Below are 140,961 nucleotides of genomic sequence, written 5' to 3'. Positions count from 1 at the left end.
TTGTGTGGAAGCAGAATATCATCAATATAGGGGAGCCTCCACAGCCCAGACTTCTGAGTCCAAGCATGTTCCTCACCGTACCCAACAAAACCACCGCCATCATTGACTCGGAGAGCGTCTATCCGAGCTTGAATCGCAGCACCCGTCATGATCGGCGGTGCAATTTTTGTAACTTTTACACCTTTCGTGAAGCTCTTAACATCTTGTCTAAAAGGATGGTCAGCGGGGAGGAATTGTTGATGTTTGTCGAACGACGAATACTTACCCCTTCCTCAACCAGATGAACTGCAGAGCTGCCTTGCATGTTGGACATGGGAACTTCCCGTGAGTACACCAGCCGCAGAATATGCCATACGCGGGTAAGTCATGCAGGGAGAATTGGTACCAAACATACATTCTAAAATTTGTCTTTGTTGCTCGGTCATAGGTCCACACCCCTTCGTCCCATGCCTTCACCAAATCATCAATCAGAGACTCCATGTAAACAGTCATTTTATTCTCCGGGTGCTCTGGAATAATCAACGACATGAATATGGTCTGTCGTTGAAATAGGACCCCTGGAGGGAGATTCAGAGGGATAACAAACACATGCCAGCATGAGGATGAGGCGACCACCATCCCATAAGGATTGAACCCATCTGTTGCAAGCGCAATACGTAAATTACGAGCTTCATCAGCCTTGTCACGATGAATCCTATCAAAATTCTTCCATGAGTCACCATCGGATGGATGCACCATCTTGTCAGGGTTGTATCGAACACCTTTCTTGTGCCAGGTCATCTGTTGCGCGGATTCCTCGGTCATGAATAGTCGCTGGATCCTCGGAATGAAAGGAAGGTAGCGTAGGATTTTCACGGGAATCGTGAGCTGCTTCTTAGGCTGACCATCACCAGATAGTCATGTAACATGTCTCCAACCCCACCATCAGCATCAAAATCATCAATGCGTTGCCTCACGACCTCGTCCCTCATACGGTGGCCTTCACCATGAAAGGTCCACCGGGTATAGTCTGGCGTAAATCCATACTTGCAAAGATGTTGGGCCATAACCTTCTTCATTTTCCGTTTCTTATTTTCACATCTGTTGCACGGACACCACAAGAAACTCGATTCTTCAGCCTGACTCCAAGCGGCTTCCAAAAAATCATTGGTCTTTCGAATCCATTCATCAGTCATGGTAGCCTGACTTGGACGGCCCGTTACATCCAATGACGGTCATCCATCCTCTAGACCGGAGTGAGAATAAAAATCAAATGCAACTACGTGTTGTCCCTACATTCTAATAGGTGAAGGTAGGTCCTAATCCCACCTGAGGATGCGTACATACTGTCAGTTTTCATGGTCAACTACCATCCGAGACAAAATTTCGACAGCACCTCCCCGCTGTTCTCCAGATACACATCCCGGAAGGGAGATTGTGTATCCGGAGAACAACAGGGAGGTGATGCCGAGACTCTGTCTCGGATAGGAGTGGACCATGAAAACTAACCATATTTATGCATTCTCGGGCTGTCCAAATAACGTGGACAATTCGAAATAGATACAGTTATAGATATGCAAAGATCACTTGTAGAAATCTGCTTATCTATGACGATTACCTCGTGACGTTCACATATTTTGTCATGAAACATAGTCTATCAATGACGAAATTTTAGAGTTTGTCATAAATCATTGGTGATGGAGCTCAGGCACTAAAAAATTATGACGAAAGGCAACGCATCGTCACAAAACAACAAATTCATTCGTCATAGATCATACGAGCCATTTAGCTTGTGAACAAAAGCATGAGTACGTGGATCCTAACATCACAGCAAATGATCTTTTTTTTTATTGCAGTACAGCACCGTCAAAGTGACACATATCAATCAGACACATCTCTGATGATGATTTAGAAAACAAAAAAAAGGGAAACAGGTCATGTAACACCACTGCTCTACTCAAGATGACATGAATTTCTTCTTCTGATCAAATTACATAGTGACAAACACTTAATCTGGTAAACCAATCTGGAAAGACAAAAAAAATAGAGAAATGTAAAGAACACAGATATTCATTGCAGAGATCCATGAGGAAGCGGTTCAGTGACCACTACTCCAGGTAGCAGCAAGCGGCTGCTCACTCCTTTTGCCGTCAGGGAGATCAAAAGCAGCTTGCTTCATTTCATTTCCCCCTTCTTTTCTTACATTTGTTCATGTCAATGTGTGCCTGCAAGCTGTTAAAGTTGATTTAGTAATTTATCTTTGTATCCAATCAAAGTCAGAGAAAAGATTACTTTGTCTTTGTTTTGCATCTTATTTTTTTTAATATTCTGCCTTCTTGAACATGCTACCTAGAGTAGCCTGAACAAGTAGCTCCTTGCTAGCTAGAAATATTCATAAACAAAATGGTTCTTCTGGCAGGGTAATATTCTTAAACAACTACTGTATTTCAGGATAATCCCTTGCCATTAATTACAGAAACCAAGCTAAACTTATGCTCTGCAATTCAGTTCTGTTTCAACTTAAACAAAATCTTACTGCAGCAAGATCTTTCTTAAATGGCAGAAGATAGTTAGTAGTACAGTTTGAGATCTCTCCTGCAGCGCAGTCATTAACTGAGAAGAAAATGAGGAAACTACGTGTATTGTGCATACAACATGTGGACAATGGGATGGAATTCATCAATATTAATCTAACAGCAAGAATGATTCTGAACAATTTAGAAGCCATTCGCCATTATACCTCAGGGCACCAGTTGCAGAGGTCCTTTTTTGTTGTGAATGAGCGATCTGCCCTGATCAACTTGACTGTCTCCCAATGAGATGGACATCCAGCAACCTGCAATCTGACGATAGCCAACAAAGAAAATGATCAACCTGCAATCTTTTTTCTTTCTAATACAAGGACTGCAACAAATCAATTTGTAGCATCACACTCCAATCCACGGCAGCATGACCGGAGGGCTGGATGGCTGTGTGTCTGGAGTGCGGAGGCGGCGAACTTAAAGTCGTCCTGGCCCGAGGGAGGTGGTGGCGAGGCACGGCATGGACGTGCACTCTGAGATCGCCTCTGCCCAGCCTAGACCGTCGCCCATGGACGGGGTGGCCCGTTGGACGGAGGAGGTGGATGACCTGGCCGACACCGGCAACATCGACGGCGCCATCTCCCTGGCGTTGAAGGAGGGCCGGTGCGGTGTGCGTCGTCGTGGGAGGGCCCAGCCAGGCCGGAGCTAGGCGACGGCGGGGGGCGAGGGCCGGGCCTGGCCGGATTGAGGCAGCGCCAGTGGGGAACACGCCAAATCTGGAGAGGCCGAGGTCGGCGCCTGCGGAGGAGTCCCTGGCTGGTGCGTGGCGTCTGTGGAGCTGTGTCCTGAAGCGGCGGAGCGGGGAGGAGGCGGGGGTGGAGCCATCCACGGCGATCTCGACAGCGAGAACCGCGGCGGCGAGGGCCATGAGCACGACGCGGGCGGCGAAAAGGAAGACCACGAGGCGCACAGCGGCGGCGGGGACGGGGTGGGTTTGGTCTGGTGTGGCCTAGTGGCGCGGCGGCGGGGGAGGCACGGGTGCGGAGGAGGCAGGGGCCCCGGGGCCATGAGTTAAAATGAGAAAAAAAAATTAACAATGGAAGGAATCGAGCCAGTGACCTCACGTAAGGCTACAACCTGTCTTACCATCAGACCACTCTTTAGTTTGGGTAAGCAGTGATGCGAATAAAATTAATTAAGAAACATAAGAGTGAATTAGGTTTACATGATGAACACAGGTATGATTTATCTTTCTCTTTTTAATCCAGAGTTAAATTTTGTTACAGTAAGCTTATAGACCAAAAATATATTGTCAACTCAATTTTTAGAATTTTCTGACCCCATTTAGATATTATTATATTTATTATGTGGTAATTTGGAGATAGAAGTTTGAATTGAAAACTGCCACCATGCGACCTCCTCATTTGTGTCAAACTTTATTATTTAATTTTATTATTTTAAATCGGTCGCACCAGACCATGAGAAAATAACGAAAAATGGGGTTTAAAAGGTGTAACACTATTTTATTGCACTCAACTGCTAATGTAAAAATGGTTTTGTTGAAATATTGTAGACCATGAGAAAATAAGCAAAAAATGGGGTTTAAAAGGTGTAACACTATTTTATTGCACTCAACTGCTAATGTAAAAATGATTTTGCTGAAATATTGTAGACCAAAATAGGGTGCAGAGGTGGGATTCGAACCCTGCTCTACTAGCATGAGACTTAAAGTGAACTCATCTACCACCAGGCCACCTCCTCATTTGTGTCAAACTTTGTTATTTAATTTTTATTATTTTAAATCAGTCGCACCAGACCATAAGAAAATATGGAAAAAATGGGTCTTAAAAGGGCACAACAAAGATTCGTGACCTCAACTTTAGGGAGCGACACACTACCACTGCAACAACAACTTGTTTGTGATAATTGCTGGTTCTTTAGCATCTAGTTAAGTTGTGGTGCATGTCCAGCTACTTCTTGCCACGTGACAGCAAGCTAGAGGCTAAGGGACGTGACCGCGTTCTTGCCACGTGACAGCAAGCTAGAGGCTAAGGGACGTGACCGCGGATCCCACCGGGGTGATCCGCGTGCGGCCGGTTAGACCAATCAGGTTATGCCACATGATAGATCTAAGATGAAGAACACACAAATAGTTCGTATTTCTCATTTTAATCCGAAATTAAAATTTCTAACTAGTATTTCTCCCTCATAGTAACTCCAAATTTAATGGTTTTTGTTCCTACTTTCTTCTAAAATTATGATCCTTCATTTAAATCTATTTATTTGTACATTAATTGCTATTTCATGATTCTTTTGCATATGGCTTGATTTCTTCCTCTAAAGTAGAAATAGAAAACCAACTTTTCTACATCACAACTGGCAAAGTAAAATCACACTTATGATTAGTAAGGTAAATGTAAGGTTGTGTTCAAATTTCAAGTTCATAGGAGTTCAAAAATATTATGAAGTATTCAAATCTCAAAGTTTGACTTAAGTTATAAGAATCTATGTGAGAGATGTACCCATTTGTGAACAATCTATAATCTTACTTTGTCAAAACCATCTGTTTTTTATAGCAAGATTATAGACTTAAAATATGTTTCCATGTCAATTTGTAGAATATTTTGAACAAATTTAGATATTATTACAATTATCCTATGATAATTTGGAGATTGATGATTGAATTACCAATAACAAACAATTGAATTTTTCATCTATCTTTAGAACATGGGCTGCAAAGAAACATATGAGCCTAAATATATTTTTTTTTCAAAAATTTTGAATCTTAAAAGGTGTACATTTGGATCATTTTAAACCTAGATTAGCATTAAAAATAATTAACGATTTAGTTTAACGGGTCAAAAAAACATTCCTGGGCCGTTTTCTGCTAAGGCCCAACTCATCTTGATCGTCCATCTCCGAACCAATGATTCGTATTGATAGTTGGATGTATAAAAGACCTAGCCAGCCAGAAACCCTAGCTCCTTTATCCCATTCATTCCCAGATCAGCCGCCGCCTCCCCTCTTTTCCTGCTCAGATCCAGCACCAGCACCTCATCTCCACCATAGATCCATCACCGTCCTCGCCTCACCCCGCTGTGCCCTTGCCCCTCCCAGACTCTCCATGCGGTGGCGCCTCCGTGCGGCGGCTCCGTGTGGTGGCTCTCAATGCGGCGCAGTCCGAGGCGCCCGTGCGAGCCTCCGCCGCGGCATAGTCCGCGTGCCGGCCGGCCGCCGTCCTCTCCACCTCGTCCACCTCGCGCCTCCTCCTCGGCCATCGGCCCTTCCTCGGGTCGCACTTTGCCTCCGACCGTGCTGCTGTAGCTGGCCCCGCGGCCGGGCTCCGCTCGTGCCTGCGCAAGTCGCGCTGGATTCGGCTCCTCGGGCCCTTCGTCGAGGAGCTCCGGGAGGCACTGTCCTCCGGGATGGATTGCATTGCATCCCATCTTTCTAGATATCTACATTGTACCATTTGCCTTGACAGCCTGTGCTGTTGCTTGGTTTCAGTACTGCAGTATAGTTTTTGAAATTCTACATCAATGGAGTATTGGTGGGTTTTCTTAATTTGCTTGTTACTGTTTGTCTGAACATGATTGGGCCTAATGTGATTGAAAATTTGGACGTACATCTCCACGAGTTTCTCCTAGGTTAGTTCCTCTCTCTAATGCCCTTCTCTCCCTTTCGGCTTTCTATTCTAATTTGTGCTCAACTACTGCTGCTAGGTCAATGTCATGCTTGCTGTTGCTGAGCTGACCATTGTGCTGCTGCAGAGATAACACGAGCCATGGCAGAATCTCCAATCAGGTAAGCTCACTAATTAACTCATCAACCGCCCCCTGATTCATGATACTAATTTCGGTATGTATGCACATAAGAACGTGACAGAGCATTACGTTGCAGAACATTTGCAGAAATAGCTCGTGTGCAAAGTTGTTTTTATTGCAAGTCTGAAAGAATTCAGTTAGGAGCTGTGGTTTTGTTGTGATTGCAGGCTAAGCTAAAGTGCTATGGTTTCATGGCAGAGCATTATGTATGTGCTATCTTTGTGGAGGGTGGCATTCAGGATGCATGTAACATTCGCCTTCAAGCTTTCTGTGAGAGTGACCCTTCTATTTTGTGGATATTCTTCTTAACCATTTTGTTGTTCTTTTTCTATCTAGTTGACTGTATGCAAACATGAGTTCCACCTTCAATGCATTCTGGAATGGAATGGAATGACCATTTTTTTATTTATTTCTGCTGTGCACATGAACCATGTTTTATCTATAGTTCATCTGTGCTCATGGGTTAGTAGTTATCACCACAGGTCAACATTTTAATCATTGAAATTTTTGGTGTTAAGAAGTTACCTTCCACAACTTATATTGGGATTAGTTGGCCATATCTATTGCCTTTGTTTGGACCCTAACAACTGGTTCCAACAAGTAACATAGGACAATTTGTATGTTATGTTGTGTGAACATGAAAGTTTTGTTCCTTAAATCTAGTGTTCCCTGTCTTTCCTGTAGGCACTTTCCTAGGCTTGGGAAAACTTTTCTAGTATTAACTGTACTATCTTGCAACACTTTATACTGGACTTGTGGATAGTCGTAATCAAAATGCCTGAAATTGTAAATGTGAGTTGGGGTTGTGCCTTACTTTTCTGTCTAGCTGTGTCAACGCCACCAGTTATTTGGCACTGGTATAAATTAGATCTTGCTCTAATCCATCTTGTAAAAATTTTTATCTATGCAATGGGCTCTGCAATTTAACTGCATGAGCATTGCTTAGCAAATCTGTACTGTTTTTTTCCATTAGTTTCCTCTTTATATATCTGATCAAACTAATAGTTGTACTCGAGTGTTGTATTGATAATCAGATGTGGTCATCAAAAATGTATGCATTATATTATTGTTGCACATCTCACAGCCTGTATAGCACATCCACTTGCTGCTCTATATCACACCTAATATTCCTTGTATTTTTTCAGTCTAATATGGAGACTTTGAAAGCTGCAACTGTAGCTGATGGTGAGGCACCAAGATCTAGTGCACAAGCTGTTTCTAGTGAACTTGATTTTTGATGAGTCAATTATGTATGATGATCATAGTTATGTGAAGCTGTACTTTTGTAGCTCATTGTGATGTACTGAAGGTGTTGAAATCTGAGATCTATGCTAATAAGTGATTTGACAAAATTTGTGATGAATTGGTTGTGGCTTCTGTGACGAATTTGCATTGCCTTCGGTGACATTTTTGCAATGCCCTCTGTGATGAAGAAAAAGTGACACGTGGTATAATAATGAAAAGCAATACATTTCCCAATATAATAAAAAAAAGAGACACGAGGCCCAATAAAAATGTGACATGTGGCTGAACAGTGTGGTGCCATGTCAGCATCCATGGTGGTGCCACGTCACCTGCCAGCGTGTCACCACATGCCATGTCAGCCCCAAGCGTGGCCATGCCACGTGGCATAGTCTTTAATGACGGATCTGGTCATCAACTATGACGTAAATATTTTGTCACTGAAGATCATCTGTTCGATGACAAAGGCCGTTTCGTCATTGAAAAGTTCACTTCTATGACGAATTTATCGATTTCGTCACGGTGGGATAAATGTGACAGCATATGCATGACGAATGAGTTTTCGTCATTAATTCGTCACAAAACATCTTCAATGACGTTTCGATGGCCTACTGTGACAAAAATGAATTGTCATATTTGTGAGATTCCCTACTAGTGGATCCGCATATCTCAATTGTATTTCTTCCGAACGGGAGACGCCTAATTAGGTTGCGGTTCCATGATCTACGAACATTATCAATAACGGGGGCGGTTGAATTGCTTACCGAGGGTCGGCGGTGTAGTCGTGGCCGGCGTGGAGTGGACTCGCGGTTCCGGCTTCTCACCGAACACGTCACGGGCAGCACCGGGGTCGGGAACGATCGCAACGGGACGGGGTCGCGGCGCACCGGGGGTGGGGGCGGGGACCGGCCGCTCCGGGGGCAGGGACGCGCGCCGGGGACTGGCACCGGGGGCGCTCCGGGGGTGGGGTCGGGCGCCGGGAGCGCGGCGCGGCGCTTTCGGGGCGGGGACGCGCGCCGGGGACGGGCAATGGGGCTCTCCGGGGGCGGGGTCGCGCGCCGGGGGTGAGCGCGGCGCTTCGGGGGCGGGGACCCGGAGGCGACATACACTCTAACACCCGCCATCATTCCGCTCCTAGAGTAGCAAGTCGCGATTCAAAGTATCATTGCAATTCAGGTAATTAGCTTACCGGTTTCGACTACCTCCTACTCCCGGCATGTGATCAGTACTGTTCAAGTCTCGATCAATGTGCCAACCATGGTACGGTCCTCAACCGACACAGGCGGAGATTTACTTTCCAGTCACTTCATATCCATAACCAACTCGTCTCCGCCCGGTCTCCATTTCTCTTTACTCATCAACTCATTTCCAAGCTATGCTAAGGAATCAAGATCCTAAATCTCGCGAGTTACAGTAATCACTCGACTTTTACCGAGATCATACTTAGCAAAGCATTGCTAACGATACCTGTACACTAGTATAGACTCGCAGGTACCTAGGGAAAACATGCATACTAGGATTTCATACAACTCCTAGAACGTAAATGCACAAATACATAGATAAACATGAAATACTAAAAGTAAGGGTTATGCCCCGGGGCTTGCCTTGCAGGTCAGCGGGGTTAACGGCTTCTTCGGGGGCGTGCTCAACGGCTTCCTCCTGCTGCCCTTCTGCTTGCGGCTCCTGGACCGGCTCAGCAATCAGCTCGTAGATGGCTTCATTCGTGGCGTCTAAATGTATGAAAAAGATGCCATGCAAAAGTTATAATGGTGCATGAAATGATACAAGTATTCATGATGTAATGATATTACCGAAAGAAAGATTATTTGGCAGCGCAAAATGGAAAACTGCGGCTAGGAGCGAAACACGTGCAAGAACTCAACTTGCAAACATGAATAAAGCAACAAATTTTTACTAGAATGAAAATACATTGATATCACATGCAAGAAAAATTTTATTAACTTTTATTGCAAAAAGAAAACATTTATTTTTGCCCTAGCAAAATAAACTAAACAACAATAGATTCACAAACATGCACATAGGCTATGCAACTAAAAATTTTTCAGTGAACTACACATGCATGGAGTAAGCCATTACATAAATTTCATAATTTTTAGAGCAACAGATCAACTGGTATTAAATAAACTAGTTTAAATACAAACCAAAATTTTAGCAGGGGCAAAATTGACATTTTACATGCATGAGTATTTTTTCTCTGAAGATCTTGATCTAAGCAACCCAACAAAATTTAGTTTGCATTTTCTATATTTTTCTACATATTTTCAAAATTTTCAGCCGAAATAAATAATCTTGAAATAAAAAAACAACCCTAAATAGGGGGCTGACGACTGGGCCCCACCCGTCAGTGGGAGCCCAGCCCTAGCCCTCCCCTGCTCTCAGCTCGCGCACGCACGAGCGGCTAGCCATGGCTGGCGCGGCGGCGGCCCGGCGTCCTCTCCGGCCCGCGGCTCGCCGGCGTCGCTGCCTGGCCCGTCCATGGCTGGGGCAGCCCGGTTGGGCCGGTGCACGCAGCTGCGCGGCAGGGCCCGCGCGCAGAGCGGCCCACGGCAGCGCAGGGCAGGGGCGGCGGCGGCGCGCGACGTTCTCGCCGGCGTGGTGAAGGGCGGCGGGGAACCGGGGCAGGATCGCGGCCAGGGCGGTCGGGCAGCCCTGGGGCGCGCGTCGGAGCACGCAACCCCGTGCAAGGCGGCCCCGTGACGGCGCGGCGGCAGTGGCAAAGGACCCACGGCGACGGCACGGCGGCAGTCATGCCGATTTCGAATGGGGAAAGAGACTGGGAGCACGAGAGCGGCATGGGGAAGCTCACCAAGGGCTCGGTTTGTGCGAAGGAGGGCCGGAGGGGGTTTGTCGACGGGAGGGCAGAGCTCGTCGTAGAGCGTCACTGGTGGTCGGCGATGGCGGAGCTCGATCCGATCGTGACACGGTGCAATCGGGCTTGGGATGGGGCGGTGTGCGTGCAGGGTGAGGCGAGGGTGGCTTTGACGCAAGGGATCGAGGCGAGGCGGCGAGGAGTGGCCGGCGCGGCGAGCGACGGCGGCTTCGCTAGTCTCTGCTCGCGCGAGCTCGAGGAAGGGGATGAAGGGAAGGAAGGGAGGAGAAGCTTCCGATGCATGCGAGAGGATAAGGGCAGTGTGCGGAGGGCGAGGTTCGCCGGGATGCTCAATGCGTGGAGGAGGCTCGCCAACGACGACAGTCGCCGGTATGGGCGTCGGTGAGCACAGTGGTGCACATGAAGGAACAGTAACTGAGTTTGACTGATTTTGACCACCAAAAACTCAAATTTTCATAAAGTAACTTGAAATTTGACCAAAATAGGAGTTGTAGAGGAAGAGAAGATATACAACTTTTGTTTTGGGTGAAAGTTGATTCGAGACCCGGATCAGGGAGAAAAACGTGGTCAAACACGGCAAAACCGATGTTTACTATGCGACTCTATTAGCGCTAATGATGGTGATTGGCCTTAGTTAGTGATTAAGTTTGATATTAGCATCAAGATTAACACCGGGGTGTTACAGGGGCGCTTGGGGGCGGCTCGCGCCGGGGGCGGGCACCGGGGCGCCGGGGGCCGGGCCGAGCTCCTCCTCCTCCGGCTTGGCGGCGGCAGCGCTCGGAGGGCACGGCGCGCCGGGGGCCGGGCGGGGTGCCGGGGCCGGGCCGAGGTCCTCCTCCTTCGGCTTGGTGGCGGCGGTGCTCCGGGGGCGGGGCGCCGGGGCGGGGCGAGACGGGGCGTGGAGGCGGCGGCACGGCGGAGTGGATGCGGCGGCGTACTTGCGCGCGCGGGTCCGGGTGTGTGCGTGAGTGAGGCGTGTGTGTGTGGCCGGCACGGCTAAGTGCTGGGGGCGGGGGGGGGGGCAGAGACTTTGCCGAGTGCCAAATCTGGCACTCGGCAAAGACGCGACCGTTTTGCCGAGTGCCGACCTGGAAGCACTCGGTAAAGCTAGGATTTCATTTCAAAATCCTTCAATTCAAAATTTATTTAAATATATTTGTTTGAATATAATTCAACATTTCATTACTAAACTTATATTTCAGACAAATATATCATGCTTCAATGAAAAAAATTATATTATTTTAATCACTTTTAGCTATATTTCAATTTGTATGAACTAATTCTCTGCATTTGACAAAAAAATTAAAAAAATATGAAAACATTTCAAAAATAACCAAAATTTAATATAAACCAATTTATGAGGTCTATTGCGTATATAAAAAATTTAACATACTTTAGAAAAAAAAATTCCATTATTTCATGCAATATAACTTCAAATTCAATTTACATAGTACTAAAAAAACTTTAATATTATCAAATGGCCTAAAAAATAATGAATATTTACCATAAACCTATCCATCATGACCATTGCCTACACAAAAAGTTTTGAAGTCATAACTCAATTTGATGGTCCGTTGGACTCAAAAACTTAACTCACTCATTCAAATGTCTCTGGAACTTCTTCCGGATTCCTCATCCTGTAACCAACGTATGTGATAACTTTTTCGAAATCTTCTTAAACTTTTTCTGCAGACTCGACTTATGATATCATGATTTCACTACAAATTTCATAATTTTCTGACTTCATTTGTGTTTTATAGAATTTAAAATCTATTCGGCCACAAATTTGTTGCTATGTTTCCTGAATAAGATGTTTGATTTTTTTCTTTAAATTCTTGTATAAAACCTAAAATTTGACTCAATAACATGAATATAATTTTTCCATTAATTATCCACACCTTTGACAACATTTTGCAGTTCAAATTTGAATTATCCACAAAATATTATTATAATGAAATAAATAATCTAAATATAGTAAACATAAAGGATAATTTGCCAAATTTAAATATGATATCTTGCACATAGTATGAGAACGTAGGAAAAAGTTTGGAGGTTGTTAGAGAAAGTTTTTGTATTTGTTTGCCGAGTGCCAAAGCAGACACTCGGCAAAGTTTAGTAAATGCCGAGTGCCTGTTCTATTACACTCGGCATTACAACGTCTTGGCCGAGTGCCCCAAGCTGGCACTCGGCGAAGCATGTTTTTGCCGAGTGTCACCTAGCTGGCACTCGGCAAATAATAACGGTAACGGCCGTGGAAAAATGGGAACGTTCGTGGCAACGGCGTTACGGCCTTGGGAACTGGCGTGTGCGGTGCACGTGACAGAGTTTGCCGATTTTCGACTGTGGGGCACTCGGCAAAGATCTGTTTGCCGAGTGTCCCCTTGTAGGCACTCGGCAAACAAAAGCAGCCCCCACCGTAATGGTTGTCTGCGGGTGGGTGCGGTGCACGTGACGCTCTTTACCGAGTGTCAACTGGCCAGCACTCGGCAAAGTGTGTCTTTGCCGAGTGCCAACTGGCCGGCACTCGGCAAAGAGATATTCCGCTGAGTGCCAGTTGTTCGCCGAGTGCATGTTGTTTGCCACTCAGCAAATAGTAGCTTCGCCAAGTGCTCGAGATTCTGCACTCGGCAAAGAACCTGGCACTCGGCATACGTGGGTTTTCCGGTAGTGCCCGTCCCCCCCCCCCCCCCCCCCAACCCACCCGCCACCACAAAAGGTACAATACCATGTTTGGTTATACAAATTTGCATGATTAACGTTGTCAGCCAATAGCTTGGAAATGCATATTATTTTTTAAATACATACTTCGATGTTCATATTTATATATAGGTACATAAAGAAAATATCCCTATCAACTTGTACAGGAATTGGATCAGTAAATCTTAACAACGATGAAGTCTCACCATCAAGCTCCTCACTGTTGTTAGGCGCACTGCTTACTACTGAGTGGTAAAATTATTTAGACATGCATGGTGTCAAACCTTGGATCTCATCTTTGACGCAGAAGGGTAGAACCACCTTTGATCATCTAATCACTCAAGCTATTCTTCGGCTCAATTATAACATAATGCATATAACACTCTTCATGTGTATGTCGGTGTTTTACCGTCGGGTTCTCCGAGGGGTATCCCGAGGAGAGTGGTTATGAGTAGAGACTCGCCGGGATCAGAACGCGATGGTGCAAAGAACACAAGGATTTAGACAGGTTCAGGCCGCCGGAGCGTGGTTATGAGTAGGGACTCGCCGGGATCAGAATGCGATGGTGCAAAGAACACAAGGATTTAGACAGGTTCAGGCCGCCGGAGCGTAATACCCTACGTTCTTTGTGGTGGTTTGCATTCTCTTAGGTGTTGTTCGATGTTTTGGAGAGGTCCCTGTTCGGCCTTATATGACCTGGGGGGATAGGGTTACATGAGAAATCCTAGTCGAGTTCTGTTAGGATCCTAGTCCGAGGAGTTCGGCTAGGTCCCGAGTTCACCGACTAGTTCTACTCCTATTCGGGTAGATACAATAGAAGTAGGGCATACCTATAAACTACTCCCTACTCTAGAATATTCCACGCCCGTGAGCAGTCCTACTGCCCCGGGTCCGACAAGCCCCCTAGCTCTTCGTAGTCGAGTCCTGCAGGCGTCTAGTGCTTCTGAAGACGTTCGTCGGGCGCTTCGAGAGCTTCTGGACTTTGGTCCGGGTAACGAGTGCTTTGGATGCTTCTGGAGCAGGTTGACCATTCCTGGAGTCCATCGAGTGCTTCGAGTAGTCTTCCGAGTACATCTTTTCGGCTGCGTCGAGGCTATGAGGTGCTCAAGCCCCAAATTTGTCTTGATATATGGTGCGCGATGAACTCGCGCTCCATATGGAGTGGCCCCCGAGCCTTAGTCTGATTTGGCAAGTCAGGCTAAGGGTTAACTCAGTCTTCTAGGTTCTCCAGATTTTCATTTGGAGCTCGCGATATTTTTGACAAGTCGGGCTGAGGGTTAACTCAGTCTTCTAGGTTCTCCAGATTTTCGTTTGACAAGTCGGGCCCGTGAGCTAGTGTGAGGTGTGCACATCCTCACTTTCACAAGTCACAGCAATGCTATGGTTTTTCTTTAACATGCCCGGCCCTTTAGAGTTGTCAAGGCTTTGTATGCCCCGAACTTTGAAAGAGTTGTCTTACTAGTCCCTTTTGCATGTCTTTAATTTGTTACCACCAAACTTCTCCAATTTGTGATATCCGAGTCATTCTGATGAAGTCATGCATGAAACTCCGTCGTCAGGGACGAGATGCAATCAGCTTTAATTTCCAAAGCATCATGTCCTTTCCTAGTCACATGTTAGGAGGTTTACAAGGTCCAACATGCGTCGTGCACTTGTACTGAATACTGCTCGTGCTTTAGGGAGGGCGTGTAATTAAGTCCCAGCTTTCCAACTCGCATTCGCACATATGCAGGTGGCAATGCATTGCATGGTCGATATCTTTCCTGGGAGGAACATGGTTGGTCTGGCACCAGTCCTGATCTCTCACAGCATCCAGCTGCACCAGGACGAAAACCTAACTTCTGCTGACACACAGTGTAGACAGTAGTCAATATATCTGTAACACATTTCAATATGCATGTAGCATGTAACATTCTATTACATGTGGACCCGTATTAATATTGGAATATATATATATATATATATATATATATATATATATATATATATATATATATATATATATATATATATATATATATAGACCAATGGAGTCATATTGCAAAAGGACCTGTAGTCTGGTTACAAGAGCCCAGGTAGCACTAGGTCATGGGTTCGACTCTCCGTGGGAGCGAATATCCTAGGATTTAATGGCAATGGCAAGCGACGTTTCCCGTCGACTGCAAGTCGTTCTGTACGTTCGCTAATAGAACTGAGTGTACGTGCATTAGAAGTGTCTGAGTTGTATTGTGTAACATCAAAAAAATGGAGCTGAGATTATATCTGTTATGCCATCTATAGTGACAAGGGACAATTTTATAGCTAATGAAGTATCTTAATTATCATTAGAGACCCCTCTTATAAGAATTGTCGGTACCCCAGGACTGGGGTACCCCCTCTTGCTGTGTCTAGGCAAGGGCCTTGTAGTTATCCTTGACTACGTCCAAACAGCCGGACCCCTGTGGTCCGGAGTTCTGTTCTCTCGGCAACGGTCCCGGACCTGCCTCACGACTGGGAAAGATCCGGGAACGACGCGTGTCCCGGAGGAGGCGGGCAGCCCGAACAGCCGGGGCTCCGGACCTCCCGAAGGGTCCGGACCCCCGCGGAAGTCCCGGACCCCTCATAGGGTCCCGGACCTCTTGTATGGTAACCGGACCCCTCGCTAAGGGAAGAAGTCGACGCCCTACCTCTGGGTGGTCCGGCGCGGACACGTATACAAGGGCGCTTGGTCTCCATACAAAGCCTCACCCACCACTGCATTTATTGCGGTAGGTGGACGCCCCGCATTGATACAGTGGAAGCCGAGGCGATTCTTTGACCAGGAGGCACTATTGATCGCGTATTACCAAGGTAGTGGAGCCGCTGGCGCCGCCCACGCCGCGCCTGCCAGTCTGCCATAGCAGATGGATACGACGGCTCGGTTTCGCCCATTATGACGCCTACATAATAGCCTCAGCAGGCTACGCCGCAAGCTACGCTACTCCAACGGGCACCTAGCTGACAGGACAAGGAAAGACCCCCCTGGGTCAGAAGAGCAGCAGTACGCATATCGGAGGAAAAGATTCGTAACCACTGTTGTCTTTTAAGTACTCTGCGCAGTATGCTGCACAGCACGTTGGGCCCACTTGTCGGGGCCCAACGTCCAATGTATCCGCTCCCCCTTGATCTATAAAAGGAGGGGGCGTCGCTAGAAGACCTCAGGCTGGGCAAGAGCCAAGGCCAGCAGAGGATAGATTCATACACACCACCAAGAACAATACATCTCCCAGTGGACGTAGGGTATTACGCTACGGCGGCCCGAACCACTCTAAATCGTGTGTTCCTGAGTCCTTGTCTCAGCGTAGATTCAGCCCCATCGCCTAGTACTTCCCCGAGTACTCCCTCACGGGGAATAGGCGGGAGCGTTCCGCCACCCGGCTGTGGGTACCCCTAGAACACCCACAACATTTTGGCGCCGTCCGTGGGGAAGTCAGGCGCAGGTTGGATCTTCAGGCCTCTGGGCTGTGTTCTTCCTCTGCAACGACGAACCTGAAGATGAAGGAAGGCAGGGCCACACTCACTCCACCTATCTTGGCACCGGCACAGCAACGCCCTCGGTGCGGCGGCGCACGACAGTGACGCCTGCTGTGCGTCGCCACTGCAACACCTCGGAGCCGGCGTAGCGGCGCACAGCGGAGGCGCCGCTGGGCGCTGCTGCCCCTACGTCGACTCAAGGTTTTCTCTCAAGCAACGGCCACACCTCCTCTGCGGTGGCATGGTGTCGGCTCAAGGCTTCCTCTCAACATGGAGCCTGGAGCCGACGGCCATCCCGGAGGAAGTGGACCGTGTCGTCCTGCCGTCTCCAGCACCGGAGATCCACCTCAGCGTTGCTCGGTGCTGCTGCAGACAGGACCCCGCCTCCTCGCGCGGGGGCCCCTGGCGCTAGCACCAAGGACAAGCTGGCGAACGACCGCACTTCTCCACGCGTCGCACCGGTCCATCTGCTGCGCAAGGGCTCTGGTTTCCATCGGCAACGGCGACGGCAGGGGGAGGGGGCCTCTTCCATTCAAAGCCAAAGAATTTGTCTCATGCCATGTAAGCATGTGACAGCTCTTAAGGCAAGGAGGGGTCCCCCGAGCTCCCGAGGTGATGCTGGATGATGCGGTTCAGGCACGTCCAGGGCGCCTTCACCTCCGAAGAACACGCTGTATAGCATGCAGCCGTAGGTTACTCCTAAGAAAAGACTAAGAGAATTCCTCCTTTGTAATAACGTGGCGCCTACGTGTGTGTCCAGAGCGGTCAAGGTCCAACCTTGTAAACCCGACCTCTGGCCCTATCACACAAACAGGCAAAAAAACGGTCCGGAGCGGTGGAGGTCCGACCTCGTAATCCCGACCTCTGATGTATACCGTGACAATCACAATAATAAAGGAGATTTACTTTCTCAGTTTTACCTAGGCTCCACCCTGATTACATTTATTCGCCTTGGTTTAACTACTCTTTCCTCTTGAACAGAGTTTTCCTTGTTGCAACAATCCAAGGTAAGTTGCTAGCTTATGGTCAGGTGAAGACACCCCTTCTAGCTGGAAGGCAGTCCGGACCCCTGAGGACCTGCTCTGGAGAAGTGGTGCTTGTATCCTGGGGTAGAGAAGCTCCGCGTAGCTTAGCCTGGTAATGTACCCTAAGTTTACGTACTTCACTACCCTGTTACAAGTACTCTAGTATCCAGGACTGCTGTCCTTAGAGGTCCCGGGCTCCCTTCTAGTATAAGGCTTGGTTTCTTTACACCTTACTATGAGGTCTGGTAGCATGCTTCATCAGATCGTCAGCAACGACCCAAGTCCACTCCGGTGGCCCGCTCCGGCGGAGACCGCTCGCCACGGTCGCTCCAAGTCCACTCCGGTGGCCCGCTCCGGCAGAGACCGCTCGCCACGGTCGCTCCAAGTCCACTCCGGTGGCCCGCTACGGCGGAGACCGCTCGCCACGGTCGCTCCAAGTCCACTCCGGTGGCCCGCTCCGGCGGAGACCGCTCGCCACGGTCGCTCCAAGTCCACTCCGGTGGCCCGCTCCGGCGGAGACCGCTCGCCACGGTCGCTCCAAGTCCACTCCGGTGGCCCGCTCCGGCGGAGACCGCTCGCCACGGTCGCTCCAAGTCCACTCCGGTGGCCCGCTCCGGCGGAGACCGCTCGCCACGGTCGCTCCAAGTGCCGGGTCCGGGAAGTGGTGCTTGCTCCCTGAGCGACCCGAGGTCTGTGTAGCCGCTTAGTTTGGTTCCGTACCCTAAGCCTACACCCTCGTCGCCCTGAGGAGAGCGCTCTAGTACCTGAGCCTGGCAACAGGTGTACCGGCCTCAGGGGTCCGGGGCACCCGCTCTCTGCATGAGCACACCAACGCAACCGAGCTTGCGTAGAAACACATCACGATAGTGGCCCACCCGCGGGTTCGTACCTCTCCCGAGGTGGGCCCGGGGGCCACTGTCAGTACCCCAGGACTGGGGTACCCCCTCTTGCTGTGTCTAGGCAAGGGCCTTGTAGTTATCCTTGACTACGTCCAAACAGCCGGACCCCTGTGGTCCGGAGTTCTGTTCTCTCGGCAACGGTCCCGGACCTGCCTCACGACTGGGAAAGATCCGGGAACGACGCGTGTCCCGGAGGAGGCGGGCAGCCCGAACAGCCAGGGCTCCGGACCTCCCGAAGGGTCCGGACCCCCGCGGAAGTCCCGGACCCCTCATAGGGTCCCGGACCTCTTGTATGGTAACCGGACCCCTCGCTAAGGGAAGAAGTCGACGCCCTACCTCTGGGTGGTCCGGCGCGGACACGTATACAAGGGCGCTTGGTCTCCATACAAAGCCTCACCCACCACTGCATTTATTGCGGTAGGTGGACGCCCCGCATTGATACAGTGGAAGCCGAGGCGATTCTTTGACCAGGAGGCACTATTGATCGCGTATTACCAAGGTAGTGGAGCCGCTGGCGCCGCCCACGCCGCGCCTGCCAGTCTGCCATAGCAGATGGATACGACGGCTCGGTTTCGCCCATTATGACGCCTACATAATAGCCTCAGCAGGCTACGCCGCAAGCTACGCTACTCCAACGGGCACCTAGCTGACGGGACAAGGAAAGACCCCCCTGGGTCAGAAGAGCAGCAGTACGCATATCGGAGGAAAAGATTCGTAACCACTGTTGTCTTTTAAGTACTCTGCGCAGTATGCTGCACAGCACGTTGGGCCCACTTGTCGGGGCCCAACGTCCAATGTATCCGCTCCCCCTTGATCTATAAAAGGAGGGGGCGTCGCTAGAAGACCTCAGGCTGGGCAAGAGCCAAGGCCAGCAGAGGATAGATTCATACACACCACCAAGAACAATACATCTCCCAGTGGACGTAGGGTATTACGCTCCGGCGGCCCGAACCACTCTAAATCGTGTGTTCCTGAGTCCTTGTCTCAGCGTAGATTCAGCCCCATCGCCTAGTACTTCCCCGAGTACTCCCTCACGGGGAATAGGCGGGTGCGTTCCGCCACCCGGCTGTGGGTACCCCTAGAACCCCCACAACAAGAATGCTTCTACTCACACTCACTACGGGACATTGGCCATTTGCCGTGTGCCAAGGGCACACGGCAAAGGCCGGTTTACACTCGGCAAAATGTTTGCCGTGTGTAACACACGGCAAAATATTTGCCGTGTGTAACACACGGCCAATAGCGCACGGCATACAACGGCCGGCAAAGAGCTAGTTTGCCGTGAGCTACATTTCGGGCACACGGCAAACACTTTACCGTGTGCATTTCTAGGCCCACGGCAAAATAAAGTACCTTGGCGGGAATTCCATTGAAGAGGATGTTTGCCGTGTGCCCTGGCCTAGGCACACATCAAAGATAGGATGTTTGCCGTGTGCCCTCGTCTAGGCACATGGCAAACAATGGCCCCCTTTGCCATGTGCTCTGGCCCTGCACACGGCAAAGAAGGGAACACGGCAAAGGTGTGTTTCAGCCTGTTTTTTTTAATAAATGGCGTATATATAACCCAATCAAATATATAATGACATATGCAGTTCATATATATCTCAATATGCATCGCATTACAATCTAGATAATAGTCGATACAAATCCATACAATACTCGAATCAAATCCATACAATAGTCAATACAAATCCATACAACAGTCGATACAACTCCATACAACAGTCGATACAGTACAACAGTCCAAATGCAAAGTTGCATATAGTCGATATACTAGTCCATACAATATATAGTCCATACAACACATGCGCCATTCTTTCCATTTCTTCAACTACGGTTGGAGATAACTCCTTAGCACAAAGCTGGCAGAAGAAAAAGCTCAACTCTGCCAGCACTTGCCAGACTTGATCAGGGAGATAGCCTCGAACCATAACCGGAAGAAGCCGCTCGATCCATATATGGTAGTCATGACTCTTGAGCCCGTTGATTCGCATAGATAGTGGTCAAGTTCACTCCCCTTCTCAGATTCGCCGCATACCCATCAGGGAACATCAAGGTTTGGAACCATTCTAGAACTTCTCTCCTCTGGGGTCTCGTCAGAATGAAATCGGCCCTAGGCTTTCTCCATGCCTTGCCTGATCCGGGAGGCCTCATTTCTAGCTTTGGTCTGTCGCATAATGTTGCTTGATCCACTCTGGCCTTAACATTATCCTTTGTCTTATCTGAAATGTCTATGATTCTTCCGAACAATGCCTCGGCGACATTCTTTTCGGAGTGCATCATATCAATGTTATGTGGAAGAAGAAGGTCAGCCATATAGGGGAGCCTCCACAAGCCCAGACTTCTACGCCCAAGCATGTTGCTCACCATATGCCACAAAACCCCCACCTTCAGCATTGATCACGAGACCATCTAATTGAGCATGAATGTCGGCACCCGTCATCATCTGTGGTGGATGGTCTTTAACTTCAACATCTTTTGTAAAGTTCTTCTTATCTCGTCTGAATGGATGGTCAAGAGGTAGGAATTGTCGATGTTTGTCGAACGAAGAATACTTACCACCCTTCCGCAACCAAATGAACATCAAAGCTGCCTTGCATACTGGGCAAGGGAACTTCCCGTGGACACACCAGCCACAGAATATCCCATATGCTGGCAGGTCATGCAGGGAATAGTGGTACCAAACATACATTCTGAAGTTTGTCTTTGTAGCTCGATCGTATGTCCAAACCCCATCCTCCCAAGCACGAAGCAAATCATCAATCAGGGGCTCCATGTACACACTCATATTATTCCCAGGCTGTCCAGGAATTATCAACAACAAGAATATGTTCTATCGTTGAAAAATAACGCCAGGTGGGAGATTTAGTGGGATAATGAACACGGGCCAACAAGTGTAATGGGCAGCCGACATTCCATAGGGACTGAAGCCATCTGTCGCCAGCGCAACACGTACATTACGAGCCTCCAAACTTTGTGATGATGAATTCCGTCGAAATGGGTCCATGATTCAGCATCAGATTGATGCACAAGCTTATCAGGATTGTAACGAGTTCCCATTTTGTGCCATGTCATCTGCTTCGCGGATTCCTCGGTCATGAACAGACGTTGGATCCTTGGTATGGGCGGCAGGTACTGTAGGACTTTCACGGGGACCTCAAGTTGCCTCTTCTGACCATCACCAGAGTCTACCTCCATGAACCTAGAGAATTCACACTTTGGACAGTACTTTGCTTCAGCGTGTTCCAAAATAAGATGCATCCCTAGGGACAGGCATGTATCTACTCATATAGCATCTTCAGTGCACGAAGGAGTTTCTGTGTCTCATACATGCTTTTTGGAAGAATGTGCCCTTCTGTAAGCATGCTACCAATAACTTGTAACATAACATCAAAGGCGTCTCGACTCAGGGTAAACTGGGACTTCAAGGCCATTAGGCGGCCAATGCCATCCAGTTGTGAAACATTGGTATGCCCGTAAATGGGTTGCTGAGCTGTAGCCAACATGTCATAGTACGCCTTCGTGGTTGTCTCTGGCTCCTCCTCCTCCCTACGTCCTTCATCAAAGTGTGCTGCATGAAAGTCATCTAACATGTCTGCAACCCCGGCATCAGCGTCATATTCTTCGATGCGTTGCCTAACAACCTCATATCTCATACGATTGGCTTTGCCATGGTAGGTCCACCGGGTGTAGTCTCTCGTAAATCCATAATTGCAAAGATGATTCGTCATGTCTTCGTGTGTTTGTCGATGCGTGTTTCCACATTTGTTGCACGGACACCAAGTGGTATTGCCTCCTTTGAGCTTTGCAAATGCTCCATTCAAGAAAGCCTCAGTCTTATCAATCCACTCCCCGGACAACTGACTCCCACATTTCCATCCAGTGTACATCCACGCACGGTCATCCATTCTCTATCATATCATTGAGTAATATAATAGAAAAGATCATCTTTGCATCTACACGATGCCTATAATTTCTAATAGGTTAAGATAGGTCCTAATCCCACTCGATAGGTGTGTAGCTGGGGATGGTTCTCATGCTCTACACCGATCCGGGGCAGAATTTCGGCAGCACCACCCCGCTGTTCTCCAAATACACGTCCCGAAAAAGGAGATTGTGTATCCGGAGAAGAACGAGGAGATGATGCCGAGACTCCATCTCGGATCGGCGTGGACCATGAAAACTAACCCCATCTACGCACCCTATCGGGCTGTCCGAAAAATGTGGACAATTCAAAACAGATACGGTCATACATATGCAAAGAACTGCATATTTCCAACCATATCTCCTTCGAACAGGAGATGCCTAACTTGGTTACAGGAGCTACGAACAAGAGACGGAGCGAGGGGCCTTTCACACGTGCTCACCTAGTGCTTCATGGCGAGCGAGGTGATGACGCGCGTGTCGGTGCAGACGGATTGCGTCACGGCTCGACGACGGCGTGCCAAGGGTGAACGAGTCGAGGGCATGCGGCGTCGTGCGGACCGCAGGCAGGCGCGGCGTGGTGGGGCGTCTGGCGACGTGGGCGTGGCGGCGGATGGCGCGGCGTGGCGAGGCGGCCAGGGCGGGGGGCGGCGTGGGAGCGGACGGGGCATCGGAGAGGCCGGGCCGGTGGGAGGCGTGAGAGCGGACAGGGCGCCCGGTGGCGCCAGACCGCGGGACGGCGTGGCGCCAGCTGCCACGGCGTGCCGGGGCGGTGGGCGGCCCGACGGTGGCGGTGGGCGACGTGGGAGAGGGGTGGCGGGGCAGTGGCAGTGTGTGAGCAGGCGTGCAGTCGGAAAGCGGCTAAGTGCTGTGTAAGTCGTGTTTGCCCTGTGCCCCAGATCAGGGCACACGGCAAAGATAGTGTTTGCTGTGTGTCGCCCGTACGGGCACGAGGCAAAAAAAAAACCTCATTTTGTCCCATAAATTTGATTTCGAAATGTACTTATCTGGGGCACATGGCAAAGATAGTGTTTGCCGTGTGTCGCCCGTACCGGCACGAGGCAAAAAAAAACCCTCATTTTGTCCCATAAATTTGATTTCGAAATGTACTTCTAATACCTTTCAAAATACTCTGTACATTTCATGTTTGCTGATTCAATGCAAAAAAATCTATTATTTCATGCGTTTGAAACTCAAAGTCAATTTACAGCAACTTAATCATTTCCATGCCGTTTTTAGCTAATTTTGATGAATAATGTGCTTCTAATACCTTTCAATATACACTCGAGAATTCATGCATATCTGATGATTCTAAAAAATAAGTCATTGTTTTATGCAGTTATGAGTACAATATATATAACATGATTTTATTTAAAAGTAAAAAGAATAATATAATTTTAAAAAACATCAGAAAAAAACAATTATTTCTATGAAAGAATATAAGTTGTGTATTGCATGTACAAAAAGGTTTGAAGTCCTTGGGCAAATCGGCTCTCACTTTGATAAAAAAAAACTAACGAACTACTTCTAAATTCATTGGATCTTCTACGGAGATTCTTTGATTCGTAAGGGGCGTACATGATTACTTGTTCGAAACCTTCTCAATTTTTTACCTAAGCATACTCATATGAAATCATGACATCAAGTCGAATATTATGATTTTCAGACTTCGTTTGCTTTTTACATAATTTTGAAACAATCCGCCATAACGTTTGTGGTCAATGTTCGTGAGCAAGATGTTCGACAGTACCTTCCATTTCAGGGATACGCCCTAAAATTGGACTCAACAACGTAAAAATAAAATTTTGACTAATTGTATTCAATTACCGATAAGACTTGGAGCTCAAAATTGATTTATCCACAAGATATTCGCTTAATGAAATAAATTATTAAATATAGCAGATCGATCGAGAAAAATGCCAAAATTTAACATTTAGTACCACACATAATATATAAACAACAGAAAAAGTTAGGATGGGAGAATCCACTTTTTGTTAAATAATTTACCGTGTGCCAGAAGATGGACACACGGCAAAGTACAAAAGCACACGATATATGTTTTGGTTTGCCGAGTGCCTTGGGTAGGCACACGGCAAACAAAACGACACAACTGCTGCGTGACGGGATGCAATATTTGCCGTGTGCCAGAATCTGGGCACACAGCAAACACTGCCCATTTGCTGTGCGCTTGTGTTTGTCGTGCATCAGAGTTTACAACACACGGCGAAGAGCTTTTTTGCCATATGCCTGCTATGTGCCGAGAGCTGGTTTCTGGGCACACAGCAAACATGGCAAACACTATTTTTGCCGTGTGTCCGTGGTGTTTGCCGTGTGTCCGTGGTTTAGCACACGGCAAACATGAGGCTCTCGGCATACAAGCTGTTTCCCGTAGTGACTATTCTTTTATTAAGTCCAAAGCAGCAATCGTGGAGGTACATTTGTAGGAGTACATGATCGACAAACAACTAAACTTACTAGAGAATGAAATGTGATTAATGAAAAATATATAGTCTGTAGAATTTAATTTCCCAAACCCAGAAGTACATATAACATCGATAGATGTTTTCACGAAATTATCCAGCGTTCTTAATTAGATGATTCATTCGATCACGATGTTTTTTTGCAACACATCATCACCATTAGCTAGCTAGTATCAGCTTCAGCTGCCCCTAGCTAGGACCAAGGATCAACGCATAGAATCCCCCAGCCACAGTAGAAGCGCCCATGAAGCAGACACCAGCGGCGGCCACAGCCCCCGGCATGAGCGCGGCGACCCTCCATGTGAACATCGCCGTGAGAAGCGTCGCGGCGAGCCAGACGCCGATCCTCGCCCGGTCCCTGGAGGCCGAGCCAGGATGCGCCGCCTCGAACCACCGCAGGCAGTAGAGCAGGAGGAGGAGGCCGGTGTACGAGGCGGCGACGAAGGACGCCGCCGCAGCGTCCTCGCGAGACTTGAGAATCGCCATGATCGAGCAGCCGAGGAGGAGGGAACTCAAGGACGATAATGCGGCCGGTGACGACGCCATTAATTACCGCGAGACTTGAGAATTGCCTTGGTCCAGTATATATATATATGCAAGGAAGAAATGCTGGAGCAGGGACGTCAGCAGAGATTTTTTTTTGACGCTTGCCGGGCACGTCAAGTCGAGATTAAGAGGTGGACAGATGAACATACTGGCCCGTCAATAGGGGCAGACCGGCAGACGACGACCCTGATGACCTGCAGTCGCGTTGCCTCCTTCGGCACAGGTCTCCTGCTGCGCGGACGACTAGCGCTAGCGCAGCTGGTGCGGCGAAATGCAGCAACGATTTCCAGCTAGCTTGCATGCATGTGCAGTTGTGCTTGTGCACCTGCAACCTGGGAGATGGAGACGTCGATCACATCAGGTAGGTGTCGGGCTTCTCCATGCGAACATCCGATATCCTCCTTGCTAACATCGGATCGTTTCTCTTCGACAGCGACGTCGGGCTTTTTTACTACACGTACACGCATGCGTAATCTGGACCAATCGAGAGCGTTGCAGCAGCGTATGCTGCCCGTGATGGCACCGCCTCATCCGAACCGGAACAAAAAAAAAAGCGCTTTAATTTCCCCGATTCTCATGTCTTCCTGAAACGTGCCGTGGTTGCTTTGTGCGTGCATGTAGTCGGAGGAAGTTCTGAAAAATGGTCCACACCAATTTTCGTCTATTTTTTTCTTTACTTTCACAACGTTTCCTAAGGCTGTGTTTAGTTCGCGAAAAAATTTAGATTTTTATACTGTAGCACATCTCGTTGTTATTTGACAAATAATTTTCAATTATAAACTAATTAGGCTTAAAAAATTAATCTCGTATGAAACAGTTATACTGTGCAATTAGTTATTTATTATTTCACCAACATTTAATGCTTCATGCATATGTCCGAAGATTCGATGTAACGAGTACTGTAGAAAATTTTTGGGAACTAAACATGGGCTAAATCCTGGTTGCGTCGCAATTAAGAAAGGAATGTTTCATCTGTTCCGTTTTCCACGTCATGGAAGCAAAGCGAGCGCCTACCTTAGGGGCAGAGCTACATGTCTTTATCTCGGAGTTAGGCCCTTTTTGGATCCCAATTTTTTTCAGAAGTCTCTATCACATCAAAAAGAATCTTATTGTTTTATAGTATTAAATAAAATCTGTTTATAAATATTTTTTGACAGCTGAGTGCTTTTTCGCGAGACGAATCTAATGAGCCTAATTAATTCATAATTTGCTACAGTGACGCTACAGTAAACATTCGCTAATCATGGATTAAGATACCTCATTAGATTCGTCTCGCAATTTAGCCCCAGGGTTCTGCAGTTAGTTTTATAATTAACATTTATTTAATACTTCTAAATACTAAAAAAGTCCTTGGGACTTTTTTTGAGTCCCTATTCCAAAACACCTCCTTAGTCGATCCCGATAAAATCTGGCAAATTCAATAGAAATCTCTGTTTCTAGCATCTCCGACTCTACCGTTCTAAGGCTGACCACAGCGGAGGGAGCAAGAGCAAATTTACTCCCTCCTCGTTTCCCACACCCTCTCTGTCTACAGTGCCAAACAGTGCATCTACAGTGCCAAAACAGTATATTTGCTCCTTCCACTGTGGACGGTCTAATGGGGAAGATCCGATGCTCAGCTCGGCTGGCTTCGCTCCTCACCCACCTTATATATCCTGGAGGTCTGAAAGAAAACAGGCAGATAAAATCGTCTCACGTACCAGATGAGCACCATATGCATGGCATCCGCATTATATTATTCAAGGATAGCAATGATCAAGTCCGTGAGCATACCCATCAATCCACTCAATGGGGCACTGGTTTTTCACCAATTTTTACTTTTCTTTTTTATTGAGTTGCATGCACCGACCAATTCAACTCAAAAATTTAAACTGATGGAAAGATGTAGGGAATTCACTTATATTCCAATACCCCTCTCATGTGGACGCTCCCTCAGGGCTCAGACGTGAAATATGAGCGATCAGAAATTTTTTTAATTAATTGTGCTATCCAGAATTCGAACTTGAGACCTCTAGCTCTGATACCATATTGAGTTGCATGCACCACTAATTCAACCTAAAAGTTTGAACTGATGAAAAGAGGTGGCCAATTCACTTATATTCGAACACTTAATAATTACATCCACACATGCACACACCAATCAAATGTGTATTATGTATATACACATGAAGAATTGAGTAAATCTGCCTGAGATGATCTCGACGATATCCATCGAGTGATCACTAGTACCACTTTTTCAGTCGCCGGTGAGTGCAAGAATAAACAGTGCATAGAAACCGCCGACCACCGTGCACGCAGCCATCAACCAGACAGCGGCGGCCATGAGCCCCGGCATGAGCGCGGCGACCCTCCAAGAGAACATGGCGGTGAGCAGTGTGGTGGCGACCCAAATGCCGATCCTCGCCCGGGCCTTGGCGGCCGAATCAGGCGCCGCCGCCTCGAACCACCGCAGGCAGCAGAACAGCACGAGGAGGCTTGCGTTCGAGGCGACGATGAACACGACCGCCGCGACGTCCCCCCACGACCTGTGGAGCGCCGCCACCGAGTTCCCGATCAGGAGGAGGAAGCCGGCCATGGAGATGGCCCGTGAGGCCATGGCGTGGGCTACTAGCCTACTAGGTGTGCGTGCTCGTCGGACGGCAAGGCCACGCGCTTCCAGCTGACCAACGCGGCGACAATGGCGATAGATTGCCCGGAGTTGCGTTAATTTGTGGACTATATATACTTATGTAGGATGGGAATGAGGGAGGCACCAGTCTACACGGCATGAGGTATTGTGCGAGACAAGCTTTTTGACTGAGCTGCTGGTATATACAGTTCCGTTTGCGTCACGGCAAGCATGGCATTTCCATTGACGGTTTAGTATTGCTAAGTTACTGTAACAAATTTTAACCATCAATTAGTGGTATTAAATAAAGATGGTTTACAAAACTAACTCCACAACCTCTGAGCTACTCCACGAGACGAATTTAATGAGACCTCTGATCGTATGATTAGAGAATGGATAAAACAATGTTCCCCGTAAACTTGCATGCAACTTCGGAGTTTCTTCCTTGCTAGGAAAACAATGAATAAAAAAGGAAGGAAGACCATGGACCCGTACGGTGCGTTGTAATGTATATGTTTATGCTTTGCATTTGCGATCTTGCCTCTTGCGTGTACGAGATGATGCATGCATGGATGATCATGAATGATGCGATTCAACTAATTAATTGTCTTTAGTTTTATGGTTATCAGTTTTAGTAGAAAATTATCTCGAGTGTGGGATAGCTTCATCATGAATTAGTTGATACGGTTCGCTCAACCAAACTTGAAGATATGATCGCCATCAATTTTGAACTAACCACCCTATGTATGAACCAAATAATAATTCATGCGACCATACGCACGCACGTCCCTGACAACGACCGCCTTGGTAGTAGGTTTGATCCGGGTGCCTTGCCGTTTCAAAGGTGTTCCACTCCTGCGCATGGGAGCACGTAATCGCTCTGATGTCATCTGTCTATCAACAGATAGGCAAAATAAACGAGTGCGTCCTTTAACTTTGTCCCGAGGGTCAATTTCATCCCTCAAATTTTTAATCCACCAATCTAGTCCCTTAATTTTAATTCTGGGTCAAACTCATCCTTGTTCTGATATAGCTGGCTCTCCATATTAGCATGAGAATAATGAGAAATGTTATTTTTTGCCCTTGGCTCCTTCCTACCCTTCTCAATTTGCAACCGACATGTCATTGCATAATTTACTTGGACCTGTAGTTCCTCGGCCAATGGTGTAACTTGGACACCCAATTTTAGAACTTGAATTCTACTGTTTAAATTAGACAATCTGATTTCAAATTCTAGTACTTTGGTTAGGGTAGTTTGGGTTATCATTTCTAGAAAACTTTTCTAAAACTGCAGTGAGAAAAGTAGACCGGGATTCTTATACCTTGAACAAGGCAACAAGAACATAAATATGAAGTTATGGGTCCTAATAAGCGTCACTATAGGAAAAATAGGCAACAGGAACATCAATGTTGAAGTACATTCTTTGAAATTGAGGAAATTGAAGGGAAGACAAACCAAGGGCAAAAAGGACTTTTTGTGTTAGTTTAATGCTAATATGGAAAGCTATATCAGCACAAGGATAAATTTGACCAAAAATAAAAGTTGAGGGACCAAAAGTTGCCTGACTTAATAGTAGTTTGGGGACCAACTGGACCTAGGGAGCAAAGTTGAGAGACCTAGATCCCTATTTTGCCCAACAGATACGTTTGATGTCTTGTCACAGACATGATCGGCACCATTTGAAAGTAGTAAAACCGGAGCTAGCTGGCCAGTGGCGGCAAACACGTTGGGCAAAACGTACATACTGGGCTAGTGCGCATCAGTAAAACTCTAGGAAAATACCGGAGCAAAGAGAACGAACGAACGTTCTATAATTTCCTGCCTAAAAGCTGCCTGACTCACTGCACTTGGTCCATGATTATTATTCCTCGGTCGCCAGTATACGTTCTCGGTTGAATATATGGAAACATCCGTCGAAATTCAGAAACTTCGAAACCGATTGGGGTTCTTGAACATGGCCAATTGGCCTTCTTTTCTCTGTGGCATCAGAGGAGGCTCCACGCGCACCGGCTGGCAGCAAGTTGCGTGCCGTGCGAGGAGATGAGGATTGAGGTGAGGTGATCTTTAGCTTGTGGGCGTTTGTGCACGCGGCATGCCGATCTGTCGTGGGGCTGAGGCTGCCAGATCATCGATGCACTCGATCAATCGCCAAGGGCAAGAGAACTCAAAACCAGCAGCTAGCTAGCTAGCGGATAACGACACTGACGAATGATGCATCATGCATGCATGGTGGTCGACAGCACGATGGGTGTTAGCGGCGGGCAGGCTGGTGATCGGTTCTGGTTTTGGTCAGCAAAATGAAATGAAAACGGCAGCGGGCAGCGGCGCGGGATGCAATGCATTCTGTTAACCTTTTATCTTAAAAACTTGTACGTTCTACCAACATTTTTAATCATATATGTTGTGGGGGTAAAGGTGAACAATGTTGGTCGTTCTCACTTCTCAGTGGCGGAGTCGATGATCATCGGCGCTAAATGCGTATCCACAGCAGCAGCAGCTAGCGTACGCAGTATAAATGAATAAAGAATTAGAGATAGCTTGGGGATTAAGGCTATTAGACTGTTGTGGAAAGAACAAGCATTTAGCGCCACTAGTCTTTCTATCTTGCAGCACATACATGGAGTATTAAATCTAAACAAAATAAAATTAATTGTATAATTTGCTTGTAAATTACGAGACGAATTTAATGAGCCTAATTAGATATTAATTTGCTACAGTGATTGCTACAAGAAACATGTGCTAATGACTGATTAATTAGTCTTGATAAATTCATCTCGTAATTTACAAATGAGTTCTATAACTAGTTTTGTGATTAGTCTATGTTTAATACCTCAAATATAAAAAGATTCCCTTTCAAAAATTTTACACCATACATCTAAACAAGGCCTAAATTAGGCCTGCGTACTGTAGATGTGTACCACTGTGTCGTTCGGCCGGCAAAGTGCAACTCAAATTTGCATTGCACTTACAGTATTTCTTATAGAAAAATGACTTGTAGTATTGAACAATTGGAAGACTTCCTTGGAGAAGTTCTAATTGGAGTCTTCTTGGACACAAGTTTGTCCTGCGTGCCTTTGACCTATATGCACGTGAGGCACGCGTGATGCACTGATCCTTAGTTATATGTCACGTAATGGAGACAGAATTACGGCTGTTCTTACGTATTGCCGTATTTTTAACAGCGATTTGCAGATGGCGGCCGTTGGCAATTCAAACCCACGTTTTCCATGTTTGCCCCTGGCGGAAAATACATACACCCGCTGCCGTGTGTGTGTACGCGTCGAGACGCCACCGTCTTGCTGCTGCGCTTCAACTCCCTCCAGGAGGCAGGAGGTCGAGCACGCCCGCGGCGGTGTGGACGCCGGTGACGTAGCTCATGCCGCCGATGGTGGCCGCTGTGGTCCGGGCGATGGCCGTGGCCGTCGTCTCGCCGCACGACGGGTTCTGGGCGTTGTGGTTCCCAGTCCATGATCGAGTCGCCATCAGAGTCCTGTGTCGTTTCCTGTCGGGTGCCGTGCCTCGCCGGTCGCCGCTGCCGGATTCTTCGTCGTGCTGCTCATTTAATTTCTTGGGGAAAAAAAGTTATGACGTTGAACGGCTGCACCTGTAGGTTGCTCATCTCTTGTGATTTTGCGAGGCATGCATAAAGTAATTAGGTACAAACCAATCTATTCGTGGAAACTATGCAAACTTCAATCTAAACCACCGGATTAACATTCAAGGAGAGGGGCATAGGAATGGGAGAGAGAATTTGCAAAAGTGTGATTACCAAATCCAAAGACGGATGGTTAATTATGAAGTTACCCCCTCCCATGCTTCGATCATTACAAAATAAGAGGAATCAAAGAAATTCATAAAAGAAAAACATATTTTTCCCGCTTGAATTCTACTGAACGACACGAGCTCGAGGTGGTGCAAAAAGTTCTTAGCACGTTTTTTGTGCTAGCGGGAACAGATTTTTTTTTTGTGCAACTGTAATGAGATGCCGACGAGGTGATTTTTGGTCCGGGAACAAAGAGCATCACCAGCAATACCCAAAAAACATATTTCCAAAACCAATTCTTTTAGGTACAAACTAAAAAATCCTGCTCCAACAGATGTGTAAATCAATTCCCAATTTTTCCGTGTGACCAAAACCAACGGCCTTCAGGGTCTGAATTCGGGGGAACTAATCGCACATTCATTGCAGAAGCAGAGCTCCCCTGCCTCCCCAGGCTCTAGCGGCGCCTTCGCCGCCGCCACTACTAACCACTCCCGCCGCTTGCCTCCGTCCACCGCAGCTGTTTTCTCCTTGGCCCCACCGCCCACCAGAGGTCCTGCTCTGCCTGTGCCGCCTCGCCCTCCGCCGGCCGAAACCGCCACCGCCACCGGGCCGTTGCCACCCCCAGCCCCCCTCCTCTTCTATAGCCGGAGGCTATGGAGCCGCCCCCACTCGGCAACCAGAACCCTAGAGCTCCACCACCTCCCTCCACCACCCCGGCCGCCGCCGACCTCGCCGGCGGCCGCTCTGCCCACCTCCCACCCCTCCTAGGCGGCCAATCCACCCCTTGTCTCCCCTAGCTTGCTGGTGTCCGCTCCACCCTCTTCCCTCCTCTTTTCCCCAAAGCTCGCCGGAGGCCGCTCCCACTTCTACGACTAGTCGTTGGGAAATAGTGTGGGATGAATAGAACCTACGCCAATTTCCGCCGCTGTCCTGCACTCCCGATCGCTCCTCCTAGTCAAAAAGGGTCTTTTTGACCGGGAGGAGCGAGTTTTCCCGGCTTCCCAAGACCCTGCCGCCCCTCCGCTCGACAGCTCCCCCACCACCGTTGCACCCTTTGCCCTCAAGGCCTCCCGCGTCCTCGCCGTCCTGGCTCTCTCTACCGCGGCATCGCCGTCCGAGCTCCCGCCGCCACGGCCTTCCCACGAGGGCGCGGCCTCACCGCCCCGGATCCTGCCGCCGCCAAGCCCCAAGCGCTCATCGTCCCCGCCGGCTGCCACCCCATGTGCCCATCGTCGCCAGAGCTGCACCCCTCCCCCGCTAGCCTTCCCACTACCGCCGCCTGCAGCGCAGCCAGGAATGAGCTCGGGGCGACCGTGCCATCGTGTCAGCATAGCACGACCACGCGTGCATCGTGCCGTGCCTGGGCCGCAGCGCCGGCACGACACGACACGATTAGCTATCCGTACCCAATCGTGCCTTTCGCAGACGTGTTCTCGCCGTGTCGTGCTGGGCCCCGTACGTTTGGCCATCTACAATCAACGGGACAAGTGGAGAAGGGATCAAGAGAAGGCGTCATATATGGGGCGCTGAAGCGAGCAGTTTGACAACTTGTTATACTACTGCTTCTTGGAAGAAGGAAAAAAATTGAACCCCCTTTGTACTATGGAGTGGCTTGGAGGCAGCTAAAGATCAACCCCTGTTTCCAGCTCGTGGCCGTGCCAGCAAGCACGGGCCTCGTCTCCTGGACTGGATCTGGATGCTTTCGTCAATTCTTCCATCTCGACCACGTTGGACAGCGCCTATAGGCCGCCTTCTCTTGCCAATAGCAACCAAAGCCGCCGCACGCGGCATGGCATGTCGATCTCTAGACGGTGCGGCAGATCGAGCTGGAAGGAGAGGCCGGCCGGCAGGCGGAATAGGGTCGGAGCTCCGGTGTCCGCCGGCGAACTGCGCGATAATATGGAGGGGGTGGACGCATCACGCTTGCGCGTGGTCCCAGCTCGGCAGCTACAGTCTGGAGTCTGGATATATAGCTGGCTCGCTTGGGCTGTCGGGGGCTCGGGGCGACACAGAGGCGGAAGCCTGCCAGCCCGCGCGCGGGTGCCGGTTGGCAATGGCATTCAGGCCCCAGTGCCGGCCGGCTGGAGGAGACAGGTGGAGAGCACGACGTACGCGACGAGCAAAGCGTACGCACGCATGGACGTGAGCATCTACATCCTGAAATATACTCTTACTTCTATCCGGCGTGGGGAAGGCGGCCTGTGAGCAGCCGGTGCTCCCCGAGCTGCCACGTGCCCCAGACGGATAGCCCGACACGGGCTGTCCGATCCGTTGCGGAAGGTTAATCCACGCCTTTCCTTGATTTTTTACAAATAGACCATTCGGTTTGTTTCTATTCCAACCTGCCATCCATGTTTTTTTGCGAACAACCCCCCGCCGCGCCACCCTCCCAACATCCCCATTCCCCCGGCCTCCCCCGCACCCTCCACTAAACCTAACCCTAGCGTGCCCCGCCGCCGGTCGCCGCCCTCTGCATCTCGCCCTCCACCCCCACCACCACGGGCCTGGGCGAGATTCGGACCTCGGATTCGGAGGCCGCGAGGTGGCCGCGCCTTACTCCCCCGCCACCACGCCCTCTGCATCTCGCCCTTCTCAGATTTGGACCGCGGATTCGGAGGCCGCGAGGTGGCCGCGGGTGAGGGGGAGGCCGGATCTGAGGTGCCGCACGGCCGCCATCCCTGTTCGCTGGCTTGCTCCGCGGCGATGGAGAGCGAAACCCTTGGGTGCGGGTGGGAGGAGATTGGGGACGAGGAAGCTTGAGTCCGAGGCCTCTGCGCTGAGAGCGGAGCTCCGGACGGCGAGGGCAGTCGAGGAGAGGCTCGCCGGAGCGGAGGAGCGGATGGAGGGGCTCAAGGTCGACCTCGCGTACGCCAGGGGCGCCGAGGCGGATGCCGCCCGGTCGGCGCGGGAGTGAAAGAGCAAGGTGGAGTTGCTAGAGGCTCGCCTGGGAGAGGTCTCGTGGCTCAACAGGCGCAACGAAGAGGCGCTCGCGCCACTGACCAACACCTTCAAGGACTGCACCTCCATGCTCCAGGACAAGCAGTCGCAGGTCCTCCAGCTTCAGGGGAAGGTGGCGTCCATGGAGAAGGAAGCGAGCGAACACAGGGAAGGGTTGCCCGAGGCCACTAGGCGCCTCGACGTCGCGACAAAGGAGGCGTCTGAATTGCAGGCCACCATTGATAGACTGAGCTCTGAACACGAGCTTCTACACGAGGCGCATCGACAGGTTGCTGTCGCGGAGAAGACGGCGAGTGCTCGGGTTGGAGAGCTCGCCGAAGACGAGCAGGCTGCTCAAGGAGCTTGACGACACCAGAGATGAGAGGGATAAGGTGAAGAAGGCTGCGGATGACCTGGCAGCTGCACTACGCGAAGTGTCATCGGAAGCACGAGAGGCCAAGGAGAGAGTGCTAGCAAAACAAGCAGAGCTAGACAGTGCCCAGCTTCAGGTATCAGAACTGAAGGCGGCGATGAAGAACGCAGAGGACAGGCACCAGCTGATGCTTGATGAGTCGAACTACGAGACAGTCTGCCTCAGGATTCAGGAAAGCAATTGAGAAAATGGGTTCGGAGGCCATGCCGAGAGCGAGCCAGGGCACAACCACGACTCTCTTTTTCTTTAGCAGTTTTTTATTTAGCAGCACAACCATGACTCTCGGGAGCGGCCCAGAAAGCATAATTCCTTGACCACTTCGGCTCATGGGCTATACCTTTGCCACGTGTGCCTTGACGCCGATTTGTTTCGTAGGGGAATTGAGCTGTGGGCAATTTTTTTTTCTTTTCTCATTTCATTTTTTCTTTTGTGCTATCTTTTTTTTTCAATGCGTCCTAGCCCACGCAGCCAGGGTTAACCAAACCGGTGGTAACCGGTCCAGTTTGACCGGTAACCGGTCAAACCGGTCCGGCCCGGTTTCGGATTGGGCCGGTATCAAACCGGTGCCCAAATTCAAAATTTAAATTTGAATTCAAAAAATGAAAAATTCCAAAAACATTCTAAAAATACTTCAAGGTGTGACAAATATAATGGTGTCAAATTTTCTCAAAAATTCATTCATTTAGTATAGTTTGCCGGGATTTAAAGTTAAATCAAAAAAGAAAAAAAATAGGCCGGCCCATTAGGCCCACCACATATGGCAACCGGTTAAACCGGCAGGTAAACCGGTCAAACCAGGGAACCACTTTTACACCGTCGGATTTTTTGGTTAAAACACCGGTAAACCGGTCAAACCGGCCAGTAAACCGATCGAACCGTCGGAACCGTTTACACATGCGATTTTGAATTTGGATTTGAATTCAACCGGTTTCTACCGAGTTCCGATCAAACCGGCCCGGTAAACCGCTACCGAAGGGCGGCGGTTTGACCGGCGGTCGGGATAATTAACTCTGCACGCAGCGTAGCGCGTGTCTTAGTATATATAAACGCAGCGAGCAAAGCTCACGCATGGTTGCCCACGGACACCCGCCGCCTGCCCTCGGTTCGGGTCTCCGCAGCCGCGCGTCGCAATGGACGGCCAGCCGGCCCTGAGCAAGATCGGCCTCACCGTGCTGGCGTGCAACTCGGCGCTCGCCATCTGGAACTCCTGGGGCGACGACGCGGGCTCCGTGGCGTTCGTGCTCGCCGCCGACGCCGCGCTCCTGCTGCTCTTCCTCTGCCTCCGCAGGGTCGAGCGCGCCGGCGGGGGCGGCCGGAGCGCCAGGGCGGCGGTGTGGGCGCTGACGACGCTGCTCACGGCCATGTTCGCGTCCAGGGTCGCGCCGCTCATGCTGCCGGCCGTCGGCGCCGTTGTCTGGGCGATGGCGGCGGCCACCGCGGCGGGCGGCTTCTGGGCCTTCTTCCTCAATTATCGTCCGCAAGAGCTGCCGCGGTCTTGCCGAACGCGGTGGTCTCATTCTCCCCGTCGTTTCTTCAGCAGGTAGGCAGGTTGCGTCAGTTTCTTTCCTTTTTTTTCTTGCGTATAGACGTGTTGGTTTGAAAAATGTTTATCTTGCGTGTGTTTCTGGTTTCGAAAATGTTTTTGTCTTGAGGGTTTACTTGTGGTAGGACCACCGCACCGTGATTTGCGTAGTTGCTTATTTGCTTCAAATCAAATTCGAATAAAGTTGGCGCGACTTTCCGGATGACTTTGTGACCAGCCGACCCACCCCTATGGAACCTTTGTGTCTTTATTACTATCATGGGCCCGTTAGAAAGGTGACTGGTTAAAGCCAGTCTCAATGGGAGTTTTATGGAGAATTTTATGGCATTAAATATCATCATTTTTGCTGACATGGCAAGGAGAGAGAAGGGGAAGTTTCATGAGATGTGAGGAGAGTTTTATCACCATGAAACTCCCACTGAAACTGGACTAATAAGATTTGTACTGAATCTTGGTAACTAGTAGTATCCTCCCCATGAGATACGTTCTCCTGTATAAATTGGGTGATATCCTCCCCATGAGATTTTTTATGATGCGGAAAGGAAAGGAAAGGGAAGATGAAAATACAATCTCGTATTTAAATAAATACACGGCTCATTTGACGTCTAAAAACACTTTTTATTTGTGTCTATACTGTACATGAGTTACTATGTTGCCTGTGATATTGCTCGAGGCTCTTATTGAGAAGTACTATTATTGATGAGAGGTTATTTTGAGAGCAATTATCTTTTTGTTTGCATCTCACTGGTATAGTTGCAACTCATATGTACTGTTTCTGGTCGCGTACGTAGCACTCTACATATGCACGCCCCTATGCACATAAAGATCTACAACTACACATAACACGAAGATCGCGTCTTCGGAAGGGTCGATCAAACCATCATAGACTCTGTGGGTGACGGGCATGCCACTATCCAGTGAGATACCCAAGTATCAATAAGGTATTGAAAACGGACGGGTGGGTCGAGCCACCGAACTCTAATCTTATACAATTTTAAACTAAAAATTATAAAAATCGAGCTGGATTATGAAAAGACCACTAGAGCTATGATCTATTACCACTCTAATTATGAATCATGACTTCCCTGTCAAGATTCAACGTTTGCTATCAGACACCAATCTTTTAAGAATATTGCATGTTACCGCAAATATGACTTTCACACACCTCACCGGTCCCGGCCTTCGCTTTTCAGCTCAACTTCACCCCACAGTATAGATGGAGGGGTTGTATCAATGATTTCAAGTTCTATTGTTGGTTTTTTTTTTGCCAATGGTAGATAGTGTAGTCGAAACTATTGGTTTTCGACAAAAAAAACGGCGGAAATGACGTATAGATGTTTGTTTCACTTAAAAGCTGTGGTAGTCCTTAAACCGGCAGCAGCACACAATTATTTAATGCGAATTCATATATACAATCATCATTATTCGCGTTCTTAAATTGGTAGAACAGAGCATTTTTTCATCCAAATTTATATTTACAATAATCATAAATGGATATCACCACCTTCTCAAATTCATCATGGCGTAAATACGCAAAAGCCTATGGGCATATCATCACATTTCCACAATCATCAGAAAGGATATAAACGGATGTACAGCACTTTCATCATCATAAAGTACCGTGAATCTACATTTTTCCAGTTGTTTGGCCACTATTTACGTAAACAAGAAAATTACGCAGGGGCGGACCTAGTATTGATGCCCCCGTATTCCTAGGAATACCCTGCTGGCGGAAAAACAAGTGAAATATATGTATATATGTATAGATAATTTGGTATGTATACTCAGTATGCTTGAACCAAAATACTTCATTTAGGTTATTGCAGCTGGTCATATTTTTTTAGGAATACCCTACTTAGAAATCCTAGGTCTGCCACTGAAATTACGGATAACAAATCTACATTTTAAAATTTTATTTCAGTGCAAAATTTATTATATGTTGCTAAACCATACTCCATCCGTCCCAAATTATTAATTATTTTAGCTTTTCTAGATATATAATTCTTATTATATATGCATCTACATATATATGTTATTATATATTAAGTGTAGGTGCATAACAAATTCTACAAATCTAAAAAAGCTAAAATGACTAATAATTTAGAACGGAGACAGTAGTGTACACAGTTCCCGTTGACAAAACCAAATTCTATAACAAAACCATATATGCAAAAACGAAATTACATTACTCACGCGTGAACTATTCAACTACGCAGCCTGTCAATTCAGACCAAGCTGAGTTTGAGCTAAATTTGAAAAGCCAAGCAGAACGTACGATATCTAGATATATGTAAATATGTGCAACCCCACCAAATTGCAAGGTCTAAACGGAGAAACAATAATCGAGTTCTATCACTTGTTAAACCCTAGCTCTAGCTGCCAATGCAAGTGCTACCTAATGCATCTATCGCTACACGTACCAGGGATAGCAGCTAGGCCGCCTCAAATTGTGCTATCGGATTGAACCGTTTACCCGAAATCATGGATCGTGTCGGCGTTATATCGTCGGTGTCGGCAATGAAGACGGCGACCGCGCGTTCGGCGCCGGCCGCTTCCGGCTCGTCGTCGGTGACACGCAGCGCCGACGCCGACGGTCGGACGTAGCCGGTTTGTCAGTTAGTCTGATACTGCCACGAGGATTTAACTGGGCCATGGAAGACCTCCAGTAGTTGTTTCTCAGAGTTATTTTTTTAGATTATGGAAAAATTCCAGACTTATCATTCGCAAATGAATGACTACAGCCAAAAAAAAATTATAAGAGTTCTTAGACTCTAAGTCTCAAACGAGGAATTTCACAAATATAAGAAAAAGCTATAAAACAAAGAAAGCTAAGGGGCTGTTCGGCTGGTCTGTCCTCGGCTTGTCTTGGCTTATTTTCCCTCACACAACACTATTCATTCTGCCAGCCAAACACTATTCATTTTGCCAGCCGAACACCCCCGAAACCTAAAAGGCTAACCTTCAGACTTCTTCTTCATCCCGCTTCAACCTTGCACCGTAGAATCAATCCATCACATCACTCGCCTGCTAAGAGGCTTGATTTCCGGATGATCCGCATGCCAGCACAAAAGATCGGCCGCCCCTAAAGCTGTCGCCAGCGAGCAGGCTGCCAACGCCAGCCACACGGGCGAGGCCGGATCCACCCCCAATGGTCCTGAATCAGGCGACGCCGCCACCGGGGTGGGGGCAAGCGGCGACGGCGCAGCGAGAGCGGGAGGGCTGTGAATGCTCGCGTGCTAGCCGCCCCCAGCCACCGGCCGCGGCGTCACGCCGTCCGCGTGCCCGCTACCGCCGGCCACCGACCGTGCCGCCTCGAAGCGGACCGCGAGCCCGCCGCCACTCACCCCAGAGGCGGACCCACCGCGGCCAGATCCGGCCATGGGCACACCGGAAGGTGGCGAATCTCAGAGTTGATTGATAACAAAAAAAAAGTGAACAAAAGAAAGCCGGAGGAATTGTAGCCTTGTCGACCGGACTGGGACATTTCTCATTTTCTAATTTTTTTATTATTTCCTTTACCGCCGTACCACGAGTTACCGCCTGGCTGAACGGCTATAAAACCAAGGCCAATTCCTCGATCGTTTCGGCACCCTCCCGGCCTCCACAGGCTTCAAAAACGCTACTTTGCCGCCCAAACCACGACCCTCAGACTCATCAACGTCGTCGTCCCCATGGACCTGCAGAATTCCGGGCTCGTCAAGCTAGGCTTGGGTGTCCTCACGTGCAACTCGGCGCTTACTATCTACAGCTCCTGGGGCGAGGACGCGGCCTCCGTCACGTTCGTGCTCGTCGCCGACGCCGCCCTCGCCCTCCTCTTCCTCTGCCTCCGCGAGCTCGAGCGCCGCGGCGGCGGCGGCGGCCAGGCACGCAGGGGCAGGGGCAGGACCAAGGCCGCGGTGTGGGCGCTCTCCACGCTGCTCACGGCGATTTTCGCGGCGAGGGTGGCCCCGCTCATGCCGCCGCCCGTGGGCGCCCTGGTCTGGGCCGCGGCCGTGGCTACGGCCGCCGGCGGGTTCTGGGCGATCTTCCTCAACTAGCCTAGTAAATTCGATTCGTCGTCGCAGCCGAACATTAATATAATATTTGCATTTTTCCAGTCCCGTTGCATTGGTTACTCGATCTTTCGACACAGTTGGTCTGTCTGTGAGCTACCGTGTATGCAGAATGCTATTGCTTCGTCGCATCTTTTTTTTTTTTGAAAATTAAGGCAGGAGCACTGCCAATTCATTTAAGAGGAAGCAAGCTGTTCAAAGATACAGAGATATTACAAAAAAACTTATACGACTCAAACTCATTGTCAAAAAACTAAAACACCTCAGGTGTCCGACAGGCCACCCTTCTCAGGTTGACCTCCTCCTTAATCAGCTGCACAACTTGATGTGGATTCATGCTTTTTTGTTCAAAAATCCTCCTATTCCTCTCCTTCCATAAGTTCCAACATGTATACATAAGTATTGCAGCTAGCTATCCGCGGTAGGGAGATTTCGACAGATCTCTCTCTCTCTCTCTCTCTCTCTCTCTCTCTCTCTCTCTCTCTCTCTCTCTCTCTCTCTCTCTCTCTATCACCAAAGCTCCGACGACCGACGACCGGGTTGCAGCCGCGACCCAAAAAGCTAATTCAAACTTGCTTTTCAACGACAAAAATATCTTTTACGTGTAACACGTGGCGCTTACTTGTCAGGATCCAAAAAGAAATCCTCTTGTTGGCTTGTTGCTTGCGGCTATATCAAGTCAATATAAAACGAACCGCACTTGTTCATCAGACAATACAACCTTGATTTCAACCGGCTAGCCACGGGCGAGGCAGAGGAGCGGCAGCCGGCCGGAGCAGTGGCGACGCGACCAGGCGAGCCGTGTTTGGAGGCCGGCCATGCTCAGAGCGTAGCGCAGCCAATGAGCCCCGTACGGAGACTGGGCGGAGGAGGGCGGGCCGGCAGACGAGCCACGTTAGCTCCACCATGGAGCCTCGCTTCACCGCAAGGGCCAGAAGCCCGCGAGAAGGAAGGGCGAGGTCACCGTTCGGCGCCCACGCAGGGAGGAACGACGCGGCCGTCAGTGCCCGTGCGGGGAGGAGGGCGAGCACAGCAGGAACACAATTGTCGGGCCAGTGCGGGCAGAGGCGTGGTGAGGGCGGAAGCGGCGGGAAGGCCGCCCGGAGAGCGTTGAGACAGCGCGTGGCCAGGCCAGGCCGGTCCAGGCGGAAGAAGAGGAAAGGGGTATGGGTCGCAGTAAAACATGTTGAAGGATAGATTGTTGGATGGGTGTTCTACTGCAGTATCTATAGACGACGTGGACATTTCTGAAGAGAGCAAGCTTACTTTACCTTTTGCAGGTGCCCTGAGCAGTGAGCTGCCGGAGAGAAACATCAGCTATCTTTCCGCTAGCAAGTACTCCCTCCGTCCCGGAAAACAAGGCGCACACGTAATTCAAGATTCAAATTTAAAAACTTTAACATTCAATTAATCTTGTATAATAAAAACTTTATTTTATAACAATCATATTATTGTATCCATATTTAAAAGTAGTTTCATATAACTATAATTTATCGTTATAAACATTATATTATAAGAGATATTAAGAGTCAAATATTACTATTGAACGTGCCAAATTTGATCATGTCTTGTATTCTAAGAACGGAGGGAGTACCCGTTGCTAGATCTAGTGCACTTTCGAAAGTGGTGCGTGGGTAAACCGAGAAGCTCAATAAATCGTTTTTCTTTTCTGTATTATTATTTTTGACCTCCAGATTAGCCGATGATATGTCAACACCGCTGGAGGCGGCCACATACAGGAAAGGCCTTTCACTAGGTCATTTTGGTGGATTTGGTGGAGAAAGTATTAAGGTTTTAATGGAAGTTTCATGAATATATTGAATAACATACCACATCAACTTTTGCTGATTTATCAGACCAATCTCAATGGAAATTTCATGAGGAGTTTTATGGGCATTAAATATTATACCACACCAGCAAAACTGTGCAATGAGATTAGCCTCAGTATTATTGTGAGGAGATATAAGAGAAAGTTTCATAAGATGAGAGAGGAGATTCATTCCTATAAAATCTATTGGATTGGAAAATATAGAACGGAGTAGCTCGAAACATGACCTAACCTAAGCTATATCATTATTTCCTAATTAAACAGTAATGGGTCAGGGTGTTACTATAGTGTCAAAATTAAAGAAAAATAATATATTGAAGCTTTAGCGAGTATAGTCATGTGACAGCATTACTCAATCTTCGGAAACCAATTCCCGAATTCCGAATGGAAGGGACCCTCCCACTAGTCATGACTCATGACATGGATCTGGGTCAAAACTTTCCAGCAATGGCCCGTCTTTCCTGCTCCGTCCACCGCGCTTCCGCCTCCAAGCACGGGGGCATGTCTTCTGGAGCTCATGTGGCCGGGTCAAGGATGGGCCCATTGGAATAGGGGATTGAGCCCATCGAGAGAGGAAACAAAAATTTCTTTTTTGAAGGGTGAAGGCTAGGAAACAAAAATTTCATCTGCTAACATTTTGTTGCCAAGCTTTGTGCTCACTGGCACTGCTGCTGCTGGCCGCGGCCGCTACGGTTTTCTCTAGGAAGGGCATGGTGACCCTTGGCGGCGGTTTGTGAGCGTGGCAGCGCGGCACCACCGGTGGCTACGGGCAGTGGAGCTGCCAAGGTGGCTGCCGGAGGTAGCGGGGACGAGCAGGAGCCAAGAGGCGGCCGACGAAGCAGTGGCGGGGATGCGGTGAAGTCGTCACTCGTGAGACGAAGGCGGTGTCCGTAACGGGAGTGAGGCGGGCCGGGGTAGCTGCCCAGTTGCTCCGTCGGAGAGGGAGCGGGACTCGGAAGCGAAGGAAGAACAAGATGGGGGTTTAATCAAAAAAAAAACAAGATGGGGGTGGGGTTTGGCCGACCAGCCGACGTCGGCTCGTCGCCGCCCAGTCGGAGATGTGAGAACGCCGCAGACGAGGTCTCCACGGCCGGGGACAAATCGAAGAGGACGCGGTGCTGACGCTTCCGGCGATAAGCTTTGCTTACTCAGCCACCCTGTAAGAAAGGGTGTGGGAGACAACCCGAAACGACTTGTCGGCATGACGGCATGTTCACACATGAGTCCCGAACTGTTCCGAACACACCGTTAATGGCTGTATATAAGTTTCGAAATGCGCAAGCCGCAAGCAATGCAGCCCCGGCACTTTTTGTTTCAACAAATGTCATACTTGTGTCCGGGTATTTAACACGTGTGCCGCGGCGAACCGACGACACAAGGCCATGGACAACCGGCGGTGGCCGGCGCCGGCGACGATTACCGGCCTCGCCGTGCTGGCGTGCAACTCGGCGCTCGCCGTCCGCAGCTCCTAGGGCGACGCGGGTTCCGTGGCCTTCGTGCTCGCCGCCGACGCCGCGCTCCTGCTGCTCTTCCTCTGCCTCCGCGAGTTCGAGCGCCGGCCCGGCGAGGGCAGGCGCGGGGGCATCATCAGGGCCGCGGTGTGGGCGCTGACGACGCTGCTCACGGCGATGTTCGCGTCCAGGGTGGCGCTGGTGATGCCGCCGGTCGTCGGCGCCGCCGTGTGGGCGATGGCGGCGGCGACCGCGGCGGGTGGGTTCTGGGCTCTCTTCCTAAACCCCTGAGTCGTCCTGACCTGCTCGATTGATCTTTGTATTCAGGTAGGATGGATGCATTCATGCATCAGCAGCTTGTCAGTGTGCGACTGTCTTGTTTTGTCTATGCACGGGCACCGTCCTTGATTGCCTGTTCGCTTGATTCGGATCGGACACCCCGGCCCACGGGGGAATCACCGTGCTGCCGCACAGGCGCTCCAAGCCTCGAACATAGAGGATTAGAGGACAATATTTTGACTGTTAATTACGGTGTCAAATAAAATTAGTTTACAAAGTCAATTCTATAACCCCGCGTTAGAAATACTGAAAAATTTAATAAGACCTTTGACAGTGTGATTAGAGAATAGTTACTGTAGCATCACTGTATCCAATCATCGATTAATTACCGTCATTAGATTCGTCACGAAAAATTATACCTATCTCTGAAAAATTTTACAAATAAATTTTATTTAACACGAGATTTTTTTCTTAACTTACGTGCGCTAGAAAACTGGAATGGAACCGGCCATGGCCGCGTGTCTGCGCGCTGCTCGTGGTCGGGCGCAGGCAGCGGCAGGGTTCACAATCCCGGACGGGAAGTCCGGTTTCCGGGAAAATTTCCCGTTCCCGGAACTGTCCGGGACGCATTTCCCGGTCCGGGTTTTTGGCTTCCCGGATTCCAAATTCAAAAATCTAAAAGTCAAATTTTTTGGTCAAAAACGAATCTCGGAATCACTATAGCGGTAATGTGAACCCTGGGCAGCGGTGGCAGGGCTCCCGTCGCAGGACATGACGATTGACGACTTCCAGGTTCGTTCCAGATGCAGCCGACACGGCAACGTGGATCATCGTTGCCTCCGACACCGATCCTTCCCCGGGCATCGCGTCTTGGTACAGCCCCCCCACGTCATTGTCGTCAGGTAAAACCACGCGACTGTCGACAGGACGACGCGTAGCTCCTCCAACCCTGCAGCTGTCCGCTTAGACCAATCTTAATACAAGTATAGTAGGTGTTAAATATAATATCATAGCAGCAAATTTGCTTTTATGTTAGAATAATTTATAAGAAGGGAGGAGGGAAAGTTTCGTATAATAAGAGAGGAGTGTCACTTCTCCAACACAGCTACCATATTTCTGACCTTAGTTACTGTACTTACCTTACTGAGATGGACTTATAACACAAACAAGAAAGTTTATAAGCTTTGGAAAGCTAATCGAGAGGCTGTCACTTTAATACCAAACAATTAATGGAACATTTTTTTTCGAGTTAAACAATTAATGGAACATTTATAAATCGTTTCCCTCGGTACAAAAACAAAAGAAAAAGAAAATGCTAGTAGCTTCTTGTATGACCCTAAAAGAAATATGAATCCCTTTTTTTTTGCCCTAAAAACATCAAACTCTCTTCTTTGATCCTATTTTTATCTTCTATTTTTTCCTTGGCACCATGAGCTCCGTTAAGGCCGTGGAAGGCATCTGCAGCCGTGAGCTCACGGTAGGGTTAAGGAAAGGACACAAAATAATAATAATAATAATAATAATAATAATAATAATAATAATAAAGAGTTAAACAAGAGAGTATGAATTTTTCAGAACCAAATAAACGACTCTCATTTCTTTCACGACCCTAGGAGAAATTTACCCACCCTTCCTAACAACGTACGTGGTCACGTGGCGACCTTGCGTGTGAACCGTGTGTGCGCGCGGTCGGTTTGGCTGGCCAGCCTTGCGTGTAAACCGTGTTGGCACTCTCGATTTCACAATTCACATAACCCGGACGTGCTTGACTCTTTGTTTTCTTGCGAAAATTTGGATTTGCATCGGATTGTGGGCCACCGCCGACACAGATAAAAATATCGGTGATTAAAAAAAATATCGGCACCAGTGGGCTTCATGGTGGCATGCTCCGCCCCGCCAGCTTGCGCCGCGATCTCGTGGGCCGGCGCGGCCGGTGCCGCCGCGTTGGAGATCCGTGGCGCTCCGCGACGGGCCGGCGGCGTGGGGGGCGGCGCCGTGGCGGCCCGTATTTTCCAATTTAAAATTTCACGTCCAAAGGCTGCAGGAGATTGGACGGCCCAGCATAGGTTCCGCCATCAATATCAATATAATTATGATTTTGCATCGGAGTACAACAGCATCCGGGGAAGGAAAATTTGGGGTTTCGGATGTGGACCAAAGGACTAAAACAATAGGGTGTGTCTCCGCGTCAATCGATTGAGATTCTAGTTATCTCTCAATCACTTTTCACAGCCGTTGGATAGTTGATCGATAACCAGATTAAAGGTCCACATCCAGGTCCGTGTTTCTCCCCTAAGCAACAACCGGGTCCGCTATGTAAAAGTTTCAGACCCATTTAGCATGTCTGGACTATGGGCTGCTCCAGACCGGTTGATAGCTCTATTTACCAAACTTAAAGATAAAAATGGCAGAAGCTGTTGATTAAAGTTACTGATGTTCAAATATTGAAAAAAAGAAATAGCCAGCTCACTGACTATTCAAAATTTACACCCATTTCACACATTCAAAACATGCAACATATATACCTAATATTTCATAGAAAATGACTACAAAATGTTGCATCATATATTGCGCATGGATGTTGATGACACTGCTGATCCCGAATTTTGCAAGAGTTGTGTCCACTTGAACTCGATGGCCCAGAAATAACAGGAGACCATGCCCAAAATATGGTCACCTGTTTCATTAGAAGAAATTAAAATGGCAGCAATTAGAAAATAAATCTATCGCAATTTCTTCATACTATAAGCAAGTTTTTGCTCCAAAAAGATATAGGAAATGATAGCAATACAACAACATGCATATTTATACATGAAATTATATGACAAAAAAATTACATGCTACATATTGGTGTAAAATCTAATAAACCATTAGTGATTTAGTTTTTAAACTAGTCTTGTATCTAATTTATCTAAGATACATTTATCTAAAATATCAAATTGAGGACAAAAAATATTGATTAACAACAGACACAAACAGAGAGATTGATCTGGCTGGAGAAATATGGAGAGGAGAAAAAGGGACATAGGGAGTGAGGGACAGGGAGCCACTACTTCATTCAAAGGTAGTTGGAATAGTCGACAAATTTATTGCTTCCATGGTATAGAGGGTCAGCATCAAGGGAAAAAAAGTGTGCTCTATGTGGGCACCCACATAAACCTTCTAGCAGCCATGATAAACTTTTGTTCCCTTCTAATCATGGTACCTGTCAGACCATTAAATACCACATCATTTAGGATGATCATTGAATGCATGCATTGCATATCCTTCAAATAAATTAAGCAAATGGTCAAGATGTAAAGAAAAAGGATAACAAACAACAAAGTCCAATGCCAAATATTTAATTAAGCAATAAACAAAATAACTGTAATAATTAATTACTTGATTAAATATTGATAATATGTAAGTTCCACACAAATTAGCACGGTAAGTTTGATTAATCTGAACTAAAATGAACAAATATATAAGGATAACATATGCAACAATCAGCAAGTAATGCCAGGCTTTGACATTAGTTGATGTACAAAGACACAAGGACATTCCAAAAGGAAAAAAAGTATTAAGGTATGAAGAAACATATACACATGTGCTTTTTAACTAGAAAAATTATAGAAATCAAACAAATCACACTGCTAGTCGAAGTACTAGAAATAAATGGTTGTATTGAAGTACTAGAAATACATACCTCGCTACACACGCAGAATGAACTAATTTGCAAAGAAGAAAAAATAACTAAAGTCAGTAATAGTGATTATTACTAATGAATTTGTAGTGGTGGGTACAAAAAAAATGACAGTATGAACTCCATTACTTTTATAGATACAAATTACACATAACTGCATTCATAAGTATGTTATAACTATTACTACTATGAAAATTACAGAGAACTGAAATATAAAGATAAGATATAATAACTCAAATGATAGTAATAAACATGAGCCAAAAAGTACTCATAGGAGATAGGAGAAAGGCTGACAGATGGACACAAAATAGAGTGTCCGTCAAAACTGAAATGCTAGTGTATTGCAGATCTTTTTATTTGGCTGAGAAACACAGTGACCCAGAAATGTAAGATAAACTACAATGAGTAGCCAAGATAATAGAAAAGGCGGTAAGGATGAACCGGTAAATGCATCGACAGATCATGGAAATAATAAGTAGAATAGAGACTGAAATAAGAAAAATAGTAAAATGATTTGGTCAAAAGTTATGTACAGTTAAAAATTATGATGAAATAAAAAAAATATATATAGGTATTATTTGAGTTTTTTATTTAAATTAGTAACATATTTTCTATAATTCTATCCAAGGAAACAAATATGGTCCAAGATAAAAAACGCAAGGTGGGTTTTTTATTTAAACATAGTAATACATTTATAGTTAGTGTTTTAAATTTGTGAAGTTTAAGCACTGCAATGTTCATATGCAGTACCTAACAGATATGAGGTCATCCAAAAAAAATAATACAGTTCATCCTAACAAATTTAAACTAACAGAGAAATGAATGATGATACAGTTCTAGGAAATAAAGCTTAAGATAGCTGAAACAAGAAAGTTTATTCTGTAACAAATTATTTTTTACAAACAAATGTGCACTATAAAAAATGATTGATGATACAGTTCTAGGAAATAAAGCTTAAGATAGCTGAAACAAGAAAGTTTATTCTGTAACAAATTATTTTTTACAAACAAATGTGCACTATAAAAAATGATTGATGATACAGTTCTAGGAAATAAAGCTTAAGATAGCTGAAACAAGAAAATTTTTACTGTAACAAATTATTGTTTTACAAACAAATTTACACTATCAAAAAGTGATTGATGATACAGTTCTAGAAAATGAAGCTAAAGATAGCTGAAACCAGAAAATTTACAATGTAACAAATTATTTTTTACAAACAAATTTACACTATAACAGAGAAATGATTGATGATACAGTTCTAAAAAATGAAGCTAAAGATAGCTGAAATCAGGAAATTTACACTGTAATAAATTGTCTTTTAGAAAAGAAAAGAAAATATCGCAGCTCCAATCCACGTGCAATTTTACATAAGAATCAGATGGAACAATACCAGATGAGCACCGTAAAACCACGCAGGTGTCACAGAACAGTCCAAATAATACCGATCAAGTGCACTAATTAACCATTTAACTTAAACCACCGCTACTGCACTTCACCAGTACACTCAGACTGCCTGCTTTAACCAGGATCGATTGCACAGGAACTCTCGTCAAAAGACGAGCACAGGTGATTACAAGCAACAAAAGTTTTCAAACTTAACTTGTAACCAGAGTTAAACAACAGTCTCCAAATTAATTTACAATAAAGTTTTACAAGCAATGGTTACAATTCGAATACAGAGTTCAAACGCAGCGGAAATACAAACAGGTTTGAAACAAGCTTCAAAATACAATACGATAAATAACGTCGATGACCAAAAGACGAACTTCACATCTTGCCCACTGATGTGAGGCTCACCTGCCTTCACTTCACGGAGAAGACGGAACCCACTCGACCATCCAACCTGGAGGAAGAGGCTGACCACTCCAGGACGCACTAATTTCCTCGAAGTCTTCCGGAATACAACCTGCTCAGAAGGGTTACAACCAAACCCTGAGTATTCTAATACTCAGCAAGGCTTACCCGTCTATGGATATACTTAGCCCATTATCTAGACATGCACAGCTCTTTGGCTCTGGGTTATTTTGCTGAAAAGCTACTAAAACTGGATCCTTACTTTCGATATTTTAGCTCCAATTGTGTTGATAGCTAGAAACTAGGTTTGCCTAATTCTCTAGAGCACACATGGTTAATCATATTATCTTTTCAAGAATATCAACAAAAGTCCAACTTTTCTCTTTCTGTCCTTTCAATCCTTACTACGATGTGACGCATTGACCAAGGCTCTCATATCCGCGAGTCACGGCGAATCGATCCGATTTAACCTTGCAAGGTGGACCTAACCAACACGGCACGTATATGCCCCGTCGGGCTATACACACCAACCCTTCACATATGCACACCGAATAGGCGAACTGCCCTGCGACCCGGGACTGCTAGCCCCACCGATACCAACGAAGGGTCAGCCATGAGTTTCTGTACTAGCTCCACTGGTGAAGACAGTATCAAGTCCACCTACCGGTGCGCATATGGTACTGAGCTTACCGGTTTCGACTACCTCCTACTTCCGGCATGCGGTTAGTACTGTTCAATCCTCAGTCAAAGGGCCAACAACGGAACGGTCCTCAATCGACGCAGGCGGAGACTCAACTTTCCTTACTCAATAATCATATCCAACTTTACCTCCGCCCGGTCTCCAATTTCCCTTCTCATTGCATTATTTCTCATAACACTGCCTGAAGTAACAACCCTATATCATGCGGGTGACAGGAAATCACCCGTCTTCTACCGGTTTACTTAAGCACGGCGGTGCTAAAGATAACTGCACTAGTAAGGGCACTGGTTATTCAAGATTATGCATCTATGGTTCCAATCAATTCCTCAATGTAAATGCACAATACTTTAATATAACATGGAGTAATTAAAATAAGGGATATGCTCCGGGGCTTGCCTTGCAAGTCAGCGGGGTTAGCGATTTCTTCAGGAGCGTGCTCGACTGCGTCCTCCTGCTGCTCTCCCGCTTGCGGCTCCTGGATCGGCTCAGCGATCAGCTCGTAGGCGATGTCGGTTTCAGCGTCTACACGAATAAAATATGCCATGCATGAGACTCAAGAAATGATGCAAAGCACTACTCACAACGAAAGACATGGACCAAACTCCAAAAGCGTCTACAGAGCAACCTTACAACTAGGGTTACGATAGCAATGGTTTAGAACGGATGTGCAGCTTTTGGTTCTAAGGCCTTTTAGCCTGAAGTGTTTCCTATCAAGCAAAAGTTACGAACTCGCTTCGAAGGATTAACATAACTCTAGAGCAGCATGGATCAAAACAGAAGTTTGCTTGATTGAGATTACACATGCATGAAACAATAACTAGCAACAAGAATTATCGAAATGAAAAGAAATCAAACACTAATAGATCCACACATACGCACATAGGCTATGCACCTGAAACTTTTTCAGGGGACTACACGTGCAAAGAGTAGGCTACCATAAAATTTTCAAGTTTTTTAGACAAACAGAGCAACCGATACAAAATAATCTAGCTTAAACGCAAACCCTAAATTTAGCAGGGGCAAAAGTGACATTTCACCTGCACAAATATTTTTCTTCTGAAGATCTCAATGTTTGAAACCTAACAAAATTTGGTTTGCATTTTTAGGATTTTTCTGTGATTTATTACGAATTTTGCAAATATCACTCAAATCAAACAAAACAAAACAAAACTACCCTACCCCTAATTGGAGCCGTGGGCCCCACACGTCAGAGGAATAAGAGAGAGGGGGCCTCCCCTGCTCTGCTTCGCACGCACGCCAGGGCCGAGGCCGCGGCCAGGCTCGGCGGCGGTGCGGCTCCCGCCCGCCGGCGGCCGGCCAGCGGAGCGGCCTGGCCGGGCCGAGGTCAGGGCGGGCCAGCAGAGCGAGGGCGCCCGCGGGGCGGCGCAGGGGCGAGCGCGCAGGCGGCCCGCGGCGGCGCCAAGGCCAGGGGCGACGGCGGCGCGCGGTGGCGGCGTCGTTCCGGCCAGGGCGGGGCAGGATGACCGTGGGATGGGGCGGCGCAGCACTGAGGGGAGCTCGGTGGCCTTGAAGCGCTCGGCGGCGGCGAGCAGGCTCGCGCGGGGGCGGTCCCGCGGCAGGAGCACGGCGGCGGCATGGCGCACACGGTGGCGCAGCGGCGCCCCGGCGAGGGAGGTGCCGGAAGGGAGGAGAAAAGGGGTCGGGAGATGGAGGAGGTCACGGGCGAGCTCACCACGGCTTGAATCGGGCGGAGGTAGACCGGAGGACGGAGATCGACGGAGGGGCGGAGCTCCGGCGCGGCAAGGCAATGGCGGCCGATGACGCAGGCGCTCAGGAGGTCGATTCGGCCCGGGGTTGGCTCGAACGAGCTCGGGAACGGGTGGAGGAGGCAAAGGGCGAGGTTGTGCGGCTCGGGGCGCAGCAAATCGAGGCACGGCGGCGAGGATGGCCGGCGTGGACGCCGACGGGGCACTGAGCTCGAGCTCGGCTTGGTGTGAGTGCGAGGAAGGAAAAGGGGAGGGCGAAAACGAGCACGACTCCGTGCGGATAAGGACGGGTGTGTGAGCACGAGGAGCGAGGTTCGTCGGCGCGACGCATGGACACGGACGTCGAAGAGCGGCGACGGCTCCGGCGGCGTGTCGAGCGACGAGCAGAGGAGGATATGTAGCAATGGCATTTCTGTAAATAGCTCAAAGTTTCAAATTCCAGTTGGTAAATTTAGTTTTTTCCCCTTGTTCTTGGACTCAAATGAAAAACTTTTGAATACGAAAGTTGTTCAAAATTTTGAGATCTTCAACTTTTGTTTCTGGCACTTTTTCATTTGAACAATGGTTTGAAAGATAAAATTTCAAAACTCGGGTGCATTTGAAAATGTCCTAATCAAAGCAAAATTAAAGATTTTCTTTAAATTTCGTGCTAAAACTTGAATTTTGGCCAAAATGAAAGTTGTAGAGGAAGAAAAGTTCTACAACATTGATGTTGGGCTAAAGTTGATTTAGAGCTCGGATTAGGGAGAAAAACAAGATCGAACGTAGCTCAGTCGAAAGTTACTATGCGAATTCAATTAGCACTAAAGATGATGATTAGCCTCGATTAGTGATTAAGCACAATGTTAGCGTCAAAATTAACACCGGGGTGTTACAGCCTTCCCCCCTTAAAGGAATCTCGTCCCGAGATTCACACGCGTAAGTGACCGATAAGGAGGGAAGATGTTCGTGAACTCAGAATATTAGCACTATCCAAAAATTACCTTCCCCAACTGTCTTACCTTCGGAAACTTTCTTGGGGGTAGCGCATTCAGCATGAGCTATCTCTTCACGAAAGTACTGTGTACAGGACTTTTCTCTATCGCATTGCTTATTTGACCTCTGACCTTGTGTAGGTGGTTCGTACTGTGCAGCTAACATCCGAAGTAGATGGCTTGAGTCGCCTCCTGACATACGAACATCGGATAGTATCCTTGTCCAGTTCAGATTATTAGAGGTCTTAATCGAATTCGGTGGATCTTTCCAAGTGGATGAACGGCAGTCCCGGATAAAATGGCCGTATTCGCCAAACTTGAAACAAGGTTGACATCCGGTGCAACGACATTTCTTCTTTGACCTCATTGATCTCCGAACAGGTGAACGAGTTCTTGCTCTTATAGCTGGGTCGACATCAGTAGTACTCCTAACTTGCCTTCTACCACGTGGAGAGAATTCTGTGCATGTAATTTCCCATCCACTCAAGTCTATGCTGCCTGCGCCGAGCTTGGAAGTCCGACAATCTACCTGGTGATCTTTAAGTCCCATCGGAAGTCGCGATGGTGGTATTAAGGAGTCCGAATAAACATTCTGCGTCTTTTCTTGCTTCCAATTTATTTCCGTTCTGGGGTTAGTATATTCTTCAAGTACTTCACTGTGTTCACTTTTCTTTTCTTTGGAGCTGCTTCGTAGACAAGGGCGGTCGTACATCTTGCAACAGTGGCAAGGCTCAAATTGCCTCACTGGTGCTTCGGTTATCACGACGTCGGAGGGTAGAAGGTTGATGTGTCCCTGGTCGGGATCATTCCTACTGCTTTCCGCTGTATACTCCATTATTCACCTAAGGAACAGAATAAAGTTGGAGACATCTTTAGCAGTATGACACTTTTATTTCAGAAGGGCTCACATAAATGACATACACACAAACAGTCATAACTAACACAGCATACCAGAGTTTCTAGCCCAATTTAAGCAAAGTGGGTTAGGGAACTCAAGGTTACACATGCAGTCCAAAACCAAGTTTTCCTACTAAGGTGAAAAGAACTTCCCCTTTGCATGCAACTAGGGACGCCTCCTGATGACGATGATGCCTTTAAGCAAACACCCAAACTTGATTCTTGCACGGCTCTTCAACGAGATTGGATAGGTAAGCCATGTAAGATTTTCAGATCCAAAAAGAGAATGTCAGAAGGAACGAGGAACGACAATGATGCAAGGTGACCAGTTCTCACAATGCTGAGATCACCACATGAAGAAAACGGATGTCGGTGAGATTCAGCACAAGGTTTGTGAGAACAAGTGAGGATAACACAAATAATGGTTTAGGAGAAGAATTTTGAACATCCTTGCTCAGGATTTATTACTTGAAGCAGTTGCACGATACTATTTGTAAAACATTTTTTTATGCCAATGCAATCAAGAAATGATAACAAAAATATTCCAACTCAGAGTGTAAATGCTCGATAACCATGATAATGATGCACCCATGAAATGTATGATTGCAATAGTGGTGCAATGCAACAATGGGATGTTCCATGCACAAATGAAATGGTGCATGTGATACGATGCAATTGCCATGGTGCATACACCAGGATGCAAGGATGGCAATGCTCTTTGTTGTATGTACATAAAGAGATGTATAAGGCATGATGCATACACATATGAGTTGATGATTGACACATGCAACACGCGCCTTATGACCATTCCCTCACGACTAACCTCGCGTTAACCCTATATCCTTGAGTAAGGATTAAAAGTTAAGACACTAGTAAGGGTTGCACAAGAAGGGATTGAGGTGAGTTACGTCACATATACCGAGACACCAGCGCGCTCCTAGTGGCTCAATCATGTGGCTGCAGCACACATGAGACCCTAGGTTCCGTCGCGGCATCAGGGTTATATAACGAAACACAACCGCAAGAGAAATCGATAGTAGCAACCCAACAGTGCCAACAGCAAGATAAATTAACGAAACCGAAGACACCCGAAGTGTACTCGGACGCATACCCGTTAGTCAATCTATGGATTCTCGACGATGATGCAATACCATGCACTGACCAATGACGTGATGCATGATTGTTGCAAGGACTATATTCAAAAAGTTATTTCGTCATGAACCTTTTTAATTTATCCAAAACTACTGAGCAAGAATGGAATGTACAAGGTTCCGGTATTAGAATCAAAATAGCCAACAATATAGATTACGACATCAATGATAGGCCGGTCATTGAACGATGGATTGAAGGACTTTGTTGGCAAAATCAAGGCTTAGCCACGAAAAGGAACAGTGATTTTGTTGGAATAGGTCCAAGACATGGATCAAGAGGTTGACTTGAATGACAAGCTAAGATTTACTGGAAAGGTTCTCACATGATCCAAAGCCACTGAGAAAGATCTTCTCAACCAAGGTCGGACTAGTAGATTGTATAGGTCTCACTACTAACAACACAAAATCTAGGTGTACCTTTAGGTAAAAGCATCACCCTTTAGTAAAACAATGTAACAAGCAAGGTGACCAAACCAACCAAAGATGAGATGATGCATGCACGTTCTATTCGTTCCTCACCCAAACAACTGCCAATAACTAGGCATACGGGGATAACCGGTGGCACAATACGTACTCTCCCTATATATACTAATCGTTCTTACGTTCGAAACTTACGTAACGTGGTTAGCATACCTGCAGACAAACACAAGATAAAAAAAAGATATACAAATCCATTTCTGGACCCTTCGTGCCAGCACTCACAAACGGTCCCCATGTGTCCTACGCCACACGGGTAACGCATATGCAGTTTCCCACATATTCACACATACATTACCATCCACTATAGAGATGGCACCCAAACGTTCGACGCTGAATGGGCAGCGCTGCATACGTTACCGAAGCAACGTATTCACTTCCCGTACACTCGCCTTACGGGACATCCAAGGGTAGACGTGTCCCAAGGGTCACGGTCATGGCCAACCGCATGACAGATTTACATCTCGTAACATTGCCTTACGAAATGACCGTGATCACAATCACACGGTATGAAATCCGCACTCCATATCAGGCGGCAGATTGTGACAGACTCGTTTGAATTGAGCCTTATCACCTCCTCGTATGCTCATCATACGGGACCCGCGCACGTATGAAACACATGGGCTATTCTAAGGACTACCATAATGCTTACCTTGCTTACCTCAGCGTAGGTGCGTTGTTACCAAATAGTAGTTGTGCACAAAAGTAAGGTTTAACAAGAAGTAAATGCTGGAAGTGCTGGAATGAATAGATACTTAGATGCCACCTAACTTGTAACACATAATTAGGGCATACGAACTATCTATCCTATTCCTTAGCGCGTCTAGCGTCAACTTTTCGAAAAACCCAAAAATTTTGCAGTTAAGCACTCAAGTAATCACCCCCCAGTGCAATTAGCTCTGATGCCAGCTGTCACAGAACAGTCCAAATAATACCGATCAAGTGCACTAATTAACCATTTAACTTAAACCACCGCTACTGCACTTCACCAGTACACTCAGACTGCCTGCTTTAACCAGGATCGATTGCACAGGAACTCTCGTCAAAAGACGAGCACAGGTGATTACAAGCAACAAAAGTTTTCAAACTTAACTTGTAACCAGAGTTAAACAACAGTCTCCAAATTAATTTACAATAAAGTTTTACAAGCCAAGGTTACAATTCGAATACAGAGTTCAAACGCAGCGGAAATACAAACAGGTTTGAAACAAGCTTCAAAATACAATACGATAAATAACGTCGATGACCAAAAGACGAACTTCACATCTTGCCCACTGATGTGAGGCTCACCTGCCTTCACTTCACGGAGAAGACGGAACCCACTCGACCATCCAACCTGGAGGAAGAGGCTGACCACTCCAGGACGCACTAATTTCCTCGAAGTCTTCCGGAATACAACCTGCTCAGAAGGGTTACAACCAAACCCTGAGTATTCTAATACTCAGCAAGGCTTACCCGTCTATGGATATACTTAGCCCATTATCTAGACATGCACAGCTCTTTGGCTCTGGGTTATTTTGCTGAAAAGCTACTAAAACTGGATCCTTACTTTCGATATTTTAGCTCCAATTGTGTTGATAGCTAGAAACTAGGTTTGCCTAATTCTCTAGAGCACACATGGTTAATCATATTATCTTTTCAAGAATATCAACAAAAGTCCAACTTTTCTCTTTCTGTCCTTTCAATCCTTACTACGATGTGACGCATTGACCAAGGCTCTCATATCCGCGAGTCACGGCGAATCGATCCGATTTAACCTTGCAAGGTGGACCTAACCAACACGGCACGTATATGCCCCGTCGGGCTATACACACCAACCCTTCACATATGCACACCGAATAGGCGAACTGCCCTGCGACCCGGGACTGCTAGCCCCACCGATACCAACGAAGGGTCAGCCATGAGTTTCTGTACTAGCTCCACTGGTGAAGACAGTATCAAGTCCACCTACCGGTGCGCATATGGTACTGAGCTTACCGGTTTCGACTACCTCCTACTTCCGGCATGCGGTTAGTACTGTTCAATCCTCAGTCAAAGGGCCAACAACGGAACGGTCCTCAATCGACGCAGGCGGAGACTCAACTTTCCTTACTCAATAATCATATCCAACTTTACCTCCGCCCGGTCTCCAATTTCCCTTCTCATTGCATTATTTCTCATAACACTGCCTGAAGTAACAACCCTATATCATGCGGGTGACAGGAAATCACCCGTCTTCTACCGGTTTACTTAAGCACGGCGGTGCTAAAGATAACTGCACTAGTAAGGGCACTGGTTATTCAAGATTATGCATCTATGGTTCCAATCAATTCCTCAACGTAAATGCACAATACTTTAATATAACATGGAGTAATTAAAATAAGGGATATGCTCCGGGGCTTGCCTTGCAAGTCAGCGGGGTTAGCGATTTCTTCAGGAGCGTGCTCGACTGCGTCCTCCTGCTGCTCTCCCGCTTGCGGCTCCTGGATCGGCTCAGCGATCAGCTCGTAGGCGATGTCGGTTTCAGCATCTACACGAATAAAATATGCCATGCATGAGACTCAAGAAATGATGCAAAGCACTACTCACAACGAAAGACATGGACCAAACTCCAAAAGCGTCTACAGAGCAACCTTACAACTAGGGTTACGATAGCAATGGTTTAGAACGGATGTGCAGCTTTTGGTTCTAAGGCCTTTTAGCCTGAAGTGTTTCCTATCAAGCAAAAGTTACGAACTCGCTTCGAAGGATTAACATAACTCTAGAGCAGCATGGATCAAAACAGAAGCTTGCTTGATTGAGATTACACATGCATGAAACAATAACTAGCAACAAGAATTATCGAAATGAAAAGAAATCAAACACTAATAGATCCACACATACGCACATAGGCTATGCACCTGAAACTTTTTCAGGGGACTACACGTGCAAAGAGTAGGCTACCATAAAATTTTCAAGTTTTTTAGACAAACAGAGCAACCGATACAAAATAATCTAGCTTAAACGCAAACCCTAAATTTAGCAGGGGCAAAAGTGACATTTCACCTGCACAAATATTTTTCTTCTGAAGATCTCAATGTTTGAAACCTAACAAAATTTGGTTTGCATTTTTAGGATTTTTCTGTGATTTATTACGAATTTTGCAAATATCACTCAAATCAAACAAAACAAAACAAAACTACCCTACCCCTAATTGGAGCCGTGGGCCCCACACGTCAGAGGAATAAGAGAGAGGGGGCCTCCCCTGCTCTGCCTCGCACGCACGCCAGGGCCGTGGCCGCGGCCAGGCTCGGCGGCGGTGCGGCTCCCGCCCGCCGGCGGCCGGCCAGCGGAGCGGCCTGGCCGGGCCGCGGTCAGGGCGGGCCAGCAGAGCGAGGGTGCCCGCGGGGCGGCGCAGGGGCGAGCGCGCAGGCGGCCCGCGGCGGCGCCAAGGCCAGGGGCGATGGCGGCGCGCGGTGGCGGCGTCGTTCCGGCCAGGGCGGGGCAGGATGACCGCGGGATGGGGCGGCGCAGCACTGAGGGGAGCTCGGCGGCCTTGAAGCGCTCGGCGGCGGCGAGCAGGCTCGCGCGGGGGCGGTCCCGCGGCAGGAGCACAGCGGCGGCATGGCGCACACGGCGGCGCAGCGGCGCCCCGGCGAGGGAGGTGCCGGAAGGGAGGAGAAAAGGGGTCGGGGAGATGGAGGAGGTCACGGGCGAGCTCACCACGGCTTGAATCGGGCGGAGGTAGACCGGAGGACGGAGATCGACGGAGGGGCGGAGCTCCGGCGCGGCAAGGCATTGGCGGCCGATGACGCAGGCGCTCAGGAGGTCGATTCGGCCCGGGGTTGGCTCAAACGAGCTCGAGAACCGGTGGAGGAGGCAAAGGGCGAGGTTGTGCGGCTCGGGGCGCAGCAAATTGAGGCACGGCGGCAAGGATGGCCGGCGTGGACACCGACGGGGCACTGAGCTCGAGCTCGGCTTGGTGTGAGTGCGAGGAAGGAAAAGGGGAGGGCGAAAACGAGCTCGACTCCGTGCGGATAAGGACGGGTGTGTGAGCACGAGGGGCGAGGTTCGTCAGCGCGACGTGTGGACACGGACGTCGAAGAGCGGCGACGGCTCCGGCGGCGTGTCGAGCGACGAGCAGAGGAGGATATGTAGCAATGGCATTTCTGTAAATAGTTCAAAGTTTCAAATTCCAGTTGGTAAATTTAGTTTTTTCCCCTTGTTCTTGGACTCAAATGAAAAACTTTTGAATACGAAAGTTGTTCAAAATTTTGAGATCTTCAACTTTTGTTTCTGGCACTTTTTCATTTGAACAATGGTTTGAAAGATAAAATTTCAAAACTCGGGTGCATTTGAAAATGTCCTAATCAAAGCAAAATTAAAGATTTTCTTTAAATTTCGTGCTAAAACTTGAATTTTGGCCAAAATGAAAGTTGTAGAGGAAGAAAAGTTCTACAACATTGATGTTGGGCAAAAGTTGATTTAGAGCTCGGATTAGGGAGAAAAACAAGATCGAACGTAGCTCAGTCGAAAGTTACTATGCGAATTCGATTAGCACTAAAGATGATGATTAGCCTCGATTAGCGATTAAGCACAATGTTAGTGTCAAAATTAACACCGGAGTGTTACAGCAGGCATGCCACCTCGCGAGAAGCAGGAAACAACTACTATCTAGCCCCCAGGGCACAAGAAAGCCTACCCCCACATACATCACCTTGTCTGAAACTGAAAACCATACACTAAGAAGAAACATATCATGGTACTAGTTAACACAATTACCCCCACACACAATTACGTTGCATGGTGCTTGAATGCAATAGAGTACCATGGTACTAGTTATCACAATAGGAACATATAAAAAGGGATAATTCAAACACTTATACTAAAAATGAAGCAAGCATTAGATTGATATGCTGAATTATCAAATAGCTACTGATATCCTCATGCAATGTATTTTGTCTGACAATTTTGATGTCTCCCTCACACAGACACATGCGCATTCACACATGACAAATCTAGCTATAGTTTGAGATCCTTCTGTAGCATGTATAGACTCAAACAGTCATCAAAAGTCTTTTTGCAAAAAGTTACTAGCAAACAAACTGAAAAAATGTGTTATGCAACCAGCTCACTTCATGCCATTTCTATTTTATTTAAAAGTATTAAAAGGAAAAGGAGTTCAGAGATGGCTGTCTGAGCAAATAAACAAAAAAAAAACTATCAGCATGAACTATTATGAAACAACTAAAACTCTAAGAAGTTAGAAAATTCAGTCCTAACATTACAATCGCAGGGAAACTCTAAGAGCATTTGGAAAATTCAGAGAACGAACCTGACAACAAGACATTCTCAGAATATCCAAGCCAAATTTACCCATGGCATTCTTAAAATCTTAAAGGCATGCATGTAAGCGAAAATTCAGAAAGTGCATATACAAACAGATAAAATAAACGAGAGAGAGAGAAGGATCCATCAATCACAAGGCCAGCTCTCACACTTCCTGACGAAAAACCCAACCAGAAACTGCAGCAAACCTGCCCCACAGCTCCCAAATCCTCTGCTGCTGCGAACATGCACAACTGCCGAAGATATTAAAAGACAAAATGTCGCAGCAGGATGGATGGCCGCGGGAAGCACAGGTCCGAGGGGGGCCACTTACTACTCGAGTTCTGACTTCAGCATGAAGGCATTTTTTTCCACATTGTTAAATTTTCAAGCTGACAATATTTTGAAAGATGAAAAGATAGACAGACAGAGAGCAGCTGTGCTCTCTAAATTCGGCGACCACATCCACAAATTTACAAGGACATGAAACTCTTCCATCAAGGCGTGAACTAGAAATGAATGAGGTATGTGGGGAATTTGAACACGAAAATACTCTAACCTGACCTGCTTTGCCTATGTGCTGCTTGGCTTTGTTCATATACTCCTCGTTTATACAGAAAGTCCTAACGGTAGGTAATTTATGGCACGATGCATCACCCCTTTTCTTTTCACCTTCAACTACTCCTAACTTGTAATGGATTATTCTGATTTTCTCCTAGGCTTGAACAACTGTTGATCGACGTGGTCCTTTCCCTTCCCTTGTGTCGATGATTTCCGGCCTTATTAGGAAACCATTAGCAAGTACTAATCACTTATAAGTAAGATTTGTGGTAGGCATCGACTAGAACATCTGCCTCAACAATACAGGGCAGGAATGAAGAAGACGGAAGGAATGTGCTCAGACAAACAAATAGACAAACAACACAAAGGAGGCCCGGTGCAGCGCATCACGTCCCCTCCGGCTCCGGTTCCAGCACCGGATCTCTATCCCTATCCCATTCTGAATCCGCTTAGGATGCCCCCAAGACACCAACCCCTCCACCCAGCCCCGAAATGAAACCCTAAAACTAAAAAAATAGCAAAATAGAAACTAAATCGGCTTGAATCACACACAGCATGATCAGACCACACCCACATCGGCTTCAATCGTACACAGGAGGATCAAACAACACCCACAAAGGAGAAAACCAAGGAGGAAATCACATCTGGTAGGTTCGATGGGCATGGAGATTTACAACTAAAAAGCTGTATCCCTGGTGTTGCGGCTGCCGACGAGGAGCACACTTCCAGCACCAATTCGCTGTCCCTCGAGCCTCAGTACCCTCGATTTGGTGAGGAGGGGAACAAAAATCGCCAGAAATCAAACAAACGGTAGAGGAGGAGGAGAAGGGTCATGAAAACACAAAGTTGAAATGGAGTCTCGACCAAAATTGAACCCGACCCGCTAAGCGTTAACGGGCGTGAAAACATACCAGAAGCGGACCCGGTAGGATACTTTGCACAGAAAGCTATCTCGCCCATCCATTTGCAATCGGACGCGCCAGCGAGATGATTGACAGATAAGTGGAAAATCAATCAATTGACAAGGAGCAAAACTTAAAACAATAAGCAAAATTTTGGCTCCGGATCAAAATCCAATTACTAAAGCAGTGCCGAAATAGGTGGCATACACGCAACGGCAAAATAATGGTGTTGCCGGCCCGGCGTACAACCACAGTTGTTGGGGTTGAATGATTGAAATAATCTTGAGGGTAGGGTTTATTAGAGAGAGAAACGCGTGTTATCTTGGATGGACACAGACACCGGGGTCAGTATCAGCTGTGTCGGGAGACAAAAGCAAGCATCGTCGTCGTAATCAAAGCTTATCCGTCCGGTAAGTAAACTACGGTTGGATCTAAGTGCTAGTGGATAAAAATACTAAATTTTAGCACTACTTGTTCAAACGGAAGTGTCAATACGACCCTGCTAATGCGCGCGCCAGCAGCGAAGATAGCAAACGATTTCCAACAAGGTATGTCTTTCCATTTTTAGTTAACTCGTGTATACTTACGTAAGCATCATTTCCTTTTTCGGCTTTACGTGCACAACCCACCAAACGAGCATGCCCCCGTGTGAATTTCCTTTGCACGCCCTGCGTGGCTTCACTACGAGTCTGTGACTGATCCACCGCACGTATCCAAAATGGTATACATAATATATATTCATAAATTTAGAAATAAAAGTTATGCACAAATGTTATAACAAAAAAGGTATTTATACAACAAAATTATGTATGTAAATTAATAATGGTCAACATATTTATATAGCAAATCCATAACTTTTATAGAAACAAATGTATAATTAACTTTTCTTAGAAAAAGGTATAACAAATAAAATCAGAGGAAAAGTTGTGCAAATGCAACACTGAACAAAAATTGTTAATATAACTTATGCAAAAAGATGAGAAACTTATGCAATTCTTAGAGAAAGGTATAACAAATAAGACCGGAGAAAAAGTTGTGCAAATGCAACACTGAAAAATCGTTAATACAACTTATGCAAAAGATAAAAAACTTAAGCAAAAAAAGTTTAGAATTTTTTTTATATGAGACAAAGTTATCTAAACTATATTTATAATTTTTCCTGGACAACAACTTTTTCAGATTAATAGTAAAGAGAAAAAGGGAAAATGAATTAAAAATAGGAAAACAGTATTGCCACTCTCCGTGGGATACGAAGAGAGATGGCAGAGAAGAATAGAAATGGGGAAAGTGAAGGAGAGTGATAAGGACATGGTGCGGTGCTTGATCAAGGGGAACGAAAAAAATAAGAACCGTTGGTAGGCTCCACCCACATGAAGACAAGCTGGTGGTGGAGACTCGGGCGCCGGAAGACTTGCTAGCGCTCGCTCGTGGAATTGGATTTCCGGTGTCAATAGGAATAGGATGGACTAAACTTTAGCTAAGCCGGGATCAGCTCCAAAGACCCGTTGCCGACGCTGCTGCTCCGGCTCCTATCCACTTGCTGTTGCAGCCTTGCAGGTCGGTCCGCAAACTGAATCCGAGGGCGGCGCGCGTCATTGATAAATATCTCCTCTTCTTTCCGTTGGCGGTGATCAGGCCGGTGACGAACTACGAGCCACGTCCGCCGAGGTTTCAGTCCCGATCAGGCAACCCACGAGCCCCGCACCTGTCCTGTCTAGACAGGGCAGACTGCAGTTTCCCGGGAAACTACCACCACGACCCACGGACAGAGGCAGCTCCCACCCTATAAATCCCGTAAACACAAAAAAAAATATCACATCGAATATTTCGACACATATATGAAGTACTAAATAAAATTTATTTATAAAACTTTTTGTATGGATAAGTTGTAAATCGCGACACGAATCTAATGAGCATACTTAATTCATAATTTGCAACAGTGATGTTACAATAATCATCCACTAATTATAAATTAATCATGAATTAATTAACATCATTAGATTCGTCTCGCGATTTACAACCCATCTGTGAAAAAAATTTATAAATATATTTTATTTAGTACTTTAAATTAGAAAAAAATTCTGTCGAAAAAAATTTTGTGCTCTATCTGAACACGGCGAGAGTTATCCGAACTGTGTGGGTTGTGCTATATATACATGGTCGGGAAACGCAGGCTTCTCGGCTCTCCGACGACTTCCACTCAACTTTCAGATAAGGTCCTCTTCCAGGTCCAGCACCAATCTTTTCTTTCCAAGAAATCCACATAACCAATCTTTGCTGCACACGAGTCACTCTGCACCAGAAGGAAAAACCAGCTCGCTCGCTCCATCTGCCCGCCGCGCCGATGGTGCCGCCGCCTCCGCGAGGGCATGGCGGATAACCGCGACCGCCTGGCGGCGCCGGCCTGGGCGACCACGGCCGGCCTCGGCTTCCTCACGCTTAACTCCGGCCTCGCCATCTACCGCGCTGACGGCGACCCCGGCTCGATCCTCTTCGTCGTGGGCTCCTACGCCGCCCTGCTGCTGCTCTTCCGCTGCCTCCGCGACTACGAGCGCGCGCCGCCGGGGTCCCCCGCCAGGGAGCGGGCGAGGCGCGCCGTGTGGCCGCTCACCGCCCTGCTTACGCTGGGCTTCGCCTGGAAGGTCGCCGCGGTGATGCCTTCCGCTGCCGCGGCCGCCGTCGTCTGGGGCCTTGCCGTCGCCACCACCGCCGGAGGGTTTTTTGCTCTGTTCGTCCGAGCATAAAGCGCCTTTTTTTTTTGGTGAGTTGTGTGGTTTGGTCTGTGTACATATCTGTGTGCATGTACAGAGAAGTACTGTTACACTGTAGCTGTGCTAGTTGCTGACTTGGGTTTGTAACATCTCTGTAAATTACTTACTACTTTGTTATGTGACTGCCCATGGCCAGACTATACCAGTATGTGCAGTGGCACCTCTCTGAAGTCAAGCCCAATAGCGACCATCTTCATAATCACCTTATCCAAAATGGAAAAATATGCAGGATCATGGCTCATGGCCGCGGAGCGACTCCAACTGAGGTCAGGAAGTAGGCAAACGAAGCCTCTGATCTGATCCCTGAAGAAACGCAAAAACAGACCACTACGATCAAATTGAGCTTTTATCTAAAAAAAAACACTTCAGTTGGGTCAGTCTAGGCTGTGAGTGCTACTTGCCACTATCTCTGTATGCCTCTAATGAAAAGCTCTGCCTGCACCAGCGTCAACGGGCCGCTCCACCACCACCACCGTCCTGCTCATCCGTCGGCGCATGTCGCGTCGCTCCCAGAGCAGTGCCGTTGCTCGCCATCTGCCAATGCCGCTTGTAGTCGACGTCACACCAGCTGCAAACACTCGAGAAGCCTGTCAACATCACTACTGTACATCAGAGTCGCTTGCTCCGCACAACAAGCAAGCAAGCAGGATGAGGGCGTCGAAGCATATCGTCCTGGGGTCAGTCAAGCACTGCAGAGACGAGAGGTCTTGACCTTGCAGCCGCACGCTATCGTGGCGACTGGGGAGGACGACCGCGCGGCAAACATTTCCGCGAAATCCACCTGACGAAGTGACGTGCCCCCCCGATCTGGAACACCGGAACACGTAGCTAGGCTTCCCGTGGGTGTGCCAGCGGCCGGGTCCGTGTGCGCCGCCACGGCTTCGCACACGCTCTGCCCGGTTCGGCATCGACACGCCAGCTCCAAGTCCAACAACGTTATCCTTTCTTCTTTGTTGCGTACTCCCTCTGTCCCATAATAAACACACATTTGCGATTCAAAAATTTTCCCAAAATAAAGATGCAAATAGCACAAGATTCGATGTATAGCAGTAGCAGCATGCGGCAGAGAAATAAACAAACAAAGGCCCTGTTTAATTCCCAAAAATTTTCAAGATTTCTCGGCACATCAAATTTTTGAACAGAGTATTAAATGTAGTTTAAAAAACTAATTACACAGTTTAGCTGAAAAATGATGAGATGAATCTTTTGAGCCTAATTAATTCATGATTGAACATTAATTACTAAATAAAAACAAAAATAGTCAAATCCAAAAAAATTCAATAACTAAACACGCCCAAAACTGACGGAAGGCTTCGAATGCTCTCGTACACTCATTTACTCATTTGCTTCGGTGAAGCTTCATGAAGCTGGCAGACGCCCCCTACGGCTCTGCTATAGTTGGACAAGGGGAGATGTTTCGAGGGGCAGTTTCGTCATTTGTTTTTCCTCTTGATTACCGTGCCAATTCCTCCAATATTAACTTATTTTGGGACTGAGGGAGTATGGTAAAAAACCGACCTACCTCGACTCCCATGTCCACTGCTTGTTGCAATCGGCTACCGTGCCAGGGGCGACCCGACCTCCGTGCTCTTGGTGCCCGCCTCCTACCTCCTGCTGGCTCCTCTTCCGCCGCCCCCGCGGCTACGAGCGCGCGCCGAATTTTTTTTTAAAAAAAACAACTGCGTGCGGTGTTCTGTTGTTTAGTTTTCAAAAAAAAATTACAATACCCGTTTCATCAAATTTTCGGACATATGCATAGAACATTAAATGCAATTTAAAAATAACTCATACAGTTTAACTGTAAACGATGAGACGAATCTTTTAAACCTAATTAGTTCATAATTGAATATTAATTATTAAATAACAACGAAAGTGCTATAGTATCAAAAATCAAAAAATTTCAAAAAAAATATAGATACTCTAGGTACAGCGAGAACCTCTGTTCGACATGTGTAAGCTACCGCGATAGTACTAGATAATAAATAACTCATTGGACAGGAGAGTTACTTTTTTAAGAAAGATAGAAGAGTTATTTATCCCATCCAAATAACTGATGTCAAAAATTTGACCATCCATTAAAATGTCGATCATGTAGTTGACAATCACTCACATATTATACTGGCTGTGGTTGGTGGCTGGTGCTGATTTAATATGAGAGAAAAGTACTACTGCTGGCAAAAGTGTGTGATGGAATTCGAACCCAGACTGTTTACTCCACAATTGAACTTTAATAATACTTTATATCAAATCTAAATATGAAAATAAATATGATACCAATAATATCCATTCGTATTCGATCCGTTTACATCTCTACTCTCGTTGTTCTATGAAAAATGTAATTTTGTGTTTGAATAAAATTTCACAAAGAGTGTAATTCTGGATGTTAGATCTTAACTAACTATCTTATTAATTGGTTAGATTTAATTTGCGTGCAAAAACTAACGCATGTGATAAATAAATAAGGGCGTGTGAGTATTTTTCATGCCACCATTAATTTATAGAAAAGAAGTTAGAATTGCACTCTTTGCAGAAGGGATAGAATGCCCGAGCGCCTTTTGCATATCACCCGGCTTCGTTTTAGGTGGGAGCCGAGGAGGATCGCGCGGCGATCGTCTGCCGTGGTTTCGCTGCCGTCACGGGCTCACGGCCGGTTAATTTGCTCTGCTCAGCCGCCATCGTCTAAGGCTAAGATTCAGAGGTGATATGTACAGCGGAGACCCTGGGATGTGTATGTACTTGTGTACTATACACTAGCTGTTTTTTTTTTTTTGAGACGATATACACTAGCTGTCTTGTACTGGCTTTTGGCTTGCTCTCTTCTCTGTAACTGTATAAGTAGTATTCCGTCCTAGTCTATTTTCCGTGGGTGTTTCATTTTTCCTGGACGTGGGTGTTTCATTTTTCCTGGACGTGATTGCCCCCCTACTCTGTACGTATCTGTATTATATTCTGCCCTGCCCTGCTTGTAAATTTTTGTGACATCAGCGGTGCAATAAAACGACTTTGCTGCCTATACGAGCCAGGTTGAGGAATTGCTGAAAATACTGGGAATTTCCCGTAAGACTGACTTTTAACAACTGAGACATCAGGGACACAAAGTCAACTCTGTAGCAGCAGCTGTAGCCACTTTGCGTCTTTGCGCTCACTGCTCACCGTCTGGATCGGGCCCTGTTTGTTTCCGTAGCACGAGTAGCGCACATGATTTCCGAGAAAAGAATCTCACATGCATGGGGTACTAAACTAAATTTATTTGCAAAACCTTTTCACAGATTTGTATAACTTTTCACGACGAATCTAATGGCAGTAATTAATCGACGATTGACTACAGTGATGCTACAGTAACCATCCTCAAGTCGTGCGGTCAGAGGCCTCATTAGATTCGTCTCGCGAAGTAGCGCAGGGTTGTGGAGTTAGTTTTGTAAATTGCCTTTGTAACCCTAATTATTGGTCAAAATTTTTGTGCTACTTGTGCTACTCCAAACCAAACAGACCTCGGGTTTGTTCTGTAGACCGTTGCCACCTGTCGTTTTCGGTGCTTGGCGCCACTACGTCAAGACGAACGACATTAGATCTACAGGGTAGCAGGCCGAAAGGTCGCAGATAGCTGCCCGTTGGCGCCATGCCAAGCAACGGTCTCAATTGACCTCACCGCATGGATAAACAAAGATTTTGGATTAGTTTTTTTAATTGTATAATAGTAGAAACACACACATATCTCTATGAACACACACGCAGTCCTAACCTTTATAAGTTGCAGAAAATCTTCGAAAATATAGATATGTTTGTTGTTAGTAGTACTCGTATAGTTTTGAAACCTAACAAAGTTCCGCCGGCCCACGCCGCAACTGCTCCTTATCTATCTATAAAAATAATAATAATTCGGCCCACTCGCTTTGTTCGGGCCGGCGGGAGGCGGCCTGGCCGGTGGTGAACGCGTTTTGTTATTATCTCCAAAGGCCTGGATGGACCTCGTCCTCTACCTCTGCCGGCAGCCCGCCACCGACCGAGTCGTCGTCGTCCTCCGCGGGGAGTGCTCGGCCGGTGCAAGGTGACCGTTGGCAGTAGCTTTTAAGTTTTGACCAACAAATGGCTCCAACATTTGTCTTCACACCTCAAGCTAGATAGCCGTTGCTGCGTATGTATATATATCAGTTATCAGCATACACACACACGGCAAATCCTTAGCTCGAATGGATCCTCGTGGCGCCGGGCCTTCCCTCCTGACCAAGCTCGGCGTGGGCGCCCTCACCTGCAACTCCGCCGTGGCGGCGTACCGGTCGCGGCGGGACCCGGCCTCGCTCGCGTTCGTGGCCGCCGCCTACGCGGCGCTGCTGCTGCTCCTGCGCTCCCTGCGCGGGCTCGAGCGCGCGCCGCCGGTCGGCTGGGGCCGGGGCAGGGTCAAGGCGGCGGTGTGGGCGCTCTCGACGCTGCTCACCGCGATGTTCGCGTCGCGCGTGGCCCCGCTGGTGCCGGCGGCGGTTGGGGTCGCTGTCTGGGTCATGGCGGTCGCGACGGCCGGCGGCGGGTTCTGGGCCTTCTTTGTTGCTGCCTAGTAGTAAGCAAAGACTTGGCTGGCTTCGATGTCGTCGTGCGGCGGCAGGGATCGAGCTGCTGGTTAATTAGATGACGCAGTGGTGTACTTGTACCTGATTTTTTTTTTTTGAAAATACTTGTACCTGATTTTGGTGTAACAAAATGCGGCCAATATATGTAGTCGGTAACTTTCTTTTTATTGTTGGCACTGTAGTCGGTAACTTTCTTTTTATTGTTGGCACTTCTTGTAATTATGTCTTTCAGTCTCGTATTTTAATCTCCGGTCTCTCACTGGCCACTGGGGGAAGCCAAGCTCGCTAATGAAGAGCTGTGATGATGGGGGGCGTCAAGGGATGGAGACGAGTAGACGACGACGGGAAAGGACTAGGAAGGACGGAAGCAGAGTGCGAAACAGAGGAAGCCGGAGCAGGGGGCATGAGAGTCCAGAGACGACGGTCGACGAGCTCACCCGGCGCCACGCAAAGGGCCACTCCAGACTGCGGTTCTTCCCGGGCGGAGGCCAGAGGACCTTGCCTTCCGTCCCCACCGTTGATCATTCGCGGCCGCACGATGACACGTGCTTCCCTCGTGTGGCCAATCCTCTGCCAACCTCGCAAAATGGTTGCCCCTTTAGGATATTTTTTACCACCTCGGCACCTCCAAGGCTCTCGAGACTTCCTGACCTCTCGAGATTTTTCCCGTCGAGGCGAATCGGGCACATCAACCGCCTTTCTCGAATCCGATTCCTCCTATAAATGGCGCGGTGGAAACATGTTGGTCGTTGAATTCTGGCGCGTACGGGAAGCAACCTCGGTCGCAGCTCCCAGTTATTGCCCAGCCTCCCAGCTCGTGCTCCGCCTCGGCCTCGCGCCCATGAACTTTGCCCGCCACGGCGCCCTGACCAAGCTCGGCTTCGCGACGCTGACCTGCAACTCGGCGCTCGCCATCTACCGGTCGCGGGACGACCCGCGCGCCGTCGCGTTCGTCGCCGGCGCCTACGGGGCCATCGCGCTGCTCTTCCACCTCCTCCGCAGGTTCGAGCGCGGGGAGGAAGGAGGGGGCAGGACGACCAGGGCCGCGGTGTGGGCTCTGACGACGCTGCTCACGGCCATGTTCGCGTCGCGGGTGGCCCCGCTGATGCCGCCGGCCGTCGCCGCCCTGGTCTGGATCATGGCGGCCGGAACCGCCGGCACGGGGTTCTGGGCCTTGTTCATCCACCGGTGAGGCGCGGATGCTTCGCTCCTCGTGGTAAGCGGAGCGGTGGATCCCCCGGCGCCGAGCAGCAATCCAGCATTGAAATGGAGATGGAACCGACTTTCAACCTGTCTGACTGTAGCAAAACCTTATTGATTTTTGTGATTGCGGTTGCTTGCTGCAACTAATAATTATAATTGCTGTTGCGACTATGCAAACATTTTGAAAAAAAAATTGTTTGAGCATGTAGTAGTGTGTAATGGAGCTGTCTGCGGAGGCCCTAGTATTACTTATCCTCTGCTACATCTGAATTTTGGAACAGTTACATCTTCACCAATTTCGGTATTTGGAAAAAAAATTGTTTCATACTTTTTCATCCAACAGTGGTACACTTGTTTCTTCTTTGCTCACTCTTCTTCTACCTCCAGCCACATGCCGCTCAAAGCAAGCTTCAGCAGAATCGCCGGGCACTGTCGTCCCGTCTGTTCTGTTGGGGAAGAGAGCCGCCACCGTTGTTCACTGTCACGTTAACCCATTGATACGAGTTTCGACGTAGGATTTTAACTCAGGGTATGCCGTACAAATGCTATTATATACCATTCGGTATAATTTATAGAATGATTCGATAAGCAACTATGTCTATAAATTCATCTAGAATAATATCATTGGTGCACGTTTCAAGAAAAAGAGATGTGATAATACGGCTCCCAACAGAAGATATTACTTTTTTTAGATAGTACCACTTTTAATTAAGAATTATAGTTGATACAAACTTCATCAGGAGGAGTAAGAAGTCAGAAATACCGTAATTTTATAGATCGAACTTCTAGCTAGTCAGCATCACCATTAGAATTGCATGTGTGTTTTGTAATAAGGCTCAGAAGTTGGACTGAGAGTCGATTAGGTCTAGATGGATTCGTGTGGTGTTCGGTCCATAGACAGCCACGGCCCATGGTCGGCCCACATGGCCGAAGCTGGCAGAGCGAGCAAAAAAAGAAAAAGAAAAAGAAAAACTGACTTGGACAGTCTCCCTAAAAAAACTGATCTGGACAGTGCTGTCTCTGTCTGCAACCCGGATGCCTGGAACAACCAGCATGACGACCAACATTTTATCGCACTTGTGTGGTCCTAGCCTTGTAGGCATGCTTATTAACTTCAAAAAAACAAGAAGGAAAAGAAAAGGTCTTGTAGGCATGTTTTTCGGTACTGGTGTTTTGAAGGCGACTCTGTCGGTTCGTGCCGGTGCTTGCGCGAGAAGAAATCAGAAATGAATCGATTGGCATAGAACCAGGGTTTACCTAACTGTCGGTAACCGGTCCGGTTTGACCGGTTACCGGTCAAACCGGACCGGACCGGTTTCGGTTTGGTCCGGTATGAAATCGGTCCAAATTTAAAATTAAAATTTAAATTTAAAAAAATGAAAAAATTTCAAAAAAAATTCTAAAAATACTTCAAGGTGCGGCGAATCTAATGGTGTCAAATTTTCTCAAAAAATCGTTCATTTAGTATAGTTTGTGGGGATTTGAAGTTAAACAAAAAAAACGTGCATACAAAATTATACAAATATAATGTAAAAGTAGTACAAAAGAGGGTTAAAGGGTTCATTTAGACTAAAATATATTATACAAACATTTATTTAGTATACTTTGAGGGTATTTGAATTTAAACAAAAAATAAAATTTTTTTGAATTTGACCGGTTATCAGTCAAACCGGCCGGTTACCAGTCAAACCGGCCGGTAAACCGGCCAAACCGGCCGGTATACCGGTACAAACCGGTTGAACTACACCATTTGAATTCCACCGGTTCTGACCGGTAACCGGCCAAACCGGACCGGTATACCGGTACCGGAGGGCGGCGGTTACCGGTCTCCGGTCGGTTAGGTGAACCCTGCATAGAACCGTCATCGGATCACAAGCACCTGATGCTCTCCTTCTTCTCCAAGTATCCCCGGCCGTGTCCCCGTGAACGCTCCACCTTTTATTAAGGACTGCAGAAACCTTTCTTTCTGCTGTACGAAAACAGTTTTTTTTCTTTTAGCACACACGTGAGCCGTGTGTCCTGGATGACTTGTTAAGAAGCGGCTGACCAGAATGCCACTGGTCTTTTTCATCTCGCGGCGGTCCAGTGTGCCTGGCCATGCAGCTCACCGCCCTCGCATGGAGCAAAAAGGGGACAGACCACCAGCTTCAGTAATCCCACTCATCGAGCTGCATGTTTTTTGGAGCGCGATGCCGATCAACGGCAGGAGATTGCCGGACCGGGGCGGCAAGTGTGGAAAATCCAAGCTCCGGGCCCGGGCTGTGTCCGTCGAAAAAACAAATAAAAGTAATTCCTTCCAGAAACTTGGACGTTGGGCCCACCAACTTCCTCCGCCAGGCCCCAGGCCCCAGGCCCCAGGCCCCAGGCCCCAGCCCCCAGCCCAGGGGTGTCGCGGCGCCACCCAGCCGCAAAACGCACGCCGGCGCGGCCCACACCATCGATCATCGGCCGGCGGAAAAGTCTGCGGCGACCGCCGAGTCCCTTTCCTCTCCCACGCATAGAGCTGGGACTTGGGCCGTACCATTTTTGAGCGGGCCGCGGCACCACGATCTAAAGCACAGCACGACACGAAATATTTTGAATCGTGCCGGCACGATACGAATACGAGGGCCGTGCCGTATCTAAAATCTCAGCACGACGGGCCGTATGGCACGACCTGTATTTTGGGCCGTGCTTAGGCCGGCACGGCACGAAAATAGCCCATCGGCTAGTACATAGTCCGTTGCTCTATTATGACAATTAATCTTTATTTTTAATTAACAGCAATCATGAAAGAAAATATTATTTATTTAAAAAAATCATATAATTTTCATACCATCAATAGTTTATGCGATTTCTAATTGCAATAGCAATATTTCTGTGTCGATGCATATAAATTCAATTGCAAGTATCCCGAGGGCCGTATTTGGGCCGGCACGGCACGAAGGCGTACCGGCGTGCCATGGGCCGTGTTTGAGCTTGATAATAGACTTATTGTGCCAGCACGGCACGGCACGGCACGATATATCGATTGTGCCTAAAAATCTAGATCCGACACGGCACGAGCCACGAGAGGGCCGGCACAAGTCCCAGCTCTACCCACGCGGGCGGGGCAGCCATCTGAGCAGCCTCTGCCACGCAGTGGCAACCAGGCGACCATGCATCAACCGGCCGGCAGCCGCGACCCCAGCACGGTCCTCTCCTCTCCGTACGTGTTTCCCAAATCAGAAAGGCCATTCGCCATCAGCATGCCGCGGAACGGTGGGTCTCCAATTTCGTTCTCGATTCCGCGAGACTAAAGAAACAAGCTCATGTTCGCCTCGCAGGAGGCAGACCAACCAAGTTAAACAAGTGACGAGATGAGACAACGAAATTGTCTGTCTCGTATAGCTCGGCCACGCCATCGATGACGCCAGCGCCGCCTAGAAATACTTGTCGAGACCTCCAGCCCGTGAAGCGCTACCTCCCGGCCCGGAATGAAACGCAGCACCATGGATTTCGGCCGCCGCAATTTCCTGGCAAACCTCGGCCTCGCCGCGCTGACGTGCAGCTCCGCGCTCGCGCTCTACAGGTCGCGGGGCGACGACCCGCGCTCCGCCGCCTTCGTGGCCGCCGCCTACGGGGCCGTCGTGCTCCTAGTCTACTTCCTCCGGAGGCTCGAGCGCGGGGAGGAAGGGGACGACGACAGGCGCGGCGGGAGCACCACCACCAAGGCCGCGGTGTGGGCGCTGACGACGCTGCTCACGGCCATGTTCGCGTCCAGGGTCGCGCCGCTCATGCCACCGGCCGCCGGTTCCGTGGTGTACCTGCTGGCCGCCGCGACGGCCGCCGCGGGGTTCTGGGCGTTGTTACTCGCCAACCCCTGAGGGCTAGTTTGGCAACCAAGGGGTGATGTCCCGGGGCAAGGGGCTCCCCCCGCGGGGAAATACCTGTCGCTCCCACCCCTGGGGCACTTCCTCCCCTGCGGCCTAGTTTGGCAGCAAGAGGCATAAAACCCAGGGATAGGAACCCCCGAGGGCGATTTTCGTGGCATGTGAGAACCCCCTCAATTCCATGGGGAGAAATCCCTGCTTGGGATTCATTCCCGGTAATCATTTGGAAGACAAATGGTAGAAATCTCTAGATACAAAGAAAATGATCAAATAAATTGGAAAAAAAATAAAAAAAATTAGGTAATTTGCGTATCTTCTCTGGCAACGTCTATCACGGTTACAGAATGTAGAACATGTGGTTTGCCGTACACCCATAAATTAAAAAACAAAGATAAACGGCTATTAAGGCATAATGCATCTAACAGATTTGTATCATCCAACCATATTAGGTACTTGCATGCATATAAATAACACAACTGCAAAGAATCAAAAGGACTTGTAGCGCCATTAACAATCAACTGCCATGTTGATTCATCACAAATATGTAAAACTTCACTTCTCTGAGATCATGCATTGGTTCCCACCAAGCACATTGCAAGTAACACAAAAAATAGCGACATGTTAACTCGGATTCAAAAAGTTAGATGTTAAAAGATATCTGCATTTTTCATACCACACACACAATATGATTCTACTTAAAATCAAACTTAAAAGGTCATCAGTTGTTACAATTCACTTTAAGAATTTCGAAAAATACTCCTAGTCTCCTACAGTACAGCTTAGATTCAACATATAATTTAGACCTCATATGTTCAATACCTTTTTCATGACAACCACATGTTTTATGCTACTAGAAAAAAATAATACTAGCAGCTAGTGCTAATTGAGGCTTCAGAATAACGCGAAGCTGCAGCTCGAGCACGTGCAGATGCTGCTGAGCAATGTGCCGGGGCTGCTGAGCAACGTGCACAAGTTTTGGAAGGCCAAGTCTCCACAGTGGTCGAAACAAATGCACAATTGCAACAAGAGCAGCAAGCCCAACGCGATGAGCTTAGTTTCTTGAGTGATGAGCTTATTTCCTTGCGTCAAACACAGAGTGGATAGAACTTGATCAACAAATGGGTGACCTTATTGCACGCATACATTCTGGTGCTTTGCAGCTTCCATCAAACACATAATATGTGGAATTACAATTCAGATCTATGTGGACAGTGGACACCACCAAGCAGCAGTAGCACTCCAATATCAATGCAAGAAAATTGGCATCAAAGAGATATGCTTCGATCATTAGTTTAGATATCAGTAGTTTAATAAATTGTGATGATAAAGGTGTCACTTTTCACATATCAATTGTGATGATTTACTTACCACGGTTATAATAAAATAGTGAGAAGAAGAATTGACACAATAATTTCTAACAAAATCAAATGTTTTTGTGACAACAAAAGGTGCCACAAATGGATAGGCTAATAGTGCTACATTAATTCACCACTATTGGGTATGGTTATTTGTGGGGAACAAAATTTCAACACTACAATATTTTTGACTCAAGTATTTATGGCAATTGGCAACCAGTGGTTTTATGTTTTTCTGATTAGTTTTCACCACAACCCCCCCCCCAACCCTTGTGATTAATCTAGCATCAAACACAATTTTTCTTAGACCAAACAAGTATAATGTCTTCCTCAACTACTGTCTCTAGGATTCACAGAATAAGAAATGCATACCTGATTGCTTCAGTTTTATACCATTCATTGCTTCCACTGAGCACTCTGCAAGTAACACAAAAATTGACATTTCGCTTAGTTTACATGATTACAAAAGTATTAGAAATTCGGGTGCAAGACCAAAACGCACCAATATTGAGAATGCAGGTACCAAATGCACTAATATTTCAAGCCAAGCCACCAGCAGTTAGTAGTAGGAGCTGGTTCGATGGATCAGGATGAAACAAAACGCACACTGCCGGCCGGCCACCTCACCAGCCTACTGCATACACATGATACAGCATCACCAGACTGCATACACATGATACGACAGCTTGAGAAACAAACAAAGAGAACTGCAGGAACAACAAGCCCACCTAGTAGATCTTGATGACATGCCACTGAAGTGGTAAGATCCTCACACTCTCACGACCAACTGCCTCAGATTGTCGTCTATTCGTGGCTGCAGCTCTTCTTCCCCGCGATCTAAAAGAAAAGGTACGAGGAGATACTAGCGGGGGCACGGAGCAGATGCGGCGCGTAGATCGGATCGACTCACCTGATGTGGTGGCGATGGAGACGAGTATAGCGAGGCAACCAGCGGTGGCGGCGGAGAAGGAGAGCGCCACCGCGGTGGGGGGGAGGGGGCGGAGGAGAGCACGTAAGCACAGTGGCGACGGGGAAGGAGGAGGAGAGCGCGACCAAGGCGGCGTGCGGCGGCGGAGGAGGAGAGTGCAGCGGTGGTGATGGGGAGCAGAGGAGTCGAGTCGATGCGGGGACGGGGAACGATGCCCGGTGTCCGGAGGTCGGGCTTATTTCCACGTGGAAAACCGGCTCGATCGGGCTGGAGATCCTCGTTAGGCAGGCTTCCAAACGCGCCGGTTGAGTGGCCCGTGAAAACTTTCCACGCGGCCTGCCTCCACGGGGAAATGGCCGGGAACCCGGCGGGGAAACAAGCTGCCAAACGAGCCCTGCGGGCTGGTGATCCCCGCGCCTGATTTGGGAGGAAGGGAATTGTTTGCCCATGGAAAAATCAAGAAAAATCAAGAAAATACTAGAAAATTCAAACAAATAAAAAAGCTGCTCTGAAAATTTAGGAAAACACATAAAATGCTTGATAAAATCATAATAAATTTGTTGCATCATGAATTCAGGCTTCAGGAGCACGTTGAGATCATAGAGTAGACTACCGCCAATCTATTCATGTCATCATCCAACAGAGATGGGCATAACTAGAATACAATATCGTTCAAGCACTATGTCCTCCTAGTGCTTTCAGCAGCATATGAAACTGACACAAAAAATAGATCGATTCCCTTCAGAAGAATGCATCCAAAAAATGGAAGAGTTGAGATTTCTGATTCATCATTCATCCTTGTTACTTGTCGAATATAGCAGCATTCTTCCTTGCCTGTCATGATCCACACAGGTGTATCAGTGAGATTTAAAAAGATGAAGCAAATAATAAGTATCAAATTTATGATTGTTTTTATACTGCTAGCATTAGTGAATACAGGTGGTTACCAAAATCTGCCTCAAGACAAGAATATGTGGGAAGATATATGCATCACGGAGAGAATTATATGTGTTGTCAGAGTACCATCAACAGATCTTTGAACAAATAGAAACAGAAGGTTGTAAATATTAAAGTTTATTTTTCGAAAAATAAATATTAAAGTTTAACATTTCACGCAAGCAGAAAGATTAAAAAAAGTTATTATGCATATCTGGTGTATTAGACTTTGATCACCAGTAGATTTGTTAATCAAAGATGGTGTCAGAGGCATCTATATCAGAAAACTAAAGATGTTATTATGCATATCTGCATAATTGAGTTATAACAGGAAGTGGCGCTTCTGCTCCTGCAGTGCCGGCTGATTCAACCTCTCAGCTTGGTTCTTTAATGCCTACGTCTGGCCTCTAGATTTCATTTCAAAATATTCATTTAGGTGAGTCTGAACCATGTTCCGGACCATCATACCCAGTCCACAATTCCACATACATAACCAGAGCGTTTCATACTCATTGACGGACATTAGGAAGGAATATACCAAACATTTGCAACAACTAAAACAGTTCTTTTCTTTGGGGAATTAATTCCATAAGGAACTACATAATCAACTTGCATATGCTGTAATCAGATTAGGCTGCACCAAAGTGAGAATTACATTTCTAAATTATACATATCAAAACAAGAAAACAGAACTTCCTGGCAGCTGCAGACTATAGATGAAGCTGTAATGTAAAAAAAATGAAAAGAACAAAAGCTATTATCAACCTTGTACTCAGGACATTTCAGTCAGGACAGGATCGATGAGCAAGAATGTGATGATATATACAAAGAACTCGAATCAAAGATCTGACCCAACTAGCTAGATTAAGCAACCTTTCCAGCTCCTAATGCATGTCTAATTAACAGGAACCAGCTCGTCATGCACGCAAAAAGGCTTTGTTCAGAAATATTAATTAATCCTCAGTAGAGACTAGAGAGCCTACAAAGCAAAATTGCGGAGGTGCGTGTGCCCAGGTGCGTGTGCGTGCGGGGGCGATGCGGAGGAGTGCGCACATACCGATGAAGTGGCCCCGGAGCTCAACGTCGGGTCTCTCACAGCCACCGTAGGGCTCCCCCGACCGCGATTTTTTGCAGGATCTGCAAGAAAAGGTGTGAGGAGAGGAGAGGAGAAACCCTAGCGTGGGGGCAAGGAGATGCAGGGGGCGGGGAGAGGGGAATCACCTGATGCGAAGGAGGAGTTGGCTGCAGGAACACCGGAGGGAGAAGCAGGTCGGAGGAGGAGATCCACTATCCAGGCAGCCGCGGCGGCGGCGGTGTTCTCCTCGTGGAATCGCGTGACTCGCGAGCAAGACGAGGGAGGGGGAGCGCCGCCCGTTGTCTAGAGGCCGGGCCAGCTTCCACGGGGAAATTGGGCTTACCCGGGCCAAAAAAACCCCACGCACAAGACTTCCAAAAACGCACCGCGTGGAAAAATTCCGCGTGGGCTGCTGAGTAATAATGTGTGATGGGACGCCCCCCACGCTAAATACTACAACCGGACACGAATGAAGCGGTATGCATATGCACCATGCCATTGTTCTATCAGAAACTACCAAATTCATTTCATTCAGAGTTCAGAGATGTTTGAGCTTTGCTCGTGTGTGGTGTTGTTGGCTGCTCCAGTAATTCTCTAAGACCTTGTTTAGTTCGCGAAATTTTTTAGGTTTTGATACTGTAGCAATTTTGTTGTTATTTGACAATTAATGTCCAATTATGAATTAATTAGGCTTAAAAGATTCGTCTCATCGTTTACAGTTAAATTGTGTAATGAGTTAATTTTTTCAATTGTATTTAATACTTCATGCATATGTCCAAAGATTCGAAGTTCTCTTTGTAAATGTTCTCTCCATTCTCTTCTGGCAGGCAGGCATCTTGACACATAATTCATTTATGTACGACGTTTCATTTTGCCAACTTCCTTGGAAATTTTTCCTTTTTTAGATAAAGGAAAAATTTTCCTGAACTTGTAAGATGCATCAGTTGAATCATAATATTACTCTATATATGCTGTTCAAGTTGTGTGCAGTAACAAGTCGCGGAGAGGACGAGCAGTACGAGTGCTCGACATGTCAGAAATGAATCGCTTCTTTTTTTCCGAAAAGAAACGGATTCCTCGATAGTTTGACGAAGCGTCCCCTCGTACGAGAAGATTCAAAGTGATACATTATCAGTCTCAGGAGGCTGATAACACTTTATTACATCAGATGGTTCATCACCGTACAAACCTCCGAGGAGGTGGACACTCGAGATAGACGATAATAAGAAGTAACCAGGCTACGGTAATACACCAGAGCACGACCCACATGGGATCTAGCTAGGGCTCAGAGTGCTGCGTCAGCGAAAGCATCTCGAACAGGGCCGACACCACAGGTAAGGTTGGGTACAGGACGGTAACCCTACTCAGCGTCGTCTGGAACAAAGTCTGGATCTTCCTCTGCAAAAAGTAAGAATGAGATGAGTACAAACGTACTCAGCAAGTCCAACCACACCCACGGAGGGGGTAACAACAGAATATAATGCACATGGTAAATCATGGATAATATTACGGTTTATTTTGCAGAAAGCTAGATTTTATGCAGGGGTTTAGTTGAAAGAAAACATTTTCAAAACCAGTTTTCTTGTACCGAGTAATACGTAGTGATGATCCACACAGGATCCAAGTTTTAATCTGCTACCGGACTCCCCGTCCGCCGTAGCACATGGCACAACTGCCGAACACATTTCCAAAACAACTTACGCTAACCCATCTTTTTTCAGAAGAAATACTAGTTATGTGACCACACCGTAACTCGCCCAGTACCGTGAGCACAGCTATTCGAATAGTTTTCAACTCTGCAGAGGTGTGCAACTTTACCCACAAATGGATACCACAACTCGAACACCGTAGTGTCGGTGTAGATCCCGACATAGCCATTACTAACCTTAGCTAGACCTGACTAGCCATCACAGGATCCATCAAGGGTCATTGACCTATCACAGAGGTTTTAACCAGGGTAAAAGTCACACAGAGCTATTCCCTTCTACTTGATCACCCGTTGCTCTCAGCTCTTCTGATGGCTATCAAACCAACTAGTGGGGTTTATGATAAGCCGTTGCCCATTCAACGGTCGAGTGGTTTGCACGATAATAGAGTTAGGTGAGATGACACACCAACTCGGTCCTTAGTTGTGACAAGATGGATATCTCCCTTCCTTGACCTGCCACACATGCACGAGCTCACCAAATGGCAAATCACGCAGAAATGCCATCCATCCCGTCTAAACTCATTTTTCAAAATTCCACTTTTATCCTTTCCCACACACGCACACATTTTCTTTATAAAATAAGTTGTGTTATGTATAAGGTCCTAAGCGTCCTAATATTGATTAACGTCCAAGCAAAACCAGACATTAATCTAGGTGGTCAAGGAATGGTTATCACAAATCAAGGGGTGACTATAGAATCGTGTTTTCATGCAAGCAAAATATATGCAACATTGTAAAACAGGCCAATAGGTTGTGTTTATAAAGACTAGGACAAAAACATGCATCAAAGGGTGGGATTGAACTTGCCGTCTTCAAAGCCTTCGGAGAGGTCCTGTCCTTCATGCTCGGGGTCGCGGAATTAGTCCTCGTTCACCTGCTCGCAGAACTGCTCGTCGACGGGCTCTCCTTCGTTCACACAGTGGTCTACGTCGCACACAAACAAACACACAATCAAGAAAAAGAATTAAAAGCTTTATCATTGAGCTCGATTCAGAAATAATTAAGATATGGAAATAGAAGTAACATTTTTGGTTGTTTTTCTTAATGACACAGCCAAAACTATATTAGAAATGGCGTGGTAAAGTTTTGGGCCGATCGGGGAAGTTTTGGGTCGATCGGGGATGTTTTGGCGCATGAAATGATAGGTCAAAGGGTTAATTAGGAGTCCAAGGGCTCATTTGCAAATTGTTTTTGGAATAGAAAGGACTTGGTTGTAATTTTTGGAAAGGTTTGGGTTATTCTTGGAAAAGGTAGGGGCTTAGTTAGAATTAGTCCTATAAGGTAGAAGGGTTTATTTGAAATATAATAGAAGGAAGGGTTTGTTTTGCAAAATGGTTAAAAGGTGGAGGGGCTCTTTAACAAATAGAGGGAAGGGGAGGGGGCTATGGGCTTATTTACCATGTCTTCTTCCTCCCCTCGCACCCTGGGCCGGCGGCTTGGGGCTCGGGGGTGGCTCTGGAGTGGGGAAAAAGGGGCAGGAAGGTGCGAGGGTCTGATCCCCGGCCGTGGCTCTGGCCGGGGTGGTCCGTGGCGGCCTGGCCGCGGGGGCAGGCGGTGGCGAGCGGCGGCAGACGCGGTGGCGCCGCAGCGAAGCTTGGTGGCGGCCAGGGTAAAGAGGGAAAGTGAGAGGGGGCCAAGAGGGTCCTACCTTGGCCCTTGGCCCGGGTGTGGAAGAAGCGAGGTGCTTCGGTCACGGGAGCGGGCGGCGGCGGGTGGAGGACACTACGGCGGCGGCGCTGCGGCTAGGAAGGGGAAGCTAAGGCCGGCGGGCGGGGTTGTGGGTAGGGTGAGCTGCACTGGGTGCCCTTTTATAGGCAATATAGGTCGGTGGGGGAGGCCGTGACTGGGAGGTCGGCCGGCGAACGGTGCGGGCGGAATTAATGGTGGTTGGCCGCGTTGGCTTGTCGCGGAGAGGCGTGCGGCAGCGAGGGCGTCGAGGCCGCTCACTGTGGCACGTGGAGGGGGAGGCCGGGCGCTATGCTTGGCGCGAGCGGCGAGGCGGGGCGAGCAGTGCACGCACGCGCATGGCCGGCGGCGAGGGCGACCACAGGGAGGTGGCAGCGGCGGCGCTGTTGCTAGGCGACGCGCAGCGCGGCGGGTGCACGTGGAACAGCGACCTGGCGTGCGTGGGCGGGCCGGTAGCAGAGGCGTGCGGGGTCGGGGCAGCCGGCGAGCGGCGCGGCGGGCGGTCCGTGCATGTGGAGCACGCGCGTGCTCGTGCGCGCGCAGCACAGCCCGGCGGTGCCTAGCGCGGCGAGTGCGCGGCCAGGGGGCGCGCGCGTTGGCAGCGAGCGGCACGGCGGTGACTGCGGTCGTGCGCACGTGGGCACGGCGGGCGCGCAGCAGCCGGTGTCGTGGCGTGGCGAGTCCGGGCGTGCACGCGCGTGCGGCGTCGTGGCGGTTCGCGCGGCGCGGGCAGCGGCGGTGCGCTAGCTGGGCAGGGGTGCGCGACGCGTGCGGGAGCAAGGAGCGATGGCATGCGGGCAGGCGGCCGAGCAGCGCCTGGTGGTGCGCGGTAGAGGAGGGGCCGGGCCGGGGAGCGGCGCTCGGGCGTGCGCGATAGGGGAGAAGGGAGAGAGAGGAGGGAGGAGAGAGGGAAAGAAAGAAGAAAAGAAAAAGGAAAATGGGAAAAAGAAAAAGAAAAAGAAAAGGAGGGGAGAGAGAGAAAAAGAAGAGCGAGATGGAGAGATTCGCACCGCGATCACGGCGACTGTCAGCCACGCGCAATGTCGCGTGCGCACACGGGCGAAGCCACAGTGAAGTGGTCGGGGGGTTGGAAATCGGACACTGGGAACAGAGAGAGTTTCCGGGGAAAAGGGTTTGGAGTTTAGGAGGGTTTTGAGCTCAACGATGAAAAGTTTCGCAAATAATTATTTTTATCGCATGATTTAGTTTGGTTGATTTTTCAGGATGTCACATTTGATTTTGCCAGGATGGGAAGATTTACTTAAACTTGTGCAAAATACACTTGAATCATTCATCACAGTTCCAGAGAAGGCGAAACAGGGGCGCTTCGCTTCCGCCGCCGATCCGCTCGATTCCCCTCGCCGGCAGCCTCTCTAGTGGCTGTGCGGGGTGGGGAATCGGGTGGATCAGGGGCCGGCGTACATACTGCTACTAGTATTAGGGGTAGGTTAGTGTAACAACTCACCTTGTTAATGAGTGGGATCAAATTCTAAGTGAGCCTAATTTGCAACTTTGTTGACTAAGTCAACATTTGGTCAATATGAAAAAGGTGGTGCAATGTATGAGTTGAAAGCTCCAAGGTTCCAAGAAAACGAGAAATTCAGCAAAGACCGATGATTTTGCTACGTCTGAAAATAGTGGTAAACGGCTGAGATTAGAGGTGAATAAAATGGCACTTTGTGTAACAACTTTGTACAAAATGTACCAAAAATGGAGACTTGGATGTCCAGGCTTTAAAGTGGTACTATTTTTTTATATATAAAATGGAAAAAATTATTTAAATTTGAATGCAAAAGCGGGTAAATGGAATGAGTTTGCTGAATTCCTGAGAATTTGTGTGAACCAGCCATGTTCAGAGCCGTTTTTGATTATATTCAAGACAAAATTAGAGGAGATGCCTGAAAGAAAAAGTGTAGCCAAATGGTAGGGCTACAACTTTTATTTTGGACGATTTCAAAGTTTAGTAGTGAAATTTGGAGAAACAGAGGCCCAAATATCATGGATTTACACTGAAAAGAAGTCGATTCAGAGATTCAGGCCCTACAGTAATCGTCATCCTTATCTCATCCCAAGCGTCGCTGGGTAAATTCGCAGGAGACTTCCAGGCACCCACGCGTCGATCAACAGCGGCGCCAACAGCATGCAAGCAAGTGCAACGTGGAGGACCCAGAGGCGACGGGAATTGGTGTTAGAAGCGACGGCGAACAAAACGATGAAAAATAGAAAGATCAAATTGTAGAAAGATACGAGGATTTAACGTGGAAAACCCCTCCAATGCGAAGGGTAAAAACTACGTGCGCCAGCCAGCAAAAACTTCACTATATCGGGTGTTTGTGTACAATGCCTAGCGGCGGCTTACAAGAGGAATAATAGGATTGATATTCTCCGGTGAAGCCTATGGGTTAGATATATAGGAGAGTCACGTGGTCTCCTCAACTTCTACTAGCAATGTGAGATTAAAAGTTTGCACCACATGAGCCTTAATGGGCCAAGTACAAATTCCAACAATCTCCCATCAAAATTTGGATCATAATATAACAATTGGAATAAGAACTCTCCAAGCTCATCCAATTGCTCTTCCTTCCGCCATCTTTTTCTTCCCCGAACCAAGCTCTCTGTTTCTCGCCGATTTCGTCGCCCTCGCGCGATCTTGGTTCGATTCCTCGCACACACATCACCAGCAGCCCTATCTCGACCGATTCGAAGAGTTTCTAGCCCTGCCATCGACCACAGCCGCTAGCTCGCCATCGTCTTCTTCCTCTGGCCACCAACGAGCATTGAAGCTAGGTCACCGGTGAGCTCTAGGTTCCCAAGGTTTTGGGTCTTGTTTGGGCAATCTAGGATGTTGGTTATGTGTCGTAGAGGGTGTGCGTGCTGCTCGCTGTGTTATTTTCGTGGCCAGGGCGGCCGGAACACGCGTGCGCTGCCGTGGCCGGCGTGGTCGCCGGGAGGTGCCGCGGAGCTCTATGCTCCGGCCTTCCCGAGGACCGATTGAGGGCTGGAATGGGTTCGTGGGATGGTGGTGGTGCTCCTCGAGCCCCCTCCCGGCGCGGGGAGGTGCCGCCTTGGCCGGCCGGCGTTGGCCATGGCAGGCCGCCGCCCCCCCATGGCGTTCCTCGCCGGGGGTGCTGGGATGTCGGGTTTTGGGGACACAGGTGGCGCAAGGAGAAGGGGACGAAGGCCGCGGGCCCGGGGCCGACCGCCGGCGAGCCACCGGAGCTGCTGCCCGGCCGTGCGTGCGCCTGTGCTGGGCGGCAAAAGCAGCGAAGCCGAGGAGGCTGCTTCCGTGAGGGGCAAAAGAAGGAGAGAGGAGAAGGAAAAAAAAAGAAAGAAAGAAAAGAAAGGGGGTTTTGTGAAAATAGTTTAGATTAATTTGGTTTCTTGTGCTAAAAATTTTATATTCATCCAAAAATTGTGAAACAAATTTTGTTAGATTTCTTTTACCATTCTTTATGTAATATAAATATAAAAACTTTAGATTTTAAATGAGGGTTTAGATTTGTTTATTTTTTATTCTTAAAGGATTTAAATAAAACTTTAAACCCTTATTTCTTTTAAAAATTAGGATTAAAGTGTGGTTAGGGTTTTTAAGTGTGTTTAGGTGTTGGATTACAATTTTATAGTGGGGGTATAAAGATGTAATTCAATTTTTCCAAATACTTTGCATTCATGCACTAACATTGCATCTCATTGCGACTAGAATCGGAAGTCGCGGACGTCAGCGTCGAATACATCGAGCTGCCACCCGAGAGACCCGCAGGAGGAGAAGAGGTGATCGTGATCGAGCACGAGCCCGAGCTCCAAGCCGAAGTCCCACCTCCCGAGGCTGATCAAGGCAAGCACCGGAACATCTATGCCCACTAATTTTAATTAACTTATGTTATTACTTATGTACTGCATTTGAATTGCTTAAGTCTAGGAGTTGTTTGAAACCCAATTGATGCATGTTCAACATCCTTGATTTAAGGACATCTTTGCCACCTTCTCAACTAGATAGATCAAACCAAAATGTCTAAAAGGAATCCACGCTAAAAGCAACCAAAGGTCCAGATATTACTTGAAGGTTCACCTGATAAAACCAGACAATGGTTGGCAAGTATGATGATCGTTGAGTATAGAGCAGAAGAGGAGTTCTGGTCTGTCCTCACTTTCAAAGAAAGAAATAAGGAACTATGGTATATTTAACCTTGATCAGACGTTGAACAAACTGGTCATATGCTGACATATGGAACCAGTAAGCCCGGTAGCTTGGTCGACCTAAATACTTGAACTGAGTGTTACCACACCTGGCGTGGGAAGTTGGCGGGGTCGTAGCCTGAAACCCGTGTCGTGATCAAGCCCGACGAGGGATCCTTCACGGGGGTGTGAACCCGGGTCTGGGTATGCTTGGTTCAGGGTTTAGTATCCTCCTCGTGAAAGATTGCCATGTACAATTTACCGGAAACTGTGCGTGACGTGTGCCCAGTTATCTCCTGCAGGATGTAAATTGATTCGAATCGCCGCAATTCTCGGATATGAATGCTGTTTGATCTCACTTAAACATCGTATCCAATTACGATGTGACCAGTATACAAGAAGTTGCTTGTGAACATAGAGTTATCATGATGGCTATGAATTAGATTTATTCTTGGGTCTAGTGTCTATATATGAGTCTCGGTTTAGGAAGTTGCTGTTTTGGAGTCCAAATGTTTGAACAATGAGCCAGTCCACCAAATACAACCTTGCATGCTCCTTGATCCTATATATATTTATACTTGTGTAGTCGGGTCAGTCTTGTTGAGTACCTTTTTGTACTCAGTGTTTGTGCTTAAATGTTTTTAGCAGCGCCGTCGGAGGAGCATCAGGAGTAAAGCACCAAGAATCGGAGAGTATGTTGAGTCCATACATCTCTGAATGTTTTATAAACTCGTTGTAATATATAAACTTATGGCAATAATCCCTAGGACTGTAGGTGTACTCCTTAAAAACTCTGTAGAGTTGGTATGCATTAAGTTCGCTCTTATATTGTAATAACACTTTCCTAGTTTTATGTTCTACAATAAATGCCTGTGTGTAATATCTGAAGCTGTATGCTAAGTGATCCCGTATGCGTGTTTATGGAACGATTGTATGGTGGAAAGTTCGGGTGAAGCCCGACGGACTATCGGATTTATTCCGTTTTAAGAGCGTTGATTGAATTACCACTTTAAATGATGATCGGACGCTCTTAAGCCGGGATAAATTGGGCGGTTCCGCCACAGTTAGTGCTACGTAGCTTGGTTGGCCGGTGAAGCATGCGTTGGCGTTCTCGTGCAGCGGCGACAACTGCTTCATGGCAGCATCTTTTGCTTCTGCTGGTCCGGGTGGGATTGGCAGGGGGCTCGGTTTACCTGAGCTGGTTCTCCCATGGCCGACGGGAAGATGGTGGATCTGGCCTCATCCTTGGCGTGGTGGGCGGCTTCATCTTCTTACTTTCCAACCTCGTCGGCGACGGTACTAGGTCTGTCTTCCATCTTCCTTGCGGAAGGGTGGATTCCTCTCGCATACCTGGGGATGTGCTCTTTGTCTACGCTGTTGCCTCGTGTGGTGGCGTTGGACTGGGGTTCCTATCATCGGCGGCAACGGCGGTGCCTGCAGACCCTTCTTCCTCTTCTTCCCTCCGTGAGTGGGTGGCCGATGCTCGTTCAGAGACTACGATGCGTGCTGGAGGCGGTTCCAGGCGTTGGTTCTTGCTGCATATCCAAGGTTTGGGCTTGCTCAGGGAAGGGGAAGGTGGATCGACTTCTGTTCCGGTGATCCTCGCCGGCGGCCAGTGGAGCAGAGGCGTGCCTCTATCTAGGGGGTCTTCAGCTTTAAATTTCAGTTGTTCCAGGGTGTTTTTTTGCAAATATCCAGGGATGTACTGTGCTACTTTATTAATATATCCCCTTTCGCAAAAAAAAAATCATTCATCACAGACTTGTCTGTAATAATTGCCGGGACTGGGAGAGAAAAGGGGCGGCAAGTCTGCAGGCAACAAGCAGACGGCCGGATGAGGATCAGTTGGGTTGGGTGTTTTTGCAGTGTGATCGTGATCGTGTGATCGTTATTCTTAGGCATTTATTTGTCTTTTGCGGCAGTACCTGTCCGTTGCGAGTTCCTTGGGAAGCTGGTGAACCCCGAGTCAATACTGCTTGGACGAGACAAAGGATCGGAACCCTCTGCAGGGCCCGTCCAGCCACAGCCAGTGCTGTCGCCACTAGCTGTACGCGGAAAGGATGAACTAAGTGTACATCAATGCTACAGGATTAAAAAAAACTCAAGAAAAATATGAGCACGTGTATTTAGCTAGATCGATTACAGTCAACTACTACGCTGCAAAATTTGAAATCAAAATTCAACATGGGTAATTTTTATTATATGGTGAAATGATCTAAATGGCATAGTTTAGAGAATAAATTGAAACGTGTTATAATTTAGGGAGTTATTCAGACTTTGGTTATACTCAAAGGAAAATAAATTAGACTTTTGCCTTGCTTTTTTTCATGTCACCAGCGTCAAACATAATGGCGTAATATGGTACACATCATGATTTTTTTATTGAGGGACTGAAAAGGCGACTAGATGGGGGTGAATGGGAGCCGATAAAAAATTATCGCAATCAAAAGCTCGGTTTAAGATCCAAATTATGCACCCAACCCTAAAGTCCTAGGTGAAGTGTAGAGTAGTTATAGAGAAACTACACCAACACAAAACAACCCTAGGAACAAACAAAAATAATCACGGAAGCAAACACAGAAAACCGAGTAAGAATCAGCACGGTATATATCACCGGTTGAACCGACGTATATAAGCTTGACTACGTCGGTTTAACCGATGATACAGAGCCGGCAGCACGTGAAAAACAAGCACCGGTTGATCCGACGTATAGGTTTGAATAGCGTCGGTTCAACCGGTGTTACTACACCGGATGATCCGACAAAATCGAAACCAACGTCAGTGCAGTTATCCAGAGACGTCACAAAACCGATTTTCCAAGCACCGGTTAAACCGACGAAATCAAATCCAAAACACTGGTGCAATTGTCCAGAGAGACTGCAAAACGGATCACACTGAACATCGGTTGAACCGATGCTAAGAGACTTCTATACGCCGGTGCAACGAACCAAACACCAAAACCCTAACAGCCGAAAAACCAACTCACCGGTTGATCCTACGCAACATATCACAAGCGCTGGTTTAACCGGTGATAGGAAAAAATCTGTACGTGCCCAGAAATGATTTTTCAGCCCGTGACCTTCAGAAACCTTGATGATTAGAGGATCAAATCAAGTCCAAACCTCACCAAATTTTGTAGGCATGATCACAAAAGAGTTGTGAACATGTCCAAGGAAGAAATCAACGAATCACTTCATGGTTTGGGAGGAATCGAGGAATTCCCGAGCAAGAACGGGGTTTTCTCTAGAACCCAAAAACTTCGAATTGAAGGGACTCGTGATTCCGCGGGTTTTAGCACTAGGCTAAATGGATTAGAACCACTTCAAAGAGTCACGTGATCATCAAGAAACAATCCGTCATCTCGTGCTCAAGAATCGACAAAGAAAATCGAATTTCAACTCACGGAAGGCGCACAAAGTACGAAATTGATTCAAATTCAAAAGCCCCGAGGGTACAAGGAGGAGAGGGCCTCCTTTCACAATCAATCTCAGTACAAAGTGTCAAAAATCTATACCTCGAATTCTACCCCTAGAGAAGAAAAGAGAAGAACAGAGAGAGAGGCGACGGGAGAGAGGAGGGCATAACCTGTTCTGGGCGCCTGGCAAGGGAGAGAGAGAGGGAGAGAGTGGGTGAGGGGATATTTAAGCCCACGACCTCTGGAACTAAAAGACTAAACTACCCCTAGACTTAACTAGACACTAGAAGGCACGTAGGGGCAAAACCAGAAAAAGATACAAGGACTCATCCGACGGCCAAGGTTCTTTCTTCGAGTCGAAGTCTTCTCCACGATGCCGCCGTGGGGATGAAGATCCGGTCTGCGGTTTTGGAGGGTCCGGAAAACCCGGGTAGGTGGCCGGTTTTAAGAAAACCGCCAAAACTCCACACGCGGGAAGATTCCCGCCTCCACGCCGTGGCCCTAGACGCCGTTCCCGCCTCGGTCTTCTGACAGCCCTAGAAGCCGCCCGACGCCCGTCATCTCCTCGCCCGCCGCGAGGCCCTTGACGCTGTCGACACCTGTTCCTCCGCCAGTCCCGAGACCGACGCCCGTACCTCCACGACTTGGCATCCTCAACCGCTGTCCGCCAGCTTGGTTTTGTGGCGCAAACCAAGAAACCCGCCATCCATCGGCGCTTGCTCCCTCGATCCAGGAGTGGACGCCACAGCTGCCGCCCGGCCCGAGCTCCGATCCCGGCTGCCCTTCACCGCCGTCCACCGCACGGTCCATCGGCCACAGCACCTCCACAGCAGCTCTCCGTCGACACTCGACGCCTGTGTACCTGCAATCAAAGACCAAGCACATGATCACACCGCACGGTTGACAATTTATTTTTCACAACCAGAAAAGAATACTCCACATTGCTCGTTTATAAAAAAATTGCCTCGCCACGCGTGCTCCCTCCAGCTTCGATGTGCAGCGGCCTCCTGCCGGTGCTCCGGTGCGCGTCGGCACCCCTGCGGCCCGCTATCCCGATGGGCCGGCCGCCGCTTCAGTCTGCGGAGTGCGGATGCTGCGGCTGTGGCCCTCTGCCGGCGGCCGGCCGCCCACCCGTGTTGCTGCGCTGGCCGTCGTCGTTTCGGTTCGCAGGCGCGGAGGCTCCGGCCACAACGGAGCGCTGTGGGCTAGCTGGACAGGGGCGAGGTGATGGCTCGGCGTCAGCCACGGCGCCAGACAGGGGCGAGGCGACAGCTCTTCGTCGGCTGCGGAGAGGCGGCTGGGCCGCGGGCCCTGCTGCGAGGATGGCAGCGGGCGGACGAGGGCCGCGAGCGCGCGCCTTGTCTGGTCTGGTCAGGGTTTACCTTTTTGTTTTTTTATCGAATCCCGACAACTCCCGGAAATGAAATTTCGACCGAAATTTCGCCGAATTTCGCTAACTCCGAACAGAAAGAGAATTAAAATTCAAAAAACAAAATTTCGGTGAATTCCGACCGAAATTTCGGTGATTTCGACCGGAAAATAATATCCGTTGTGATTTTCATACTGTTTCAGAGGTCAAATGAAAAACTTTTGAATACCAACTTTGTTCAGTTTTTCGAGATCTACAACTTTTGTTTCAGGAACTTTTTCATTTAAGCAATGGTTTGAAAGTTATTTAATTATTTCAAAAACTACCAATTAAAAGCCTTGTCATTTCATGTGACAACTTCCATTTTCTCTCTTAGGTCTCAACTAGACTTTTATTATTCTTGTTATTGCGGATATGCCTATTAAATTTCAGGGATATTGGTTGATCCAATTGAAAGTTGTTTTAAATCCAGGACAAACATGATTTGAATTGGTTATCAATTCATGTGACAGTGTTTGAATTTTTTTTTATTCAATTTGTATAGAGAATTCCTAAAATGTAATTTGTATAGAGCGAGGAGGGGTCTGGAGAAATGCCAAGCTGTGTCGGATACTAAAAAGGTATAAATTCTACCTCATTGGACTACAAATAACCTTGTTTTTCAACTAAAATGCAATTTTAGCCTAGCAAATGATCTTAGATTTGAGTGTGTTCTAGTCCTATTTGCTCAGAAGAACACCTAGTTTTTTATCATATTTTTTCGATTTTTTTATAAATATTTTTGAATTTTTAATTTGAAAACGAAAAATGGCGAAAAATACCGAAATTTCTCTTCCCGGTAACTAGCGAAAACGAAAAAAAACACCGAAATTTCGGCGAAATTCGACCGAAAAGTTGAACCCTGGGTCTGGTCCCCGCGATGCGCTCACCCACCTGGCCACCACGGCCACGGGTCCGCCATCGACGTGCGCCGCGGCGCTCAGAGCCTGCTTGACACGTGCGCCACGGGCGGCTTGGGCAGCGCGCAGCAGCAGGAGCTTGGATGCTTGGCTAGTTTGCGAAAAAATTTAAGTTTTTGTGTTGTAGCACATTTCGTTATTATTCAACAACTAGTTGAATGTCCGTGCATTGGCTACGGGTGATAAAAGATTTTTGTACAATAATCAAAAAACAATATATAAAGTTACATATACCATGATGTACAAGAATGAATTTTTTGCAAGTTTGATGTATAGAAGCTGGAGAAATAGTACTGAACAAGCTCGATTCCATACATTTATTAGAGATAGAACACTCATATATTAACAGAAAAAAATTTGTACATGCAACTTGTATGTCCTTTTGAATCATGATATGTATAGATTAAAATCATCCACCAACAAACAGATACATACATAAAGTGGAAATTGATACACAAATTATAAAGAAATATAAAAGTATCAACAGCAATCAACCCTGCAGTTCGCTACTAGGCAGCGAAAAAAGAGCTAGCTCCTGATCAGAACGGAAAACCCACCGAGTGCAACCACTAGAACAAGAGGCAGGAGCGAGGCGCAGAGCAGGGCCCTCACGAGGGCAGTAGCAATACGACGACGGCCTTCTTGCGCATAGTAGGACAGCCAGAACGCGATCGCCACCTCGGCCGCGCCTGCCGCGAAAATGCCGGCGATGATGAGGTAGTACGCGAGCCTGCAGCGCTCGAAGATCTGCCCCCGGGGCGGCTTGTAAAGCGCGGCGGCGAGATCCATGGCTAGAGTCAGCAGCCCCACCGCCAAGAGCGCACCCGTGAGCTTCGTCGGCGACGCCCTGGGATCTATTGCGGCCTCGATGAGGTCTCTCGTGTTCATGTCGATAGCTGTAGCGGCGTCGGCGGCGGCGGTGTTTTCAGCGTCATGGTGGAGCTGAGCTGTGGACATGACGGCAGACCGGGAGCGGTTGCTGGAAATTAAAGAAAAAGCTAAAAAGCTCTGGGATTCTGGGAAGAGGGAGGGCCCGGAGGTATTTATAATGCCCGGTTCAGCATCGGAACGCGAGACGTTCACGTCAATGGTGCAACAACGATTGCGGGCACGCTCACGTGAAGCCCACACGTGAGTGGCCCGAGTCCCGGTGATTTAAGTCAGCGGAGACTCATCCTTGTTGCAATTGTCTACCAGGGGCGACCTGACCTCCGTGCTCTTGGTGCCCGCCTCCTACCTCCTGCTGCTGCTCCTCTTCCGCCGCCCCCGCGGCTACGAGCGCGCGCCGAATTTTCATTAAAAAAAACAACTGCGTGCGGTGTTCTGTTGTTTAGTTTTCAAAAAAAAATACAATACTCGTTTCATCAAATTTTCGGACATATAAATAGAACATTAAATACAGTTAAAAAATAACTCATACAGTTTAACTGTAAACGATGAGACGAATCTTTTAAACCTAATTAGTTCATAATTGAACATTAATTATTAAATAACAACGAAAGTGCTATAGTATAAAAAATCAAAAAAATTCAAAAATAAAAACTGTAGATACTCCCGGTACAGCTAGAACCTCTGTTCGACATGTGTAAGCTACCACGATAGTACTAGATAATAAATAACTCATTGGACAGAAGAGTTACTTTTTTGAAAAAGATAGAAGAGTTATTTATCCCATCCAAATAACTGATGTTAAAAATTTGACCATCCATTAAAATGTTGATCATGTAGTTGACAATCACTCACCTATTATACTGGCTGCGGTTGGTGGCTGGTGCTGATTTAATATGAGAGAACAATACTACTGCCGGCAAAAGTGTGTGATGGAATTCGAACCCAGACTGTTTACTCCACAATTGAACTTTAATAATACTTTATATCAAATCTAAATATGAAAATAAATATGATACCAGTAATATCCGTTCGTATTCGATCCGTTTACATCTCTACTCTCGTTGTTCTATGAAAAATGTAATTTTATGTTTGAATAAAATTTCACAAAGAGTGTAATTCTGGATGTTAGATCTTAACTAACTATCTTATTAATTGGTTAGATTTATTTTGCGTGCAAAAACTAACGCATGTGATAAATAAATAAGGGCATGTGAGTATTTTTCATGCCACCATTAATTTATAGAAAAAAATTAGAATTGCACTCTTTGCAGAAGGGATAAAATGCCCGAGCGCCTTTTGCATATCACCCGGCTTCGTTTTAGGTGGGAGCCGAGGAGGATCGCGCGGCGATCCCCCACCACAGGCGAGATGGGAGGTGCAGATTGCAGTGACGGCGGGTCAAGACTCTTAAGGCCCTGTTTGAAATCGCTTATGCTCAGATTATGAGCGAAAAAACAAAATAATCCCGCCAAACGCTTTGATTACCAACTGGCTTATTTGGAACGCCAATGCCAAAAAATCGAGCCCAACACTATTTATTGAAACGCGGCTGCTAGCTCGCTTTTTTAGAAACGCGAGGCTTTTCCCCACTCGGTCCCTCCTCCCGTCCTCCGCCTCCCACACCCGAGATCTGGATCGGGGGCACCGGCCGGCTCCTTCATCCCTGCCGCCGGCCGCCGCCCCTCTCCTCTTCCCTGGCGCCGGCCCTCAGACTCCTCCCTGCAGTGCCCGCACTCCTGCGCTCGCCCGCTCCGGCTCCTCCTGCGCTCGCCCGCCCTCGACCTCTCCCTGCAGCACCCGCCGGCGGCTGCCGCCCGCCTTCACCTACCTACTGCGCCCGTAGGGAACCGTGCCGGTCTTCTCATCCTCCCTGCTGGGCACGCCGGGAGGCGCTGCTGGCCTTGTCATCCTCCCTGCTGCAGAAGCCAGGCTGTCCCTCGTCAAGCACCGCCCACCTCACCAGGAGCAGGCTCTAGCCTTGTGCTGTAGAAAGTGTGGAAAAATTTATGCATTTGCACCGTGATGTTCTTGCTTGGGCTTTGATTGGTTGATTTATTATTGTAATAGTACTAGATTTCTATCTCAAACTTCAAAAAGATGCAGAAATTTGGCTTTACATCAGTGTTACAAACAAAAAGTGGTATTATCAGCCTTAGGGGTATAGCAGTCATTTTATATACAGGATAGATAATCTACTAGCAATAATCAGGACAGCCAAACACCTTACTTATTCTAGACAGCAGATTCTCCAGATCACAACTTATCAGATAAATTTGCTCAGCTTATAAGCGAGTTTTAAAAAAGCCATCCCAAACAGGGCCTAAGTCCCCCGGACGGCCGCGATAATGACATCATCTCTATGCACAAATGCGTCGCTACCGTCGAGTACCCATCTACTGTTGGGAAAAGTCTAAAAGAGACAGAACAATTATAATATGTCTTTCGTCTACAGGTTTGAATTATCTCAAGAAACTTTTGTGGTTTTGGTTTTTACAAAATAAAAAAGTTTGCCTGACAGATCTGAATCACTAGTAAATTGATTTGGCTGGCTAGATTTATCCTTTTTCTTGTCTTATCTTGCATTTGTTAACTATCTATATAGTTCCTTTCAATCCTCTAATAATTAGTCCCCACACTAGAGAAGTTTATAAAATATTTATTAAATACAAAACATCCAACCGTCCATTTTTCTAAGCATTTTAATTTCGGCGAAAAAAACTCATCCACATGCATCAGTTGACGTGTCGCGGTGGTGGGGCCAGGCATTTGCAGCCACATGTTAACCCTTTTTGGCCCTGTTTGCAAACGAAAAAAACATCATATTAAATATTTTGATATATATATGGAGTACTAAATAAATTTTATTTATAATTTTTTTATAAATAGACTGTAAATTGCGAGATGAATCTAATTAGTCTACTTAATCTATGATTTACAACAGTAATGCTACAGTAACTATTCGCTAATTATGAATTAATTAGTGTCATTAGATTCGTTTCGCGATTTACAATTTATCTGTGCAAAAAATTTTATAAATAATATTCATTTAGTATTTCAAATTAGTAAGATTTTTTCGTAAAATTTTTTTAGCTCTATCTAAACACGGCTTCCTACAGTGGTAGACGTCAGGCCAGAGACCACACCTCGAAAAACCCGTCAACGTCACTACATTAGGGCCCTTAGTTCTTTACATATTAAAAAAAACGGTAAACGCATTAAAGTGAAACGAAATTTTGCTAATTTGAAGTACTAAATGAAGTCTATTTATAAAACTTTTTACATGGATAGACTGTAAATCGCGAGACGAATCTAATGAGCCTACTTAATCCATGATTTGCAACAGTGATGCTACAGTAACCATCCGCTAATTATTGATTAAATATAGATTAATTAGCATCATTAGATTCGTCTCGCGATTTACAACCCATCTATACAAAAAAATTTACAAATAGATTTCATTTAATACTTCAAATGTCATCTTTACATCATTTCATTTAAACACACCCTAGAGTCGCTTGCTCCCCACAAGCAACACTAGCTAGCAGCTCTGCCATGGCGGACTTTGCGCCGAACTGGGCCACGAAGGCGGGGTTCAGCCTGCTCACCGTCAACTCGGCGCTCGCCATCTACCGCTCCGGGGGCGACCTCGCCTCCGTCCTCTTCATCTCAGGCTCGTACGCCGCCCTGCTTCTCCTCTTCCGCCGCCTCCGCGACTACGAGCGCGCGCCGCCGGGGTCCCCCGCCAGGGAGCGGGCCAGGCGCGCCGTGTGGCCGCTCACCGCGCTGCTCACGCTGGGTTTCGCCTGGAAGGTGGCCGCGGTGATGCCCTCGCCGGCCGTGGCCGCCGCCGTGTGGGGCCTAGCCGTCGCCACCACCGCCGGCGGCTTCTTCGCTCTGGTGGCCCCGGGCTGAGAGGACGGCACGGATGGATCACAGGAGCGGGGGGGGTGGGGGGGGGGATCCATCGTCGTCTGCCGTGGTTCCGCCGCCGTCACGCGCAGCCGGTTAATTTGCTCTGCTCAGCCGCCATCGTCCAAGGATAAGCTTCAGAGGTGTGCTACTGCTAGCTACCTGATAGGAGCGGAGAGCCTGGGATGTGTATGTAGTTGTGCATAGTGTCTTGTACTGGCTTTGGCTTTGCTCCCTACTCTGTATACAAGTGGTATTCGGTCCTAGTTTTTTTTTTCTGCACTTGTATTTAGGCGCGTCTATTTTCCGTGGGCGTTTCGTTTTTTCCTGGACGTGATTGCCCCCACTAGTATTAGCAGCTCTGTATGTGTGTTATATTCTACCCTGCCCTGCTCTGCTTGTAACTTTATGTGACATCAGCGGTGTACAATAAAACGAGTTTTTTTTTTGCTGCCGGTATGAGCGAGGATGAGGACATTGCTGAAAATACTGCACATTTTGCCGTACAGAATTGACTATTGACTGATGCTCGAGGCCTAGGCGTCACCACTCGCCAGCAGCTGCTGGAACCACTTACCGTCGACTAAACGACGGGGCGTCAACTTCTCTATCGCCCGTTGCCGCTTGTCTGTTTCGGCGCCGGTGCTACACTACTGTGTCAAAGACAAAAATTTTGGGGATTAGTATATTGAGTAATAATAACTATACTAACGCGACAAGGATCGGCGCGCGCTCGTGCTTCGCGAACCATGTGGGGCCGGCGGCACGGTTCATGCGGGGGACGGTAGCACTGTCCATAATCAATAATAAAAGCACTGTTCATGTGGGCCCGGGGTACTGTTCATAATAGAAAATAACGACTGCTGTCCATGTGGCCTAGTGCACTGTTCATAATAGAAAATAATAAAAAAACCATGTGGGCCCAAGGTGTTTAAATGTTTAGTTATTTTTTATACACAAAAATAATAAAAAATTATATACTACATTTAGCTCTATTATTTATTGGATTTTGTTTTCTCTTTGTAAACTCGCAAAATATAATTAAATCATCCATTCATTTCTAATTTTATCATTTTTTTCTACCAAAATTAATAATTAGTGCAAGCTAATCCACTAACTATATTTATTACCATATAATAACTATACTAACGCGACAAGGATCGGCGCGCCCTCGTGCTTCGCGGACCCATGTGGGGCCGGCGGCACTGTTCATGCGGGGGACGGTAGCACTGTCCATAATCAATAATAAAAGCACTGTTCATGTGGGCCCGGGGGTACTGTTCATAATAGAAAATAACGACTGCTATCCATGTGGCCCAGTGCACTGTTCATAATAGAAAATAATAAAAAAACCATGTGGGCCCCAGGTGTTTAAATGTTTAGTTATTTTTTATACACACAAATAATAAAAAATTGTATACTACATTTAGCTTTATTATTTATTGGATTTTGTTTTCACTTTGTAAACTCGCAAAATATAATTGAATCATCCATTCATTTCTAATTTTATCATTTTTTTCTACCAAAATTAATAATTAGTGCAAGCTAATCCACCAACTATATTTATTACCATACAAAAAATGAATTCCTACATGTACTATTTATGCAGGACCCACGTGGGTCCCGTATATTATTCAGATGGTACCCACATAATATTCAATTGAAATCCACCCACAAAATATATTTAATTATTTATTTACACCAAAATAATAAACATATTTCATACACTACATTTACATGTGCTAGCCTCTACTACTTACTGGATTTTAATTCCATTGCGTAAACTCGCAAAATACAATTGTACGACAATCCATAAACTATACCTACTATAAATTACTAATCTTATCTTTAACCCTACCAAAATCAATAATAAATGTAAATCACTCCACCAACCGTACCTACTAACATAAAACAAAGAATTCTTTAAAATATATATATCCATACATTTAGCGTGCTCTCGGACTTTAAACTACTATACCTATGTACTATAACTTTCAGACTTCATTCAATATATCAACACGTTGTTAAAATACATCAACACGATATTGCTTTAACTCTAGCACACGATAATATATTTTTATTATTATTTTAGATCAAATCTTTTACTACAGGCGCGCAAAGCGCGCCAACCTGCTTAGTTTTTTTTAAAAAATACTGGAGATTAGTGTAGTTCCGCCGACCACACGACAGCTGCTCATTATCTATCTATAGTAGAAATACTAATAATCTGGCTCCGAGCGTTGTAAGCCCACTCGCTTTGTTCGGGCCGGCGGGAGGCGGCCGGGCCTGTGGCGAACGGGAACGCGTCTACGCTTTTTTTTTTTTTTGAAAAGAATGCGTCGACGCTCTTGAGGCGGCATGCACCTCGTCGTCCACTTCGCCGGCGCCCCGGTACGGCACCGACCGAGTCTTTTCCCGACAAATGCCGATGCACGGGGAGTCGGGGAACGCTTGGCCGGTGCAAGGTGACCGTTGGAGCTTTTGACCAACACGCCCTGTTCGCGGCTGGTGGCTCCGGACTCTCTCCGCCATCTGTTGTCGTCCCATCTGCAGCTATCCAGAGCCGTTGCTGCGTGCAATATATACAAGGCAAGCAGTTCCGGACCTTTGCATTGGAGAGCAGTGTTAGCTATAGCCTATAGCTAGCTAGCGCGTCGTGCTCGTGCTTCGATCGAATGGATCGCCGTGGCGCCGGGCCTTCCCTCCTCGCCAAGCTCGGCGTGGGCGCCCTCACCTGCAACTCCGCCCTGGCGGCCTACCGGTCGCGGCGGGACCCGGCCTCTCTCGCGTTCGTGGCCGCCGCCTACGCGGCGCTGCTGCTGCTCCTGCGCTCCCTGCGCGGGCTCGAGCGCGCGCCGCCGGCCGGCCGGGGCCGGGGCAGGGCCAAGGCGGCGGTGTGGGCGCTCTCGACGCTGCTCACCGCGATGTTCGCGTCGCGCGTGGCCCCGCTGGTGCCGCCGGCGGTCGGGGTCGCCGTCTGGGTCATGGCAGCCGCGACGGCCGGCGCCGGGTTCTGGGCCTTCTTTGTTGTTGCCTAGTACGAGTAGTAAGCAAAGACTTGGCTGGCTTCGATGTCGTCGTGCGGCGGCTAGGGATCGAGCTGCTGGTTGATTAGATGACGCAGTGGTGTACTTGTACCTGATTTTGGTGTAACAAAATGCGGCCAATACATGTAGTCGGTAACTTTCTTTTTATTGTTGGCACTTCTTATAATTATGCCTTTCAGTCTCGTATTTTATTGATAATCTAGGGCCTCTCACTGGGGAAGCCAAGCTCGCTAATGAAGAGCTGTGATGATGGAGACGACTGGAAGGGAGGAAGGAAGCAGAGTGTAAAACAGAGGAAGCCTTTATTCAAATAGAACAGAGGAAGCCGGAGCAGGGGACTGGGGACATGAGAGTCCAGAGATGACGACGGTCGGCGAGCTCAACCGGCGCCACGCAAAGGGCAACTCCAGACTGCGGTTCTTCCCCAAAGGAGGCGAGGGGACCTTGCCTTCCGTCCCCGCCGTTGATCATTCGCGGTCACTACGGTTTCAAATTCAACCTTCAAGTTTTGGGCGCCCGATGTTCTTCCCTCGTGTGCTATGATACGCGGATACTTCGTAAAACTCACGTACTGGTATCGGATACCGTATCGGATACCCGTACTCCACGGATACTTCCGGATATGTATCACGTAAGTATCGGATTATTTAGATATTTTCAAATAATAAAAACAAATCGGATAGTCGTGGGATACCTGTGATACCTGTCTGATATCTTCAAACCCTAACAAACACCACTCAATCACTTCATATAAAGGTCATCCGTTCAGCTATGCCACCCTCTCATCCCCACTCGCGCAGCCGCAGGCCCGCAACAGCCTCTCACGGCCCGCGCAGCCCGCGCGGCCACTAGAGAGGGAGAGGATGAGCCGCGGCCTTCGGAGAGGAAGAGGAGCCGCGGCCGCCGGAGTTGGTCGCTACATAGAGAAAGAGAGAGCGAGAGTGCCGGAGGTTGGGGAAGAAGACGCCCGACATCCATTCGTGGAATAGACGAACAGGTAAGATAAGATTGGTTCTTTTTTTCTTTGTCCCTTCTCTTTTCTAATAATTATAGAACATATGAATATATAAGTTTATGACGCATTATAGTCCCTGGAACTTCTATTTTCTCACATTCTAGTTCCTTAAACTTTTATTTATTTTTATTATATATATATATATTGATGTATTCTTATTCTTATTTTTTAAAAAATAACATATCAAAGTATCCCCGTATTGCATACCGATATCCGTATCCGCATATCCGGACATGATAGCTCGTGTGCGGACAATCCTCTGCCAGCCTCGCAAAATGGTTGCCCCTTGTTGGATATTTTTTACCACCTCCAAGGCTCTCGAGACTTCCTGACCTCTCGAGATTTTTCCCGTCGAGGCGAATCGGGCACATCAACCGCCTTTCTCGAATCCGATTCCTCCTATAAATGGCGCGGTGGAAAAACAGGTCGTTGTATTCTGTCGCGTACGGGAAGCATCCTCGGTCGCAGCTCCCAGTTATAGCCCAGCCTCCCAGCTCGTGGCCTGGCGCCCATGAACTTTGCTCGCCACGGCGCCCTCACCAAGCTCGGCTTCGCGACGCTGACCTGCAACTCGGCGCTCGCCATCTACCGGTCGCGGGACGACCCGCGCGCCGTCGCGTTCGTCGCCGGCGCCTACGGGGCCATCGCGCTGCTCTTCCACCTCCGCAGGTTCGAGCGCGGGGAGGAGGAAGAGGGCAGGACGACCAGGGCCGCGGTGTGGGCGCTGACGACGCTGCTCACGGCGATGTTCGCGTCGCGGGTGGCCCCGCTGATGCCGCCGGCCGTCGCCGCCCTGGTCTGGGTCATGGCAGCCGGAACCGCCGGCGCGGGGTTCTGGGCCTTGGTCATCCACCGGTGAGGCGCCGAGAAGTAGTGTCCAGCATGGAAATGGACGATCGAACCGACTTTCAATCTGTCCGACTGTAGCAAACAATATTGATTTTGTGGTTCATGTTGCTTGCTGCAACTGCTGTTGTGACTACGGAAAGATTTTGAAAACTTTGTTTTGAGCATGCAAACTGCCCTTGTACAGTACGTGCAAGTTGTGTGTAATGGAGCTGCCTACAGAAGCCCTAGTATTACTTATCCTCTGCTGCATCTGAATTCTGGAACAGTTATATCTTCACCAATTTCGGTCTTTCAAGAAAACTGCTTTCATACATTTTTTTTATAAAAAAAAACTAGCCAGGAGCACAGAGCACTACCAATACATTTAATAAGAGAAGCAAGCGAGTTTAATATTTACGGTTGCAATATTAACAAACTGAAACTGCTCTAAATATTAAGCATACACTACTGGATTCCTCTAGAATGCCGAGTGCCAAGTTTGAATGCATTCGGTAAAGACTTTGTCGAGTGCCACCCACGACAAAGTCCACTTGACTTTTCTCTGTCGGCAAAGAGTTTTTTTGCCAAGTATTTTTTATCGAGCACTCGGCAAAGAATTCGCCCCGCGTTAATCTGACTCTCGACAAAAAAATTTAAAAAAAATAATAAAAAACAGCCATACCTTCCACCGCCGCCATCACCACTGACTTGCCCAATCTTCCTCACTGCACTGGTTATCCTCCACCATCATGACTAACGGTACTCTCTCATGTCTCGTCAACCGCCTCCAACGTCGGGCCAGCCAAGCATGGATCTCGTCGGAGATGGCGTAAAACGGCGTGGATCGCGTTCCATTTATTATGAAACAGATTGTAGATGGAAGAAGAGGGAAAAAGAAATAAAACATCCAGTCGTGACTCGTGAGAGGGAGGATTAGTATCTGGACGGAATATAGGAGTTCCCTTTCCCGTTGGTACTTTTTTCCGGGCGCGTCTATTCATCGCGCGCGCGATTGGAATCGCGCGCGTCGCAGAGGAGGCGGAGGCAGCGGGATCCATCGAGATCCGGCGGCCGGAGGCGGAGGTGGAGGCGGTCGGAGGCGGAGGTCGCAAGGCGGAGGCGGAGGCGGCCGGAGGTGGTGGCGGAGGCGGAGACGGAGGCGGTGACTCGAGCGGAGGCGGCCGGAGGCGGAGGTGGAGCGGAGGCCGCCGGAGTCGGAGGCGGCCGGAGGCGGAGGCGGAGCGGATGCGGAGGCGGAGCGGAGGCGGCTGGAGTCGGAGGCGGAGGCGGTCGGTGGCGGAGGCGGGGAGCGGTGGCGCGGCGACGGGTGCCTTGTGCGATGCAATCGCGGCCACCCGCGCGCGCGTCAAATAGACATCCCCCTCCCCCGGTGGGCTGCGGGCTCAGAAGTTTTTTTTATCACAACATACCTGTATTCAAGTTACGAAAAACATACAAAGACCAGACCAAGTACAGGTACATCGTACAGGGATACAGAGGATAGCTGCCCCACCCATCTTACACAAAAGGCCCCAAGAAAAGGACAATTACAACTAGGTCCCCAGGCCCTTTGCAGACCGAAAGCTCCAGAAAACCCCGCCGCCGGGATCGCTGGCTCCGGCCACCACCACCACCACCTGCGGAAAAAAGGGAGCCCCAACACACAAACGCTTTGAAAGCGAGCCGCAGAAGAAAAGGCCATCATCGAGAAGACCATTGGCCGGGTTGGGAAACCCTTGTTGTCCCGGTTTCCCAACCGGGAACGCCAGGCCGGGACAAAAGATGGGGTCCTTTTGTCCTGGGTCTGGCAACCGGGTGGCAACCGGGACAAAATGCTACCTTTTGTCCCGGTAGGTAACACCAACCGGGACAAAAGGTGCTGCCAGCGCCACGTGGCTGGCGCACCCTACCAACCGGGACAAAAGGTCCCTTTTTTCTGTTTTCCTTTTCTCAATTCTTTTTCTATTTCAATTATACTTTTACATTTCAATTAAACTTATGTATTGGAATTCAGTATGTATAATCTACACTAATATATACATATATATATAGTTACTTATATAATATTTGTACTAGATAGTTTTCATATATAAATTAATTCACTTATATATATATATACACATATCTATACATTTGAATTCCTTTACATATGAAAATGTCTAGGACCAATATTATATATATATATATATTATTAGAGTGCTTATATATATAATACATACATACATACTCATAAATAGAAATTTAATACATACACACATATATATTTACGTAGGTATATTCATTCTTAATTATATATATACGCGTATATTATCATATTTGCTACGATTGTCAATATTAGATAGTCCATCATAGTCGAATTCGCCTTTTGGATCGAGGACTTGCTCAACAATAAATCCGGACAATTGTTCTTGAATCGCCATAATCTTTTCATCCGGTATGAGTATATCACGCATCTCCTCGACCTATGTAAAAAGGAGATAATTAATTTCGACTAATTAAAATACGAGTTCAAATATTAACAAGTTTTTTACTTACTTCCTCCTCCCAATCTGTCCAGGCCCTTGGAGGACCTACCAGACCATGGATGTTCTCGCATACATAGTATGCGCATAAATTAGTGCCTTATTTCTGCCTCATACACTTTAAGAGAGAAGAAATTATCAGGTATTTACATGAATATATAATAAAACTAATGAATCGTGCAACGAATTATCCAAGTGCGTACCGCAAAATCTGTCTTGATCTTCAATTTCTTGTTAAATTTGCCTGAATGATTTTTAGCGAATTGTTTCAAAATCCTGTGCATGATTAGAACAATTATAGTCAAGTAACAAAGTGATTCAAATTATCGGTCATCGACGGAGTAGTGTTAGAATTACTTTTTCATCATGTTAAGAAGATTTTCGTATTGTTCTGGATTTCTCCTCAATGAGTCCATAACCACGAGTAGGCTCTTCTCGGGAATTATGACAATTAGGACCCGGTGTTCACTGCAAGATTATACGGAGGCAGTTCTTGGTAGTTAAGGTTTAAACAATTCGATTACAGAATAGAAAGAGTTAGACGGAAGGAATCACTCACGCAAAGTTGTAAGGAAACAATATCATTTGCTTATTGTGACGAACGCTTATATACTTGAACAAGTTTTGGAATAGCTCATCGGAAGTGTCGCGTAGAATCCTCCACTTACAAGTAATTGGGTCGATGAAGCCAAGGTGAAAGTATCCCTTTCTCCTGCAAGTTTATATCTCCATTCTACATGATACCGAATAAATCAAGGGATCAGTATGTTGAGATCATGCAAAACAATACGTAAAGAGAGTAAAATACTTACAGAACCCACAAGCCGACCATAGAGATGTCGAGGTCCTCCTGATGGAATAGTTGGTAAATTTCTTCCCAGTTTATCCATATAATGGCCTCCCCCAGTAAGAAATCGTCATCTTTAATTTTTGCGCCCTGCATGAAGATGCAATCGTCCATCGCACGCATGTAGTGCTGGTGCAGCTTATACATTTGCGTTGGAAGCACGGACACTACTTCGGGGGGTACAAGAGATTTGCCCAGCTCATACGTCCATTTGACGACCACATCGGCCTTTGGAATATCTTCTCCTCCCTGCAATCTGAGCCGCCGTCAGGTTTGATTCTTTCAAAAATATAACAAAGTCTTGTTGTTGCGTCGTCTGTCCCACTACGAGAGGCTCTATTGATAGTTTCTTTTGGGCTCCGAGCTGTGGAACGTCGGACGATGATGACTTTGATTCTCTTCTTTTTCTCAGTAGTTTTGATAATTGTGCGTTCGTAGTCTGAAGGGGGTCTCTCGGAATGAATTTTCTCTTATTTGCTTCACACATTCCCTTAAAAAATTTCAAATCTATCAGATTTATCACTTTCTCGGGCTCCGGCTTCGGCTTCGGCATGAAGTGCTCTTTAACTATTTCTTGAGTTATCCGATCGCATTCTTACGTTATAATGAATCACCCTTCGAGTTTTTTTGTTGGGCCTCGCTTCGCCTTTTTCTGCTGCGACGATGATCCAGACGGCTATAAAAAAATTCATAGTATTCATATAGATTCAGATGAAAATATGATTGTCACTACAAATAAGTATAGTTGTGATATGTACATTAGCACTTTGTTCAGCAGCAGCGTCATCCTGAATAGATGGTGGCTCAATTCCATCACCGGACATATTCAAATATATGTCGGTATTGCTGCCATCATCAGCTTGTTCAGGGACATCTCCTTGACCTTCGGCAATCATATTCAACAGGAACTGTTCGTCTTCGGCGTCTGTGTGTCGCGGGTCCATCGTAACTAAAATATGAATATAAATAAAACCCTTAAAAATTCTCTAAGTAATTCACATCAATATTGACTAAGTAATTCTCCAAGTATGTCACTAAGTAATTCAATGAAATATTCACTTATTAATTCACACAGTATTTCACTAAGTATTTCACTTATTATCCGACTGCTCAACGTCTACTCACGATCGCAATGCCAAAACAAAGTCCAGCACATACACATACATGCAAACAAGGAAAAAACTAAGAAACAATACAATAATACATAAAAAAAGCAAACAAAACTGAGCTAGAACTATTCTACGCGTTACAACGATCGCGTGGACATAAAGAACGCCTAAAACGGAGCTAGAACGCGAAATCTAGGGCTAAAACAAGGTCCAGGGACTAAACTACGAGAAAACTGGAACTACAGGGGGTCCTGCGCAAAAACCAGGGACCTAAACATAATTAAAGGTTAGATCTAGGGTCTAACGTGCAAAAAGACAGGGGCTGGACTGCGGACCTAAAAACTAGAAAGCTCAGGGGGTTCTGTGAAAGATTCTGGGCTGATCTGGAATTATTTTTGAACTAACGTGGACTGCGAGTTAATTCATGAAAAAGCCAGGGACTCTTTAGCAAAGTTTCCAGGCCGAACCGGTACCGAGGGGTCCGGATCGTCGGATCGCGATCGAACGGCTCGGATCATAACGGTTCAAGATCTAATTGTGAGCGTTGGATGCGGATCGGGCGGCCAGGGCTCATCGGAGAGCGGGTCGGCGGCGAAGCTCGCCGGAGATAGAGCTCCAGCAGCGGGGTGCTGCCGGAGTTGGCCAAACTCGGTCCTCTGGGCTGGGATTCGAGCAGGAAAATGGCCAGGGAGGCTCAGTGTGGCACGCGTAACCCACCTGGGGTCACAGCGGGGCTCGCCGGGGCGCGGAGCAGCGGGCACAGCTGCGGGGGGCGGATCTGCGCCGACGAGGCGAGCGCGTTCGCGCGCAGTTCTAGGCATGGGAAATGGGCAAAACGGTGTGTGCGCGTGCGCAGTGCAAGGGTGACGCGAAACCAGGTCGGTGCGGTGCTGTGCAGGGCCGCTAGGGCATGGCCGCGGTGGAGTAGCGGCGGTGGAGCGCCGGTGTTCGCATTCTTGCTGCAGGGGTAGCTACGGCCTACCGGAACCGGCATAAAAAGGATCAGGGAGGCAATGTGGTGCTCACTGAGGGCCTGAAATGGAGGATGATGTAGTGCAGGATGGCCGACGTCGAGATCCGGCGGCGGCGCTCGACAGAGCTCGTGGGCGAGGTCGTTGCAGGACGGCTTCGGGCTTCTGATCCCCACGAGCGTGTTCTGCGTCGCGATTCGAAGCCACGGAGGTGGTCAGCGCGGCTGGTGGGATACCGGCGGTGAGGAAATTCCACGGCGGAGTGGAGGCCGGGGCGGCGAAGACGAGGTGGCACGGGGGAAGGACGACGGCACACCGGTGAGCGGCCTGGCGGGGTCGTCGTCCAAGGCGGCCGGGGCGTGGAGGCGGCGGAGCTTGGGCGGCGCTCGGGGATAGTGGGGGACGTCGACGGCGCTCGGGGATGGCGGTGGAGCAGATCGAGAACTGTGCCCAAGTGTTGGAGGAAGGCGGAGGAAGAAGAGACATATATAGGTGCCCCCCTTTTCTCCCGGGTGAAGCCACGACCCGGGACAAAAGGCCCTTTTGTCCCCGGTGGTGGCTTCACCCAGCCTTTTGTCCCGGGTGAAGCCACCACCCGGGACAAAAGGGCCTTTTGTCCCGGGTCGTGGCTCCACCCGGGACAAAAGGTGTTTTTGGGTGGGGCGGGAAAATTCCCAGCCCGCGGCCCACCTCCACCCGGGACAAAAGGGGCCCGTTTTTCCTCATTCCTGTCAAATCTTATGTTTGTTTCTTTTTCTTTTTACTTCTCTTTTAAAATAGGCTTTTATTTGTTAATTCAGATAATCAAATTATGATTCCAAAAATTATGGAACAAAATTTCTTATCTCTATATAAACTTGATACACGCAACAAAAATAATTAATTTTCATTCAAGTGATTGGGTCAACGAAATATCTAACTTTTTTGAAATAATATTTGTTATTTTGACCATGCAAAAATATATTAGGTGAACAATTTTTTTTAAACTGTTGTTTTTCGACAGAAAGTGGATTCTATCACGATATTAATGTTTAAAAAATGAATTTTACATAAAAATAAGCAATTTCATGATATTAATGAGTAGTGTGTGAGTTTGAGAGATAGTGTGTGTTAGTGAGATTGTGTGTTAGTGAGAGAGTATAGTGTGTTAATGTGAATGTAATTTCAAGAAATAAATAAAATTAGTTGAGTAATCCATTATTAAATGAAAATTATAATTAAGTCTAGTAATTAAGTGAAAAATATAAAAAATGATATATATATATATATATAACACAAAGTATAATTGTACAGTACATATATAATAAAAGTATTCGAATTGCGATTACGTTTTTATACAATAATATAAAATGATTCAAGTACATGAAGAATTAGCGGTAACAGACTTTCTCTTTACAAATGTCCCTTGATTATGATCACGGCGCAAGTATGGAGCATCATCATTGGCTAGCAGGATGCATGGATCAGCATTTACTTCGAAAGGTGGAATGACAACAAAATTATTATATTCTTCTGACAAGTCTGTCTTGTCCTCCACTCCAACGATGTTTCTCTTTCCTGATAGAACTATATGTCGCTTAGGCTCATCCTTTTGCTTGTTTATCCCATGCTTTGGCTTGCTGGACATGTCCTTAATGTAGAAAACCTGAGCGACATCCTGGGCTAGGACAAATGGCTCGTCTCTATACCCAAGATTGTTGAGATCAACTATTGTCATCCCATACTCATCTTTTGTTACCCCTCCTCCAGATAGCTTAACCCATTGGCAACAAAATAGAGGCACCTTGAAATTGGGACCGTAATCCAGCTCCCATATCTCTTCAATGTAGCCGTAATATGTGTCCTTTTTTCCATTATTGTCCATGGCATCCATACGAACACCGCTGTTTTGGTTGGTACTCTTTTTATCTTGGGATATCGTATAAAATGTGTTTCCATTTATCTCGTACCCTTGATATGTTAAGATATTCCAAGATGGTCCCCTAACCAATAAGAACAGTTATTCACTTATATCCATGTTATGCATTATATGCTTCCACAACCAGCTGCAGAAAGTGTTCAAGTGCTCACGTGTAATCCATGCCTCAGACTTTTCCGGGAAATTGGAGAGCAGAATTTTATTGTGTTCCTCGATATATGGGTCAACCAAGGATGATTATTGAAGAACTGTATAATGCGCTTTCTTGAATGAGAAATCATCTGTGTAGACATAAGATTTCTTTCATAATGTACCCTTTCCAGTTAGTCTCCCCTCATATCGCGATTCAGGGACTCCAATCGGTTTAAGGTCATCAATAAAGTCAAAACAAAAGTCAATGACCTCCTCAGTTCCGTAGGCATTGGCGATGCTTCCTTCTGGACGAGCACGATTACTAACACATTTCATGAGTACCCCCATGAACCTTTCGAATGGGAACATATTATGTAGAAATACTGGTCCGAGGATATCAATCTCTTTCACAAGGTGCACTAGAAGATGTGTCATGATGTTGAAGAAAGGTGGTGGAAATATCAGCTCAAAGCCAACAAGACATTGCACCACATCGTTTTGCAGCTTTATGAAATTCTCCGGGTCAATTATCTTCTGAGAAACTGCGTTGAGGAAGGCACATAGCTTCACGATGGTTAACCGGACGTTATCAGGCAGAATCCCCCGCAGCACAACCGGAAGAAATTCGATCATAAGCACATGACAGTCATGGGACTTGAGATTTGTAAATTTCTTTTCTGCCAAATTTAAGATTCCTTTTATATTGGATGAGTATCCAGATGGAACCTTTATACTGCTCAAGCAGTCAAACATGGTTTCTTTCTCTTCCTTGCTAAGAGTATAGCTGGCAGGACTTAAGTATTGTCGTCCATTATCTCGCTGTTGTGGATGTAAGACATCTCGTTCTTCCCTACGTTGCAATTCTTGGCGTGCTTCTACTGTAAATTTTGTCTTTCCGTACACTCCCAAGAATGCTATCAGGTTGACGCAAAAATTCTTCGTGAGGTGCATCACATCAATTGCATGACGAACATCTAAGACTTCCCAATATGGTAGCTCCCAAAATATATATTTCTTCTTCCACATGGGCGCCATTCCGTTTTCGTTCGGAACATGTTGGCTACCAGATCCCTTTCCAAAAATAACTTCTAGATCTTTTACCATGTTGAAGACGTCTTTACCACTACGGTGCATCGGTTTTGTTCGGTGGTCCGCTTGGCCTTTGAAATGCTTGCCCTTCTTTCGTACCGCATGCCTGATGGGAAGAAACCGACGATGACCCATGTATACAACCTTCTTACAGTGAGTCAACCATATATTATCGGTATCATCTAAACAATGTGTGCATGCTTTGTATCCCTTGTTCGAATGTCCTGACAAGTTACTAAGAGCATGCCAGTCATTGATCGTTACGAACAGCAATGCTTGTAGGTTGAAGTTTTCCTGTTTGTATTCATCCCACATCCGTACACCTTCATCGCCCCAGAGCAATAAGAGTTCTTCGACCAATGGTCATAGGTACACATCAATGTCATTTCCGGGCTGCTTTGGACCCGGGATAAGCACTGGCATCATGATGAACTTTCATTTCATGCAGAGCCATGGTGGAAGATTGTACATACAAAGAGTCACAGGCCAAGTGCTATGACCACTGCTCATCTCAACAAAAAGATTCATGACATCCGTACTCAAACCGAACCTTATGTTTCTCGCATCCAAATCAAATTCAGGGTACATTCTATCTATTTTTCTCCACTGCGACCCATCAGCGGGGTGTCTCAACATCGATTTTTTCTTGCTTTCCTCTTTGTGCCATCGCATCAACTTAGCATTATCTTTATTTCTAAACAGACGCTTCAGACGTGGTATTATAGGCGAATACCACATGACCTTCGCAGGAACTCTCTTCCGGGGAGGCTCCCCCTCGACATCTCCAGGATCATCTTTTCTAATCTTATAACGCAATGCAATGCATACGGGACATGCATCCAAATTCTCGTACTCGCCTCGGTAGAGGATGCAGTCGTTGGGGCATGCATGTATCTTTTGCACTTCCAATCCTAAAGGGCAAACAAGTTGTTTGGCTTCATACATTATGGTAGGCAATTCGTTGTCCTTAGAAAGTATTTTTTTTAACAAGTTTGAGTAATTCACCAAATCCCTTATCGGGTACACCATTTGTCGCCTTCCATTGCAGCAACTCCAAGGTGGTGCCAAGTTTCTTCAATCCATTTTGACAATCTGAGTACAACAACTTACGGTGGTCCTCTAACAACTTCTGGAACTTCAACCTCTCCGTTTCACCCTCATAGTCTGCCTGCACATTGTGCAATGCCTGCCCAGAACGTCGCTGGGATCATTTTCTGTTACATCTACTTCGGGCTCTTCCATGGGAATATCGTCATCGAATGAACCGATTCCAGCATTCCCGGAAAAGTAGTTGTCAAAATCTTCTTTTTCATTGTCTTCCATGGTAACCCCCTGTTCTCCGTGCTTCGTCCAACAAACATACTTCTCCATGAAATCATTTGCGAAAATGTGGCTGTGTAGGATTCTTGAAGATGAGTAATCCTTGTTATTGTTGCAATGAACACACGGGCAGCACATAAAACTATTCTGCTTGTTTGCCTCAGCCACAGACAAAAAATAATGCAGGCCATCAATGAATTCTTTCGAACGTCGGTCAGCATTGTACATCCATTGCCGGTCCATCTGCATTTTAAATAAATCGATTTGAATTCTTTACACATATCGAATAAATAAAATATATCAAACCTAAATTAAACTAAATGTAACATAACATGAATAATTAAAAGATCTGCAATATCCATCATACATCTTGATTAATTAAAAGGAGTACTTAATCCATTACAGAACTTAACAAAAGAGTACTATACATGAAACTTAAAAATTCAGACAACACACACATAGGTTTTCAACCGTCCTTGCGTTAGAACGCAGAATGCACTAACGGATTTCATGCTGGCGTAGAAGAAGATGGCGGAGCTGAAACCTCCGAGTTTGGTGGTGACGAACCGTAATGCCGCAATAAATCCTCAAGATCAAACGGAGGTTCCTCGCCCTTTACCATGCATTCTCTATATTTTTTTCCAAATAACGGAGCGATGCCCTATGAAAAGCACTAAGTTTTTTGGACCGACGACCTACTCAAGTTATACCCGTCTCTCCAGAAGGACAACGATCACCCCCACCAGCGCCACTCCCTCCAGCTGCTGAAGCCATATTTTACTGAAAAATACCTTTATTTTCCATAAAATTATAAATTCTTACCATTACAATGCAAATATTATTTACTATTACAATTACAATGATCATATTAATAACTCTTGCAAATAACAATGAAATCATATAAAAAAGACAAAATGTATCATTAATTGAAAGAAATCTCTAATTAATTGAAAGAAATCTCTATAACTTCTAATTACTTTGTCACCCTTCAGTTCCAGGAGTACACTCTTTTCAATATCCAGAAACCCTCTAGAAGAAAAAAAAACCTTTATTTCTGAAAATGTATATGTCGGTAACCTCAACCCTGCGGTGATGACACTGCCTTTCGGGGGGACACGGTGCGGTACAAGGATGTCACCAATCGGCCAGTCGCAACACCAACATTTACGATTAATAGGCACAGCACTTGGCACAGGCAGCGTGCTCGGTGATATGCTCTCAGTACAACAACGGCCATGCTGACTGCGTCAAATGCTGTTTTCTTATCAATCGGAAGTGCTGGTGATGCGACCAACCGATTCGCGACGTCCTTATAGCGCATCGTGTATCCCCGAAAGGTAGTGCCATCACCGTTGGATGGAGATTAACGACGTATACTTGTTTCGAAATAAAGATTTTTTAGCTTCTAGATGGTTTCAATGTGAGCCTGAATAAATACATCACTAGAATGTCAAAATAATCCATTCATAATACAAAAAATTGTAATATACTCATTTCATTAATTCATTCATGAATACAAAAATCAACTATCCACAATATAGTCATATATACAAGTACATCACATGAATTGTCTACACTCATTCTAAAAATTTCTACTATCCACATACCCATCTAAATCTAAAAGAAAATCACACCTACATATGCAATCTAAATGTCCAAGAAATGAGCTAGCTACACATTTTCTCTATTTCTAAAGCATGAAATGAGGTATACAAGCCAAGGAAGAAGAGAAAAACAAACCCCAAACCTTTAGCGCCGATGGATGAACGGGGAATCAAAGATCTTCACAAATGTGGTGAAGAAATGAGCAAGAACTCCTCTCTCTCCCGAAATAAGAACAGTAAGAACAAGTGAGCTGAATGGCTCGGGTGGGGGGAGAGAGAAGGGGATAAGGGGGCCAAGGAGTTTTGTCCCGGTTGGAGACACCAACCGGGACAAAAGGGGGGTCTTTTATCCCGGTTGGTGGCTCCAACCGGGATAAAAGACCCCATCTTTTGTCCCGGATGGTGGTGGCTCCAAACGGGACAAAAGGCCCATGTCCCCCGCTGGCCTGACTAGCCGTTGGACCCGGAACAAAAGCCACATATTGTCCCGGGCCCAAAGACTGCCGGGACAAATGGCCTGAAACAAAAGCATGTTCTGTAGTAGTGCATCGTCCAAGGATAAGCTTCAGAGGTGTGCTACTGCTAGCTACTGATAGGAGTATGTACAGCGGAGAGCCTGGGATGTGTATGTAGTTGTGCATAGTGTCTTGTACTGGCTTTGGCTTTGCTCCCTACTCTGTATACAAGTGGTATTCGGTCCTAGTTTTTTTTCTGCACTTGTATTTAGGAACTAACGAGCCCGCTCCATAAACAACGGGGCGTCAGCTTCTCTATCGACCGTTGCCGCTTGAAGCTTTCGGCGCCGGTGCTACACTACTGTGTCAAAGACAACGGCCATTAGATCTACAGCGTATCAGGCCGAAAGGCTGTCCCGTTGATTTTATGTCAAGCAACGGTCTCATTCGACCTCACCGCATGGCCAAAACAAAAATCTGGGGGCTTAGTATAGTTTTTTTTTTAAAAAAATACTGGAGATTAGTGTAGTTCCGCCGACCACACGACAGCTGCTCATTATCTATCTATAGTAGAAATACTAATAATCTGGCTCCGGGCGTTGTTCGGGCCGGCGGGAGGCGGCCGGGCCGGTGGCGAACGGGAACGCGTTTACGCCCTTCTTTTTTTTTTTGGAAAAGAACGCGTCTACGCTCTTGAGGCGGCATGCACCTCGTCGTCCACTTCGCCGGCGGCCCGGTACGGCACCGACCGAGTCTTTTCCCGACAAATGCCGATGCACGGAGAGTCGGGGGACGCTCGGCCGGTGCAAGGTGACCGTTGCAGCTTTTGACCAACGCATCTGTCCAGCCGTTGCTGCGTGCAGTATATACTACAAGGCAAGCAGTTCCGGACCTTGCATTGGAGAGCACAGTGTTAGCTATAGCTAGCTAGCGCGTCGCCGTCGTGCTCGTGCTTCGATCGAATGGATCGCCGTGGCGCCGGGCCTTCCCTCCTCGCCAAACTCGGCGTGGGCGCCCTCACCTGCAACTCCGCCATGGCGGCCTACCGGTCGCGGCGGGACCCGGCCTCGCTCGCGTTCGTGGCCGCCGCCTACGCGGCGCTGGTGCTGCTCCTGCGCTCCCTGCGCGTGCTCGAGCGCGCGCCGCCGGCCGGCCGGGGCCGGGGCAGGGCCAAGGCGGCGGTGTGGGCGCTCTCGACGCTGCTCACCGCGATGTTCGCGTCGCGCGTGGCCCCGCTGGTGCCGCCGGCGGTCGGGGTCGCCGTCTGGGTCATGGCGGTCGCGACGGCCGGCGCCGGGTTCTGGGCCTTCTTTGTTGCCTAGTACTAGTAAGCATAGCAAAGACTGGCTGGCTTCGGTGTCGTCGTGGCAGGGATCGAGCTGACTTGTACCAGATTTTGTTGGCCATATATGTAGTGCCGGATGTGTAGTCGATCATTTTTTTTTATTGTTACTACTTCTTATAATTATGTCTTTCAGTCTCGTGTTTTATTGATAATCTAGGGCCGCCTCTCACTGGGGAAGCCAAGCTCGCTGATGAGAAAAGCAGACGGGGTAGGCTCTTGAAACGTGCATACAGTAGCTTCTTAGTCAACGAAAACAAAAGGGGAAAGCTGTGATGGGGGCGTGGGATGGAGACGAGACGACGACGGGAAGGAATGCAGGAAGGAAGCAGAGGAAGCCGGAGCAGGGGACATGAGAGTCCAGAGATGACGGTCGACGAGCTCACCCGGCGCCGCGAAGGGGCGACTCCAGACTGCGGTTCTTCCCCGGCGGAGGCCAGAGGACCTTGCCTTCCGTCCCCGCCGTTGATCATTCGCTGCCACAAGTTTTGGGCGGCCCGATCGATGTTCTTCCCTCGTGTGGCCATTCCTCTGCCAGCATCGCAAAATGGTTGCCCCTTCTTGTTGGATATTTTTTTACCACCTCCAAGGCTCTCGAAACTTCCTGACATCTCGAGACTATAGATTTTCCCGTCGAGGCGAATCGGGCACAATCAACCGCCTTTCGCGAATCCGATCCTCCTATAAATGGCGCGGTGGAAACGCAGCTTCATGGTTGTCGTTGGATTCTGGCGCGTACGGGAAGCATCCTCGGTCGCAGCTCCCAGCAACCTCTCCCAGCTCGTGCAGTCGTGCTCCGCCTCCGCCTGGCGCCCATGAACCTTGCTCGCCACGGCGCCCTCACCAAGCTCGGCTTCGCGACGCTGACCTGCAACTCGGCGCTTGCCATCTACCGGTCGCGGGACGACCCGTGCGCCGTCGCGTTCGTGGCCGGCGCCTACGGGGCCATCGCGCTGCTCTTCCACCTCCTCCGCAGGTTCCAGCGCGAGGAGGAGGAAGGGGGCGGCGGGGGCAGCCTGACGACCAGAGCCGCGGTGTGGGCGCTGACGACGCTGCTCACAGCGATGTTCGCGTCGCGGGTGGCCCCGCTGATGCCGCCGGCCGTCGCCGCCCTGGTCTGGATCATGGCGGCCGGAACCGCCGGCGCGGGGTTCTGGGCCTTGTTCATCCACCGGTGAGGCGCGGATGCTTGGCTCCTCGCGCTAAGCCGAACAGTGTGGATCCCCGGCGCTGAGAAGGGAAATGGAGATGGAACCGACTTTCAACCTGTCTGACTGTAGCAAAACATTACTGATTTTGTGGTTCGGGTTTCTTGCTGCAACTAACTGCTGTTGTGACTGCGGAAACATTTTGGAAAAAAAATTGTTTGAGCATGTAGTAGTGTGTAATGGAGCTGTCTGCGGAGGCCCTAATATTTACTTATCCTCTGCTACATCTGAATTTTGGAACAGTTACATCGTCACCAATTTCGGTGTTTGGAAAATCTTCTTTGCTCATCCTTCTTCTATGGTTCTACCAATCTACCTCCAGCCACATGCCGCTCCAAGCAAGCTTCAGCAGACTCGCCCAACACCGTCGTCTTCATGTCTCGTCAACCGCCTCCATCGTCGGGCCAGCCAAGCATGGATCTCGTCGGAGATGGCGTAAAACGGTGTGGATCGCGTTCCATTTATTTATTATTCTGAAAGATATTGGAGATGGACGAAGAGGGAAAAAGAAATAAAACATCCAGTCGTGACTCGTGAGAGGGAGGAGTAATATCTGGACGCAACAGAGGAGTTCCCTTTCCCATTGGTACTTTTTTTTCTTTCCTTTTGTGGGCTGCGGGCTCAGAAGTTGGATTCCGAGTCGCGGTTAGGCCTAGATGGATTCGTGTGCTGTCCGGTCCATAGACAGCCACGGCCCACGGTCGGCCAAGGCTGGCAGAGCGAGCAAATGGCCGGTGAGCAGCTCTCAGCGGGGGCGTCTTTTTTATTTTTGTATTTTTCAAAAAAAAATTACAGAAACATATTTTTGGTTTTATGTTTTACATTTCTGTACCCCTACCGTCTGGCAGGAGGGTGGCAGGGGGCCTACCGCCCGGCAGGGAGGCACTAGGGACTTATATGTAAATAAAAATAAATTTATTTTGCGTAGAGGTCCTTGGAGGGAGTCTGCCGCTCCTCTGCCGGGCGGCGGGCCCCCTGCCGCCCCACCAGTTGGTTAGCGGTTGCACCTGCCACGTCCCGGAAGAAGCACACGCTAGTTAGCGGTTTTTGTCGACGCGTGAGGCCGTGTTTTGGTTTCTACCGGCTCGTCCTCGCGCGCGATGGCGCAGGCGAGAAAGCGAAGTAGCATCATCGCCCGTGCGAGGAAGTGCCCCACAGGGCGCAGGCCCGAGCCTGCCGCCCCCCTGTCGGGCGGCAGGCCCCCTGTCGCCAACTGGTGGGGCGGCGACTTTTGTTCTTTTTCTAAAGAGCGGATCGTTTCAACGGTATTTTGACTTTTGTTCCGTTTTTAGTCATTGACATGTGGGCCATATCACGCTCCCCATGTCTGCCTCGGACTCTAACGAACGCCACCTCCGCCTGCTTTTCGGATGCCTGCGCCGCAAAGCCGGGCCTTCGGCCATCGGCCAACCCCCTTCCCACCTCTTCTTCTCCCTCATGGCTAGATCCGTGCGGTGCTCGGGGTGAAGGCGAGCTTGGGCCGGCGCGGCCTGCCTGGGTAGAGGAGCGAGCGGCGGCGCGGCCAACAATAGCTTGCATGTAGGCGCTCGGCTTGAACTTCCGCCGGGGTCGGCTCTGTTCTTGCTTGATTGCTTGATTCAAGCCAATTAGCTTGCTTGCTTCCGTCGGATGGCTGGGTTGCTTGCTTGATTTCGAATCAATTCCGCAAACTAACCTGCTTGATTAATTAGCTGCTAGCTACCGCGAGCTTGGACTGGGTCGCCACTCTGGAGGTGAGTCGCTAACCCTGAGAATCGTGGTTTGGCAGCACCACCGCCTGCTGCTGCTGCGGTGTTCCTGTAAATGCTGACTCTGCCGCTGCGAGTGCGGGCGCGCGCGGCCAGCAGCTCGCGGCCCACGCAGCAGCCTTGGACGCGGCCAGCGGCGGTGGCTCGCGGCGCGGCTGGCAGAGATGAGCAAGCGCGAGGCAGATGCTGCTCAGCGGCGGTCAGTGCAGGAACCTAGAGGAAGGGGACAAGAAAAAAACAATGAGTATGATAGGTGGGGCTCCAAATCACGTAAAGTTTTCATCTAAATTTTTAGTTTGGTTCACATAAATTTTTAGTTTGGTCCGCTTATATTCATGGCAGGCAGAATTTAATCTATCTCGTATACGAGTCAGACTAGTTCTCTATCCATGACTTGATCATGTGAATTGCTAAAAATTAACGCACGCATAACTATACATATTCGATACTTATTATAATTTTGTCTGTTGCAACACACGGGCATATTTACATATCACTGTCTCTACTATTTCTAGAGCAAACCATAATTTTTTAGTCCATCATGGGAGCGCAACAAATCAATCCAAATCCCAATTGAAACCCAAAAAATTAATATTTTGTGCGTCACGAAGTGAAAGAGCAAAAAGATAGTAATCTCTTATAAACCTAGATAATATATATATATGATCCGTAGCAACGCACGGACACTGTATAATTGAGTACTATACTAACGCGCCAGGAATTGGCGCGCTCATGCGTCGCGCCCCCACGTGGGCCGGGGGTACTGTTTCATCATTTAAAAAATAATAAAATGTGCTGTTCATGTGGGGCCGGGGGTACTGTTCATAATAGAAAATAATAAAAAGGTACTATTCATGTGGGCCCCACCGGGTACTGTTCACAATAAAAAATAATTCGAAATTAAAAATAAAAAAATTAAAAAGTGTCCCCATGTGTTTAAATATTTAGTTTTTTATGAAAAAAAATTATATACTACATTTACCTCTATTATATATTGGATTTTATTTTCACTTTGTGAACTCGCAAAATATAATTGAATCATACATTCATTTCTAACCCTATCATTTTTTCTACCAAAATTAATAATTAGTATAAGCTAATCCATCAATTATATCTACTAACATACACAAAATAAATTCTTCTATGTACTATTTATACAGGGATGGGCCATGTGTGTTATTTAGGTGTTACCCACATAATATTCAATTGGAATCCACCCACAAAATATATTTAATTATTTATTTACATGAAAACAATAACCATATTTCATACACTACGTCTACACGTGCTAGCCCCTACTACTTATTGGATTTTAATTCCACTTCATAAACTCGCAAAATATAATTATATGACAATCTATCAACTATACCTATCACACTTCATTCAATACATCAACACGTTGCCAAAATATATCAGCACGATATTGCTTTAACTGTAATATACGATAATATATTTTTATTATTATTTTACATCAAATCTTTTGCTACAAAGCACGCCAACCTGCCTAGTAATAAATAATAAGCCGGCTCCGATCCGTCGCTGGAGCGTCAAGGCCGCGCCACTGTCGCTTTGTTCGGGCCGGCGGGAGGCGGCCCGGCCAGGCTTTCACTGTCACGAGTCACATCGATGCTAAGGTTCTTCCAAATACTTTTCGCAAGAAATGAAGAACACATAAAAGTAGAATCGTACATAAGTAGGCTACCGCAACTCACACCTTGAACGGTTCGGAGTCGGCTTATTAATATTACTAGGGCAGAACATAAAAATAATAAAATACTTTTGAAATAAAGTGAAGTATTAAAACATAATGAGAATTCTTAATCATAAACATAAGAAAATACTTAATCATTAATGGAGAAAATTTCCATAAAGTTTGGCCAAAAATAATTATTTAAGCAAAAGGACCAATTATCCATGACCATATAAATTTACCATAATTTTGCTTAATTTTGGCCTTACTTTAAAATGAGAATTACTTATAACATACTCCCTCTGTATCTTAATAGATGATGTTTCAGACCAAAAAATTGCACTAAAATGAACTAACATTTCTTGTCTTAACGACAAGTAAAAAGATATGGAGGGAGTATAAAATAATAACTTCAAGTAATAGACATAATATAAATATCATAAAAATTAAATGAACATGTGAAAATTTCATTATATAACAAATCTAATTATTATTATTCTTATCATTATTTGCTAAAGCACAATAAAATATCTTCAAAATTAAACATGAAATAATATACTTATCTTAGCCCAAAGGCTCTTTTAAGCCCATTACTAATTATCATTTCTCAATTATATTGAAAGAATTTGGCCCATAACTAATTAACCCGAGCCAGGCCGATTCTGGCCTGGCCCATTTAGCCGGGGCCGACTCCCACTCGGGCTCCAGGCCCAAAAATCTGGGCCTGGGCCGGGAAAGTGGCCTCTCCGCGCCGGCCCGTTGGGCGAGCCGGCCGCCGCACGCCGTTGGATGGCATCCAACGGCTCGCAGCGCGCTCGAGCGGATCAAAACCGCCGGCCGGCCGCCCGCCCCCGCGAACCCTAACTCATTTTCTCCCTCACCCCTCTCTCCTCTCTCGACGGCGGCGTAGGCGAGTGGAGTTGAACCCGCCTCAAAGAAAAAAACACAGCTGAAACCCAGGAGAGATCGAGTAGACATGGATCGTCGGGGTCATCCCTCTTTGCTATCCAAACTCGGATTGAGTGTGCTGACATGCAACTCCGCTCTCGCCGTCTATCAATCGCACAACGACCCTGCCTCGGTGGCGTTCGTCATCGCCAGCTATGGCGCGATGGCCCTCCTCTTCCTCGTGCTGCGGAAGCTAGAGACTAGCAGTGCAGATCGGGAGGGTAGGCGCAAGATACTTGCTGCCGTTTGGGCTCTCACCACGCTGCTCACGGCGATGTTCGCGTCGAAGGTTGCTCCGCTCATGCCGCAGTTCGTTGCTGTCCAGGTTTGGCTGATGGCGGCTGCGACCGCCGTCGGGGGGTTCTTGGCCTTCTTCGCGAATCTCTGAAGATTCAGTATGAAGGAAGGCACAAGGCTTCCGATCCCCTTCGGATGTCCAGTTGACCAGAACATGATTTGAGTTTTTTTTTGCCATCCTTGTTTAGATTTTGTTTAGGAGTGGCTTGTAACATGATATCTTGAGATAATCCGATCCAAAGATTAATTTCGCGTCAAAAGTGTTCCCTCCTCTTTGAATCTGAAATTTTTCTTTTTTGGGAATTTTCGGAGCTATTTTTTGGATGTTTCGTTCTTCTCATCTGGCTGTGATTTAGGTCGGATTTCTTGAGGGGTTTCAGTGGCCTAGGACGTGTGAGCAAGCCTATGGTGATAAATTCCGTCCTCCAAAATTTCCCTATCAAATCTCTCACTTGAGCACAGCGTGTTTGAAGGTTTTCTCAAATTGTTCTTTCCCTAGGTTGAACTCCAAATTTCAGAAATTAGTGATAAATTCTCGATATTTTTTTATTTTTTCCGGTTGGATCGGAATGGATTGCCCATGATCTAGTGAGACCGTGTTTCAGTTCTTGTGTAAATCGGAGTTGATTCGATCGAGTTCTTGAATTTGGGAGGGAGGTTGGAGCTGCCGTCCCTCATGTTCTGTCTCGGAAAGCGGTAAGCTGCGGTGGAATTTCTTCTGGTTTGGGTCTCAACAAGGCAACCAGCTTATGGTCCGGTGTTAGATCTCGTCATCTCGCCATCTCGGTTTCCTCTTGCGGTGCCCAGTCTTGTTGCTCTGCTCCGCATCTCAGATTCTCAGTTTGACGACGGCCGCTAGCTTTCAGGTTTCAGTGCAGTAGGAGCAGCTCGGCAGCATGCCGCTTGTTCTGCTGGAAGGTCAACGTCGACAGCCGCAGCTCGCCATCCGCACCTCAAGCAGCTCCTGTGGCCGCAGTTTTTTTTTGAAATAAACCTGTGGCCACAGTAGCACTGCAGAGATTGATCGAGCTCGCACATGTACGCAGAGCAGCACAGTGATGAGCAGGTACGCGGAGTGTCACCACTTTGATGCTACAGCAATCAATTCTTGAGTAATCCTGCGTAGCAATTATTGCTTGGTTTGTTTGATCATTGTGCCTTGTTGCTTGTACTGTGCTTGCCTCCATAAGTGCATACGGCAGCAATTAGCTTTTGGGTTAATCAATCCATTAGCACATGTACTGTTCTAGCTTCTCAGTTTATCTCTGTTTTTCAGAGCAGCAGCAGCAGCTCATTCTCATTGGTGGCCTGCAGGCCAGCCGCGCAGCACGGCTGTGATGCCGCGGGCCGGGGCATGCCACGGAGGACGGCTAAGAGTTTGGATGGAATGGGGCATCAACAAGTTATCGCTCAAGGAGAAAAAAAAATACTTACTTTGCTAATGTCAGTTTGCGATGCCTTGGCATGCAAGGCTTTTGAATTTGCTTGTTCAAAACAAGTTTTGTTTGCTTCTTCAAACAAACTCATCATGCTGCTGGCTGCGCCTGCGGCCCAGGAAGCTTGCACTGACACGCTTCTTCACGAGTCAACGAGCTACGAGGTTCCATTCGGACACGCTAGCATACGCGGAGAAAAGATCTCTCGCTCGCTTGTTAACCGGGCGAAGGAAAACAGCATAGTCGGTCTCCCTTCGTATCTTCGAGTGCAAGTAGCTTGCAATTTGCTTGCCTATATAAACATGACACCCTAGATGTTCATCGTCGTCTCCACTCTGTCTCTCGTCGACTCGTCCACATCAAGTTCGATTCGGCAGGCGATCAATCGATCGAAAATCATCAACGGCAAGGTACAAAAACTCGCTAAGGACTTGCGATATGGAACGAGAACGACGAGGAGGCGCCGACGACTATGGCGCGGCGGTTCTCGTCCGCACGGGGCTGGTCGCCCTAACCCTCACGTCCGCCGTGTCCGCCTACAGAGCCGCGGCGGCGGGGGACGCCGGCACGACGGCGTTCGTGGCCGCCAGCTACAGCACGCTGCTGCTGCTCTTCCGCCGCCTCCGGGCGTACGAGCGCCTGCCGCTGCCCGGAGGGGACGCCGGCGGCGAGCGAAGGGCGCGGCTGAGACGCGAGGTCTGGGCGCTGTCCACGCTGCTCACCGTGATGTTCGCGTGGAAGGTGGCCGCGGCGATGCCGTCCTGGCCCGCCGCCGCGGCCGTGTGGGCCATGGCGGTCCTCACCGTGGCCGGTGGCTTCGTCGCCTTGTTCCATCACCGCCCGTGACGCCAGTAGCGGAGCTTGAGCAAAATCTCAGGGGGGCAGACTGCCAGAGTTAAGTAAGTTAAGTACTTAAAGTATTTAGTAGAGATATTGTACGGCAACTTGTCCACATTTTAGTTACAATAATACAATATAGCATGGATGTCAAGGATGCACTAATCTATAAGGCTATATACATATATATGCTTCAAACAAAAGGAAGTTATACCAAAATACGACACTATAGCAACATGAAATTTCCTACTACAGATCGGCCCGTCGACTCTTTTTGCTTCTTGAATTCTGAAATAATGTCATCATAGCTCCACTTGTCAGCAAGCTCCCCCTCTATGTTCACTAGCAAACTATTGGCAAGAAATTCATCTTCCATCTTGTTACGCAACCTTGTCTTAGTGATTTTCAGAATAGAAAATGCTCGCTCTGCACTAGCAGTTAAAATAGGAAGAGTAACAAGCAAACAAACTAATTTATCAATCAGATTATATATAGTATGGCGTTTGGTCTCGACAAGGCATTGACAAAGCTCAGTTAAGGTTGCAACACATTTCAATTCTTTGCTGCTAGTAGCCACTTAAGGCCCATCGGTGCTCAGGGAGGGCCAGTATTGGACTGGTGGATCAGATTAGCTGGTAAAATTAGATGGTCATAAGAGAATTTTAGGAATCCAGTAGGGGCCATGGCCCCCGTTGGCCCTGCTTATCCTCCGCCAGTGCGTGGCGGAACATCACTCCCTGGGGTTTTGTAGTGTATATATATATTTTTTGTTGAATATATGTACAGTTTGATTACAATTGAACTTGAGTTGTAATTTAGTAGGTTAGAGATGGAGTTTGAGTCGTACTTTGTATCCCTATAGCTCATAAATATGAGGGCACTATCGTGTAACCGTGAGACGACTTGGCGGCGGCATTGCCGCGGAGGTGCCCGGATGCCGGTGTAGCTGCTGTTTATGGGGAGGAGCGCTCGTAATCACGCCCCGAGGATGTAGGCACATTGCCGAACTTCGTTAAAAAATATCGTGTCTTGGTGTCGTTCTCGTTTGTCTGATCTTATGATTTGGTTCTGCATTTTTGAATTATTGCTTCCGCGCTATCATTCTAACATTTCTCTCCTGCATGCTATTATTTGGTGGTTCTGAATTCCGTCGAGGTATGTATATATCGCTACTATTATTAATCAATACTTGCAGTGTAATTCTTGGAGTTTATATTTTTCTCACCGCGGTTTCTGTCTGGAGTTGGAGCACAAGAATTTCACAGGGATTTATATTGGTCTACAACAACTAAGCGAGGTTGATTATCGAGGAGGTATGCTACAACTGACCTGGAACTAACGGGAAGAATGAAGTCACTCGTCATGGCGTCTTAGTTTTGCTTTGGAGGTCATGCATCATCGTCGCTCAAAACTTATACTACGTACGTACTACAGAATGAAGTGATTATGTTGGACGGCTGCAGACATCAGATAATGGTTACTATGCATTGTTCATTTAATTTGGTTGAAAGAAAAACTGTCATTTGTACTTGCAACCTCGTCTTGATGAGTGAAACATTCGTATGTTGAATGTTGTACCTGCTGTTTCGTTGTCATGAACACATTATGTTGTATTTATAATCTTATAAGAGATGTGGAATATCAAATATCACTGGTCTATTAACCGTCATTGTCCAATTGCAAGTCAGTATATATTCGCCTGCCATGAGGGGAAAAAGAGAGAGAGACGATTTGTCTTCATATTTAACTTTTGTGGTTTAATAAATTTAATTTAGACTGATATGATTAATATATTTATTTTATGTAAACTCGATCAAGGTTTAATAAATTTAATTCAGACTAATATGATTAATATAAACACATAAAAAGAGGTGTACTGTTTCAAAAAATATAAAAGAGGTGTATTTTATATTTATAAACTACAAATGTCCCTTGGTTGCTGTGTTTCACTGGTCAGTGGGACCATTCTGGTAGGTCCAACGTGTAGACCGGGCGGGCCGTGGGGAAGAAGAAGGCTGAGGCTCCAAGAATCCGGGCGGCCCGCGAGCCACCAGATCTTTTTTTCACCCCTGCCTCTGCCTGCCTGCTGCTTCCGTCTCGCTTCCGGCTTCTCAGGCACGCCCCGACCAACCCCCGCCATGGCGCTCGCTTCCGGCACCCTCCTCGGCCGCCCCGCCGGCACCGCGCGTCCCCACCTCGCGGTCTCCTCCTCCTCCTCCGCCCCGTCGATCCGGTTCCCCCGCGGCGGCGGCGGCGGCGGCGGCAGGGCCGTCTCGCTCCGCGGCTCGTCCCCTCCAGGTACTTGGTCAACCCAGATGTCGTTTCTTCTGCTCCCACGCGATTGGAATCGCTAGGGTTATGTTTCTGGCAAAAGACGCGGATTTGGGTGGTATGGACTTATAATTGATGAAGCCGGGCTGGTCCGTACTGTTCCAGCATTGGAAGGGGGAGAATAATTTCCGTGCGGGGATGTATGTTGACCAGGCTTGTAGCCTCGGAGATTATTGAATCCTTAGTTATTGGGATAGCCAGCATCGTAAGCAATTTCGCTTCAACAGATTTTTAGCTACAGACGCATGTCGCTCGATCGAACCCTATATTGTTTTTGGATTGGAGTTCCTATAAATTCACCTAGCCATTCATATCCATTTAGTATATTATCTTTTACTGATCATAGTTTCGAACCATGCATTCTCTGGTATTTGGCTAGTTGTGGGCGTGGCAGTTTTACCCGGATAAGCAACTGCTATCATCACCTGGCCATCCCAAATTGCCAATATCAGAGGTGTAAACCGTGCGATCTCCTATGTCCAAAAGTAGAAATACTCAGGGCATGTTTGCTTCATCGCCACTGCCAGCCACGCCTTGTGGTGAAAAATGTGAAGGGAAAAGATGCCACCGTCTAACTTTTGTCACCAACCAAGCAGTAGCCTAACACTCGTGTGACGTGCCAAACTGTGGTGTGTTAAATTCTGTTGCGGAACCAAACAGCCCCTCAGATATAATCCCCAAGTGTAGATCTCGTAAATCCCAAGAACCATAGTCCTATTTACAGGTTACACATTCTTAGACTTGTTTCTTTTTTCTTTCGAGGCTTTTAAACAAACATTCTTTTTTTTTATAAAGCTATGCATAATTTTATGCATTGTTGCTTGCTCACTCATGACCTGGACAACTATCAACTTGCATGTTTTTATTCATTATTACGCCTATCACCACTGTAACCCCCATAAGGATTTTGTTTCCAATGTACATGATTGGGAAGTGGTAGACTGAAGTGAGCTGAATGCTTCCACATCACATCATAAGCATTTCTTGTTGCCTATTAACATGATCGTGGAGCTATAGGTTGAAGGGGGCTTCGGTAATTTATTCTACATCACTCGTTGGTTCATGTTTCCCATATTAGCGAGAGGTAGGGAAGGTTTGCGGGAACTGTTAATACTGAATGTTCTGGCTTAGTGCATGTTGAAAATTTATTGCTGTATAAAAAATCCGATGAATGGACAGAATTTGGCTCACCATTCCATACCAAGTGAGTAAATGTTTTATCATATTTTGCAGCAGTAGCAGCAGCAGTAGCAGCAACATCTGGTAGTATTGCTCCAGCTATTTCGTTGACCGAAAAGGCCTTGAAACATCTGAACAAAATGAGGGCTGAACAGAATGAGGATCTGTGTTTGAGAATTGGAGTGAAACAGGGTGGCTGCTCTGGCATGTCTTACACCATGGAGTTTGAAAGTCGAGCGAATGCCAGCCCTGATGATTCAGTTGTAGAATATGATGGGTTCGCAATAGGTAACTTCCTTATCTTAACTGATTTGGACTGATTACATTCTGAAGTACAGTCAAATGTTCAGAATTTTCATCCGAGAACTGATTGGAACCGACTATATTCAGAATGAACTAGTAGTTCTAACTGTAGCCTATGTGCTTCTGCAGTATGTGATCCAAAGAGCCTTCTCTTCATGTTTGGAATGGAGCTGGACTACAGCGACGCACTTATCGGCGGTGGCTTCTCCTTCCAGAATCCAAATGCGACCAAAACCTGTGGGTGCGGCAAATCTTTCGCGACCAGCAAAGAAACTGAGACCGCCGCAACTGCTTGCAACAACTAAGATAGATCCATAATCATGCCAAGCAGTGTTGTACTAAGTTGTAACATGCCATATAGCTTGCACCAGTTGGATTCTGGTGGCTATACCACGGTGCATACAGAAGACCGTAAGGGTGACTCAATTTGTAAAACTGCATTCAACAGTCTAGTATGTATTCAGCAATGGAGTCTGCAACAACTTAATTTGTAAAACAACTCCCGATAGGATTCGGTCGAGAGCCCCCCACCCCCCCTCCTCCTTCCTCTATCTCTCTTCTTCTTCCTCACCTCCTTCCGCCCCCGCCATCCTCTGCCCCCACCGCCGACCTCCCCCTCGCCGGCGTCGGACCGCCACTCCGACCCCTCCCCCTCCCCTTCCCTCCCATCCGCCCCCGTGGTCGAACGCCGGCGAGGACTGCCGCTCGAACCCCTCCCCTCTGCTTACTTCCTGTCCGCCACCACCGCTCGCCCCCGCCGCCGACCCTGCCCACCGGTTGTCCACCACCACCCGGCCGGCAGCGCCATCGCCGCCGGCCTCGCAGCCCACAACCCGCCTCCTCCGCCGGGCCGGCCGCCGCCCATGGCCATCCCTCTAAAGCTACCAGCCATGGAAGCTCCCCCAGCCCGAACCCCCAAACCATAACCCGAACCCTAACCCCGCCGACCTCCGCCGCCACCCCGGCCGGCGGCGACCCCGCCGCCGACCGCCCCGCCCACAACCCACCGGAGGAGTTGGTGTCCTCGCCGGAGTTGGAGAAGAAGTGAAGAAAGTAGCAAATCGAAGAAGGTAATAAAAGGGCTCTCGAGATATGCTTAAATAGAGAGGGCTCTCCGTTTAGCTTCTGCCTTGAGCAATATATTACTGCTGTATGTAACCTGTAAACTGCTCAGTAGAATTCAAAGATGGTTACCTCTACCATTGGCCCCAGATTTCGATTCTCTGCGACAGTATCGTGTGGCGATCAATCTGACGCGTCGAACTCCCATCCGACAGCGCCTGTGGATGGGATCCCGTTACCAGATCGAACAAGCCGTTATCCAAGCTGTTGGAGAAGAGCCGCCGCTCTCGGCCACGTCTTCCTGCAAGGCTGCACCGCGAGGCGAAGCAATGGCGACCACAGCGCCGCTGCTCTCGCCCCAGCGCGGTCGCGCTGCCCATCTCCCCCGCCGCCTCCCGGCCCCGCCTCTCGCCTGTCCCCTCCACGCGACGGCAAGGCTGCGGTCGCTTCTGAGCCTCCGCCGCGCGCTGCTCCCGTGTGGGGCCAAGTTCGGCAAGTTCGACGCCTCAGACGCCCCCGCGGAGGCCGAGGAGGAGGAATCTGCGGCGGACGGTGCGGTGGCGCAGGCGCAGCTGGCGGAGGAGGACGACAGGCGAGGCTCACTGCACTCCTCATTCCTCAACTCGTGCGTAATTGAGAACACATGACGAGAGGTGCTAATGTTCTGAGGCACCGTGTGATTCAGCTGCTTGCCGTCGGATTTGGAGGGCGCGATTCGGCAGTCGGGGAAGGCGAGCGCGGATTTCGTCAACTCCGGAGGCATGCGAGCTATCGTATGATTCGCACAGTTCAAATACGTATTGCTTCTGTAATTCGGTTCAATCTTATCTGCTGCGCAAATGGTGATGGAAGCACTCACTTTGTGCTGAAATGATGGTTATGCATCTTTAGTATGCGATTGTGGAGGATTTGTGATTGGTGATTTCCGATCGCAGGCAGAGCTGCTGATCCCTCAGTTGGAATTCCTCAACGAGGAAGGAGCGCAGGAAGAGCTCTGGGCATTGTCAAAGATCTTCCTGGACACACTTGTACAGGAGACAGGACAGGTTTGGATACAAGGTCGTTTTAGCACTGATTGATATCTGAGGCTGCAGATTGTTACTTTGGAATTTTGTGACCCTTCCCTTGTGATTTATTTATTGTCGATTTCTTATTCGACTTACTGTTTTACAGAAAGTTACCGCGATTTTCCCCGATGCTGGAGCAGCTGCCCTTCTCAAGTATCAGTGGACAGATGCACAATTTAAGTGTGCCAGGTACTGTCCACTTAGAGTGATGATTCCATAAAGAATTGAACTGTCCAGTTCGTTTTTGCTCCTATTGGTGTACAGCCAGATACCATATTTTACTGGAGAATCCAGACTGTTTCTGTACTAGTGTTATTGAAGAAAAATATTATTGGATGCTTCTAGATTATGGTGTTAAATAGTACACATGTTGTAACTCCAATCTGTTTTTGACTCGACTTGCAGCTTAAGCGACAGGAAGCCAGTTGGTCCCGAGGATGAGGTTGCTGTTATGATTATCCCTGATCATCAGATGCTGGAATCTGTTGAACGCATCGCATCTCAACTCTCTGATGATCCTGTATGCAACTTATGGCTAATCAGGCTGCAACTTTCTGTAGATCTTGCATTGAAATATATGAAAATTGAATTTCATTTAGTGTTCCATGCAGAGTTGGTTGAATAACATTTGCATGAAGTGAACTACATGGATTATTAGGCTAAAGACCATGCATGGACCTATACAGGATCTAAATGCATTTTCTCTATCAGATTAGTCTCCATAGCTTACATGTATAGCCATTTCATAAAACAAATCATATGGATTTTCATTCCTAAAACCATACATCCATATTGACATTGATTTTATGATTGAATTGAATCAGCAACCATCTTTATATTTCTCTATTATTGGTATTTGTGTATATATATTCCAATCAATATTATATCCTCAAGTAGCGTTTACTTTTTTAATGAAGATAAGGCCTCTTATAATGTGGAACCCACGCCTTGTTAGTGGAGATGTTGGAGTAGGCTTTAATGTTCGGAATCTACGCAGAAATTTCTTAAGGTAAGTTAAAAGCATCTGTAAACTGTTGCCTTTCATTGTGCAACTATTTCTGCTTCAGAAACCATTTTTTCCCTCGAACCGGCAGGAGAGTCCGAAAACATATATAACTAATGCTTATGAAGGCCCGAGCATGGACCGAGTCCCGACGTTAGTTGTACCTTCAAATCATTTGGTTATTTTGGACAACTATATTTTGTAATGAATCCAGTATTTTGAGCAATCTTTTTCGACCTTACAAATTCAATGCATATGTTTTCTGTCATTGACTGCATGTCCCGTTGAATTAGAGCATGTTTTCTTTTTATATGTTGGTCTGTCTCTTTCTTTTGCTAACATCCATCACTGCCTCTGCAGTACTTTTACCACTGTTTACTCGATGAGGCCATTGCCAACTGGTGCAGTCTTTAGATGCTTTCCTGGGTGCGTAGAGAACTGTTGTCTTTCCATACATATATGATCCAAATGAATATTCATTGAAAGAATAAGCTAAAGATATATGTTTCTTTTATTTATGTTACAGAAAGTGGAAAGTATTTTATGATGATCCAAGCAGACCAAATCGGTATTTGCTTGCCAGAGAACTTACAAGTCGCCCTGACGCAACAGATATTGAGGTAAGGCACTGGGACTAATTAACATTTTGTTTGTTGTTCATATTTACCTCAGATCACTACCTATTTAAGTAATTATGCTGAACTCAATTTGTGCATTGTTGAAAAAATGAGTCAAGTCGTGTATTCTGTAGAAACTGCAAGCACCCAATAGTCAGCATTTGCATTCTCAAGACAGCATTTTCTTGCTGCATTACACATTATAAGCAGCCAGACTACTGGCATTCAACACAAGCTGGAGAGTGCTAATTCTTTTTTTTTTTGAGGAAAACATATGCTCGATGTTAGGAAAATGCTTGATTATATGTAGTTCACCAATAAAGTTTTTACTACCCACATAATTACATTTCTAAATAATTGAACTGACAACATTCTAATCTGCAGAGGATATTTGGAGGTGCCGATGAGCAATCTGAAGAGTCACAATCGTTGATGAACAATGTCATGGGCGTGTTTAGTTCTGTGAGCCGATTTATGAGGGTCATCTCCAAGTGAAAATGGACATCTGAAGTCCCTGATAATCACCATGACGGTTTATTCTTAAATCTTGAGTTATGCAAGAAGATAATTTTGGTGCATCCCTTCAGTTTTCAGTCTGAAACTCCATGGGTACCGCTGTTTCGAGCAACATCCAAGTGAAAATGTTTACAGTAACATACCGTTTGGATTCATCGAATCATCCGAGGATTCTACACTGTCCAACTTATGTATGTATCTGTGTACCAAAAAAAAAAATCTCTGTAGATAGTTCTTTATTCTGTATTATGGAAGTAGTGGAGATTCGAATGCAATTAACTACTGTGTTCATGTATCATAATCAGCACACATACTGCCAACTCATGGAAGGAAAGGCTGGACAAACATAAATTCAATTCTCTGTTTTACATGTGTGTTTTGAATCAAAACAATTTCTTTATAGCCTACATACAGTGAGACTCAGGATATCTATCCTCTGAAATGACACACTTATCCCCCGGGATATATACACCAAACGATGAAATAGCCAAATTTTGACAAACATTTGAACGAAGTGAATCAAACAAGTTCAGAATCTCCAGCTGATGCGATCAGTGCTCCCTGTTCTCCACAGGAGAGGCGGAGGCACTGTGAGAGCCTGACAGCCCCAGCGACGGCTGCAAGAAGGACCGGTGCCCATTCGAGCCCTGCTCCGCCGCGGCCGTCGTCGGCGATGACCGCGCCAGCAGCGCCGCCGACGAGCACGCCGCGGCCGCGCTTGACGGCGACGGGCCCAGGCCGAGGTGCTGCCCCCACTTGAGCTCCTGCAGCTGGCTCCCGCCGCCGTCGCCTCCCGCCGCCGACGATCTGCTGCCCTGCGCGCCGACGTACGACGTGATGGCGGCGGCCAGCGCCGTGTGGAAGCCCGGGTCCGACGTGATCGCCTTCGCTATCGTGTCGGTGAGCACGCCGGCCGTCGAGCTCCCGCTCGCGGAAGCCTTCTGCTGCTGGTGGTGGAGCACCGGGGCTTCCCCGCCTTGCTGCCTTCCATTGATGCTGCTCAACGCAGCTTCGAACGAGCTGAGCTTAGCGCCGCTGAACAGCGACGAAGCTGGTGATCCGTAGCTCAGGTACCCGGCACCGCCGGCCGCCGGCCAAGCCCCGCCGGACAGCGCGCTCGTGCCGGAGGTGGAGAAGGAGAAGCTCGTGGGAGGGTACCTCGCGCCGCCGTGCCCGAAGCTGCTCGACGGGAACCTGCTGCTCAGCGAGAAGGCCTGCGAGGTGGCCTCCGGCGAGGTGAGGTCGAGGGTGATGGTCGGGTAGGACGGGGTGGAGGTGATGGACGCGGCGCCGCCGTTTGGGAGGAAGAAGTGTTTGGAGGCGGCGGCGTCCGGGAAGCCGAAGCCGAGGCCGGCGGCGGCGGCGGGCGAGGCGGCGGGGAAGCGGAGGGAGGTGGAGGAGCCCGAGGTGAGCATGGACGCCGCGGCGGAGGTGGTGGAGGCCATGGCGGTGGCGGAGGCGGAGAGCGGGTGGTTGTGCGTGCCCTCGTAGGTGGTGATCAGGATCGACATGTCGTCCGCGCACCTCTGCACCTGCAAGTGTTACACGGCCGGCGTCATCGACATTTCTTATCAGCAAATTTGTACCATTAATTCCTCGTGTTAGAGAGATCAGACATGTCTTACTTTTTCACAAATATTTCAAGAATCGAACTAGCATTAGGTACTCAAAACTATGAAAAATAATCGCAAAAAGATCCGATGATTTTTTTTGTAACATAGCGTAGTACTATCTGTTTAAATATACGGAGTACTCTAGGTAATAAATTAACTCAGTTTAAATGGCTCAGTGAAAGTTAAATAATATGGAAATTTGTATTGGGGTAGAAATGCACTGACTATGGGCTGAATACGCAGTGAATCAGCCCACACTACCGGACTGGCCTTGTTTGCCGAGTGTCGAATACACTCGGCAAAAAAATTAAGTAAAAAAAATTTAAAAATACCAAATGGACTTGAAAAATTACCAAAATTTCACGTTAAGCAATCTATGTTATCTATTGCCTATACAAAAAGTTTTGAACTCAAACAACAATTCGACCATCAATTTGACTCCAATTCTTATCGGATCATTCTCAACTCTATGATTTTTCTTCGGAGATGTATCGGTTTGTAAGCACGTACATGACAAAAGTGTGCGAAACCTCTTCAACTTTTTCTCACAACCTACACATATGATATTATGACATCTTGCCAAATCTCATAATTTTTAGACTTTGTTTGCTATTTTTAAAATTTTTAGAAAATTCAGAAATGAGATGTTTGCGAGTGCCCACCACTTGGCACTCGGCAAACACCTCTTTGCCGAGTGCCAACCTCTAGGCACTCGGCAAACAACCTTGTTTGCCGAGTGACTTTTTTTGCCGAGTGTTTTCTCGATGGCACTTGGCAAATAGATTGTTTGCCGAGTGCCCGAAAAATTGTACTCGGCAAACCCCTTGGCACTCGGCAATGTTCGGGTTTCCGGTAGTGCCAGCCCTATTCGAACACTAGCTTTCGAAGGCCCAAATTCTTTCAAAATTCATATTGGGGTAGAAATGCACTGACTATGGGCTGACTATGCACTGACTATAGGCTAATCAAGCAGATGCTTCGGAAGCCATATTGGATCGGTTTAACCCGATTTGGAAGACCTAGTAGTAATTAAGCGATGGGTCCGGCCGTGTCAACCAGCAGTCACTTGCAGTTTAAATGCCTCGTAGACCGTAAGCAATGATTGTTCAAACTAACTAAGCAGAACTGAACTTGGGTCGTCCATTGACTCCAAACCCATGTTCTCTGCCAATTCTATAATGATGCCTTTGTTAGTTGGGGAATGGGGACCTAGCTAGATTCAGTCCCTGGGTACCCACCCCACAAGTCAATCTCTTGCAACTGCAGTATGTTCATCTTAAATAATGCCCCATCTGTTCTTAACAACTAAATAAATTTGCATTGTAAAGGAGACTTGGATTCTGTCATTGTTCGAGTTTCCATGCATGTTCAGAGACAGTAGTGGCATTGCAATTTTTGGACTGAAAAAATGTGTACCTGTTTTCTGACGGGGCATCCTGCTGCCACTGTGCACCGGTAGTAGGCACGGGGGCATGGGTTCCCCTTGGATATCTTCTGCCCATACTTCCTCCATTGGCATCCGTCATTCATCTGATCAATAATCCAAAGCATGTTTACATGTTGTTCAGTACTTCAGTTCATCTCAACATCACCATTAGCTACACTAATGTATCGAGCAGGCATTAGACACATTTCTCTGAGAGCTATACGTACCGTTGGTGCATCACACCTTGCCCGTACGGACACCCTTGTCTTCTTGGCCTGTTGGAGTGGACCAATGTCATCCTCGGCTTCGGCGCCGACGCCCCTCAAGTTCTTCAGCGTTTTGCTCGGCGGCCACTGCTGATCTGCTGCCTCCATGGCGTCGTCCTTGGCGTCCTCAGAGCTACCTTCGGGGCTCAAGGTCAGCACATCAGGCTGTATCGTCTTTGCATTGTTAGTTGCACCAACTTTGCAGTCTGACAATACAAGAGAGAGCCCTCCTTTAGTGTTCATGGAATCTTCTCTCCCTTTGCCTTCAGAGACACTACTATTCTCTTCCTTCTTGCGCGTGCTTGTGCTCGTGCCGAGGCTCAGTGAGACAAATTCAGGCTCCTCGACGTCGGTGGGCAGCGGCGCAGCGGTTGCAGGATCTGCAAGCTTTTTGGCTTGTCCTTGTTGAAGAACGTCATGGAAGTGCAGTTGAAGAGATCGGTAGTCCTCTACAATGCGTGACAGCATTGTTTTTAGCCTCTTGTTTTCTTCTCTTACCTCACCCATCTCTGCCCTTGTGGATGCGAGTTTATCTTCCTCAACCTGAAGATGCAAATGGACCACTATGAGAGATCCCTAGGCTAGCCATTTCTGAACCAAAACACATGTGATAATGGACTTTTCTCTTTGTGTAAACCTCAGTAAAAATTATTATTGATATAATCATAATGCATCCTGACCTTGTTGTGAGCTTTCAAATTTGCCGAAGTTTGATTTGACGCTTCGTCTATTTGAGACCTTTCCAACGGGTTTGGTGAACACGCCTAGTAGTAACACACGCGTGCACAAAAGAAGGCTAATCAGAATACTGCAGTAGACAAGAAAAGGTAAAAGTAAAACCACACAGAGAGCTCATGAAACTATCTTGTCTTGTGAAAATTCCAGGTAAAACTTTTCAGAGTAAGGAACTTAGATTTTTCAGAATTAATTGCACAATTTTTCTAAAATAAAGGACTAGTATATATATGATTGTACGATAATAGGCACCTCTCCTTTTGAACTTGATTCGTGTAAAGACTTAAATACGTTGCCGTCTGGGATAAGATCATCATCATCTTTGGTCTGCAATAGTAACATATGGAAAATTGTATTGGTAATAAGATCAGCAAAGAAAATCATGGAAAAATTAAATATCTTGGGTGCCAACTACATGAGCACAGACCATTCCAATTAACTCTTCCACATGCTTTTTGTGTGCTATATAAACATGCACCAGAAGTCCAGAACTGGTGGTTCCTAATATTTCGTATAAAGATGGACAACACCTGATCATTGATTTGGACATCATAATTTGCCCTAAACATCTTCCTAATTTTAATTCTAATCATATCTCTGTATGTATATTCCAGGAGGAAAACTTTGTTTTTGAAGAGTCCCTTTTCACAGATCAAGAACAAAAATACGGAAGAGAGAAACTCAGTATGTCCTGATTGCATATATAATCGAACACAACACAAACTCTTCAGAAAACCAAAGGCGATCGAACAAGAAGAGAAAATTTTCAAACCTTGTCTGTTAACCGCTCTTCATGGCTACCATGCTGCTTCACCCCCTTGATCATATCTCCTCTTCGACAGAAGCTAGCTAACTTTCGAGGGTCCTCTTCTTCTCTAGCTTCTGTCTATCTCTAGGTCCAGTTCTCTCTCTTCAGGTCTCTTTGTTCCCACAGCCGTCTACAGCTTATAAAGGCAGGCATGGCTTCTTGTTTCTCTCTCTTATTTGGACCTGGGCACAAAAGAAGTCGTAACCCAGTAGTGCTAACCTATGTTAGGCAGTCAACATCCGATATGTCAAATATCGCCGCACTCTTCCATGTCTTGGAGACAGAAAAGGAGAAAAGAAAAAACAGGTACAGACGACTGAGATTTATGTGGACTTCAACGTGTGCAACATGTTGCTGTTGTTTCTTGGCCAATTAATAAGATGTGCGTCCAGACTGCATACTTCCAGCTGGAGGAGCGGCCCGGTCCGCTGTTAATGTCCGTATGGTATGAAGCATCCCATGAGTCATCGCGTCAGCCGACTATTAGAAAACTATCCTCACATAAGAACTTGATTTCTTCAGAAGCTTCAACATAGGAACTCATCAGAGCAATATAGTTATTAGGAACCATAGGATGGTATCCTAAAGGTACATTTATTGTGTTCTGGTCTTGTTTAGCAGAAAAGTATGGATAGCTCATGCTGAATCTACGGAAACAGCTTAAGCGATTAGTGAGTATTTGGTTTCTTTGGGATCCTCTGATGGGAAGCTAATAACCTGGGTTAAGAAAAATGAAGGAATCTCATATTTGTTTTTAAGTCTTTGGTGTATCTATATGCTCATCAGAACATGTAGATCACAACAGAGTGACCAAATATAAGCAACTTCTGCGGTTCTGCCAAAGAAAACAATGGGGATATTGTTGATAAAATGGTATACGCGCGCACAATCTAAGGCATATCTGACTGAAATATTTGTTGTTCAAGAAAAGTAAAGATTTGTTGCTAGCTAGATCATCAAGGACCGGGCTTCATCTACAAAGCTTGGACTATGACTATTTTTTCCCCCTAGATCCAAGGTTTCCACTTCCTCAGGCACATCAATGGTCCACTTGTATGGTATTCTTTGGGAAATCAACAAAGCGACACATTAATCAATTGCAAGACCATTGACCTTAATCATAACTAATGTTAAAGAACTTAAGAACATGATGCAGTTCTGTGATCCAAAGCTAGCTGTACCATTTTTCTAGAATATCGTGTGGGTTCAACTAGGGTGGTCTTTGAGATTCTGACTGCCTCTTCTGGTGGCACCATTGGTGCTCTTTTAGAGGCCAAGTTCATGGATTTGGTTCTTTTTAGATCCCAATGCTTTGAAACTTCCATTTACTATTGCCCGTTTGCGCTGCTGCATTCATGCATGGTTATTGTCTTCCATCAGTAACAGAGGTTATTGCCTTGCTAAGTGGTAGGTTCTTATCTCCATTTAGGACTATTTACTCTAATGCTTATTTCCATTTTTATGGTAGGTTTTGGACCTTCATAGCTAGCTCATATATCTTTTTTTCCGCGATCGTGACTGAGCATGTATTTCATTAAGAAGAAAACAGTTTACAGACAATTCTTGATGCGGCCAAACAGAGCTTGACCAACACAAGATCACAAAGGACTAAAAAAAGAGAAAAAACTAAAATAACACAAACAAACACCTAAAGGTCGCAACAAACAACCAGCAGCAGGAGCAAGACGGGGGAGAACACCTCCAACCCTACAACCCAAACCAAAGCCAACCTAACGCCAACCAACAACTAGACCTGCTAAAAGAAACTACAACGTCAAAGGTGCGAAGATCAGCAACACAATCAAGGTGGCAAAAGCATCCATCCGCAGAGAACTCAAGCCAACGACAAGGCGGCAAAGCATCCACTAGAGCAGCACAGTGGCAAAGCATCCGCTAACAGACGACCAATGCGACCTGGACGATGCAGAGTAAACTAAGCGAAGGCAGGCGCAGAAGTGGATCCACCCCAAGAGGAGCCAACGACCACCACCGGCAAGAGCATCCGAGACAACGCCTCCAGGGAGGAAGCGACGCAAAAGGCGCCGTCGTCGTCCGACCAACATGGTCTAAGTTTTCACCTGGAAAGCTCCGAAGGGCATAGGGGGAAAAAGAGTGACGCCTTCAACAAGGCAAGCGACGCCCTAGGGCATCGCCGTCACCGGCCCGCAAACGAACCAAGGCTTTCACCTTCACCCCAATCCCAACCAAGTGCCGATGGCAGTAGACGCCGACGCGCAGGGGAGCCCAACGCAACCAGGACGGCCAGCGGGGGCCGAAGCGGCGGCGACGGCGCATAGGGGAAAATGTGACGCCTTCAACAAGGTAACCGATGCCCACGGGCGTCGCCGTCACCGGCCCGCGAGCGGACCAAGGCTTTCGCCATCCCAAATGCGGCGGTGACGCAGCCAGGAGTACCTGGTCACCGGCGGCGACGCCAAGGCCAGGCGCCCCCGACAAACCGAAGCGGCGGCGGCAGCGCAGCGAAGGGCCCACGGCCAAGCGGCTGCGGCAGCGGCGGAGGCGCGGTCAAGGGCCAAAGGCCAGGCGACCCCAGCCCCCGAAGCGACGGCTACGGCGGCGCGGTCCAGGGGCGGCGCGGCCAGAAGCCCGCAGCACGGCGAGGGCCCAGGGGCGGCAGCGCGCCACGCGCCCCCCACCCGAACCGGCGGCGGCGGCACGATGAGGGCCCAGGTGCAGCAGCGCGGCCCCCACCCGACCCGGAGGCGACGATGGAGATCCGGCCAAGGGGGCGGAACCGGCGAGGAGGTGGCCGGATCCGGCCCCGGCGACCGGCGGCGGCGAGTTGCAGAGCCGGAGGAGGGAGGTGGGAGAGGAAGAGGAGAGGCGTGTGGGCATGGGCGGAACCGAGTTCGGCTCGGCCACCGGCCGCCGCCGCCGCCCGGATAGTTGCCGCCGGCGGCCCACGGAGGGGCGGTGGGCGGCGGCGTGGGGTGCCCCCCGAGTCGCCCACGGGAGCGACGCGGGGGCGGGGGGGGGGGCAATTCTTCCTAGCTCATATATCACGTGTGAAAATTATATTTATATCTATGCTACACCATATATATAGCGGGCGTTGGAAAAACTTGTACTTCTCAGCATGTAGCTGAGGTAATCAGCTATCATATGCAGTGCCGTTCAAGCTTTCTCTTTGAATTGGTGTACAAACCGGCTAGAGTGCTGGACTATTTACAGTATTTTAGCTAATTGTGAGTAATGTTCTTTGATCTTTCACCATGGCACATGCTTACGATTTTTGACTTGGGAAAAAGAAAAAACAACTTGCTTTCTAAGTTCTTATAGTTTGAGGCCTGTTGTAGTTACAAAATGAGCAGTGTGATAGCTATACATGCATCTATCCTTATTCCGGTGCTCTCCTGTTTGTGATCTGGATTCATGGACCAGAAGTCAACTGTGTACAGGTTTTTTGGTTAAGAGGTAAAAGAACGTTGATGAGCTGTTAGAATTAGTAAGGTGTTTTGACATGTAGATTATTTAGAGAACAATCTGTGTTTGTACGGTACAGGTACTATGTTCTATTGGATGCAGGTTCATCCTTACAGTTGACTATATGGCTTGCCTTTTGCCTTTGTGTATCCGATCCGTTGACCTCACTGAGTATCTTTTTATATTTTACACAATGAGGCCATGTGTTTTGGTTAATCACCTCTAGAATCTATCAACCTATATAGACAAATGAGATACAAATGAAGCAATAATGGTGCTGCTTTCCATCTGCCATCCTAGTTCTTCCAGGTGAAGAGTTACATATGTAAAGCAATCATGAGATGCATAAATCGAAAACCTCATTCCACATCCACTTGCGGTCACCAGACTTATCCTAGCCGTCGATCCGAGTTGTGGCCCCATAAACTGTTGTGGCAGCCAGTATAATAGTCATCGTTGGTGTGTTCCAGCGATGAGGTGTATGCAAAATTGAAATGAAGAGCTGGGTACAAAATAGAGTCCAATGGTCTGGGTATAATAAAGTTGGTATGTAATTTACATTGTTGCTGGAAAAATTAGGTTTAGGTCACCAAGAGTTTTGACAAGCATATCACATAGGGTTGATAGATCGATCACACGAGCACAATGACAAGACTGGAAGTACGTGTCTTTCGTTAATTTGATAATACTAATAAAGGATAGAAGGGAGCATCAACTTGACGTCCGACTTATGTCATGCTTATGTGCCGCATGGATCCAACTACTGTCAAGATGAGTTGTGCCTTTGTTGGTAACATTTTGTCCTTTTGTTTTGCCTTGCTATTTTTAAACTAGAAGCCGTCGTGCTGACGGAGCATTTCTTCAGAACAGAGCCATACTTCTGAGAAGAAGCTAAGTCAGACTC

The 140,961-nt window shown here is 47.4% G+C and overlaps 15 protein-coding genes, 4 long non-coding RNA genes and 1 pseudogene across 20 annotated transcripts; 16 read left to right on the top strand and 4 right to left on the bottom strand.

The window, feature by feature from the left end:
- Nucleotides 1–36,320: 36,320 nt before the first annotated feature.
- LOC120702606 lies at nt 36,321–36,971 on the top strand. The gene has a single exon (XM_039986464.1). The coding sequence runs from the start codon at nt 36,354–36,356 to the stop codon at nt 36,765–36,767; it is 414 nt and encodes a 137-aa protein (XP_039842398.1). The 5' UTR covers nt 36,321–36,353; the 3' UTR covers nt 36,768–36,971.
- Nucleotides 36,972–40,362: 3,391 nt separating this feature from the next.
- Nucleotides 40,363–41,020, top strand: LOC120704998. The gene has a single exon (XM_039989547.1). The coding sequence runs from the start codon at nt 40,438–40,440 to the stop codon at nt 40,801–40,803; it is 366 nt and encodes a 121-aa protein (XP_039845481.1). The 5' UTR covers nt 40,363–40,437; the 3' UTR covers nt 40,804–41,020.
- A 2,898-nt stretch (nt 41,021–43,918) lies between these two features.
- LOC120704997 lies at nt 43,919–44,658 on the top strand (annotated as a pseudogene).
- Nucleotides 44,659–46,775: 2,117 nt separating this feature from the next.
- Nucleotides 46,776–62,806, bottom strand: LOC120702605. Its single transcript, XR_005686463.1, has 2 exons — nt 62,300–62,806; nt 46,776–47,581 (listed from the first exon to the last, which is right to left on the bottom strand). It is a non-coding gene; the product is annotated as an uncharacterized LOC120702605 (long non-coding RNA).
- A 1,880-nt stretch (nt 62,807–64,686) lies between these two features.
- Nucleotides 64,687–65,446, top strand: LOC120702604. The gene has a single exon (XM_039986463.1). It carries the CDS (start codon nt 64,897–64,899, stop codon nt 65,269–65,271), a length of 375 nt encoding a protein of 124 aa, XP_039842397.1. The 5' UTR covers nt 64,687–64,896; the 3' UTR covers nt 65,272–65,446.
- Nucleotides 65,447–69,297: 3,851 nt separating this feature from the next.
- LOC120702603 lies at nt 69,298–70,030 on the top strand. Its single transcript, XM_039986462.1, has one exon. The coding sequence runs from the start codon at nt 69,489–69,491 to the stop codon at nt 69,849–69,851; it is 363 nt and encodes a 120-aa protein (XP_039842396.1). The 5' UTR covers nt 69,298–69,488; the 3' UTR covers nt 69,852–70,030.
- A 146-nt stretch (nt 70,031–70,176) lies between these two features.
- Nucleotides 70,177–71,328, top strand: LOC120702601. The gene has a single exon (XM_039986461.1). It carries the CDS (start codon nt 70,267–70,269, stop codon nt 71,053–71,055), a length of 789 nt encoding a protein of 262 aa, XP_039842395.1. The 5' UTR covers nt 70,177–70,266; the 3' UTR covers nt 71,056–71,328.
- A 3,208-nt stretch (nt 71,329–74,536) lies between these two features.
- LOC120704961 lies at nt 74,537–74,911 on the top strand. Its single transcript, XM_039989512.1, has one exon. The coding sequence runs from the start codon at nt 74,537–74,539 to the stop codon at nt 74,909–74,911; it is 375 nt and encodes a 124-aa protein (XP_039845446.1).
- A 1,733-nt stretch (nt 74,912–76,644) lies between these two features.
- Nucleotides 76,645–77,027, bottom strand: LOC120702600. Its single transcript, XR_005686462.1, has 3 exons — nt 77,001–77,027; nt 76,796–76,935; nt 76,645–76,689 (listed from the first exon to the last, which is right to left on the bottom strand). It is a non-coding gene; the product is annotated as an uncharacterized LOC120702600 (long non-coding RNA).
- Nucleotides 77,028–77,734: 707 nt separating this feature from the next.
- Nucleotides 77,735–79,417, bottom strand: LOC120702599. The gene is made up of 2 exons (XR_005686461.1): nt 79,194–79,417; nt 77,735–78,034 (listed from the first exon to the last, which is right to left on the bottom strand). It is a non-coding gene; the product is annotated as an uncharacterized LOC120702599 (long non-coding RNA).
- A 5,740-nt stretch (nt 79,418–85,157) lies between these two features.
- On the top strand, nt 85,158–87,663 carry LOC120704996. The gene is made up of 2 exons (XR_005687747.1): nt 85,158–85,399; nt 86,306–87,663. It is a non-coding gene; the product is annotated as an uncharacterized LOC120704996 (long non-coding RNA).
- Nucleotides 87,664–96,544: 8,881 nt separating this feature from the next.
- On the top strand, nt 96,545–97,360 carry LOC120702598. Its single transcript, XM_039986460.1, has 2 exons — nt 96,545–96,589; nt 96,925–97,360. Exon 2 carries the CDS (start codon nt 96,968–96,970, stop codon nt 97,325–97,327), a length of 360 nt encoding a protein of 119 aa, XP_039842394.1. The 5' UTR covers nt 96,545–96,589; nt 96,925–96,967; the 3' UTR covers nt 97,328–97,360.
- A 2,525-nt stretch (nt 97,361–99,885) lies between these two features.
- Nucleotides 99,886–100,534, top strand: LOC120704995. The gene has a single exon (XM_039989546.1). It carries the CDS (start codon nt 100,000–100,002, stop codon nt 100,360–100,362), a length of 363 nt encoding a protein of 120 aa, XP_039845480.1. The 5' UTR covers nt 99,886–99,999; the 3' UTR covers nt 100,363–100,534.
- A 1,104-nt stretch (nt 100,535–101,638) lies between these two features.
- LOC120704994 lies at nt 101,639–102,512 on the top strand. Its single transcript, XM_039989544.1, has one exon. The coding sequence runs from the start codon at nt 101,898–101,900 to the stop codon at nt 102,243–102,245; it is 348 nt and encodes a 115-aa protein (XP_039845478.1). The 5' UTR covers nt 101,639–101,897; the 3' UTR covers nt 102,246–102,512.
- A 12,553-nt stretch (nt 102,513–115,065) lies between these two features.
- On the top strand, nt 115,066–115,658 carry LOC120702597. The gene has a single exon (XM_039986458.1). The coding sequence runs from the start codon at nt 115,144–115,146 to the stop codon at nt 115,501–115,503; it is 360 nt and encodes a 119-aa protein (XP_039842392.1). The 5' UTR covers nt 115,066–115,143; the 3' UTR covers nt 115,504–115,658.
- An 18-nt stretch (nt 115,659–115,676) lies between these two features.
- Nucleotides 115,677–116,955, top strand: LOC120702596. Its single transcript, XM_039986457.1, has one exon. The coding sequence runs from the start codon at nt 116,339–116,341 to the stop codon at nt 116,699–116,701; it is 363 nt and encodes a 120-aa protein (XP_039842391.1). The 5' UTR covers nt 115,677–116,338; the 3' UTR covers nt 116,702–116,955.
- A 4,073-nt stretch (nt 116,956–121,028) lies between these two features.
- On the top strand, nt 121,029–125,350 carry LOC120702595. The gene is made up of 2 exons (XM_039986456.1): nt 121,029–122,480; nt 122,691–125,350. The coding sequence occupies exon 2, from the start codon at nt 123,289–123,291 to the stop codon at nt 123,694–123,696; it is 408 nt and encodes a 135-aa protein (XP_039842390.1). The 5' UTR covers nt 121,029–122,480; nt 122,691–123,288; the 3' UTR covers nt 123,697–125,350.
- Nucleotides 125,351–125,727: 377 nt separating this feature from the next.
- Nucleotides 125,728–127,999, top strand: LOC120702594 (uncharacterized protein slr1417-like). Of its 2 annotated transcripts, none has more exons than XM_039986454.1 (3): nt 125,728–125,985; nt 127,252–127,485; nt 127,630–127,999. In XM_039986454.1, exons 1-3 carry the CDS (start codon nt 125,826–125,828, stop codon nt 127,803–127,805), a joined length of 570 nt encoding a protein of 189 aa, XP_039842388.1. In that variant the 5' UTR covers nt 125,728–125,825; the 3' UTR covers nt 127,806–127,999. The 2 variants fall into 2 exon arrangements, with proteins under 2 accessions (XP_039842388.1, XP_039842389.1); XM_039986455.1 differs by having other exon boundaries at nt 125,729–125,985; nt 127,255–127,485; nt 127,630–127,982.
- Nucleotides 128,000–128,833: 834 nt separating this feature from the next.
- Nucleotides 128,834–132,133, top strand: LOC120702593. The gene is made up of 9 exons (XM_039986453.1): nt 128,834–129,154; nt 129,248–129,335; nt 129,498–129,608; nt 129,736–129,818; nt 130,035–130,149; nt 130,547–130,638; nt 130,993–131,058; nt 131,159–131,252; nt 131,634–132,133. Exons 1-9 carry the CDS (start codon nt 128,892–128,894, stop codon nt 131,742–131,744), a joined length of 1,023 nt encoding a protein of 340 aa, XP_039842387.1. The 5' UTR covers nt 128,834–128,891; the 3' UTR covers nt 131,745–132,133.
- LOC120702592 (WRKY transcription factor 72A-like) lies at nt 132,008–136,742 on the bottom strand. Its single transcript, XM_039986452.1, has 6 exons — nt 136,578–136,742; nt 136,058–136,132; nt 135,751–135,834; nt 135,032–135,613; nt 134,795–134,908; nt 132,008–133,297 (listed from the first exon to the last, which is right to left on the bottom strand). The coding sequence occupies exons 1-6, from the start codon at nt 136,629–136,631 to the stop codon at nt 132,317–132,319; spliced, it is 1,890 nt and encodes a 629-aa protein (XP_039842386.1). The 5' UTR covers nt 136,632–136,742; the 3' UTR covers nt 132,008–132,316.
- Nucleotides 136,743–140,961: the final 4,219 nt, after the last annotated feature.

Source organism: Panicum virgatum, chromosome 4K (assembly GCF_016808335.1).
Source record: "Panicum virgatum strain AP13 chromosome 4K, P.virgatum_v5, whole genome shotgun sequence".
In the NCBI taxonomy this organism is placed as follows: Eukaryota; Viridiplantae; Streptophyta; class Magnoliopsida; order Poales; family Poaceae; genus Panicum; species Panicum virgatum.
The sequence above is the reverse complement of the archived record's forward strand: the minus strand, read 5'-3'. Positions and strand labels throughout refer to the sequence as shown.

Excerpts from the sequence above, each read along its gene's own strand:
- LOC120702606 (XM_039986464.1), top strand. The coding sequence starts at position 36,354 with ATGGACGGCCAGCCGGCCCTGAGCAAGATCGGCCTCACCGTGCTGGCG.
- LOC120704998 (XM_039989547.1), top strand. The coding sequence starts at position 40,438 with ATGGACCTGCAGAATTCCGGGCTCGTCAAGCTAGGCTTGGGTGTCCTC.
- LOC120702604 (XM_039986463.1), top strand. The coding sequence starts at position 64,897 with ATGGCGGATAACCGCGACCGCCTGGCGGCGCCGGCCTGGGCGACCACG.
- LOC120702603 (XM_039986462.1), top strand. The coding sequence starts at position 69,489 with ATGGATCCTCGTGGCGCCGGGCCTTCCCTCCTGACCAAGCTCGGCGTG.
- LOC120702601 (XM_039986461.1), top strand. The coding sequence starts at position 70,267 with ATGAGAGTCCAGAGACGACGGTCGACGAGCTCACCCGGCGCCACGCAA.
- LOC120704961 (XM_039989512.1), top strand. The coding sequence starts at position 74,537 with ATGGATTTCGGCCGCCGCAATTTCCTGGCAAACCTCGGCCTCGCCGCG.
- LOC120702598 (XM_039986460.1), top strand. The coding sequence starts at position 96,968 with ATGGCGGACTTTGCGCCGAACTGGGCCACGAAGGCGGGGTTCAGCCTG.
- LOC120704995 (XM_039989546.1), top strand. The coding sequence starts at position 100,000 with ATGGATCGCCGTGGCGCCGGGCCTTCCCTCCTCGCCAAGCTCGGCGTG.
- LOC120704994 (XM_039989544.1), top strand. The coding sequence starts at position 101,898 with ATGAACTTTGCTCGCCACGGCGCCCTCACCAAGCTCGGCTTCGCGACG.
- LOC120702597 (XM_039986458.1), top strand. The coding sequence starts at position 115,144 with ATGGATCGCCGTGGCGCCGGGCCTTCCCTCCTCGCCAAACTCGGCGTG.
- LOC120702596 (XM_039986457.1), top strand. The coding sequence starts at position 116,339 with ATGAACCTTGCTCGCCACGGCGCCCTCACCAAGCTCGGCTTCGCGACG.
- LOC120702595 (XM_039986456.1), top strand. The coding sequence starts at position 123,289 with ATGGAACGAGAACGACGAGGAGGCGCCGACGACTATGGCGCGGCGGTT.
- LOC120702594 (XM_039986454.1), top strand. The coding sequence starts at position 125,826 with ATGGCGCTCGCTTCCGGCACCCTCCTCGGCCGCCCCGCCGGCACCGCG. Across the intron at positions 125,986-127,251 it reads CCGCGGCTCGTCCCCTCCAG|CAGTAGCAGCAGCAGTAGCA; the intron begins GTACTTGGTCAA and ends CATATTTTGCAG. Across the intron at positions 127,486-127,629 it reads ATATGATGGGTTCGCAATAG|TATGTGATCCAAAGAGCCTT; the intron begins GTAACTTCCTTA and ends GTGCTTCTGCAG.
- LOC120702593 (XM_039986453.1), top strand. The coding sequence starts at position 128,892 with ATGGCGACCACAGCGCCGCTGCTCTCGCCCCAGCGCGGTCGCGCTGCC. Across the intron at positions 129,609-129,735 it reads TTGTACAGGAGACAGGACAG|AAAGTTACCGCGATTTTCCC; the intron begins GTTTGGATACAA and ends ACTGTTTTACAG. Across the intron at positions 130,150-130,546 it reads CTCAACTCTCTGATGATCCT|ATAAGGCCTCTTATAATGTG; the intron begins GTATGCAACTTA and ends TTTTTAATGAAG.
- LOC120702592 (XM_039986452.1), bottom strand. The coding sequence starts at position 136,631 with ATGATCAAGGGGGTGAAGCAGCATGGTAGCCATGAAGAGCGGTTAACA. Across the intron at positions 136,133-136,577 it reads AAGAGCGGTTAACAGACAAG|ACCAAAGATGATGATGATCT; the intron begins GTTTGAAAATTT and ends TTACTATTGCAG. Across the intron at positions 135,835-136,057 it reads AATCAAGTTCAAAAGGAGAG|GCGTGTTCACCAAACCCGTT; the intron begins GTGCCTATTATC and ends TGTTACTACTAG.